Source organism: Pteropus medius, unplaced genomic scaffold, assembly GCF_902729225.1.
Source record: "Pteropus medius unplaced genomic scaffold, Ma_sr-lr_union100, whole genome shotgun sequence".
In the NCBI taxonomy this organism is placed as follows: domain Eukaryota; kingdom Metazoa; phylum Chordata; class Mammalia; order Chiroptera; family Pteropodidae; genus Pteropus; species Pteropus medius.
This window is the reverse complement of record NW_024354502.1, coordinates 26,936,064-27,080,242: the sequence shown is the minus strand read 5'-3', so window position 1 is coordinate 27,080,242 and position 144,179 is coordinate 26,936,064. Positions and strand designations below refer to the sequence as shown.

At 36.7% G+C, this 144,179-nt stretch overlaps 1 protein-coding gene and 3 pseudogenes across 1 annotated transcript; 2 read left to right on the top strand and 2 right to left on the bottom strand.

Moving 5' to 3' along the window:
- Positions 1-10,132: 10,132 nt before the first annotated feature.
- On the bottom strand, positions 10,133-15,824 carry LOC120595595 (exocyst complex component 3-like; annotated as a pseudogene).
- Positions 15,825-17,957: 2,133 nt separating this feature from the next.
- LOC120595849 (uncharacterized) lies at positions 17,958-18,076 on the top strand (annotated as a pseudogene).
- Positions 18,077-22,661: 4,585 nt separating this feature from the next.
- On the bottom strand, positions 22,662-130,717 carry KCNU1 (potassium calcium-activated channel subfamily U member 1). The gene is made up of 29 exons (XM_039853756.1): positions 130,523-130,717; positions 127,729-127,848; positions 116,215-116,276; positions 115,023-115,113; positions 113,723-113,834; positions 112,555-112,630; positions 111,269-111,344; positions 106,730-106,900; positions 105,728-105,819; positions 104,059-104,169; positions 99,716-99,821; positions 98,693-98,775; positions 97,506-97,575; positions 93,504-93,656; positions 89,657-89,769; positions 89,242-89,303; positions 86,330-86,336; positions 85,607-85,696; positions 85,372-85,469; positions 80,392-80,506; positions 50,243-50,330; positions 46,658-46,882; positions 45,089-45,275; positions 38,372-38,446; positions 34,960-35,099; positions 27,554-27,748; positions 25,642-25,766; positions 23,074-23,224; positions 22,662-22,796 (listed from the first exon to the last, which is right to left on the bottom strand). Exons 1-29 carry the CDS (start codon positions 130,715-130,717, stop codon positions 22,662-22,664), a joined length of 3,324 nt encoding a protein of 1,107 aa, XP_039709690.1.
- Positions 36,243-36,361, top strand: LOC120595926 (uncharacterized; annotated as a pseudogene).
- Positions 130,718-144,179: the final 13,462 nt, after the last annotated feature.

Here is a 144,179-nt window from a genome sequence, read left to right as displayed (position 1 = left end):
AGGTCATGACAATATTTAAGTAGCAAATTAAATATCTGGTACTAACTGCCCTCTGAGGACTAACAGAAATGTTAGTCACATGGGTTGGTTACTGAGATTTCTGCCTAGAGCAGGGGCTGGCCAATTCTTTGTGCAAAGAGTCAGAGGGTAAATATTTTAGGCTGTGGGCCACTAGGTCTCCATTGCAACTATTTAACCCTGCCATTGCAGTATGAAAGCAGAATAATCAAGGGGCAAATAAATGGACATGCTGTATTCTAATAAAATCTTGGCCCAAAGGACTGCTTCTCAGACTTTAATGGGCTTGTGGTACCTGGGGATCTTGTTCAAATGCAGATTCTGATTTGGTGACTCAGGGGCGGGCCTGAGATCTGCATTCCTAATACCTTACCAGATGGTGATGATGCTGCTGCTCCAGAGAACTCTGAGCAGCATATCTCCTTGAAATATGTCTCTCCTTTCTATGCCCAGGGCATTCCAAAAACAGAAGTTCAGAAAACAGAGACATTAGTTCATTAGAAACCTTGCTGTAGGACTAGTATTATGTGTACATCCTTTGAATCTATAATCTTCAAAGATTCCTCTAGCACTCCACCCCTTGGAGAGACCAGATTTCCCTCTCCTGAATTCTACCTTCCTTTTTTCACCTTTAAGACTGGTTGCTTAAGGTCTCACATTCCTAAATGGACAGATGGCTCCGGCTGTGGTGCAGCTGTACACACAGCTCATTGCAGTCATTTATACCAGCTTTGCTGCCGAACTGCCAGCACCTTCTTGGGCCCGGTGTGGGGGGCTCTAATGGCCAAGCGAAGGGCCCTCTGGCCCCTGCCTAATTGGCTGCAATGCAAGAGCTAATGTAGGTTGAGAGACCAATTAACTGGGCTTGTTTCTACCAACGCTGCATCTGAACATCAATTATGCTAAACAACACGCTGTATTAAGACATTTCCTTGCCACTATCATTTGCTATGGGACACCTCAGAGCAGGGCAGGGAGGAGCTGTCTTTCATTGCCTGCCTGAAGGGTTTCTCTCTCTCTTTCAGTAAAGAGTGCTGGCAACTGGGAGCACAGTTTTAGAACTAGGGAAACAACAATGCAGGGCCACATCTGACACTAACTTGTTACCTTCTGTGGGCTTCGGTCCCCAGACAATGGGGGTTAAAGTCCAAGAAACCAGTGAATAGGCTGAGTGAGGGATGCTGGCAATCCTTCTGCATGACCTGTTGATTCCATTAAGAAATCGAAAATATTAGGCACTGTGATGACCAAAGGACACTTTACCTGAAACTGGAAAAAAAATTAATAACTGGAAGTTGTTGGGAAGAGGAAGATAGTTGTATTTTCTGCAGGCTTTGCTACTCTTGAATTCGATTCCTCCATTATCCCATTTCAATCTTATCTCTAGGAATCCACTTCTTGATTTTTTATATCAACACATTGGTCTTGAAGTGGTTCAATTCATTTAAATTCACCCTGATTGTGTTACTCCTATATATTTAAAATGCTGAGTAATCAAACCAAATTTAAGACACAGTGGAGTTTACAGTTAGTTGGGAAGATTGGATGAATTCAGACATCTACTTATTTACTCAATCATTCTTTCATTCAACAAATATTTATTAAACAATCATTATATTTTAAGCATTCTGCTAGGCTAGAAGCACTGTTGCTCCCTTATCTGGGTTTATTGCTAGATGCAAAGATAAGTAATAAAATGAGTGATAGTAATGTAGTGTGAGATGTACTATTATGTCTATGATAGTACAGATGATAAGTGGAGGGGGACATAAAATATACAAAAAAAAAAAAAAAAACAAAACCAAAAGAATAAAATTATATCTCTGTATTAAAGCATTAAAATGTAGTTGGCTTAAAATGGAGTGTTATGCCCTCTCCCATTACCCTTGATGTTTATTTCAAACTTCTATCACTCTCTTTAAATTTTTTGGAACTTCAAGAAAAACTCTGAGAATATCAGGTTTAAGCTCCTTCAATTTCCAGGAAATAAAAATCTATCTATATTTGTGATTTTTCCTACCCCTATCCTTTGGTCTTCCAGGAAGAGCTGTTATTTCTGTTTTTAAGGACGTTGCTTTCACTTGTGCTCTTAAAAACTGACACTCTTTTCTACTTTAGGAACTTATCGTGATTCCTTTTCTCTTTCTTAAATTGGCAACTGCATCTTAATTGGTCCCTTCTGCATAGCATAAAATTTGATCAAGTCTGTTGTCCCTTTCCAAAATAAAGTTCTCCCTTGACCCTGCATCACCTTGCCTTTTCTTACTTTTCAAGCTTTGAATTCTTGCTTCTTCACTTGTTTCTATTATCTCCCCCCTGTGCTCACTTATTCTTCAAACGCCTGCAGTCTGGCTCCTTCTCTTCCTGCATTTCTAGAAACCATTCTGGCAAAAGGCCCTAACAATCTTCTCCAGCCAAACCTAATGCATTCTTTGTTTGACTTCCTTGATTTAATAGTTTACATTAATGGCTATCCAATTGTCTCTTTTCTCTCTTTGCTTCTCTCCTAGTTCTCCACTACTTAACTGACCAATCCTTGTCCCGTCTTCTATTGACTCTTATTGACCTGAATGTGCCTTAAATATTGTCAAAATGCATGTCATCCATGCATCTTTCTTCCTTAGACCTCTTCTCACTTCATACCATTCTTGAGTGATCCCTTCTTACCACCTACTGTCACCTACCACCACCTGCTGACTTTCAAAATGCATTCTAATCAGCTCTGACCTTCAGCCCCACCTACTTGCCTCTCAGGCATCTCAATTAACTCTAAATGTAGGTTGTAAAATTCTCACCTAAATCTGCTAGTCCTTTTGTCTTGGCAAATGGCAATGTCAATAAAGCTTGATGTTATCATCTAGGCTTTTCTTTTTCTCACTCTAATACCCTATCAATCAATAAGTCCTATGATTTCTGTTTCTCAAACATCTATTATGTCTATTGTCTCTTCTCCATTCCCATTGCTCTTGCCTTAGTTAAGGTATCATCATCCTTTGGACAAGGGCAATTTGATTATCATCTGATTTCTTTGCCTCTGATATTTTCTCTGATTTTATACCCTTTCAGTCTATCTACCACATTGTGTCCAGGGTTACCTTTCTAAAATACAAATCTGATTGAAAACAGAAGCACATACAAAATCTTCTGTGGCTGACTATTGCCTGCAGCAGTTTTCAAGTTATAGAGGAGAGGTTCAGCTGAGCCATCTGAGTAGCCTTTATGAGAGGAGGTAGAGAAGGTAATTAAGGACTTTGAATTACAGACTCTCCCTTTTGGACCCTTGAACTTCACCCAGTGTTATGTGGCAAATGTTTAACAATTGGTAACAACAACAACAAAAAAAACAAAATAAAATAAAACAAAACAAAACAACGAAAAAACTTATTTTTAGTTTGTTGATTTTCACGGTGCAAATACTCCCACTATGGACAATTTCAAGCTACCAATTCTCTGGAATTGGGAAAAAAATCTTCACAGTTGACTTGCAAGACCACAGCTCTTGTCCCCTTTCTTCATACTGAGTATCTCTCTCTGGTGAGGGACAGGTGAGAAAATGTTTCCCTGGCCACCTCTTGTCCATTGCGAAGGAGGCTTCTGACAAGCCTGACTTGGAATCAGCAGAGACCCAGATGAGCATGGGACTTGCTGTGGACTGCACCGGACTTCAGGGAGAGGCAATGGCAGGCATAAACTGGATACATATTGATGAGGTGCCCCGGATCTGTAAACAAGGTGAGGTGGAGCCGATGCTGATAGCAGCCCTATGGGGCTGTGAATGTAAATGCCCCCTTTTCCACTCAGAAGCCAGGGAATCTCAATAAATGGCTGCCCTTGCTCCTGCATGACCAACTACCACATTGATATCCTACGGCTGGCCTCCTAGATGGCATTGCCTCTGTTCCCCAAAGCAATATACATGTAACTTTTTTTTTTAACTGTGACCGAATGGATTACTCCTTTCTGCACAAGAATATATGTCATTGTCAACATCAAAAACTTTCCTACTTGGCTCTGGCAGCACCTGCCTTATTGATCAGGTGCCTTATGAACAACTCATTCACACAAAGCATTTAAACCTGTCTGACTTCAAAAGTAAGGTAAGCCAAGCCATGTCAAGCAGTACAGCACATACCTAATATGATTATTTATCCTCTTCTTGGTGATAATAGAATTATGCAAAAGCGGCCTTGACCCAGTAAGGATTTTCTCTTCCGAATCAAATCTCCGCTCTCCTCAAACTCACAACTCCTTCCCCTCCGCCCCTACTTCTTCTGGCTTTCTAGTCACTCATTCAGCACTGCCATACTCCTCTGTGTTCCATCTCCCAAATCCAAGAGTTTCTTGCCTGTGAAGTACTGCAACTAGTAAAAAAATGTGGCCAGATTTATCTAGTAAATAAATGATGAAGGAAAAAAACATCCATCTTCATCTATTAATTCATTCTGAAATGTTTATTGATTATCTCCAGTGTGACTACAGTTAGCTCAGGTAGCTACATTTAATGAGTGAGACCTTACGACTGTCTCAGAAGTCCCTCACTTCTCATTGTCCTCAAGTTGTCTGGATCCTGGGAAGTGGTAGACCCTGCCACTGGTTCTAGTGGTAGTAATCAGTAATAGTTGGTGGACAGAGACCAAAATGGAGCCCTTGAAGGGAAAATCCAGAACAAGGCAGTTTTCCAAAACCAGCTAGCTCCAGGCATGGGGACTGCACTTTACCTCTGTGCATCGACCCAGGTAGAATTTGCCTGTACTGACTTTATAAGGGAAGCAGTATTAGTAACCATTCCTGGGTCAGAAAATGATATTCAAGAAAGTTAGGCCACTTCTTCGAGTTCATGTCCAGCAAAACAGCAGAGCCAGAACTGCAGCCTGGGTCTCTCTACCTTTAAAACTAGCTTCCTTTCTTTATTTTGCATTCCACACATGACTGGTGCTCAGACTTTCCCCAGCCCTAAGAGAAAGACAATGTTTGCCTAATGAGGGTTTTTAAGTTATTACATTTTGAGGTTATTAAAAGGCTAGAATAAAATGAGAATGCAGTGAGGAGCATGTTTGGAAAATGTTGGGGTGACTTAAGAAAACGGTAGGTTCTATTAAATGTAAAACTTTTAATAGTCTAGTCTAAACAAATGGATTAAGGAAGGGCTCATTTTCTGAAGAGTATTTTTGAAAGAACAATTCTTCCAGACTTCTTGGAGTACTAACTCCTCAGCAGCAGGCTCCAAAGATTTCCTCTGAGTCTCAGATCAGAGCCCCATGTGTGGAGATACCTGAAGAGAGTATTTCTGATAGCAGTAAAATAATGAGCTGCCGTTATTCCAAACTGCTTTTGTTCATGTCTTTAGCGGTGGGAAACTTCAGGACACATGTTCTGAAGAATTATAAATTTATTTGTGAATTAAGCAAGATTTTGGTATGAAATCTCATGTTTATTCATCTAATATCTAGTCAGTGCCTAATAGGTGTGAAGCACTATTCTAAGTGTCAAGAATATAGCAGTGAATGGGGCAATGAGCCTTTTAAAAAAAAAATCTCGAAACTAATTTACTTCAAAATTAAAATAAAACCTCTTGGGAGGCCAAGAAAATAGTCTGGTTTTGAAGTGATGAACTAGGGTGAAGCAGGTAGTGGCAATAGAGGGACCGTGAGAAGATGGAACCAAGGTATGTTTTAGAGGTAGAAGTGACAGAACTTGCTGATAGTTTGGATACGAACTTGAAGAAAGGAGAGGATAGGGCCTTCCTCCTTTGGCCTGAGCAATTGGATACTATGTGAGCAGAGCTAACTGAGATGTAGTATAATGGAGGAGGAGAGGAACTGGGGCCAAGAGAATGATGGACTCAGTATTTCTGTCTTGGCCATATTAAATTTCACATACTATCAGGTATCCTGGTGTTGAAACTAGTAAACACCTGAAATTCAGGGAAGATGTGAGGGCTGAAGATATGAATTTTAAAGTCATCAACATAGAAGATGTTTAAAGTTAAGGACTTGAACGAGATCACCAAAGAAGATAATAAACATAGAGAAGATGAGGCAGTCTAGGTCTGAGCTCTGGAACATTCCAACACTAAATGGTTGATAACGGGATTTTTTAAAATATGCCTGGGAAGGAGTGACCAATAGGAAAGGAAGAAAACAAAAAGAGTGAGGTATCAGGAAAGTGAAGTGAAGAAGGAATTTTCAGAAGAAGACAATGATAATCTATGTAAAATGGTGAGAGGTCTAGTAAAATAAGAACAGGAAATTAGCCGCTCTACTGAATTACATGAAGGTCCCTGGTGATCTGGACAAGAATCGCTTCTATGATGTATCTAAAGGAAAGACCCATCAGAGTGAGTTGAAGAAAGAATAGGAGGGAATAAATAAGACAAGCAACTAACAATCACTTTGATTAGAAAAAAATAAAATAATAACTTTCAAAATAATCTCTGTTGCATGACCAAATAAATATCACGTTTCACCCAGAAAGTAGTAGGACTTCTAGAAAAGTCTCTCGAGAGATTTGAGATGTTGCTAATATGCACTTGTATGACAATACTGGTTGATACAGTATTAAAATATTTCCATGGTGGTTGGTAAATAGTCACTGGCTTAACCCATTTCCCATTTTTTTTTTTTAAAGTGCAGCTGCCAGCATTAATTTAATTTTACATAAATACACTCTTTGAGGCTGAAGCAAGTCTGACTGATTTTCAATGTGAAAATAAAACATAAAGACTGTTCTTGGGGTTATTTCTAAATTGAACTTGTCTCTAATCCTAATGTAACAGAAATGGATACATAAATTGGATTCATCAGATGACTCTTTGGCTAACAACTCTTCGAGAACCATGTCAACATCATGCGTAGGAATGCTACGTTTTCTAGGATTTTACATTTTCAGCAGTCGAGAATCACTATATTTTGTAAATGGAAATACCACTACTAAAAACAGAATGCTATAATAGAATGATGTCATTTGCTTCCAAAGACTATTAGTATACTAGAGTGATATGAAAATAATAATAAAAGTGAGATATTTCATGGCAAACTTCAGAGGTAAGGTTAGGACTGTAATCCGTGAGTAATTATCTCGGGGAAAACCCTGCCACTGCAGGCACTGCCAGCGAGTATTCTCGGGACAAATGGGAAAAGGGTTAAGTAGCTCTAGCTCTCCTTTCACCACACCAAGTGACCCAACCTTTTAGCTCTATTCAGAATTCAACAATGATGTCGCCACTGACAATGTTGGGGACGGACTGCGATAAAGGGCTCCGCTACCTCTACACAGACAGCATCCAATCCGATTTTCTATGTCCATAATCTGCATGCATTTTAGATAGCACTACTGCTTAGATCCATGATTTCAAATGCCAGCAGCAGTCAACTCAGTATTGATAATTTTGTAGAGAGACAAGTCCATTTTAGTGTGCGTTAATTTGTGGATGTTCATTAAAGGAGACTTCTAAATCAAATCCCTAACTACACAGCTTCCATTAAAGTCAGACTTATTTCTATTGCCCCTGATCAAGCCTCTGGTCCCCTCAGCAAAAGCTGAAGGCTTATTGAGTATGTGTTTTCTATTTTTACTATCAAAGTAAAACTTATTTTGAGGCTATTCCAAGAGCCAGGACAACAGAAATTCAGTCAGCTGAGATTATAGCTGTCTGCTTTTTATTTTACGAGAATAACGATGACTTTCAGGCACCCCAAAGCAAGTATTTCCGTCTCTCAAATATCTGTGTATTTTATTCCTGTAAAATTTGTCTGCTGGAAGCAGATTTTAATCATTACTCTGTGTACCACTGTGCTGGTTGGATTCCATATCCCATCATCTGACTCTGAGTCATGTTGTTTGTAGGCTCTTAAAGCAGATTCAAGCACCAAAACCACAGGTGAAAATCCATGTGTAAAATCAATTGACAACTTAGGAGAATTGTTGAACTATTAAGGTGATTGGCCTTTGCTGTTCAAAATAATGGAACAGTTTCTGTAGTGATGAAAGACAACCCGATATAGGGTGATAACATTAACTTTCCCTTTTCCTGGTTGCAAAGGTTTTAATTTGCTCTTCATTACCAATCCCACTCAAGTCACTGTGGAGTGACCCACAACCTGGGAGGTCCCAGAGAAATCTATGTAGTAGGAACAGGAAGTCAATTTTGTTTGGTTCTATAATTGATTATCTAAAGTCATCTTTTAAGAAAGGTAAAGAAAAGGGTACAAATGTGAGATACATATGTGCGTGTGTGTGTGTGTGTGTGTAATGATAGAACTCTAGAAGCAAATAACAATTTTATGGTATAAACTGCATGTACACAATAGCATCCAATCTGATTCATTAAGCCATTGTGTCACCGTCTCTGCCAAAGAAGCCCTCCATAAGAATGCCAGTGTACATGCCAAGAGTTCTTTTACTTTCCTAATTCTGCAAAACTGTCACTCCTCAAAATGCTGGATAGTTTTGAAATTCTAGAATAATTGAGTTTATTGGCATCCACCTCTACCATCTCTGTTCATACTTTCACTTGGTCCCTACATAGCTCTGCTTTTGGACAGAGTTTCTCAAAGTTACTCATGTAAACATCTCATTTGCTTTTTAGCCAAAATTAGCAAAAACTTTTGCTTCTGTCATAGTTGACAGGTGTTCTGGTAGAACCCTTTCACTGAAGAACAAATATACCCTGCATAGAAAATGTTTTGAAATATTGATGGCTACATAAAAGGTAGAGGACTTCTTTATGACCCATACCCCAAAACAAAGAAAAACAAACAAAAAATCTATATACTATGGATGCAGCAGGTAGCCGGGCCCAAATAGTGAACAGCCTACAGGCATGCAATTGACCTTGGGGACTGTTATAAAGCTATTATTGGGAGGTAGACTGCTTTAAAATCTTTACAGTTAGGTCCAAATGATTCCACAGACTAAGATCAACAATAAGTTTGAAATAAAATATCAGCAAGCTAAGAGAATGCAGATAATGATAAAAGTCAGCAGGAACAAAAACAATAATTAGATTTCTAGGAACTGAAACATTGGAATTGTCAGGCATTTTATGTATAAAATTCTAAAAAAAATTTAGGATACAACCACAAATATGCACATTTAAAGAGATGCCCACGCTCACCACTTCTATTCAATATAGTACTGGAAGTTGTAACCAGACCAATTAGGCAAGTAAAATAAAGAAAAGTTATCCAAATTGGAAAGAAAGCATAAAAGTATATTTGTTTGAAGATGATATGATCTTGTATGTACAAAAACTTGTTAGAACTAATAGATAAAATCAGTGAAACTTCAGTATACAAAATCGACATGCAAAAGTCAGTTGTATTTCTATACACTAACAATGAACAGTCTGAAAAGAAAATTAAGAAAATAGTCCCATTTACAATAGCATCACAAACAATAAAATACTTAGGAATAAATCTAAGCAAAGAGGTGAAAGAACTGTAGGCTGAAAATTACAAAACAATTTAAAAAGTTGAAAGCTTTTCCTCTAAAATACCCACAACTAACATCATAGTCAAAAACAGTGAAAGGTTGAAAACTTTTCCTCTAAGATCGGGAAAAAGACAAGGGTGCTCTCTCTTCACTCTTATTCCACATAGCACTGAAAGTCCTAGCCAGAGCAATTGGGCAAGATAAAGTAGAAGGAAGCATCTAAATAGAAAAGGTAGAAGTGAAATTTTCTCTCTTTGCAGGTGGCAAGATCTTATATGTAGAAAGCCCTAAAGACTCCACTGGAAAACGATTAATGCTACTAAATGAATTGGTAAATTTATTCATCTTGTCATTCAATTTCTCTTTTTCTTTTTTTCATTTCTCTTCAGGATTTTAGACTCTTTTATTATGCAGCAAGGTTTCAGAAATTATACCAGGCAGAAGTGAGTGAAGACCACGACATGAATAAAGATAGAGCCTCTTCCCTTCTACACATCTTTTAACCATTGTGATAAACAGTCAACCACGAGGCATTTTGCATCAGAATCCTGCCTCACAAAGGATGTTGACAGTAAAAAATGAGAAAGCCTAAAGAATCACAATCAGCCGACCACTTGTCAAGAGGCCGTGTGCTTGGTCACCTCACAAACAGCATGCTCAGCACCTCAAGAGATGGGCACGAGAAACTAAAACATCTAATGTGAACCCTTGAGAGTCACTGTTAATATATTTCTGAGGGTGAGGCTGATGAGTGCAGAATAAAGTACACAAAGCTGGAAACTGACAGGCCTCTTGAGAAGCTTTGCCACGTTCAGGCTCAGAACTATGATTTCTTTGAAGGTAGGCACGTAGTTTGAATTCGCCTGCATCGGGCCCTGTTCCAGAGTCTTGATGATGATCTGCTTTGCGTGCCTGCTGGCATCACTTCACATGGCCAGCAGTGTGCTGATGGGTTCGTCCCTTATGTCTGGGCATTTGCTGACCAGAGTCAGGACTTTCAGGTAGAGCAGAAAAGGGTCCATTAGCTCAATAACTTCTACAATGGTAACAATAGTGTCACCATGCCCGCCTGTATCTTTGCGAAATCTGAGAGCTACTTCTGGAATAGAAGGTGGTGCTACTCAGCCTCCCTGACCATCCCCCTGCACCCTCCTTATGCTCCTTTGTATTCCAGAATGAGATGTGCTTCTGCATGAGGGCCCACAGCTAACCCTGCTACCACTTGTCATTGTCTTCTTTTTTATATGACTTTTCAGTTTTGGCAAAATCATTGAAATATTCTTCCTAGGTGACACAGATAATGTCTACAGCATTCAAACCTAACAGCCATGTCTTTGGCAACAGCTCACTGAGATGTTGCTCAGATTCAAGAAGATCTGCTCCAGCAGGCTGCCGCAGCTCTCTTTTGCAATGGTGTCTCAAATCCCATCCCTGCGTGGTTGGTTCAGATATACGCCCTCTTCATTTCAGTGTTTAAATACTTCCTTTTTTAGACTGACTATGGATTCTGGCAGTTGTTGCTGATGACTATCATACCCTGAACACAGTGTGGGCATTGCCAGTTTCCAAAGTATTCTTTAAAGTGTTCAGCTTTACAACTGAGCTTCATCTTTGTACCTACTTAACGAAGAATTCATTTGCTGAAGACACAAACTAGTACCTTTGTTTTCAAATCATCACATATCTGAGCAGCAACTTGAAGAATCTGTTCAGACATCTAGAATGTGGTGTGGTGGTGCCACTGTGGTCAGCTTTAGGCTCAGTCTCTTGTCTGCTTCTAGAGTTTTCCACAGCTAGGCAATGGTGTTTGAAGCAAGAGTTGACGTGTACCTGCAGAGCAGCTCAGAGACCATGTTGGGGAAGGTGAAAACTCCAGGGCATTGATGTTCACTTCTGGGACCAGCTCCACATTCTGCATCATCTCTGTGCTTATGCTGGTGTCTGAGACCCACTTCAACAGCTAGTAATCTCATTCGCTTCTAGGACTTCCAACTTGAGCTCTTATATCCATGTACTCAGGGCCTGGTGGTACATGTTCAGGAGGCTTCTGTAAACCTCATAATAGGGAGGAAAACACTTAACTATCAGGTTTTTGGCAAAGATGAGGTCATCCAGGATGTACTTCCTTAGGATTTCCAGGAGGCAGACAAACCACATCTTGGCAGACTCCCGATGTCTGCCTTCGTGCCCTCGATTCCCATAGTCATGGTTCTGTCCAAGATGGCAAACATTTTCTCTTTTCAATTCTTGGACCTTCCAGAAAGAACAAAGCTAGTTGATTTTTTTGGTCAGATATGCACCAATCAATTTTTTTCCCTGACCCTGACAATTGAGACTAGCAAAGTGGAGTCATGGGGATGATGATCAGCAAACTCTGCAGTGCCATCCACAGCTGCTTAGCCAGCTCATCTGAGAGTCACTGCAAGCATCTGAAATAGTCATGGATGAAGGTCATATTGTGCATGTTCCCACTTTCCTTGCAGTGCTGCTTATATATTAGTCCATCTTGGGAGCACTCCAGGTCCATTAGCTTCCAGTGGGCCTGCAGGAGAGCCCCTGGTTTAATGAGGTCCTGGGTCTCCTCATAATCTGGGGCACTGAGATGATTTTGAGGTTCTCCACAGCTGGAGAAGATGGCTGAGCTGCAGGACACAAGACATTCTGCACATCCTTGAGGTTCTCGATGGTGCTGATGCTCTGACTCCAGTCTTTGTTGACATTGGTGGATGTCTTTGACATTGTTCAGTGCATTATGGGGCTTGCTCAGGCCCATGCACACCATATACAGTTAGATAGGAGGCTTCACTCTGGCTTCCATGGAGGTCTTTTTCTGGGCTTCTCCTCTGTGATACTGCTTCACTTTGTCCAGCTCTTCCAGGTGAAGTGTCCAAGTAGCCCTTTGGATCACCGTTGCAACAGAACTCCTAGTCTATTTCCTTCAGGGTTAAAAAGCGAGTAGAATCCACACACCTATCAAACTAGGGTTGTCTCTCCATACCTGGTGCCCAAGTGGAAGTGTCTCCAATGTCTTGAACATGTTAATTATAGTTACTTTAAAGTCTATGTCTTATATATTATATCTGGATGATCTGTGGGTTGTCTCCATTTTCTATTTCTTTTCTTTTGGTTTTTGGTCATTTGAGCCTCCCCACTGTCATTCATAGTAATTATTTACTCATTTCTTAAAGGAACAAAGGGGTAAAAGAGGCTATCGGCTTTGCCATATCTCAGAAACTAAAAGGAAACAAGTATTGCTGGTCTATCCGAAGGCTAATTTAGGTTGCTAGAGAAAAGCCTAAATTAAGGCAGAGAGATAAGACTGACTCCAACCATTTTACTGAGTGCCGGCTATTGTGTAGAAAAAGAATAGGAACTCTGTGTAATGCTAACTTCCAGCAGAGAGAGTTAATTTTTTACTTATAAGTAGCTATAGTAGGGATTGATCACCTTGATATAATCAAGAAATGAGAAGCATTAAAGCTAATTTCAGGCTTTGTGTGACCTGTTCTATTTCTAGTTTGAAGTAATCTTAAAGTAGACCTTTCAAGACTCTTAACTGAAAGCAAAGTTTGTTTACCTGGGTCCATCCCCCTTGCTCGGCCTTGAATGCCACTTAGCTTTCTAGGTTTATGGTCGATCCTTTCTTCTTAGCTTCTCAGCTTCTCATGTTGAAACTATTAGGAATAAACAATTCCCTCAGGGAAAAAAGCAGCGCAGAAAGTCATGCTCACAGTTTTCAATTCTCTTTCCTCCAAAACCAGGTCCCCTCAGTTCTTAACTGCCTAGATAACCATCAACTCCAATTTTTTTCCTTTCTAGCTGGAAACTGCTGAAAGCTTTCAGCCTTAAAATTCAACTTGATCTCTTGTTTAGTACCACTTACTCTAGTAGTTGGCACATGCCTTGAAGGAAAAACAGCATAGAATGGTGAGTTCATTTTAGTGTTTTTCTTTTCTCTTAGACCTTAGCCATTCAGTTCTTACTGTGTTGTTCTATGATCACTTCGAACAGATATTTTCAAAAATTTTTATCCAGTTAAAAATTTTTTCTTCGAGTGAGGGTTGATCTGCTACAGCTACTTTAGCATAGCTCTAAAACAAAAATTAAAAAGCATAACAGTTTTATATAAAAACCAGAATTCTCAAATTCTCTGGAATTTTTTTAAAAATCTGGTAAAACCGGACCCACATTCTTGCATGGAAATAATGGCTAGCTAGAGGTCAGTAGCCCCTGTTCTTTTAATTTCAGGTATATGCTTTCCAGTTTTCTTTAATTATCTGGATCACTCGGTGATCCTTGAGAGGGAAAAAGGTCCCTAATCAAGCTTTGAGTAAAGCTCATACCTAATTGTGTTGTATAAAAGGAGAGCTGAAGGTAATGTGAGAATGCATAATCAGAAAAGAAAAAGAGAAAACGAGAAGATTGTTGTTTCACGGAAGTCATGGGAAGACAAGGTTTTAGGACGAAGGAGATCAACTATGTTGAATTCTGCTGAGGCTTCAAGTCTGGCTTGTTGTAAATATCCTACTATACTAAGTGACTTAAATGTATTCATGATCTGAGAAAGAGTATTTTTAGCAGAATAACGGGGATTATGGCCAGGTTAAGGTGGTTTAAGTAGTGAATTAGAGATGTGGAAATAAAGTAGTAAATGTAGACAGCTAGTTAAAAAGTCTGACTGTGACAGGAGGGCAAGAGAAAAGACGGTGTTAGGGGAAAGAGTAGGGTCGAGTAATACATTTAAGAGGAGAAGGGCCCTTCTTTACTGCCTTCTTGTTAGTGCGTTAGTGGCCTTTCCCCACCCACTTGCAAGATGAAATGCTACAAAGATATTTTCTCGAAGACAAGAAAGAGAGAAAGATGGTCAGCTTTTCCTATATCTGAAAAGAAAGTAACAAGTCTTGCTGGGCTATCTGGAGGGTAATTTAGGTTGCTAGAGAGAGAAAAGAGTAAATGAAGGCAAAGGGCTAATTTCAACCATTCACCTGAGCTGAGGAGTCATTGCATTGTCTGAAGTTATCCCCCCACCCTGCTTTTACAGGACGCAACCATCAGGAGACAGCAGCACAAACGCTGCCTTATTTTTCCTTTTCAAAAACAAGACAAGGGCTGGGACATTTCCCCCGTCGCTTCAGGGATCTGTTAATTGGCTCCCCAGTAAAATTACAGGAGCAGCCTGCCTGATAATGATTGTAAATGACAAAGACCATCAGGTTTACCTTGTGAAGTCCTCAGGGGACTTGCAGTTAGTTTAGTCTGAACTTAGCATCAGCTGCTCAGGTTCCTTTCTTCTCAGCACGCTGGCTGTACTCATCCAGTATTCTTTCAAACCTAATTAGTGTTAGGGCGGGCCTCCATCTCCCCCTCCCATCCCTAGCAGCCCTCATTCCTCTCACTGTCTCCCCTCCGTCTCACTTTCCACACTCCCTAAGCACGCCACGCCAAAAACTGAAGTAAGATTTTAGAGGCTGGTCTCTTGTTTTTTTGGCCTGGAAGAAACAACTCAGGCTTGAGCTGTAAGTTATTGTTCCTCCAGGAAACTAGGCATCAACTTCACTGAACTCCAGTCTCCCTTATTAACTCCTTTACAGGCTGAAGGTACTTAGCCTGAGGATTTTATAGTTAATTAGAGGTGTTTGGAATGTACTATAAGTCTTAAATAGAAGTTAAAATGCCAAATAGTTAAATGCTGGAGGAGGTAGTTTTCATTAAAACCAAACCTCCAAATCTTTTGGTTTTCAGAAGCTACTATACATGTGTGTGTATTTATGTATGTATGTATGTATGTATATATGATGTATATATAAATGTGTAACATAACAGATAGACATTATTATATATATATATATAACATTTCTTGATGTATGGATCATTATGGATCTTGTTAAAATGCAGATTCCGATGATTCTGATTCAAATGGTCTGGGACCAAGCCCACTCACAGATAACGTAGATGTTGGTTTGGGGACCACATTTTGAACGTGAATCTTAAAGGAATTTTCCCATTTTCTCCTCAGCTTCTTTATCTTAACCTAGTTGCCTTACTCCTCAGTTCTGTTCAGATGTTGCCCCAGTGTTTCTTTGGGCTGTATGAACGATCCATTTGATAGAGGACAATTTTGCTATCCCTCAAAATAACAAATGATTAGCTATTGAGTGAACCAGTCTCTGAATCTGTGTTCTGGTTTCCTGTTTTAGACAACTACATTGAGAAATACCAAGAGTGTTGTGAAATTTCTCTAGGTTTATACTAGTTTACTCGTATTTCTTTAACTTGCTAAATTGAACAACGCCCCATTAATTTTTAATTAATTACTTTTCATCTATTTCCACATTGGCATAGAAGGTTACAAATCCACTTCTTTGTACTGGCATATGTATAGCATAACATTTTTATTGTTGTCAATACAGAACAAAATTTATCATCTTAACCATTTTTAAGTGTACTGTATAGTAGTGTAATCTATATGCACATTGTCGTACAACAGATCTCAGACATCTAGAAATTTTTCATCTTGTGAAACTGAAACTCTATATCCACTAAACAACACCCTTTTCCCTCTCCCCCAGCCCCTAGCAATCACCATTCTCCTTTTCGTTTGTAAGAGTTTGACTACTATAGATAGTTCATATAAGTAAAATCTTTAGTATTTGGCTTTCTGTGTCTTGATTGTTTCAGTTAGCATAGTGTCCTCAAGGTTCATCCATGTTGTATAGCATGTGACAGGATTTCCTTTTTAAAGGCAGAATAATATTTCATTGTATGTATGTATTTTGATTTTGATTTGCATTTCCTTGATGATTAGTGATACTAAGCAACTTATGCTTGTTGGCCATTTGTATATCTTATTTGGAAAAGTGTCTATTCAAGTTGTTTGCTCATTTTTAAATTGGATTGTTTGGGTCTCCATTGTTGAGTTGTAGAAATTCTTTATGTACTTTCTCCCATTCTGCAAGTTGCTTTTTCACTGTGTTGATTGTTTACTTTGCTGTAAAGTTTTTAAGTTTGATGTAGTCCCACTTATCTATTTTTGCTTCTGTTGTCTGTGCTGTTGGTGCCATAATCCAAGAAATCGTTGCCAAATCCAATGTCATGAAGCTTTTCCCCTATTTTTTTTCCTAGGAGTCTTATAGTTTCAAGACTTTCAGTTAAGTCTTTAATTTATTTCGAGTTAATTTTTGTATATAGTATAAGGTAAGGGTCCCTCTTCATTTTTTTTGTATGTGTATATCCAGTTTTCCCACCACCATTTGTTGAAGTATACCTCAAATTTTAATGTGTAGTCTTATCATTATAATTTAGATCTCAAAAGTTTGTAATCCCTGTTATGAAGTTATAAATTAGAAGCATAGTTGATTTAGGTTTTTTGTTTTTGTTGTTGTTGTTTTGCTTATTTCTAAATATGTTGGTAAATTTTATTTGTTGAGGTTTGGGTCTTTGTTATCAATTTTGAATTTTATTACATTGTGGGTGGTATAGTATCATTGGCTCATAGGGAGTGGATGTTTGATGACTTCATGGAAAATTTAAACAATTTGTGTGCTGAAAAAGAATATCCACTTGCTACGTGATAGATTAGTTATCTATCTATCATCTATCATCTATCTAATCTCCATTAGATCAAGCTAGTTAACTATGTAGTTCATACTACTCTATATATGTACTAACTTTTCCTACTTGATTTGTCAGCTTCTGAGAAAAATGTGTTAAAATTCTTCCCTGTGATTGTGGATTTCTAGATTTCTCTGTAATTTTGCCGGTTTTAGTTTTATATATTTTAAGGCCATGTTATATGCATAAAATTTCAGAATTGTTATCTTGTTTGCTAGCTGAAGATTAGTATTATGGTTACAAAATGAAACTGTTGCCCTCTGCAATGATTTCTGCTCTAAAGTATACTTTGTCTGATATTTATTGTTCCACTTTTTTCGTTTCATATTTTTCTAGTGTATCTATTTTCTTTCAGTTTCATATTTTTTGAATCCTTATGGTTTATGCTATAAAGAGCATAGAACTGTTTTTTAAATCTATTCTGAAAACCTTTATCCTTTACTTAACAAGACTGATACATTTACATTGATTTAATATTTTACAGACCTGTATTTATTACTATTTTTTATTTTTCTATATGCGATTATTTTAATTTGCTTTTCTAAAAAAAAATGCTCACTTCTCATAAATTGAGTCAACATTTTTAATTGCATTTTTTGTCCCTTTATTATTTAGTTTTTCTCACCAGATTTGGAACTATGTATTCTTCCTTTTATTTTTAGACTTTATTCTTCAAAAATTTTACATGCTAATAGATTTAACAAATGCTACAGTTATTATCTGTGCTTTCTTCCTTAACAATGCTATGATCTTACTATAATTTTACTTAATCACACCTCTTTTATATTCCCTATTATTTCTACCTGTTAGTTCCAACTTGTTCTTAACTCTTCTAAAATTATTACTATTACTATTATTATTGCAAACAATATCTATTTATGTTTATCTCAAAAATCTCCAATTTTTATGCCACCCTGAACAAGCTGGATCTCGTCTGATCTCAGAAGCTAAGCAGGGTCGGGCCTGGTTAGTACTTGAATGGGAGACCGCCTAGGAAGACCAGGTGCTGTAGGTGTAAAGAATAAAAAATAAGGGATTGTAAGCTGACAAGGTCCTTGCAATCTGTGAGGTCAACCAAGGGTTGCCTCTCCTAAAAAAAAAAATTCCAATTTTTTCCTTATCACTGTTCCTTATATATTTCTCCATCTTTTGGGGCTCATCTCTCTTCGCTGAAGTATATCATTTTATAATTCTTTCAGTAAAGCTCTCGAAGTGTTTTCAGTCTTTGTTCACCTAAAACTGTTTTGAACAGTAATTTAGATGATATAGTCTGTATATATTTACATCCTCTGTTATTTTTCCCTCATCATTTTGATATTGGTCTATTTTTTTCGTAATTTCTTAATGGTAATCCATTTCTAGTTAATCTGTTTTTCTAAGTGTGGAGATGTCTGCATACAGATTTATTTTAATTTTCCTCCTCATGACTCACTGGACTTCTTATAGCTCAGAATCCTTGTATTTTATCAATTCTAAAAAATTTAAGACTTTTTTTTCCCTCTTCTCTATTGTCTCCCCATCTGAAAATTCAGTTTTTTGTATATTGAACTTTTTATTTTCCTTCATGTCTCTTAACATGTCTTTCATATTTTCTATGTATTTATCTCTCCATTTTATATTTTAAGTAAATTCTTCAGATTTATCTGTATCTAATTTATTGCTCAAGTTCTACACTGAATTTTTAATTTAATCAACTATTTCACAAGTTTTGATTCTTTTCAACTCTGCCTGCTTATATTTTCACAGTATGCTTTTCTTCCATTATGACTTCTAATCATATTTTTAAGCTGTTTTCATTATTTTAAATATATCAATTTTATGGTCTTTTTCAGATTGTTCTAATACCCAAAATCTGGGGTCATGCTAACCTTCTTGTCTGATTTGTCTGCTCTTACTTAAAAGAGATAATTTCCTCATTTCATTTCTCAGTTTTTTTGGGGCTTATTGTCAGTTTTTAAAAAGTTTGAAATTCACACCTCCCTTCCCAATGGAGTCCTGTTTGCCCTGAGTTGAAGTATTCTTTCCTGCCAAGCATTATTAACTTCTTTCTACCAGTTATCTCACGGGTGTTATTGGTCTGGAATCAAATTTTCCCCCGATTATTTTCTCAGTTTTAAATTCCTGCCAAGCAGGATATAAATTTGGATACTACATCTGCATGTGATATGAGCCTGGGGCTTTAATATCTTATGATAGGTGTTTTGACACTCACATCCCTAAGCAAAGATAAATTTTCTTATTCCTATCTTGGACCAAGATTAGGAGTCTATTTATTTCCTCTTACACAGATGGGCAGATCATTCCCAGGTGATGGTTGAATTGGGTCTCAGTTCTCATCTACATCTCCTGGCTCCACATGGCATTATAATCTCAGTCAATGACTAAACAGTCCTATATACAAATCCAATATCTTTCACAAATACCTTTTTTTGAATATGACCTCCTTGTTGCTTCTGGCTGGCAGTTTCCATTTAAGAACTGCTATATATTAAAAAATTATTTTATTACAACTTACCTAGCATTTCTGAATGTTCGTAGTAGAAAGAAAATCCATTTGATTTCAGTTCATCATACTACTGAAACCATAAGTGCCAGAGTGATCTTTGAAAATATAAATAACACATCGTTCTATTATTTAAAGTTATTAAAGAGCTTCTCTTTGAGAGAATACCTCTAAGTATTCTCATTTAGCTAAAATATGTGTAATCTGTTTCTCTTGGTCTATAGAATGTTTCTTAATCTTGTCCTGCCTATTTCTTCAATATCATATCATGTGACTCTTCCTTTGGCTTATTCACTATGCTCTAACCACATTGACTTGGCTTGCTTTCTTTTCTTGAACATTTCAAGTTTCCTTTCCTAAAATAGTTTTTTTTCCCCCCACAGAATCCCACCCTTCCACGGTCCCTGACCACCGCATTCTCTATCACATCAACATGTTTATTTCCTTCACCGTATTTGACACCATCTGTAATTATCTTAATCATTTACATATTCTTTTATTTTCTGCCACCTCCAAGTAGAGTGTATGCTCTGTGAGGGAAGCAATTTTGTCTTGATAATTACTCTAGCCTCAGGATCTAATGAAGTGTCTGATATGTAGTATGTAGTGAATAAATATGTGTTCAATGAATGAAGATGGAAGTAGTGTTCAAAGTCTTTTAGTTCAAATTTTTGCATTTACAAAAAGTAAAATGAGCCGGTAAAGTTCCTGAGAAAGGTTTAAGAACTTGCCCAAGATCATAAATATTTAGTGAGATATACAGAATATGTCCTCAGGTTTCTTGACTCTCCTGCCCTAGGTTCTTTCTAGTGACTACTCCACTGGTTATAGGAGACCTGTATTAGAAATTTGGAAAGATGATAGCTAGACGATCGTCCCTCCCACTTAAATGATGAAATTTGTGGAATATATGCATATATTAATTTTTCCAGGGGAGGAAGGCTATAGCTTTTATCCAATTTTCCAAAAGGGTCAAAGCCACAAAAAGTCTTAAAAACTACTGGCCCACATATTGTTTATGAAATGTAAGTTGCTTGCATGTTTTATCTCCTTATCAGTTTTTCATAAGAATTAAACAATCATTCTGAACAGAACACTATATTGCCAAAGAATCTAGTGTTATGACTTGTATTAAAATGTTGCCATCTATAGATAAAGGGTTTGGTTCTGAAGTTATAGAATCACTTGGCACATGAGTCTAGGAGTACTCTGCCAACTACATTTATCCATACTGGAAGTATGAGTGCTTACACATTGTCTGTAGTTACATATGCCTCAATATTTCTTTAGCTGTATTTCTGGTACCCAGTCCCCTAAAATATTGAAGGATAAAGAATTTTTCATTCCGATTTCTCTACCATCTTGAAAAGAGATCTTTTGTGGGATAAGCTTTTACTCTGGAGAACTGAGATTGAGATGGTAAACAGATTGGTCAATATGTGCATAGCAGTGGATTTTGGATTTTGAATACACATAGGGCTACTCCATACTTTATTTCTCAGAAATATTTTGTGTCTGCTAAACCTGTTATGTGTGTAAAATGGTCCAGGGAACAGGGAGAGGGAATGATACTATCTTTGCAGTAGATGTTGGTAGCATATCTTCCCAGGCCATGAATCATCCTCTCCTCCTTTTGTAAAGATGAGTCCTCCACCCGGAGGCACCCTGCTCCTCGGCCATTGATAGTGGGATGTAGTGGCCAAAGCTGAGCACGCTATACACTTTTTTTTTAGAAATTAAAATTTGAGATTCAGAGATAGCCCAGTGAAATCTTTCATGCACCTATAACTCTACCTATGAATCTGGAATTGCAGGAAAATATATTTTCCACATATGTGGAAGAGAGAGTCAGTCCGTAAAAAGAGAAAGATGGAGACAGGTAAGCTTTAAAAAGAAATAAAAAAAGGGATTTCCTTGTTCTCTGACAACCTTCCTTATGGTAACTCTTTTTTTCCACATTAGATTAAGTTGATTTCATTACAACCAAAGTTTAATTGATACAAAATTTTATTTCCTGTGGATGATTTTTTTTTTTTTAGTTTTGTTCTATTTCTTTTATTTGTGTGCTCGGAGGCATAACATGTATAAGTGCTGGAGTCAAATAAACCAGGTTTAAATGTTGATTTGATTACTAACTACCTAAGTGCAATAAATTAGATACACTCATACTAAAAAGTTATCGTTTATCTGAAATTCAAATTTAATTGGGTATACTTTACTTGGGAACCCTATTTGTGACATAGTTTCTTTGTAAAATGGAGGTAATAATACCAAATCAGCAAAAATGTTGTTAAAAATGTCAAGGGTATCATAAACATTATGTAAAACAATTTATGAGAAATATAGTTTATTTTTTCTTTCCTCTTTCCTTCTACCTGTGGTGTATCTAGAGCACAAGACGACATAGTTTACAAAGCTCAGCACTATAAGACCACTGATTGCGAGTAAATACCTGCTGGATGGGCTGAACTTTTTTTTTTTACTGTTAACAGAATAATACCTACATGAAATGACTTAATTAAAGGTGTGGTTTATAGTGCAGTGATTGGTTCCTTTTGGTATGTGGGGAAATGTGTTATATCTTTTATTCCATGATGCCTTTATTCTTGAATTAGAGAATTTGGAAGGTTTCTTGTGTCAGTCTACCTGACCTCACCCAGGCACCCTATCCCAGGATGCTCTAATAGTCATTCTTGTGCCAGACATGTGCCTAGGTCTCAGTTTTACACACATTGGTTGCCAGTTCAAAGTGGCATCTTCCCATCTGGTCTTCGTCACTCCCTGTAGGGAGAGATGAAGAAAAAGCATGAGGAAAAAAGAGAAGGAGATAATATACTAATTTGCTATTTGCCTGTTTGAGGATAAAGAATGTAAGATTCTTGATTTGGGAGTTTCTTATTTCTTGTCTCCAGTGTCATTTTTATCTTGATTTCTTATACTCCCTGACTGACCGGAAGAACCCAGCAAGTGCCGAAGAATTTCTTTAACACAGCTCGAATTCACATGTCGCTGAAGGGACATAGAACAATGAACTTTCTTTACAGGGGCATTTATTATATATTTTTTTATCAATCATGCCAGATCCAGTGGGTTTGGATCAGCCTTTTGCTTCTTCCCAAATAGTGTGGGCTAGCTGATCAACCACAAAGCCATGGGCATGAAAAGACATGCTTCCATTTTTATTTTCCTTGTTCAACGTCACCACCTCTGGAGATGCCTTATAAATTGTGAGCTAAGAGTTTGTGGAGAATATCAGCAGGTCTCATTTGACACAGACTATTCAGTGATCTCCTCTATGGTCTCCATCATGTTTTCTTTTCCATTTTTTTCCACGGTTTCATCTGGATGTGTCTGGGGTGATGGTTTACCATTCTGAGTCAAAACAGTCTCTTAGAATCACTAACAGACAAACGTTTTGACTCCAAAGTATGTACTGATATATTTGATGGTTGTGGTGTCTTCAGGTCAAATGGGCCAACTGTGGAAGAGTAATTTATGTCTGGAGGTACCTCTGATATCGGTGACGTTATATTTACAGTTTCATATGGACCTTGACATGAAGTGTCTTTTTTGTAGCAAGAAATGTCGAAAGGGATGGCACAAAACACAAGATCTGAGGGCAGCAGCTTAAAATCATTGACTGGCCGGGTAATCACAAATCTGTAAGAAAAGGGAAAAGTGAGTCTGACCTTCTGCAGCTGGGATAGTAAGGCTATGGGCAATGGCCAAAATATGGCGGTCATTCTGCTGCTCCAGAAGAGGAAATGTTTTTGTTTTACCTTGCTTCATTGGTTTCTCGTGAATAGTCAGTATCCCTGGCGCAGCACAGTAGGACAGGCCTAGACTAGGAACTGGGAGACGGCTTTCACCCCTGCCCCTGACACTGTCTCTGACCTTAAGCGTGGCGTCTCACTTCTCTCATTTTCATGGCAGAGGGGTAGCGCTGCGGTTTGGTTTGACAGATCCCTAATTGGCCTTTCTGACTCCAGATTTCTCTGCTTTTAATATCCACTCCACTAATGAGTTCAATTGGCTCAATACTGAGCACTTAGCTAAGTGTTTTCAAAACTGGAAGATTACACACACTCCAGATATTTCCATCCTGGCTTAGGCCTACCCTAATGCTTATGCCACCAACTTTCACACAGAATATAGTGTGGTCAATGCAGAAAAGGAAGAAACATTAAAGTTATATTTGAAACTTTGATTGGTAAGTAAATAGCAAATGTCAATGAGTCTTAATACCCAGAACCCGGACCTGCATGGAAAGAAAGTGGGGAGGTAGGGTACCTTAGCACAATATCAGGCACAGAACAAATCCTCAATAAATGTGAGTTACGTTAATTAACATGCCAGTGTTCATGTCAGGATGCTGAGGCGGAATAACCCTTCAAGCTTTTCATCCTGCATTTCTTCCTTGGCTCCCCAAATTGACTACCACCTCTTTCCTAAACACCAATCTCAGTGCAACATTGACCTTTCACTAAATAATCTTCCCACTTTTATCTTTCCCACTGAGTCCCCTTTAACCTCTAGAAGATTCTAAACAAGATCTACTATAGTTACATACTCCCTTTAAAACAGAAATATCATTTCTTTCCTTGAGGTCCTCTCGAGTATGGGCTCCACATTCTCCCAATTACTATGTTCCACAGGTTTTCTGGAGGCATCAAGGGAAGTGGATGGAGTTCAGACTTCCCAGTGCTGCTTCCAGAACCTCACTCCTCCCCATCATCTTTGTGGTTAATGCTCTAGAGTCCTATCACCCTCCCTCTTGATTCATCAGTGTCCTCTATAGATCTCCACATTTATTTAGGCCTTTGGCACTTGGGACACTTTTTCTTTCAAACTCTAGTGGCCCCGTCATCTTACACACCTGCAGTGTCTATGTGGTTTACAACTCCAACATCTAGACACATTTCTTCGATTTCCAATACCCAGTGGTGATCTTTATCTCTAAAGCATACTCTCTAGGCCACATAGTGGATGTTATAATTTCCCGACATGTTCTACCTCTAAAATCTCATGCTTCAATATATCACTCTCTGACCATGACTTTCTGTCATTCTTTCTCTGTCATCTGAGTACATCTACTCTTGCAGTCTAGTAGAGCTCCTGCAAATCCACAGTTAACCTCTTCTTCCATTCCTCTCAGTAGTTAATCTGAACTTTTACCTCTTTCTCAACTCCCTGTAATACTTCCTGTCTTTTCTCTCAGCAAAGGATATGCCTGTACTTCACTGAGAAATACCAGTGTTACATAAAAATTCCCTTAAGCACACCCCTCATCTCTAGCCATATTGGCTTTGGCATCCACTCTTTTCCTTCTTTTCTCCTATGAACAGATAAATTGTCTTTCTTTCTATTCCACACTAATTTACTTTGAGTAATTTGGCATCTTTCCCCTTTCCCCTGAAACAGGTTCCATCCATTTATTTCTGCTCTATCATTTTTAGTTTCTCCTCCTTTACTGAATCTGGTCCATTCCCACTGTGAGAATCTTAGTGTGGACCTACATCACTGTGTTGTCCATAGACAGCACCCTCTCTTTTCTCCTCCTGCCCTCCACACGTATTTCCTCTATCTTCCCCACTGCTGTCAGATTGCTCTTCCTTCAAGCTTAAATTTGAACATGTCACTCCCATAATTTATATGTACAAAGCACAATGGCTAGAAAAGAGACACTTAATAAGTATTTACCCAATAAATCAACATAAAACGAGTAAACATTTCCAATGTGGACAGTGGCATTCAGCTTTAAAAAGTTACACAGACATAGATAAGAGGTCAGTTACAAACACAAAACCGAACCAAACCAAAACCTGATTTAAAATCTGGATCTACATTTCAGTTTTCACTGGAAACAGAGATACCATTCTTACATGGCTTACACTGGATCCTAATTACCGGAGTTTATTCATGTCATTTATGTGCATTCTTCCTTTGCCCTACATCGTAATCTACTTCCCCTGTACCCTTCTTTGCAGCTGTGGACCCTGAGTTCTGGACTTCTCTTTCACAGAGAATAAAGCGGCTTTGGCTTTTATGTTTGGATGGTCAGCTAGCACTTTCTAAACACGCATACTCCCCTTTTATGCTCCGGGTTGTGCTCCTCTTCATCTATCATGCGGTATAAGCCAAGGCACAGGATCCCAAAATTATCTAATGAGCCACAGAAAACTTGCCCAAAGGTCTTCTTTGGCTGGGGAGAGAAGAGGAAAAAAATATATATCTGCTGGCACTTTAATCAAGTAATGACAAGCACTTACTGGAGGGTCATTGGTTTTCTTTATCGTAGAAATTTGGAAAACCTGAAAATCATTTCCTAATATCTTTATGGTGGCAGTGTCAAGTGGCTTGGGAGTGAGGCTTATGATTAGTTTTGAGCATCTAATTCCAATAATTGTTTTTTATCACTCTGATCTTTCAAGATACTCTGGTGGGTATGGTGTGGCATGTTGTTATGGTCATTTTTTATTTCCACTGCTGTTTTGGTAACCATTAAGAAGCAACAATGAGGAACAGGTTGGAAGACCCCAGGTTCAGGGTATATAAGTAGTTGGAAGGTTCACCGACCCCCAGAGAGTAATCTTATTCTATTCTACAATAGATTATAGTCCCAACTATTCCTCTTGACCTTGCTCTCAGGTTGTAGGCCAGACAGGGCACTGCAGGTAAGCTCAAAAGCAGCAGCTAAAGGGTTCAGTGAAGTCAAAAGAAAATAGCCTGTTTAGTTCTGTGTGCCACTCCTTAGGGTAAAGAACAAAGTGAGGACAAGACAAAGTGGAGAAAGGAAGGAGAGGTATGTTGACCAGTCCACTGTCACCTTTCATACCAATAGGAAGTTGTTGGCGGCAGTTGTCCTAGGCATATAATCACTGACAAGCCAATCTTAGGTGAGGAACCAAGGACCACAGAAGTGTGAAGGACCAAACCATACTGAGGGAGCTCCGGAATGTTGTTTGCACTTGAAAGTCAGATGCACAGATCGTGGGGCTTGCCCTTTTGCCGGTATCTGTTGAGACACACCAGGCACAGAGGCCTGGAAGAGCCTGCTCCTAGTGAAGAGGGTTCTGCTGATGTCCTCTGAACCAACAAAAGATGTTTAGTTATGAAGGCATGCCCCTACATTTACACTGGAGAGCTGAATGCAATGTCAGTGTCAACTAAACCAAAAGGAACCACACTGATAAGCAGATTACTTATTCCCAGGATGGACTCAACTCTGATACCCAAATGTCCAGATGCTCCACTGGAATCTGCCATAATGGTTATCTTTTCCCTTGCTATAATCTACTGTTCAAGCATTTTCCACTGGCTAACCCAGTCAGTTCCTTTGACACAAACATAGAATCCTTTCGCCTGATTTCAGCTAACCCGATCAGATTCCTTTAGTGGTTCTGGTATAAGGAGAGTGGGCAGACCTGGGTCAGGCTGCCTCAGAGGCACTCCTGCTTTGCCACTGGTAGACAATGTGGTCTCAGGTAAGTACTTGTTTCTCTGGGCCTCAGCTTCTTGATCTATTTAGTGGGATTAATAACAGGGCCTATCATGTAAATCCTTGGATATTTTAAGTAGAAAAGAAAGGAAGAAAGAAAGATAAAATAAAGAAAGATCAAAGCAGATAGGCAGAGGGAAAATGCTCAGTAAATATTAGCTATTATAATGATTATTAATACCCTTGTCAAGGTATAAGTTATTGGACCTCTCTGATGCTTCCTACAGGCTTGGATTTTATGTCTGGAAGATGGGGATAATGACAACTGCTTTATCTACCTCCTAGAACTGCTGTAACAAATAACTATACCAGTGTGAAAATGCACTGAAAATTGTAAAAGGCTCTATGAATACAAAGTTTTGTTAATGTGTTGTTACCATTATTGTTATTATTTCTGTGCTACAGGCCATCTAAGAACCCAAACAGCCTGGGCCATTTTCAGAAAGTCAGAGAGGTAAGGAAATGGGAAACTCTATTAAGAGTAGACTCACTTGAATGTCTGACAAAATGGTTTGGTTTAAGGACAGGAGCCCCAGCTTACACCGCCTTCTTCCAGACATAATTGTAGTAGAGCTGTCTATCAGCCCAAGGAACTTATCCTTACGCAAATGTTGTTCCATCTGAGAACTTATCCCTCCTGTTACCAGCATCTGAAGAAATTCCAGGACATGATAATTGTAGAAGGCCTGGAAAGCAAGGACAGGCCATGTGTTAAGTCAGAAGAGCTGGCATGCAAACGGTGAAGGTGTACAGTCAGAGATTTATGGGCATCACTGTTTGAAATGGATCTGATGGTGCAAAGCAGTCTCTCTCGTTATCAACTAAAAGCTGACGGTTTGGATAGGGCAGTATGTCAGGCCACAGATACCCTAGTAATCATTAACATATATTTAAAAAGATGTATTTAATGCGACTTCTACAGATTTTTCTTCAAGAGACTACTGATATTGTAATCTACCCTTGAACCTTCTAGATTTGAATCTACTTATATTCCTTTTGACTGTGACCTACTTGAGGACTGGTATTGACCTAGGTCTTACTATTTAGATCTCACATAGTTCTTATTGTGTACTTTACAGGTTGTAGCTATTGAATAAGTGACTGGAATTTTAGAAACTTTGGCATCAAAATGAAACCAAAGGAGGACACGTGGGACACTTCTTATTTTGAAACTATTTTGAGTCTGAATAACCCTGGCCATTTTCTGAAACTCCTTTTCCAAAAGATTCTTACCTCATTCAATGTAGACTAGGTGTTGCCATATATATAAATAGCACTGTAATGTATTACACATTAGATCTTCCCAAATATATTGAATATATGTTTTAAATTTTATACCCTTTGTTTTATCTAAGTTAGACTTTTACTCCAGTAAAAATTAGAATCTATATGTTTATAGAGTACCTATATAAAAGTCAATAATTTTGTTTCTATTATAAATAATAGGAATGACTTCAATTGCTGTGATTCTAGAAATTTTGCTATTCACTTTCTCTACTCCCGTTTTCAGGGACTTATCTTCTAAAACCTGGGTTCTGTTGGGGACCTCTTTACTAGTCTGCTTTGCTATTTCCTCTCATTTGTAATCCATTGTGTGAAATGCTTCCAGAGATTCTTTAGAAGCAAAGCACAGCATGTCGTCCACCTCCTCAGACCTCCGGTGCCATACCCCTGCTGGAAAACCAAGCTAACCTCCTCCATGAATGGTCCTTCCAGGGCACAGCAGTGTTTGCAGTTGCTCAAGCTGTACATTTACTCTTTCATGCCTTTGCTTTGGAACATCTAGTTCATCTCTCATCAACTGGGTGAACTCTATGCTGGCCTCATCCTCAAAATGAAGTTTTCTTTGTGATCCCATGGTCACTGGGTTTATTCTATTTAGTTTGTCTGAAACACACCTGAGTTTGAATCCTGGACTGGCATGTCTTAGCTGAATACCTTTGGACAATTCATGTGTTCTTTCTCGGCAACAGTATTACAATCTTTAAAGCTGACATCATAATACCTACCTCTGAGCATTGTTTGTAGGATTAAATGAGACATACAGCATACATAAATTCTGTTCTCTTCAACATTGGTTCTTATGCATCTGGATCACTTGAAGTGATATTCATGCATGCAGATTTCTAGGATCCCAGATCTACTGGATCAGAATTTATGGACAGGTACAGGAATCAGAATTTAAAGGGCATGTCTGGTGGTTCTGACACTGATGGTCTTCAGATCATACCACTGAGACACACTTCCTTAAAATATGTGTCCTTTCAGAGGATAGACTTTGTCTACTTAACATTCACATCCTCAGGAGTGCTTTGAACAAAGGCTCCTTCAAAAGCTGTAAGGATACTGACTACAACTGGCATTTGATTTTTAACAAATAAACAAATATTGCTAGTAAAATGTAGGGGCCATTGAGACAAGGTGACCTAGGAAATAATACAATATAAATAAATTAGGAGAGAGAAAAAATAACTTTTATAATATTTTTCAGATTAAAAGATGATTTCAAATGCCTCCTCCACCCTAACGTCCAGATTGAAAGACTCCCCCGAGTGATGGCCACCTCCTTACATTTCTCCTTTGCTCCGTCATGCTGCCACCCAAAAGTGTGATTATGGAATCAGCTCCCTGAAATCCAGGAGGGAATAGAGGATGTAAATCTAGGTTGAGCCACAATCCGTTTAAGAACAAGTGGCCGTAGTGCAGAGTGATCAAACATAATGCTGTTAGAATAATTCGCCACTGATTAAAGAAAAGGAGTAAATTCTAGGGTTATCCTGGTGTCGGAGGCTCTAAAGAAGCATGTACTTTACATATTTAACTGAGAGAGGCTTAGCTTTTGAATATATCATTTCTTCAGTTTTGACATCAAAAAGATTGCAATTCTATATTGGGGAAAATAATGGGATTTACATGTCACCCTTACTCTGTGGGCTCATCTCAAATTTTTATCATTTGGGGTTCTATGGTATTGGCTTTCCTGGTCTCTCTCTTTTTTTCTTTCCTCCCTCCTTCCCCTTCCCTTCTTACTTCTGTCCTCCCTTTTTAATTTTTTTCTTTCTCAAGGAAACATGAAAGTTGAAAGTTGGACTTACGTTGCAGACCAAACTGTTTTAACTTTTAGCTACAGTGAAGCTCAAGGTGTCTCTCATAACCTAGAATATTACTTAATAACATGGATATTAACAACTTGGTCACTTGCTGCTTTTTATTCCGAGAATCTCAAAAGGCCTTAAGACCAAACATTCTTTGAGAAATACTTGTAATTGAGAATGAAGCTATATGATAGGAGAACTTCAATGAACCAGGTGAGCGACGTTGAGAAAGTCATGTAACTTCTGTGGGCCTCGCTTTCCTTATAAATAAATAAATGCTAATTCATGTCCAGTTCTGAAGTTTTCTTGTTGTACAGCTATAGAGGAATTCTGCTTATGGGCCTGAGTGCTTCTCCATATTTTAATTTTTACGGCATTAAACTGAGAAAGGATTAAAAGTGAATCTGAGCTTTACCTTATAGGTATGTTTCTATAACTGAGGCAGGAGTTTACAATAATATACCAGGGGATACTTGAAGCCATAGTGTCAAATGAATCAGGAGATTTGGAGGATGAATCCATTATTACATGTTGAAAAAAAATCACAGGTATATCAGGGGTAGAAGAAAAAACTGCACGAAAACCTAAAACAAAACTTCTGTATTTCTAAGCAGTGACAAGGTCATATCACATTATTCAGGCTCTATTTTATCCTCAGGACTGTGGGTTCATTCTCCTCTGTGTTTTTTAAGGGCAGTTAGGAGGAAAAAGTAGAGACGCACTGTTAAGTTTTCTGAGTACTCATGAGAAGAAAGGGGGCCCTTAAGTTATTAGGTTGGATATATAGTTCCCCAAGATTGGAGTCAATTGACTGGTGACCTCATGTTGTTTTAGAAACTGCTGAGATGTTAGCCACCTTTTTCCTGCGGGAGTTTGTTTTGAATTCATCTGATTTGAGCCTTGCAATCCTGTGTTATACGGGCATCAGAGAAACAAACACTTTGATTCTAATGATAACCTCTGACTGTGCAGCACTGGAAACACATCTCTTAATGCATTAGGCTGGGCAGCGGGTTGGAAGAGCCGAACCCGGAAGATGTTCTTTGGGGAGAGGAAATGATGGGATGGAAGGGACATGCAAAATGGGGCAGAATGACTGACTCCTGTTTCCCATACAAAGCTCCTGACTGGAAACTGGAAACCTGTCTTGGAATAGAGCAGGATTCTGGTTTTTTAATTTTATTTCTCTGTCATATAGCCTAACTTCTAGGGAGTGGTTTTCAAAGTATTCTTAACAGCAGAAATCTTTCTTCAAATCAAATCTTACACAGGGGCCTCATACGTGACAGATGAAAGTAGAGTCGTTCTGTGTGGAGGGGGCATGGTGGTGTAGGCGCACCCTGGTCTCATCCTCCTCACCTGTCTCTTCAGCAGTTCTGGAACACTCTGGCATACAAGCTCCTCTAAGCAAAACTTCAATATCAATGTATTGGAAAAATAGTCATTATGACAGAAAGAGATTTCTGGAGTGGTGGTTGATTGTAGTAGTGAGGTCTGATTCGGGAATCATAAATCATAAATTTGGTTCTGAAAATCAACTGCAAATCAACTCAGGAATCATAAATCATAAATTTGGTTCTGAAAATCAACTCGTCATCTGTAGGTGCTGTGACCTCTGGCACATTATTTACCCCTCTAAGCCTCAGATTCTTCATCTGTAAAATGAGGCTTATAATTGCATTCTCCAAACTGGGCTCACAGGAGAATTAAACAAGGTAATATAAGTAAGGCACTTAGCAAAGACTTTGACCCAAAGTAAGTGCTTGAGAAGGGGTTATTACTACTCCTATCACAGAGATTGCTCTGATTATTAGTATTACCTCAACAACAAAACAGCAGAAGTTGACTTGAGGTCTGTGTTGGGAAAGAGTTGAAAGTATGATCCAGAAGTGGGGAACTGATCATTTCTGGTATCTGTCATGGGAGTGTCTAGGGGGGAGTGATAGACCTCAAGCCCATACCGCCATCTGCACTTATGGGAAGATTGAGAACTTTGCCTTCCTCCTACACCTCTCCGCAAGGAGATATATGGAGAATAAAACTGGGTGTTGGAGAATGTATTCTGGAGCCACTACAGTGGCCCTAAATGTTTCTAGTGCAAGAGGATAAATGTTCTCTTCCTCTCTGAGGCTATTGCTGTCATTTCCACATGATCAGGTGTAAGGTCAGGAGTCTGGACGAGATAAATGGTCCTCAGAACAGTGAAGATGATGGGATTGGAGGCCCAGGCCTGACCATTGGGCTCTTTCTTTTCATGTGGCTGGGTGATAGGAAGTCACTTCCACTCTTAGAAGGCCAAGTCAAGACAGTACCAGGCTCAGAGGGAAGGGAAACAAGAATGGGCAGGATTCCCTGATTATTTTCAAAGGTCTAGTTCACTTCACCAGGGGCAGAGATTTGGGGCTGGAGCTCTAAATAGTATTAAAGTGTGTTTAGTGTGCTGTGCCAAACATCATTAAGGATTCAAGAGCTGGGGCAGAAAGCCACTAGGCAGAGATTGAGAGGTTCAAGATCCAAGCTGGCCCCCTTAACATAAAGAATGCCTTCTACTGAAGCTCCATGGCCATCCTTATCCATATTCAATTGCCCATATGTCAGTCCTAAACTAAGCACTTACCAGCAGTCCTTAAGGGCAATGTGGCTTGTGATCTCATGCAACTGTCTCGTATATCAAGCCACAGCATGTGGCTTTTTCTTTCTCCCACAGACTTCATCATGAGGTCTCAGAAAAGACACCTGAGCATTTTACATAGCTCACTTCACCTTCCAACATGACCACATCGCCTTCTCCAACCAGGAAGCCCATTGACACAATATCTAAAGGCAGCCTGGCAGGAAGTGGTACTACCTGAAGGGGTTCGCGAGCTCACACTCACGTGGCAAGTGATGAGAAACCCAGGTACCAACTCTTATTACCAAGTTTGTGTTTCCTATGCTTATATTATGTGTTCATTTGCTTTTATTTATACTCTTTCTGCCCTTCTCTGCTCATTCTGCTCTTCCCACTGACTCTAAGCAGAATCTGTGACTGTGTTTCCATTTACGTGGGCCAGTAGAGTTTAATTAAGGCTCAAGCTTAATTTAAGGCACAAAGCTCCTTGCCATCTAGGAATCTCTGAAGAGAACTGGGACTTAAAGCTATCAAAAATGTATCCTGCAGACAAGTCCAGTTCACCAAAAGTCACCTCCTGTCTGACACGCAAGTCATTAATTACAGGCAAGGTAACTGATGTATCAATGTCAGTGTTTTAAAAACCTTTCCCTGCCAGAGCCACCTTCCCAGAAAAGTAACCTCGGAAGTAACCTGACTCGGCTCCCTTAAATGCGTCTCTCCCTGGCTCAGTCTCTCAAGGCCGAATGCTGCTTAACCCTTTAAAAAATTCGGTCTGCCAACTTGTTAAACTATCACTGACATAGTATTCTCTCTCTGAGAGCTCAATGGGGTTTATGAGACTTCCTTTCCCTCAAGGCTTAGAGGGGCAGAGCCCAGGGCAGCTTAATTCTCTCAGTAACAAGTGGCACTGATGCATGAGGGGGATACATGTATTCCAGCCACGCTCCCCTAAAGCGCAAAGTGCTCTTTTGAGGCACCCATACAATTCAGAAGATGCCTCTTCTACGTGGAATTCCAGGAGGCAAGCAAGTTGGTCAAACTGTGCTCAGAGCCTTGAGCATTTATGCATCTGTATATAGATATTCAGCCATTTTGCAGCCCTTCCCTTGGCAAATCCCAGTAGGAGTCTGTGAGGCAGTGGGTGACAAGGATTTACTCTGGAGGAGTTCTTGCAGCTATTCACAAATGGCTACACACAGATTTTGTGAGTTTTAGTCAAATTTCTTGAACACACCAGGAGTGCTCCCACTTTACTGCCTTTGCCCTTCTCCTTCTGCCTCCTGGAGTGTTTCTTCTCTAAAGATCAGAATGGCGTGTACTCTCCTCTCCTCCAGACTTGACACATATGCCACCTTCCCAGTGCTGCCCACGCTGGCCGCATTACTGAAATTTGCAACACCTTCTCTAAACCCTACATCTCCTATCTCACATTGCTTTAGCCCCTATACCTATCTGACGCACATTATCTGTTCCTTATTTATCATGTTGATGTCAATCTCCTCCATCAGCATGAGCTCCACATGGGCAGAGACTTTTGTCTGTGTCCCCAGCACCTGGAGTAGCGCCCTGCTCAGAATAGCTGTTCAATAGTTGTTTGTACAATGAATGAATTCTACTTATGGAAATCCTGTAATTGATGCAAGGGATCTGCTCAGTGGCTAACGCTGGGCTGAAAGCGAAGAACAATCACATTATCAAAAATCTGCCCCATGGGAGGGGCAACGTGGAGGCTGATTTGATTCAGCTGTGAACAAAACTCACATCTCCAAAGGCCAAAGCTTTTTCCTTGAACTCCATGTCCACTTATGGCTGCTTTCTGTGTGAGCTTTTGGGGATATTTTAGAGAGAAGAGAAGATAGTATCTCTTAAGTTCTGGTACCAAAGGGCCAGGTCTGCTGAGATGCACTTGAAACTGAAAGGAAGGCACTCTGCAGTTTACCTGCTCATTCCCCCCTGTATCAAGTACTCCAGCTTTAAGTTTTTGATCTTGAAAATGTGAAGATTTTGCTGCCCTTGCCAGGTGGTCGTGAGAAAACATGAAATGTTGTCTGCGAACAAGCTTTTTTGAAAAATCAAAGAGAATTTAGAATTGTGAGACATTATCATCATCTACCCATGCCCTAAGCCATCTGCATTACCCTCTGCTAGGGGCTTGGTCTTGAGGGCTCCTCTGCTTAGCTGCACTTACTGTGGCCAGGAGGGAATCCAAGAAACTGCCAGAAAAGACAGTGCCTGTGCAAAAGGAAGTGCTGAGATGCAGTCTTGTTCCTGGGAGGTGCTCCTCCATTCCACTAAGTTGTTCAATGAAGTGGATGTTGGAAGGATTTTCTGCAAGGCAAAAGAAGGAGACTGGAAAGACAAGCAGGCAAGTTTAAGAACATAGGAACTGCCATACCAGGCAGACCAAGGGTGACCACTTCATCAAAGAATTTGATGCCTACTTTGGGGTCAATGTGGAATCTGTCACTACTTTGGTACATTTTTTTTCTCAAGTATTTTCTTTATCCCTTACAGACATGTATCCTTTTGGGATACCTTCACCATCAAGGGGGAACCCTAGTACCTCAGGCTCGGTTTCTCGATGCTTGTGTCCTGATGCCTCCCTATGTAATTTATCTTTCAAACTAGGACACTTTTGGAAGTAAAAGGGGTCACTTTCAATAATTGCACTGGGATAATACACATAAATAGGAATGTATGATAAAGAGTATAAGTTGTACTCTTTTTCATAACACTATGCCATAGATGGCTTGGTATTAGGTTCCTATACTGTCTGGGTCCAGAGTGAGCAGTACCTCTCAAAATTTAATATACATGTGAATCACCTGGGGAGCTTGTTACAGTACGGATTCAGATTCATTGGTCTAGGGTAGGCCTGAGATTCTACATGCCCATCAAGCTTCCAGATGCTGCTGATGCTGCTGATTCATGGACTACACTTTGAGTAACAAGGGCTCAAAGAATCTTGCTAATTGAGGCCAGTGTACCAGGGGCCATATTATTCATTAGCATATTTATACTGCTGGAAGGCTGCAACTTAGACCCCTGTAGGCAGCCTCTGAAGTGAATATGACTGGTCATTTTTGGGAGTGCCAGCAGAGGTACTGACTGCTTTTGTTCTAACACTATTGCTTTAAAAATGTTTGCACAGAGACTAGCATTGGAAGCAGAGATGGTGTCTCCAAGCAGAGCAAAAAATAGGCATGCTTACTGCCCATTATAAAAGATTCTGGTTCCTCTCATATAACATAATCCATAGTAGGTACCCTGTCATGTTACCCTGTGACGACCAGCACAAAAATGATAATACTCTGGTCACAGCTGTCTCTGTGAGTAATAAACTATGCTTTGTCTCTGACACAGTGGTCTTGTGTCTTCTGCCAGCATCCATGAAACTGTGGCAGGTTAACTTGCTAGTTTCAAGTAGCATAAAGTCTTAGACTCTTTAAAGTTTTTGAAAGTCATATTACAGTCTACGGCCATGCCACCCTGAACAATCCCGATCCCATCTGATCTCGGAAGCTAGGCAGGGTTGGCCCTGGTTAGTACTTGGATGGGAGACCACCTAGGAAGACCAGGCGCTGTACGTGTAAAAATAAATAAATAAGTAAACAAACAAACAAATAAACAAATAAAATAAGAGATTGTAAACTGACAAGGTGCTTGTAATCTGTGAGGTCAACCAAGGGTCGCCTCACCTAAAAAGAAAAAAAATGAAAGTTATATTACAGATCAAAACAAATACTACTGGACATATAACTCAAAATACATTACTAAGACTGGATTATTCCCTAATTCTTTAAGTTATTCCTTAGTAAGTTTTGGGGAAGTGATGTACTGCTAGTATTAATGAATCATTTTCTTTAAAAACTACATATTTTCATAAAAGATGAGCAAGGTATGACTAATATCAACCCACATTTCCTATGAACATATAATTTCCTCTCATTGCATTGCCAACATCCAACACACACACACACACACACACACACACACACATAATAATAACACACACACACACACATCCTAGGAGCCCTTGTCCAAATCTTTGGTTGTTGTCATCCTAAAACAGGTGGCCTCAGCTTTCCTAGCCATTTTCCTGCAGGCCACTGTACATTCAGTACCAAAGTGCTGGCAGTCAGATCTGCAGCTCCCATGTCACTGTGACCCTTTCCAGCCAGCCAGAGAACAAAAAACAGTAAGCTGGCAGGTGATTTGTTAAGCTAATTTGACAAGGGCTGCCTGGTGCCAGAAAGTCTTCAGCTGAACAAAGCTCTAAGTCCCTGGAGAGTGATCAGATGCATTTCTGGGCCAGTGAGCACCTGACTGGTCCCCTCCCAACCACTCTAATTTACATTACAGTCTTCTAATCAGTGTCCTTAGTGTATATACAACTCAAGGTTAGAAATGATTCAAAAACAGAAAAATAAAAATAAAATGTAAATAAAAACTGTAGCCAATGGCTTCAAGATAGTTACAAATAGGCTGGCTGGTACCAGCCTAATGAGAGATCTTCGAAGCTGAAATTGAAGAGCTGGTGCTCTAGGACGCAGAGTGACAAAACTATTTCCTATCTCCTGCACTGTCACTCCCAGATCACGTGGATCATGTGGTGGTATCACCTACTGATTCCTCTCAGTCCCCCTGCTTCATTTCTGGGACTAAGAGGTCTATTCATTTGGTCTGGTATGTCTCACTCAGCTTAGGTACCCTAGGCCATAAAACACCCATTAAGAATGTTGCCATACTATGGAATTCAGTCAAATCGCATGTGTAGGACCAGTTTTACAGATCATCTTTGAGTTGGTCCGATCTGTGTTAAAAGAACCATTTCCCTCTTTGGTATCGTCTCCTTTTCTCACCAATTATTATCAGTGTTAAATCCCAGTGTATCCACTAGTGCTTCACAAAGAGTGCCGCCCCTTGCCACAAAAAAATGTACACAACACCTTCCCTGTCTTCTCTACCCTGCTTTCTGCTCCCAGAGCTTCTCATATCTAGGAATGTTTCATATATGTGCATTTTCCATAAGGTGTCAGTGAGAGATCAGTTTATTCTGATATTTCTGCATTGAGTATTTCCATTTTAGAACTGTGCCACTCAGGGCCAGGATTAAGATGACACAAGAGAGACACCTGGGACACAAAATTGAAGGACCCCCAAGAGTGAGCATCTCCTTAAATTCTGTACCCTGGGTGCCTCACTTGCCTCGCCCCAGTGCTGGTCCTGGTATCACTACAGGAAAGGAAGGCACCTGACCTAAAGGGCCAGGATGGGCAGATAATTTGGTACAGGGAGATCTTTTCTAGCAGCCTTCAAGTCCACATCCCCTCCCATGGGAGAGTCTCTCTGAATAAGACTGAGCCAGCTGCTGAGTTCCCTGTCCTGGTATCCGGAAGAGTGGAGAAGGCAGATGGTACTCCTGCCCCCTGACACCCAGATATAATAGGCTCTGCTAGATAATGTCACCAATTGAGTAACGTCCAGTCAAGCACTTGGGCCCCATTCTGCTTCCTCAGTCCTTTGATTGGATTTTTAAAAGATCAGTTTTGGATCACACAGGTATCTCCCTTGAATTTTGTCCTTGAAACACAACTTACTCAGTTCAGTGAGGATGGGGATTCTTCGGTGTTTTGAGTGCCCAAAACATCCACTAAAGTAATGTGACATCCCCTCTGTAGACAAAGACAACAACAAAGAAGAGAGTGTTAAATGCAAACAAAGTGGCTTGCAACATGTGACAAGAATGTAGAGGCACACCATGGAACTTGATGCTTTATCTTAGTAAAGTTACTCTCACGTTCAAATCCCAAATCGTCTTTAATATTTAGAAAAAAGTATATTCGGGCATCCTCAGCATCTCCTTTTGAAGGTGGTATCTGTGTGTGTTTTCTAAACGGCACTTGCAATGAATTACAAAAAAGATAAAGCTCTCCCAGTACTTGTTTACTGACATCATAAATAAAATATTATTGTTCTCCATGGCATGATAGTGCTGGGTAATGGCTCAGGCAGGCGGTGCCCCTAAACGCATCTATCTGCCTCGTAAAGCTTTTAAGAAACTATGAATAAATAGGTGGTGCTGCTCCATGCGTGCATTCGGTAACATTGTAACTGTTTTCTGGCTGCTAGTGCTACCTGTCTCTTCGAGATCTTCTCTGGACTGAGACACTACTCATGTCTTCTTTCTTCTTCAGCAGAACTGGCTGCCTCCTATCTCTGGTTGGACTGTTCCAACCAGAAATGCCTTGGGAGTTCCTTAAAGACCGGGGCGAGATATCACTTGGGGCTTTTGCCCTTTGTGTTCAGTTTACAGATTTCCTTCCTGCATTCAGAGGTGAGACCCTTCATTTACCCCTGTGAGCCTTGACTCTGAAAGAGAGTCGATGCACAGCACTGGCCTGAAATGGCTCTGTCAGGTGGTATACTATGTAGAGTTTCAAAGACAAGCATTTATATAACGCTGAGTTTGCGTCCGAAGTTAAACCAAAAACGTAAAAAAAGAAAAGGAAGAAAAACTTGGGAACTAGGGCCTGAAGTTTAAACACGAACACAATAACACACTGTCATCAATAACAATACCGCCATGTCATCACATCCTTTGATCTTTATCAGAACATGTTTAGTGTAAACTGAAGTTGGTTACCATTCTTAACTTTTCTAAGAATGCTATGTAACAGAGAAAAATTCTGTGGAAGCTAAAATTCTGCTTGTAATTTAAATTCCATGCTATGAAGAGAGCAATATATTTGGAGGGTCCTCTGTTTACTGAGCCAGGTAAATGGGAGGGAGGGAAGGCAAGATGTGAAATGAATGGAGTGAGCAGGTAGGTAAGACAGCTTGAGAGACAGACAAAGGAATGGTGGTGGGACATCTGGCCACTGAGATGGGAACAAGGAAAAAGGGAAACTCCAAAGGGAGATTGTTTTCACAGAGAATATGACGTACTGCAATACTTACCACCTCTTCCATCTCCCCCAAAAATATTTGGTAAAAGAGCCACTTCTTGTTAATGTGGAGTGGAGCTGAATATATTTTTGATAGCCACTCCAAATTCTGAGCCGTGCTTCAAAATAGATTCAGGGTAAAAACTGAAGCTCCCCAGGAAGAGGCCAACTCTCGTGGTTTGGCAGTGACCTTAGGAATTTAGGTGAGGAAACGGAAGCCCCCCACCCCGGGGCTAACTTTGTTCACAGAGCTGTTTAAGAGGAAGGTTGGACCTTGAGGTTATTACGCTGAGCAACATAAGTCAGATGGAAAAGGACAAAAGTCATATGGTTTCATTCGTATGTAGAATATAAAACAAACAAAAATCCCAAACAACCAAAAAAAAAAAAATGAACTAACAAAACCAAACTCACAGATACAGATAAGAGATTGGTTGTTACTAGAGGGGAAGGGAAGCGGAGGGAGTGCAAAATGGGTAAAGGAACTCGAATGTGTGGTGAGAAATGAAAACTTGACTTTTGCTGGTAAGCGCACTATAGCGTATACAGATATCGAATTACAATGTTGTACACCTGAAACTTACATACTGTTACAAACCAGTTACCTCAATAAAAGTTTGATCTGAATACCTTAAACTGTTTTCGTTAAAAAAAAACAAAACAAAACAAAACAAAACAAAACTCTGGATTTCCATACTGCAGGAAGTCTTAGAGAAATGAGATTTTACCTTATTTTCAGAACCGTGTAAGATATTTTATCTGCTTTATGTTCTTTTCCTTTCTTCTTCCTCCCATTCTTTCCTTCCTTCCTTACTACCTTATACAAATATTAAGAGTATCTACTGCATGCTAGGACTGTGAACAGCCCCTCTTCCAGTTACATACGCATGTTGCAAATACAAAATAGTTTCAGATAGTGATGAGTACTGTGAAAAAAACAACCTTTAACAACCTTTAAGGGCTAGCAATTGAAGTGGACAGGTGTTTTTAAATAGGATTTGAAGAGAGGTTTCTCTGACTTGGAATGAAGTCTTGAGAGGTGAGAAAAATCCACCTGAGTAGAGGGAATGGGGTAAGGCAGGGGTCCCCAAACCTTGGGCTACAACCAGTAGCAGTCAGTGGCCTATAAGGAAGTGAGCTGCACAGCAGGAGGTGAGCAGCGAACCAGCCGGCAGAGCGAAGCTTCATTTGTATTTGCAGCCGCTCCCCAGCGTTAGCATCACCGCCTCAGCTCCACCTCAGACCATCAGGCATTAGATTCTCATTGGAGCATGGGTCCCTGCAGCAAAAAAGGTTGGGGACCACCGGGGTAAAGGACCTAAGGCACCAAAGAGCCACTATAAACAGGATGAAGTGGGAGAAAATGCAAACTCCTTACTGGCCTGCAAGACCCTACATTATTTTTCTATAATTGTCATGGATCACCATTATAGGGTTTAAAGTAGAGAACTGACATGATCTGATAAATATTTGTAAAAGATCCCTCTGGCTGCAGTGAGCAGTAGAAAACATAAGGAAATAAAAATTATACTATTATCACAACAAATCTGTGAATCAAGTATAGTTAGATCACCTTTGAAGATGAAACCGATTGAGGGTTTACACACTTTGCCCAAGATTAAATGGCTTGTAAATAGTAGATGGGTTTTGATGCCCCAATCAGCATTAATTTCAAAGCCAATGCATGCCCTTTTCAGGACTACTTTGTAGCCCTATTAAAATATACAAGGTTTGGCTGACATTTTCAGTAAAATATTGAGCTCGGTTTCCCTCAAACAGGAAATCTTCCTTTGAACCCCATTTCCTGATTCCTGTTCCCTCTTAAAGAGGGCTTAGAGTAGCCAGACTTAGAGTTAAATGCTCTTATTGGATACAGACACATCTACATCAACTGAAGTGACTGCTTAAATATCTGCTTCTGACACAGGCAGAAGGACAGCAACTGAATTTCTGCCTTAATTCCATCTTTTCTTATAGAGCAATGGTTAATTTGAATATGTCAGATCATAGCCTGGGTACATTTTACTAATGTCAATATTTTGTTACCTAATAGTACATAGCATTATACCTGAAATCTTCCAGGCTGGCAGGATGCTATTACAAAAGATTGCTTAATTGTAGATTACTACTGTACATTTAAATTTCAGTAGCATATTAAGTTGTCAGACTTAATTACTGTTATATGTTTAGATTATTCCGCAGATTATTTAGTTCGGTACCTAGGTTTGCCAACCTGTTCTTGTGACGTGACAGGGCAATAATTAGAGCATCACTGGAAAACCTAAAGTTTTCCACGGAGATGTCCAGGGAGCCCAGTGTTCTTGCTGATCCTTCAGACAACCCTCCCTCTACTTCCTCCCACCCCCAACATCCACTGGAAATCACTGTATGGAGTCGCCATGGTGGTCCTACCTGAGCTTCATATGTAATTTTATGACTGCGAAGATGTGGAAAAGCCCATTGATCCCACAAAAGCCTCATCAGATATGCTAAGGCAAGATTTCCGAAATCAGTACTATTGACATTTTGGGCCAAAAGTTTTTTTTTTGTTTTGTTTTGTTTTTAATTTTTGTTTTTGTTTTTTAAATCATGTAGTGCTGTCCCATGCATTGTAGGATGTTTAGCAGCAACTCTGACCTCTACCCACTAGATGCCAATAGCATCTGCCCAAGTTGTGGCAACTGAAACGGTCTCTAGACATTGTCAGGTTTCCTCTTGAGGCAAAACCGTCCCCAGGTTGAGAACCACTGTCCTAGAAGAAGTAGAGCTGAGGCGGTGATGCTAGTGCTGGGGAGTGGCTGCAAATGCAGATGAAGCTTCACTTGTGCCTGCTGTGCAGCCAGGTTCCTAACAGGCTGTGGACCAGTACCAGTACTGGTCCATAGCCCCAAAATTGAGGATCTCTATTATATTGGTCTCTGCATGGACGACATTTTCTACCTCCTGGTAGAATTTCACAGTCCTTTACACTGTCAACTCTTGGAGGTGGGTATCCCCATTTCCACCTCTTATGTAGGGTACGAGAGGAGTATTACTATAAAATGAGAAAAATAGTTAAGAGAATCAAATAGTCTTCTTTGAGGATTGGGGATTTATATATATAAACTCCAGGCAGATTGCTATGATGCCAGAGTAATTGGTGAGGCTTCTGAGTAACAGTCCTTTGCTATTCACACGAGCTCAGAATGTGACTTTACTGATTCTATGGCATCAGATAAGCAGACTGGGTGACTTGTTAGGTAGCTCAGTAGAGCCTGTCTGGACCTATATTTCTCTGCCACACCAATGGGTATGACAGTCATAAAAGGAATAGTGCAAGGCCTATAAAATGTATTTTTCTCTAAATTTTCCCTTTTATCTTGAGTAAAAGAACCTACTTATGCTTCACGACAATTCAAATACTTTGACATTCTTTCATTTTCTCTTTTTCCTTTCCAGTCCTTTTTCCCTCTCTCCTCTATCTTCTTCTATCAACCCTTTAAGGTAAACTCTCTGGCCTGTAACAGAGTACATGACACATCATATAGAATCAATATATTTTTGTTGAATGAATAAATGAATAAATGAAGGATGAAAATCACTAGAACTAAAGGAAACTAGGACTAAAATCATAGGTTTATATCTTCCTAGCTTATAGGGAATGTAAGATCAAAATACTACAAATAATACAAATTCTAATACTAATACTACTAATAATAAAATAATAGAAAGGACAAGTTACCTAGATGATTAACTGGGTGGCTCATGATGTTGTCAGTTTATTCCAGGCTTTTCCTTGTGAGCATTTTCATTCATATACTGATGATACTGCCTTTAAAGTGAATACTTCTCTGACCAATTATAGAAAGTTCCAAGCATGATGCACACAGACACTCCCATACGCCTACACTCACACACACCATACGCCCACTCCCTATACTTCTCTCCACTCTCCACTCACGAACACACCATACACAAATCTTGTGTGAATCTGAATGACCCCAATTGCTAACCTAAAGATTTAAGTGCAGAACACGACAGCATTTTTATGGACCTTCACATTTGCTCAATAGAGGCATGGATCACATTTCCTTAATCTGGATTTCAATGCACTTTGACATTCATGAAGTGCTTTGCTATTAGTTCTGCTTTGCAAAAGAATCTGAAACCCTGGATTCTGAGTGGAGTTTGATTGCTTAGTGAGGGTGTGTCACATAGCTAGCTCAGTTCACCTACCACAGATTAGACTAGATTATCGTTTACTCCTTTGTCCCAAGAACTTTATGTTTTCCCACCTAGCAACAGTGCTTAGGAGTCAGAATTCTTTTAGTTTCCCAACTTAACCCATGAATATTTTTATCCATATCCATAATCATGAAAGCCTTGCAATGCCTATGACATCTGACCTCTCCAAGCTCTGTGCAAAGTGGATGGCTGAGCACCTGATCTTGGCGAAGAGGATCAACATTCCCCAGGGGACTCCAGCCATGGTTTACTTTGATTTCTTGAATTGAAAGTTTGCTTTAGATACAGAAAATTCTTCAGTAGTAGTGCTTTCATATTAGGCTGAGTGGCTAGTTGTCAAGTTTTAGAAACAGACTAACATGTAAGCCTTTTCCCATGTGGGGGTAGAATGAACACACAATTTTATGGTGGGAATTCATGTCAAGCACGTTTGAATACAGGAGGTGTGTGATGCTACTCAAGAGTCCAGATCACTGGTTCATTTGTTTCAATTCAATAAATATGTGTTAAGCACCTACTAAGTGACTGTTAACTGTGCTAGGCACTGAAAGGAATATGGAGGAGGAAACAATACAATCTCCATTATAAGGAGAGCCATGCTTCTCTCCCTCTCTTTCCAATCTGAAGCTGAAATGTGACATTTTTAGTGTATAGAAGTTGAAAAGAACTTTAGAGATCATCTCCTAAAATTCACATATTGAAAGCATCTTGATGAGTTAAAGAGAATTATACTTTATTCTCTCAACCATGAAGCTAAAACTAATAACTTGAACTTATATAAGATCCAAAGAGAATTTGCTTGATAATACCCGTTACCAATTATAGTAATATACCAAAGGATATGTTCACTAATATTTGATTAGTAACAACATTATCACTTATAATTCTGTGATTTTACTTAAAATGGAAAAAGTGTTTCATGCATTCCATTTAGAAGATGGACATCATTTTTCAGTAGACTTAAGATTCTCAAGGACTAAACTGTCCAACACTTCTATTATAGAATTCTCAGAGTTGAAAGGGACCTTAGAGGACATCTAGCCCAAGCTCTCCTCCTCCCCATGAGTAAAATACATCAGAGAAGAATTAATTCTCTTTCCTTATTCCATTCTCCCTAGGCTTTTCCTGGCAGAGTGTTATTCTTACCTGACTCTGAGGGTGTCCGGGCAGTGCAGCTTATCCTCAGTGATCCTAGGTTGAGGGTGGTCATGATGGTCTCTGTGTCTACCAGTGTCTGGCTGCTTGATGTCTTGGATGGGGGGGATAATACAGCACACATGGAACATTCCTCTATGTTGACTGCACGGAGGTCTCCAGAATAGAGTGCAGATCCCTAATGAGAGGAAACCGGGTAGAGGAGGGACTTCTCAAATGGAAGGATTTTATATCACAACTCATGGTGGTGACTCTTTGCTGGAGATGCGACTTTTGAGCCAAAGCCTCTCCAGCATCCACTGACTTGGTTTTAAGACTTAGTTACCTGATTTCTGACATATTTCGCCTCATCAATCACTAATATACTTGGTGTGAATATGTTTCACAAACTCTGTCCTGAGAGCAAGTCTGGATGAGACAAAGGAAAGTGGAGAGAGGGAGCCTAAATCCATTTAGATTACTCAACTTAGAGTAGAGAAGCAGAGGAAGGGAAACAATGGGCGGGGGTGGGGGGAATCAGACAAAGGGGAAGTTATGGATCCAAGGGCAAATTTTGTATCCTCACAATCTCACTTGTAGTGGGCCCCACTTGCACTCTCTAGATTAACTAGCAAAATGGTGGTTGCTTCTTTCCTTTGATGGAAAAAAAGGGAAAGATCTGGCCCTGCATTCAGGTAGCTTAGACTCAAATAATGTCGGTAATGCCCAACATTAGCTGGATCTAGAGACGTCTGGTAATTTTCTTTCTTTCTTTCAACTAAAATAAGGGAATCATGAGGGGAACACTAAGGTGACTTTTTAAGAAAGCAAATGAAATTTGCTTCTTGAGAGGACCATTTCTGAAGTTTGAAAGTATTCTACACATAATTCCAGCATTCTTTCAAGAAAACTCAAATGCTTTAGTGCATTTCCTACTGCACATAATAGTTTTTTTTTTTTTTATCCAGAGAAATGGTAACATATGATGGGATACAGACCTATGAAGATTTAGAGCAAATACAATTGCAACTACAATGCCACATATGCATAATGGATCCATTTCTCAGAAACATAAACCTAATTCCTCTTTCTCATACATCTATCAAGGATGTGTGGCATTATGTGTTCCACAAAAGATGTGTCTTCAGAAAAGATGAGAAAGTTAGAGTACAGAAGCTGTCTAGTATCAGCTTAGGTTTACCATTAAGTCAGAATCAGGTTCAGAAATACAGAGAAATTCTTATTTATGTAAGACCATAAAACATCATTATAAACATAAAACATAAAACATGGTGGCTCTTGAGCATAATGTCTGGATTTAAATCCTAGTCTTGTTACTTACTTGCTGTGTAAACTTGGACAGATTAGTTATTCCATGCCCAAATTTCAAGATCTTTAAAATCTACCCCATCGGAGTATTTTGAAGAGTAAATGAGTTTCTATATGTAAAATGCAAAGAACAGTTTCTGGTACCAGGAAACACTATATAACTGCAAGCTATTATTTATTACTATTACTAGTGCTAGTATTATTTGTGTTATTATTGTTATAGATATTCACTACCCCATATGTGATACTTACAGGCAGAATGTATATCTGGGGAAAATTTCGGAGAAATCGCCATTCTCTCCGCAGGTAATCCAGAGACCCAATGAACACAATGTCCTTCAGCTCCTGCCGGGTATAGTTGCTAGCTCTCAAGGGCATTACGAAATTCCGAAGCCCCATCAGTGTTGACTGGGCATCTCCGAAGATACATGCTACAACATGGTTCCGAAACTCATGTTTTGACTTGTCAGATCGTTTCTAAGCATAAGCAGGCCAGAATTTGGTCATTTTTAGAAATGAGGTGAGAGTTCCTCAAAAAAGGCTCCTTCCCCTCAATCCAACCCTTCTAGGTACATCCACAGGAGTACTTTTATAAGGATAACAGAATTTTGCAAACTTTTCATAAAAAATGGAACTTATAAATCGTAGGGCAATTATACTTTTGATCTTTTTGTGGAGTTCCTTATTTCATTATTAGCCCGGAGTGTATCGATTAAAACTCAAATCATTATCATTCCTCAAGGTGTGAAATCACTGACCCAAATGGAGATAATCTCTTATTTTCATTATGTTTGTAGCCTCGTAAGTACTTACAGTAAGAGTCAGTGACAAACTAAAACATTCTAAACTCTATTGCTAAACTTGTCTCCTAGTGAGCCCTGAAAATTACGAACATGTTGCAAAACATGTTGCAGTTTTCAGCAGATTTTCACACATACAAAAATACATGTTAGTTTGAACCATATGAAATTACCTTTTGATGAGTCACAAATGGTTGAATATTGGCAATTTCACATGGTTCAACCTAATATTTATATTTAATAACTATTTTGCTTAGTTTAGAGTAAGACATAACTGCTAATATGGTAAGTTTCAGCAACTGTAACAGTCTTCTAGTTGATATGACAGCTCTGACAATTTTGTGCTTCTGATCAAATGATTGATCATGTTTTTACAAAAATTAAACTGGTTCATTAGACTCTTTCCAGACTTGAGGAAATTCATTATCTAAAGTGCACAAAAGAAATGAGAAGATTATAATAATTCCATTTGATCCTAAACATTCAAATATTTCTCATACTGTTATCAGTGTTGCCAATTGTTAACATCGCCTGTGTATCTCTAAGTTGAAAACAAAATAATATATATGATGAATATTTAGATTAGGTTTCTTTCATGTTTATAGAGACATTTAAAAACAATAAATGTAACTTTTTAAAAAGAAATATTTCTAAAGAAAGTTTATTTTAAGCCTTTGTCAGATTTCATTCAATGACTGAGTCACTGCCTCCTTGCACAAAGCTGGGATGGAGTAGAGAGAGCACTGGACTTGGAGTCAGAAGACCTGGTTTTGTATTCTGGTTTTGCCATATGCTGTATGACTATGACAAAGTAGTTGATTTCTCTGACTCTCAACTTCTTTAAGTTTAAATTGTTTAAAATAAATAGAAGTTAATTCTGTTCTAGAAACTAAATAATATATTGAAAGTACAGTATTCAACTCATTAACTATTGTTCGATAACTATTAATCAAATCTGAATCTTACTGAATTTCTAGATTTTCAGAGGAGGACTCTTGGAAGCTGGTAGGGAACAAGTTACATGTATTTAAAAGCACATCATGTATGAGTGCGTTTATTCTTAATTAGTGAGCACACGAAGACTCAGAGTATTTCAAATGGATGTATCATTCTCCCTTATGTCAGTCCTTAGCTGGGCTAAATGACAAGCTTCTGTGAAACAAGGCCTGATGAAATCTAACAGGATAAATAAGTAACATCTGACATCTCAACAATTAGAGTTTGTCAAATTAGCATATACTGAGAAATACTCTCTTTCCGAAGGGAATCGCCCTGTGAGGGGAAATAAAGCTACTTGTCTGGAGAGCCTTCCTAGAGAGTGATATGAATCTTAACCAAATCTATTTAGTAATCGTCTCTAGCTAATCCGATTAGTTTTAACTTGAATAATGAAGCCTCTAACGGTATTTAATGCAACATGCCCGAAGTCCAACAATTACTCTTCTGAGTAAAACTAAACAATTAAGAACAAGATACATAGCAGAGTACATTAATGGGTACAGCTAGAGAGGCAATTTGTCCAAGAAACTGGCACAGAACTGTCTTCCAAGTGGGGAAGAGGAGGATGGACTATTTGTTCAAAGTAAATGAAATCAGCCACTTCCACTTGACCCTTCTGCAAACTAAACTAAGTTTGAAGCCTCCCTGAATTTTGCAATCTGGACAATAATCCTCTAGGGTCACAAGTTTCAAAACCCTTAGTATTTCGTAAACTAGAAGTCTTACACTTATCAAAATTCTCAATTGGTGTTCTGAACTATATCCACATCGGGTGTTATAGAGGAGATATTTATCATAGACACCTGTCTGCATGCGTAGCAAATATGGTATAATAAAACATCTGCTATTTCCATTTCTTGGTCCCTTGGATGCCTCTATCTGCAACCAACTTCCCAACCTTTCTAAAGATTTCCCTCCCACTGAAAACATGTGTGGCTGCCTGCTCAACGGATGTTTTATCTTGCTTAGTTTAGAATAAGCCATAATTGTTAACATGATGAGTTTCAGAAACCCTAATAGTCTTCTAGTTGATATGACAGCTCTGACAATTTTGTGCTTCTGATCAAATGATTGATCATGCTTTTACAAAAATTGAAACATATTCTGTCAGGACATTGGTACTGACTGAGTAAGGCACAAGGATTTGGGGCATGTGTGTGTGTATAACAAAAAAAGGTGAACTGAACAACTTTGGGAAAGCAAGAAAAAATCCATAATTGTCAATTAGTCATAGTTAAAAAACTATATTGTGTTCATGCAACATGCAAGCAATCACTTTTATTAGTTAAATTTACCAACTACTGCTTACAAGGCAAACCACCGAGATTATACTTGAGTTTCTAACTCTGAAAAATGAGAATAGATGGGGAACCAAAAAGCAGGCATCAGAGCCTGGATTAGGATACTAGGTTTTTTATATCTTAGTTGCTCACATTTCAGTGAGCTGAGTTAGTTATCTTCTTGAGAGGACAGAAGCCGGGACAGGATTCTAGTACCTATAAGTATTTACCATGTTGTAAGGGGCAGGCATCTAAGAGATACATTCTTGGCTGATGTGTTTAGTATAAATACAGTCAGCTTTAAGAAAAACTCCTATTTAGAAAATCCAAAATTTAAAACTGGTAAATTAGGAAAATGTTTATTGGCTTAAAAAAAGAGGAAAGACTACAGAGTTCTTGTAAATAGTAGGTTTCCCTGGTACATTTAAATTAATTAGATTTGCTAGCAAAACAACAAAGTTTCAGGAGAATATTATTCTGAATAACTGACTCAGCTAAATTGTTAAAGGAAGGAAAAGAAGTAGTGGAAGAATCTGATCTAATTTTTTTTAAATCCCAATATGTTACCCAAATAGTCTTTGTCAAATGCCACATTTGTTACCTTGCAAACGATTCATCTGGCTGGTGAGGTATGTGTTTTTCCTCCAAAATTCATAGTTTACAAAGAGAAAATGCAGGTCCCTATGACTACTGGAAGGACATTATTTATCCTTAGAGAAACTTTTATTTTATTTGAGAGTTGATGCAAGATCACCTACCAGAATCACGTTGTCCAAAGGGGTTGCTTTACACCAGTGAAACATGCCACTGCTATCAAAACAGTCGGCATCTTCAGAGAGAAAAGACCTAAGTAGTAAGAATGGAGAGTTAGCATGAGAACATTTGTGGCTCTGGTGCAACAAAGCCAAGATGTCAAATTCATTAGAGCCTTGAGCCCAAAACGAAGAATAACACAGGAGAATGAGACTCCAGGACAAAGACTCATGTCTGAAGAACACTGAATATCCAGACTGTATCATAGTTGAAGACATATTAAACATTCGGGGTCTTAAGACAACACAAGTTATTTCTCACCAACACTATATATTTTGCTCAGGTAAACAGCTGTCTCTGCTCCACACAGCCACTCAGTCTGTCTTTTAGAAGGACAGAGGCTCTACCATCTTAAGGCCACACATAGAGAATACTCCTCCTCCTCCATCATTAAAGCAAGGGAAGAGAAAGAGACTAGAGAATTAAGCCTGGGCTTTTAAGTGCCTTCGCCCAACGTGACATATATCATTGTTGCTCACATTTCATTGGCCAGAGCTAGTCATATGGATCCTACTGACTTTAAGGAGGCTGAGGAATGTGAGAAGCAATTGAAATATTGTTAACATTTCTGTCTCTGCCAGAGACTTTAAAGAACACCCTTTATTTTATAGATAAAAGTCAAAGCTGGTGTTTCAACATAATGCTGAAGTTGAGATTACTGGTACTTGCAATGTCTAATTCTTTCTTTCCTTAGCATAAAGACAACTAGGTGGAGCCACATGACTTGTTCTGGCCAATGAAATGGGAGAAGTAATCACTGCCCTACTGCCAAGGCTCCATGCAATTCTTCAGGCTCTCTTCTAACCTGCTGTAGAGATAACCATCCTGAGAACATGAGTGACTATGTGGAGGAGCATGCCCTGACCTCCTTGACCTGTGTTACACATGAAACATGAAGAAGAAATATACCTTTGTTGGGTAAGCCACTGAAATTCATGGTTGTTACCACAGCTTAAGTCCATCCTATCTTAACATAAATGCCTTTTCTTAAAAACATGTAATTAGAGAGGTACTAAGGAAATGTTTTCTGTAGTCAAATAAATTTTAAGAAAAGTACACCCTTTTTGAGATTCACAGTACACTTTAGCATATGAAGATTCTAAAAAGCCTTACAAAAAACAGAAATCGTTTAAAATTTATATAGTCCAGTATTTCATATACTTATTTGACCACAACAACTTTTACGATTTACTTGTATACTTACTTATTTTATTTACTAATTAAAAAAAACATCTTTTACTATCCCTTGAAATGTCTTTTGGGACATACAGTACTATGTCACATTATAGGTTCAGCCCTGATAATCAGTACCTTATGAAAGCATTCTCTTGTGAGATTTTACTATACAACCCAGGAGAAATACAACCTACTGCTCTCTGTGCTGAAGGGTTAGGGGTTTTCCCCTGTGAATTAATATAGCTTGTTATTCAATACCTGGTCCAAAGACTCAGACTCCAATGACAAACAATTTTTTTCTCTTTCTTAAAAGGTTAGTTTCAGCACAACAGCTATCTTAAGTCACAATTTTTTTCAGACAAGGAACTTACTTAAACTGAAATTGAAGTGTCAGACTTAAAGTGATAGAGAGAGGGCCTAGACACAGAACCTAGGGTGGGAAGATGGGGCATTGGAGAGGGTTTTGGAAAAGTAGAGAGGCTAATTTCTAATGATCAGCCAATGCCTATGTGCAATCCTTATTTTTCTCTTCATTTAAGATCTACTTATAAACTTAATGGATTCTAGTCATATACCTAGCCAGAAGATGTCATCTTAGCCTCACGGTCAGCTTGACTGAAATGGGTTACTTTGTTCATTCAAATTAACATGACTTTTGGTGGTTTAAATATCTGTAAGTCATGAGCTCCAATCCAGAATCCTAAGAGCTACACAGGCTTTCTTAATGGTACTAGACAGGACCATGGTGATGGCTTTATGCCAAGCTTGTTAAAAGGAACACACCTAAGACTCAAGTCTGGTTTTGATTTTGTCAGGATTTGGAGAACTGACTCTTACTCATTCATAGAACCTTCTTTCCTTTCCATGTGTAGTTTTCCTAGACACCTTCCCTCAGATATTGATATAATGTACCAAGTTACTTTTAGGGAGGTGACTTTCTGCTCTCTGCCCTCAGCACTCAGGTCTACAACACCTGCTACTGCTTTTCTTCTGGTCACTTTCTTCAGCTTTTCCCCACTTCTCCTCCTCCTCACCTCCACACCCCCAACAAATAACGAATGAAGAGTTCTTGGTCTGAAAATTAGATGCGCTTTTGGCTAACGAAAGATGATTTTCTCCCAAGAACATTTTAACTGGACCCAGAATAGCAAATCATTCACTATACAGTTTTCTATCATAATAAAAGCATGATCTATATACACAAACTGTCACAGACAGCTTTCTTCATTCTTCATTCATTTCTTTCTTTATTCTGATGTTATGGAAAACAGATATGCTTTAGAGAAAACACCTGTTGGAGACCGGCATAAAAGAAAAGGCTGGAGGAGACCCACTTCATCATAGAGGCATCCATCTGGTGTCCTTGCCAAAGCAAAACCTGATGCATTTTAGTTCACCATCCCTTAAAGATCTCTTCTGCCTTATGCCTTGCAAATGGCATAATCCTAACAGAAATATACCTTCCTAAAGAGACTAATATATTATCTACGAGAATGTGCGGCATTAGCAGTCTTAGAACTTGAAAACAAGGATTATAACATAAAGGCTGATGCTATCAGAGAAAAAGGTAGCCAGGCCATTCATTCAAGACAAAGAAAAAAGCCACATCTTGACCACAGATAGAAGCTTCTTGGGTGATGGAGATTTCCGTGTAAGAGAGCCTAGAGAGAAACATGGTGAGAGTAATCTGAGAGGGCTCTCAGCAGGATATATTTGGGATAAAAGTGGGTTGGTTCACTGGTCACAAGACAGACTTCTAATGGTAGAAATAAAGTGTGGTAATTCCACCTGGGACCATCCAGGAAGCACTGAACCTTGAAATGTTCTCAAAGCCACGACTCTGACATCCATCCACCTTTGGAAGTTGGTAAGTCAAATATGCGGGGTATGAACAGCTTTTGCAGCCAATCTACTTGTAGATATGGAGAGCAGCATGTGAATAAAGGCTCCAGTTTTCTTTGGTGATGGCTGCCTTTCTTCAGGCTGATTTCATATGTATGAAGCCAATGTCTTGTGAGCACATGCTTGAACACTTCCCAGTTAAAAAGGGCAGGCTCTTTCCTCTCTGCTTTCTGAAACTATTCCAAAGAGAATTTTTATTCTGCCATGTCCATAGCAACTTATCCTGTATGAATTCTACCACTGAAAGGGAAATATAAATGAAGGAAAATGTGTCTTTGGTTTCCAATGGTGGCACATGAGGAGAGAGAGAGATTAAGACATACAGAAAAACTTCTATTTGAGAAGGCAGCGTAGGTTTCAGTGCCAGGTCGTCATTTCCTCAGAGTTCAGACTTGACAGATTATTTTTGAAGATTTACCAATAGAGGCGATCCTCTACTGTTCATAATATCTATTAGAAAATTCAAAAGGCACTTTTGGTTTCTTCTTTTTTTTTTTTAATTTTGTCGATACCACTTTCGGATAGATTAGCAAATCCCAGCAAAATCATTTAAAACACCCTTAAAACTCCATAGGCAGCTTATAAATTCTTAGGAGTTTTCTGACCTGGATGAAGAACAATATATGTTTTGCTCAAGACTTGAGTTAAATAAAAATAAAAAAAATTCATAAAGTCTTAGCATGGGAAGAAGGACAAATCCCTTGGCCAAGGGATGGGGAGAAAGGGAGGAATGTGTCAGTGTGTCCAGGAGTTTCAGTGCCCTCCTTGATTCAGTCTTTGGGGAGATCTATTGCAACAGCCTCCTTAAGGTAGTGATCTAGTTCCCACCAAAAACAGAGGAAAAATGCTTAGTCCCAGGATGCCTTTACCGATACTAAGGATTTTGTATCTTGCAGGTTACAACTGTCTTCTCTCAAATGACTTTGTATATGGTAGCAAGGCTATTTGGTCCATACTTGACCTGAAAATACTCATTTATTGTCCATTCCGACAACCAGATTTTGTGAACTGAGAAAGAGAAAATCACCTAAAATTTGGAAATGTGAGGGTAAGTTGTATAATTAATGCTTCCCATTCTAACCTATACTATTCTTTCTCTCCTTCCTGCCCACCCTCAATCTTACACACATACATGTACAACCCTACATACCTACACACATGCAATAGTCGAATATCAGAATATGAGCCTTTATGGCCACATCTCAATTATATTTTTCTGGGTTTTACCTGGTTACCATTTATTCATTACAAGGCATTATTTTTACCTTGGAGGGAATCTTAAGTTTTAAAAACATGGATAATTTTTACAGTCCATTCCCTAAGAACTGGTGTTTGAACAAGTGGTTAAAGGCTCCGGGGAACTCTGAGAAATGTTCTTAGAATATCTCAGGAAGGCAGAGAGCACAATACACCTTCCCTGTTGGCAAGGCCTCTTTGATCACTTACTTTTCCATTAGAAACAGAAAGTGTGCACCAGGCTCTGTGCCTTCCTCCAGCTTGACCAGATATACTTGCTGAGACTCCTTTAGGTAAAGTGAGAAAAAGCCTGCCATGAAATCTCTTGGGATATGAGGTACATTGACAGCAGGCTGGCTATGTCTAAAGCACCATGGCCTCTTGGGTGCCATGTGAAAAAAACTTAGGAAAGGAGGGGAACCCATTATGGGGCAACTAGGGTGACTGTCTGTTCTGGTTTGCTTGGGACTGAGATGTCCCAGGACAGGAGACTTTCAGAACTGATCATTCCACTGTCAGAATGGGGATACTTTTCCATGCTAATATGAAAAGCTCTTATGGAGGGAAGAAGAAAGGGGAAGGAAATATAAAACACCTGAAACACTATGCCCAGAATACCTTCCATGGTGTGCTCAGAAAACTCTATGTCTGCACCTCTATGTCTATAGATGAGTTTGACGGATATTCAGTGGAAGAAAAAACAGTTGGGTGGCCAGAGCCCTGTATGATTTAAGACAAGCAGTTTCTTGTGAATTATATCTTTCACCCTCTGTTTCCTGTTTCCTGATTCTTTGCGTATATAAAGTCATCACGAAATCATTGTGCAATTATAAACTTTAATAGCAAAGACTATAAGTGTGATTTTTTAAAAAGTCTGTAAATGATATTTTAAAAAGGGAATGTATTAAAATTTAGGATATCATTGTATTCAGTGTCACCTTATTCAGTTTACATAGGAGAATGCAAACTGCATTCTGAGGTAAACTAAATCAGCTGTTAACAGAATGTTCCGTTTGCCTTTAAATGCTGCTTTGCAGATGGAGTCCACCAAATCCATGGCCTCTATTTTCAATGTTTACAATTTAAAGTCTATACAAAGACAATTTTTTCCATCTCTTGCTTAGAAGTTAGACCCAAGGTCCGAGTGGCCCCAGCCCAAGTGAAGACAAGAATAGGTTGGTGATTCTAATAGATAAACCCACATCTGAGCTCACATTTAAGCATCTCTGCTAAGTTTTGCTTTATTTCAGAGTATAAACTGACCGATTTTGCAATGTTTTCTGTGCAAACATGCATGTAGGTATCTCAGAACTTAAATTGTTACCAGACAAAGGATCAAGGAGAAAGATTAAAAAAAACTTCCCTCTTCCTCACCCATTCCCCAGATGGACCTTCATTTAAACCCCTTTATATTTTATGGATATTGCATTTGAGATTTCCTACAATGTGAGGACAAATGAGGCATGACCCTTAGCAGCAGGTACCTTTTAATAAAGGCTGGAGTTTGCACCCTGGGCAGAAGAGCCTGGGGCTTAGGGGCAAGCTTCATATCTAATTGGGAACAATTTCCTCAGCCAGTCTTTACAGCATGAAGTTGTATTTCTAGGTGTTCTTTCCCACACCACCTATAGCTTTCTAAAGATCAAATGACATAGTAAACACAGAGGTTGACCTAAATGAAAAACATTTTCCTTCCACAGACAGTTTGGGATATAGTCTTCTGTGTTCAGTAAACTAGGAACTAAAAATTAAATTAGTTACTCTGATATTTTCTACTTCAAAAACACATTACTGAAACAAATGCAAATTTCAAGCAAAAGAGTTTTCTTTTACTTTTTTAAAGGGACATAGGGCTGGAAAGTAGAAATTTGAAATACCTGAAAACTAGCTCATTTTTCATTGTACTGATATAGTTTCTAAAGTTTTATGGGATTAAGCCTGGGTCAGAGATTAGCATGACAAAAGTGTTTTCCCTATGCAAGGGGGTGAGAAGCTTGGCCTGGGCAATTACTAACAATAACTCCTCAAAAGAAATTAGGACTGGAAGAAATAGCATCCATTAACATTTTAATGGTGTGAGTGTGCACGTGTGCTCGTCTGCATGTGTGTGTGTGAAGAGAGGAAGGGATGTCAAATTGAAAGGTACAAACTGTGCAGAGAAAATAAAAATAATTCCAGGGTATGTGAATACTATTAGATTTTTCTCCCTTAGAAATAGGAAGTTATTTGTGAAGCCTTCTTATCCACATTCCTTAATTTCTCTGAAATACCTCTGGCTAAATGTTAAAATGGAGACAAATTATTAATGTACTGATGATTACAGAGTTTTGGAAACATTGGAAGGACCTAATGATGTGTTGAGGGCCACAGACTTTTAAAATTTCCTCACATCTGGAAGCCATCACTGGAAGGAAGCCTGTTGAATAAAGGCATCCTGAGTATTATAACATTTTACTTAGCACTAGTGACCTGTCAAGCAGCAATGGAGATAGTGGAGATGGTGGCCACGTGGGATCACTCATGACACAGAGCCCTCCTTCTGCTCTATGCATGTCTATGATGTCTCTCTCTCTCTATTTTTTAAAAAGTAGTGTGCCGTGATTAAAGGTGAAAAGTTAGATTTAGGGGTCTCTGGTGGGAGGGAAAGGGTTGTGGTTAGTGTTCTTGAACAAGAAGAAGTGATTAAAGTAGGGCTGTTGTTAGAAATGAAAGGTAAGAGTCAGGTTTTTTAATAGGAGATAGGAGTCCCAGGGTAAGACAGCCTTAATAAGGCAGGAAGATCATGTGTGCTCTTACTTAGATGTTCTCATAGTTTAGCTCTTTGTATTAAGGAGGAATCAGAACAAAAGGAAACAGAACTGTTCCATTCACCTCTAATTTGAAATTAAATTTCTGCAGCACATCAAGTCCTTTTCTTATGTGTGACCATATAGATGACATTCATACCTGAATTTTCTGAAGCTGAGGCCTGTTGCATCATAAAACCATCTGAACACTTCACCTCTTGCCCTTACTACTTAAGCTCCAGAAGGAAATTCTGGAAGTCATTTTTTGCCTTTCCAATATGTCTTGTTTAGTTATAGCCATTTATAGGAGAGAGGGAGACAGAGAGAGAGGGAGAGAGATAACATGAGAATATGAATATGATTCTCCAAACTTTCAGGGAACTTTCTTATAATTTAAAAATCACCACCACCACCACACACACACACACGGACACACACACACACACACATTATCAAGGTCAAAAAACAAAAACACTCTGGAACTGAAATCAGAAAATATATCTACCGTAAATTTGTGTGGAAATGATTATCTCACTTTTTGTTTTAACTTTTGACATCATGGGAAGTATATAATGAAGCATGACAATATTTGTGATTGAAAGAACAATAATTGTCATCATAATGACTTTTTCAAAGAATAAGTTTCATATACAAACTCTTTTGTCTTAATTTTATGTTGATTTCATTAAAAAATGATCAAATGTGCAGTGAATACTGTTTTAAAGCCATTTAGTGTTCAATAATAGTGACTGAGGGCAGTTTTCATTCAGAAAAATGTCAGTCTTGACTCAGAGCTCAAAAAATCATAATAAATCTTTATCACTGCTAAGCTCTTGAACTGCTTTGTGTTTGGGCAAGTCAGGATATTCAGCTGCTATTTCTGACAAAAATTCACAGAACTAACAATGATGAAATCCACAAGAGCAAATGAAATTTGCCATTGACACTATTGGCCAAAAAACCCATCATAAATTCAACTATTTTCCATAAAGTATCTGCTGATGAATAACACAATGAATAACCAGTCTTTACATACCTTGAATTTCACAAGTTTTTTAAATTTGTCTAATAAGAATTTTTTTTCTGCTTTACATATATTTTTACCACTATCAGTTGTAATACATCTTAGTAGATTCTTCTTCAGGTTGTACTGAATATGTGATTTCTCAACATTTTTGAATATACTTTCACAGGTAGTTGTGCCATGTAGACTGTTTAGAAGAGCTCATTTTTTCAGTTGCTTCAAAGTCAGCATTAGCTCCTTGAGTAAACACCTCGACAGTATCAGTAACATTTGTACCCTCATAAGGAGCCAGGGGAAACCACTCAAAATCATTTGTCCTATTTTTTAATGGACTATTGATATTGCTCCCAATGTCAACTTTTCAAACAACTGTTTTTGCAACAAGGTTAAGAGTCTTAAACAACTTTATTTTCTCTGAACACACATCTTGGCTGCTACAATCAAACACAATTTAATTGACTCACTATTGGTAAATGATTTCCCTTGTTTAGCTACCAAATGAGCTATTCATAAGCAAATTTTGGTTGCAAATTCTGTTGTGATAAAATAGCTTTTTTAAATTTAAAATGAGTGCTTTACTGCAAGCTAAGATAAGTGCCTAATCTGATAATGTCAATGTATATTGCATTCTTTCAGCACTGCTACACTGTCGTTGCAAATTAAACAGATGGCTTTGCCATTGCTAGTTATACATTAACAAGTGGTAGGCTGGATTTGGCATTCAGGCCATAATTTCCTGGTCCCTGATCTAGAACATACCTTGACATCATTTTAAAATAACACTTGCACAGACCAAAGATATCACATGGTTCCTGTGGCATCGTTAATTGTACATTTTTACATGCATTATCTATAATTCTAACATTTGGCCTTCTGATTTGAGATCAAAAGTGGCAAATTATAGTAAAAGAATGGAGTTTCCGTAAAGAAATAGTTTTATATCAGCTTAGGGGATCATTGAAATTTTAATAGCGAGGTGAAAAACAAACTAGAAAAAGTAGCCTTGGAGAAAAGTACTTCCAGAATGGCTGTAAAGACTTCCAAAAATCTACACTTTCATTAAATAATGAGAATACTGACAAAAATTCTCAAACTCAACTTTTTCAGAACTGTAGAAAGTAATCAAAAGCTTAAAGAATCCAAAGAGTGTTTAATTGAAGAAAAACGGCAGAATTCTGGTAAATAAGTTTTATGGCTTTTTAACTTGCCTTATTTCCACCTCTCTTTCCTTAGCTCTCTAGTAACTTTGAAATTCAACAGACTAATAATGACAGTAGCAATGAAAACTGGCAGTCTAGCAGCCACTGAAAAGGGAAAAATGGATTTGAGCTCCCCCTATTCACAGAAAATGTCATTATTTCAGTTTTATGGCAGCTCTCTGGAGATACTCAATCAAAAGTCATGTCTTTATTTGACCTGACTCAGAGTTTTCTCAATGGGAATAGCTGTTTCCCCAGGGGAATTTTCCAAAAATGATGAGCTGCAATTGCTTAAAATTCCAGATATTTCAGGCAATGGTAGCAGTGTGGCAAATGAGAGGCTAACTAAAATCATTAAATGAAAAAGCTAGAGAATGAGAAGTCCTTTGAGAACTTTGAAAAACCTTGACTTTTTCATTCTAGGAATCTAGGAAAAAAACAGAGGAAAGACCTGAGACATTTCTAATTCCTTACCTCTGGCTGACCTTGAGACTCTGCACAAGCAGGAAGTGAAGGCTAAGGCGGAAATGTAAACTACTAGAATATTGAAGGCATTCCCAAAATGCACACAGAGTCCCTTAGCAAAGGCAGGGAGACTTATTAATTTAAAACATTTAAGGAGGTCTCAGTGCAAGTATTAGCTAAACACAAAGCTGAGTGAGTAGAGGTTTCAATGTCAACGCAGCACAAAGAATACTGACTTTAGAGAAGTAATCCAGGAAAGTTACTAAACAAATAGCAGGAACAATAACAGCAAACTCTGGGACAAGGGAGGAGAATAACTTCCAGTGTTGCCACATTATATTATAAATTATTAAAAATATGTGGCTTTCAATAAGAAATTATGGGACACAAAGACAAAGGAAGTATGGCCCATAGACAGGAAAAAAGCAGTCAAGAGACTGTCTCTGAGGAAGCCCAGACTTTGGACTTGCTAGTACATCCAGTATGTTGTTAAATAGGAGCGATGAGAAGGTATGTCCTTGATCTTAAAGGGGAAATATTCAGTTTCTGACCATTAAGTATACTTTACTTGTAGGTTTTTTGTTATTCTTTTCCTAGTTTGCTGAGATGATTTTTTTATTATGAGTGTTGTATTTTGCATCAATTGAAATGATCATATGAGTTTTCTACTTTAGTCTGTTGATATAATTACATTGATTGATTTTAAATGTTGAACCAGCTTTGTTTTGCATAGCTAGAGTAAATCCTATATAGTTGTCGTGCATAATTGTTTTTTATACATTGTTCCATTTCAATTGCCTTAGTTTTGTTGAATTTTTGCATTATGTTCCTGTGAGATATTGGCTTATAGTTTTCCTTTCTTATAGTATGTGTATCTGGTTTGGGTATTAGGGGAATGCTGGCCTTGAGTTAGAAAGAATATACTCTGCTTCTATTTTTTGAAAGAGATTGAGGAGAATTGGTATCATATCTTAAATGGTAGAATTCACTATTGAAACCTAGGCTTTGTGCTTTTTACGGGGTAAGGAAGGTGAGGGATTTTATTAACTGGATCAATTTATTTAATAAGTAAATAAATTAGCCCATTCAATTTATTTACTTCTCTTTGTATGAATTTTGGTACTTTGCGTCTTTCAAGGAATTGTTCCATGTCATCTAAATTATCAAATTCTTTGTACAGAGTTCATAGAATTCTGTATTATCCTTTTAATGTCTATGTAATCAGTAATTATGAACCCTGTTGTTGTTCATTTGTTTGTTTGTTTTTTAGTGTGCCTATAAGTTTGCAAATCTAATTGAAATTTTCAAAGAACTACCTTTGGGTTTTGTTGATTTTCTCTTTTGTTTTCCTATTTTCATTTTAATGGATTTATCCTTTAATTTTACTACTTTTTCTTGCTTCAGGCTTAAATTTTTTTCTTTCTCTGGTTTTCTCTTTTCTATTATATGCATTTAATGTCATTAATTTCCCTTTTGGCCCGCTTTTGCCTCACCCTCCTAATGTTAATTATTTGTATTTTTATTTTTCTTTAGTTCAAAACGTTTTTAAATTTCTCTTTAGACTTCTTCTTTGACCTATATGTTTTTGGAAGTTGTTTATTTCCACATTTGGAGAGATTTCCCAGATCACTTTTTGTTATTGATTTCTAGTTTAATTCCATTTTGTTATGAGGACATACTTTATATGATTTTGATTTTTTCAATTTTTTTTTTAATGTATATTCTATGGCCCAGATTATAGTATATTTTGTGCACTTAAGAATGTGCATTTTGCTGTTGTTGAAGTATTCTATAAATATCAATCAGATCGAATTGATTGTTAATGCTGTTCAGATCAACTGTATCCTTAATAATAAACTGCTAACTGATTAATCACTGCATAAGGGATCACGAAGTCTCCACTTTTAAGAGTAAATTTGTCTATTTCTCTTTTCAGTTCTAATATTTGTTGCTCCATGTATTTTGATGTTCTGTTTTTTGGTATATATACATTTAGTTAGGATGGTTATAGCTCATTGAAGAATTGACCTCTTTATCATTATGTAATATCTCTCTTTATCCATGACTAAAATTAATATAGTTACTCAAGCTTTCTTTTTAATCAGTGTTAGCGTGGTTTATCTTTCTCTATCTGTTTATTTTTTATATTTTTTAATTTTGTAGTGGATTTCTTATAGATGGCATATAGTTGGATTTTGTTTATCTACTCTGACAATACCTTTTTTTATTTTATTTATATCATTCTTATTAAAAGTGATTACTGATGTAGTTGAATTTTCTACTGATGTAGTTGGATTGTCTACCACCTGTTTGTTATTTTTTGTACTTGCTCATCTTCCACCCTTTTTTTTCTGACTTCTCTGGTTTTAATTGAGCATTTTATATACTTCTATTTTATCTCCTCAGCATATTACTTGTACTCCTTTTTTTTTTTAAAAAAAAATTAGGAATTGCTTTCAAATTTGAAAAATACATTTTTAATTAATCTAAATCCATCTTCAAATAACATTATACTGCTTCATGTTTAGTGCTGGTAGCTTACAATAGTGTTCCTAGTTCCTCCTTCCCATCTCTTGTAACACCGCTATTATTCATTTCATGTACCTATATACTATAATTACATAATACAATTTTATTATTACTAAACAATTATATTTTAGATCAATTAAGAAGAAGGAAAATAAAAGATGTTATTTTATCTTCATTTATTCCTTCTTTCATGCTCTTCTTTTCTTTACGCAGATCTGAAATTCTAACCTATATCATTTTGCTTCTTCCTAAGAAGACCTTACCTTGCTTTGACATTGGTTGCAGGGCAGGTCTGATGGTAATAAATTCCCGTAAGTTTTTGTTTTTCTAAGAAAGTCTTTATTTTCATTCACTTTTGAAGAAAATTTCACTGCATATAAAATTTTAAGTTGGTGATTTTTTGTTTTTTGTTTTTTTCTTTCAATAGTTTAAACATTTCACTCTACTCTCTTTTTTATCATGGTTTCTGACAAAAAGACTACTGTAATTCTTATCGTTGTTCCTTCATTTGTAGAGTGTTTCCCCCAACCCTCTCTGGCATCTTTTACAATTTTCTCTGTTTGTTTGTTTGTTTTTTAGCTGTTTGAATATAATATACATAGTTGCAGTTATTTTGGTATTTATCATACTTGGTATTCTTGGGCTTCTGGATCTGTGATTTGCTGTCATTAATTTTGAAAAACTCTCGGCCAGTATTACTTCAAATATTTTTTTCTGTTCCATTCTTTCATCTCCCCAAATACCAATTGTGCATAGGTTTCACATTTTGAAATTGTCCCATATTTCTTCGGTATTTTTTGTTTTCTTCTTTTTTTCTTTTTTCATATCAGTTTGGGAAATTTCTGCTGTATAACTTCAAACTCTCTTCCATTCTATCCAATCTACAGGTGAGCCTATCAAGGCATTTTAATTTTGTTACAGTATTTTTTATTTCTAGTATTTCTGATTCTTTTTTAGAGTTTTCGTCTCTCCGCTTACATTACCCATTTGTTCTTCCCTGTTGTCCACCTTTTCCATTGGAGCCCTTAAAATATTAAGCATAGTCATTTTAAATTCCCTGTCTGATAATTCCAAATTGGTATCATATCTAAGTCTTGTTCTAATACTTGCTTTTTCTCTTCAGATTATGTTTCTTCTTGCCTTCTGGCATACTTTGTAATTTTTTTTTTTTTACAATGAGATATGATGTATTAGATTGATAGGAACTAAGGTAAATTTATCTGTAGTGTGAGGTTTTATGTGTTTAATGTTTGCTGTAGCTATAGTTTCCACAGGTTTCAAATTGTTCTAGTGTCCTTGATTTTGTCTCCTTTATTGTTTCTCTAAGAACTCTTTCTTGAATAGTCTGCACCTGAGGCTCTTTTAGCTATAATTTACTCTCGTCATACTGGAGCCCTGTTGGTTTGGTAATTAAGGGTGGGAAAAAAGATTATGTAATTTTGTGTTTTTAAGTGGGGCTTTCATCTTGGGGTTGTGATCTTCATAAAGGTATCTTAGCTGCACCATGCTCTGCTCGGGTAAGACAGGAAGGCTAGAATGTGCTAAAGTCGGAAAAATGCCATTCCTACACCTATGACATTAGTAAAGCTTTTTTTTTTTACCCCTGCAGTGTAGGCCTTCGTTATGGAGAAGTCCCTGAGTGTAATTCACTGTACTCTTCCCCTCCCTCTGCCAGAGTTACTGAGGGAATTTTTCTTGGCTCTTCACCGCGAGAACTGGGTAGAGTTCCTAAAGGTAAAACTCCCCAAAGTATGGCAGTCTCTCTAAGCTTGTAGCCCCCAGGAGTTTCTCACTCTACACCTAGTCTACACTCAACCTGCAGTAACTCAATAAAATTACCATTTAAGTGTTCCTGTAAGTTTATGGCTTCAGTGGCTCCTTTCCCAGGTAACTGGACCTTGGCTCTGACTCTCTAGATTTCAGAGTGATGATTTGCCCTGCAACCTCAGTTCTCTGATGGGTAAAGAAAAGTCTTTAATTTTCAGTTTGTTGAGGTTTTTCTTGTTGTAGGGACAGGACTGATGACGTCAAAGCTTTTTACGTGTTGTAGCTAAAACTGGAAATTTGGCATTGGCTTTCCTTCTCTGTAATGCATGCTTCAGAGGCTGGTTCTTCCATGTCACAGATTAGGCAGCTCAGTTTTCAAATATGGTTCACATCTCAGCACATCCCATATACCTGTTTAATCTGAGAATTCCCCTTTTAGTAATTAAATATACTTTCTTCATGGGTCATTATGATGTGATTTATGACATGTGTGTAATTGTCAGAATTACTGTGGGTAATTAAAATATAAAGTGAATGCTGCCAGAGGCTTCAGTCACTCTTAGTGCCCTCATTAAAAATCAGGAGCTGACCAAATTATAAATAGACTGGTTTGCACAAGTTCCCGGCAAAACCTAATTATGGAACTTATCCTTATTCTACCAGAACTGACTCCATTAGTCATGCAAATTCTGAAATGATTAAGTTATTTTATGTGCTGGAATTATGGAATTAATAATAAAGAGGTGAGTAGCAGTAATTAGATATTACTATGAAACTTTATTATGTCAGGTTACTCTGGGTCATACTGCATCTCTTCCTGACCCCACATCCAATACAACACAACACAGCGTGCACGTGTGTACACACGCACACACACACACATTCCTTTAAGATAGTTTAATAAATAGCTTAATGGCTTCAGTGGATTTATGATAACTTTTTAAATGAGAATGAAAACAAGAAAGAGAAGGATTTGTAAATTCTGTATGAGGTATTAACTTGGAATTGGCCAGAGAAAGAAATTGGTAATTATTATCAGGGAATCTTTTCTCTCCAGAAAAGGCAAACCACAATGAGGAGAAATCAGTTATTATATGGAGGGTTCAAGCTATGGCAAAAGGCTAAGATCTAATGACTCAATACATCTCGGCAGAAGCAAAAGTAAACATTTAAACAATAAGGAAAGAAGAAAAGAAGGGAGGAATAGGGAAAAGGAGGGAAGGGAGGAGGGAGAGAAGAAGAAAGAGAAAAATAAAACCGCATAATTTATAGATAGATGGAAGATTTAAGATATACAAATTTATGTTTCAGTTATACTGTGGAAGCTCAGCAGTGCCAGTTGGTTTGGCTGGGGATGAAGCTTATACAAATGTTATTTTGTGGGGGTCAATGGGAGAAAGGCAGGTAGGTGGAGGGTAGCATTTCTTACAGGGATGCAAAAATTCTATTCTGTATAAATTGTTGGCTGTCTTTATCAACTCATCAATTATCTGAAATTCACCCTTTGGTACTCTTTCCCTGGGTTAAAGACAGAAGACTTTCTGTGCTGCTGGAGAGTGAGATCTCAAATGAAAGCTGTGAACTTTGCCTAGAATAAAGCAATCCTCCTTAGTGCTGTGTCTTTCAGGTGTGACTGGTGAATGTCAACATTTATATGGGTGTATCCAGATGGCATCATCATGCAAATGTGACAAATAAACAAAAAGAAACTAATATGGAAGTTCCTTGGGAAGATAACAAAGAAGAGACAGAGGACAAGATAGTTCAGAGGTACAGTACGAGAGAACGGGTCTGGTTTGGGGAGGGGCTGCTAAAGTTCGGATTATTTGTCTACAAATCACTCCTAGTAACAACTTTAAGAGATGGTGGACAGAGGGCTTGATTTTAAAGGACCTGGGGATGAGGAGATGAGTAGAGACAGTGATAAAATCAAGATGCAGCCTTAATAAGGAGAGAAGGCAAAAGTATGGTTGCAACTGGTGATTAAAACACCTACCTTGAAAGATATAGAAGCCGGTAAACTTAAAAGTGTGTGTATATGTGTCTGTCTTTTGTTATGATTTGACATTTCACAGCAACACCATGAAGTAAGCAGAAAAAATATTCTTGATTCATAATTTATGGTGATGCAAATAAAATTAAGTGACTCACTCAAAGTCCTAAGATGATAAGCAATGACTTGGGATGCCAGTCATCAGACTCTGTGTCTATTGTGTGCTGGTACTTTATAGAATTGCTCAGAATGAATGTAGTGGTGGCTAGGGAAGGTGAGGAAAATTCACACACACTTCACCTGCCTGGCTTTTTAGTGGGTCAGTTTTCTTTCCTCTTCCAATGGTGGCAGAGGAAAGACTCTGCAGTGGGACTCATGGGATAATTAAGCAGCTATCTGGCCCCATCAGAGGAAAGAGAGAAGAGCTAAAGACTCCCAAGGGCACACTTGGGTTCAACGTATACAGGCCTTGGAGACTTCTGTTCTTGCCTCTTCCACAAGAGGCCTCAAAACCTTAATGGGGCTCCTTTTATTCCTTTTATGTTGATTCTAAACCATTCAGATTACAGGAAATTCAGGGACTTTCACAAAATCCTTTGTGCACCTCTAAGGGATGCTTGCACATTTGTCACTCATTTGAAGAATATTAAATTTTTTCAATATATCTTTCTTCTTGTTCTACTATTTTTGTGGGTAGTTTTCAAATTTCCCAGCTTTTTAGGAAGAGAATATGATACATTCATCTCCAAATGTGGAAGTGTCCCAGCAAGAGGCACTCCGAGAAAATGCTTTTGAAAATGGCATTTGTTGGCTTGCGGGAGCCAGATACAGCCACCTCAGCTCTTGTTTGAAACCCAAACAGGGTGAATGCCAGTCAGGGATTCCAACCAGCTGGTGGAATTGGCCTAAACTATCTGACAAAAGGGATCCCTTTTCCTCAACAGCAGCTTCTCCACCTCTTTCTCTCTCTTTTTTGCTCGAGAACGCAGTTTTGCACTTGTCCCTCATACAAATAACTGGAGGGTGGGAATTATTCAGAAAGCTCATGTTCGACACCCCATCTGTTCATTCCTGACAGCAATATATAATGTAAGGCTATAAAAACTTGAAAAATAATGCAACATAAAAAGGGATTGACTCAGCTCCAAGAGGCCATAAATGGTAACAAATACCACAGGATGATTTATTTCATGCTGTAATCTTTACAGTAAGTCATCTTTCAGACATTTCCTTGTGACAGGTTTTAATAATATTAATGCCCAGAGCAATCCAAATCATCGCCAATAGACGTATTTATCAAGCTGCCAATCCGAGTAAATGAAATTCTATAAGCAATAATGTAACATGTTTAAAGGAAGCTAATAAAACAAGTCAGCAGAGAAATATTACTTCAAAGTATTCTATCCCTCTAATCCAGCCCTGTACGTTATATAGCCAAAACGCAAATCTTTCTATACTTGATTTATTGCTCTAAAAATACCAATGACCTTTTCCCAAGCTTCTGTATATTCACTCTCACACATTCATAAAGCCTGCACTGCATCCTGCCAGAGTCACTGAACACTGGAGTGCTTAGCATTTATTGCGATGTTTGTCTTGCTTTCACGCAGGTACTTGATTGGCAGCTACAGCGAATAACATCTAAGTTTCCAAGCCTTATTGAAATTTAACAAATATCTGAGCCATCAACCAATCTTTACAGTGGCCACTCTAGGTAAGCCTTCAAGAATACCTGAGAAAGTGGCTTGAAGAAAGTCCTGATGGTTTACCAGTTGCCAGATAAATTTTATGTAAGGAAAAGCCAAACTGTATTTTCCTCCAATCAGATTTGCTTTGCTTTGTATTAATTATTTGTTATTCATGCAGATCACAGTATGCCAGTTGTTAAAGCATTTGGCACTTCAAACACAGCTCAAAATCGGCCTCCTGCAGGAAGTCTTCCTTATTACAGTCACTAAGTTTCTGATCTTTAGCACAATACCTGACTCATCTCTCAAAGCAACTTCCTAATTAATAAATCCATGAAAGCACGACACACATCAAAGGCAATCACCAAGTATTATATGGAAATATGCAGTGCATTAATTTATTCGATATGTTCTACAATTAACTGATGACTCATTTTTTTCTTGCATATCACACATTTGCTCCTTGAAGACAGATTTACTATTTAATGGGCACCACAAGTTCACTATACCATTGTGCACCCTGCAGGGGCATTATATATATATATATATCCCCCTAATTGACATGATAATGTTTAAATGTATTTATTATTACTACGATTATGGTTCTTGTGTTTATTTGAAGTAGATCCTTTGGGGTGTCTACCAAGCCCATTATCTGACCTTCTTTACTTCTTTGAGAATTGCCTCAGCCCTGACATAATGGCCAAGCTTATTCCTGATGACTCCACTTCCTGGATGTGATTGGACACGTCAGGGAACCTGATTGAGCTGATCCAATCAGACACTCTCCTCCTGTAATGGGAAACCAGGATACTGGGAATCTAGTCACCTAGTTTCTAGTACTAGAGCCAGGGTGCGGCTTTCAGACTAGAGTAGCCAGATTCCACAGAATAGAGAGTTACAAAGAGCCTTTGTGCAGAGGATGAAGCCTATGTGACAACTCCTTTGACCCAATGGCAGAGTATAGCCATCGGGGCACACAGATTTCTACTTCCTGGCTCCGGCCTCACCAGAAGGTACCCATCACTTTCTCTCATAGATTTTCTGTTTCATGATTCCTTATTAGAAAATTTCTTGTCTTTATTTTAAAAGAGTTTCTGCTACTTGTGAGTAATTGGACATTACTTAAAATGTTTGCATTTTGTTAACAAATCAGCTTTATAAAAGACCATAAATTTATTTGAAAGGAGTTCATTCTTTATTACAAGAAGTTGGCCTTTTTTTGTATCTTGGTAATCCAGGGTATTTTGAGTTGAGTTTTAGAGTACCCGTGGAACATAGACAAAGATGAGAAGGGAAGCACATTCTAGGTGTCTGCACAGGCCCACGGCAGGAGAAGAAGCATGGTGCATATTTGGAGAAGTGAGAAAAGATAGTATTGTTTGAGTTCAGAGGACTTTTGTGAGACACAGGGGCCACATGATTAATTTTGATCTCTTTCTTAAGGGCACTGAAAAACCATTGAAGGGAAACAATATTGTCAAATTTTCACTTTTGACACACCATCATAAGTATAATATAGGAATAGATAAGGGACAAGAAGAGATGTAGGGAGACCAGGTCAAGAGCCATTTTAACAGTGGTCTAGAAAGAGAAGATGGTGGCTTGCATAGGGGTTGGAATTGGAGATGGAAAAGGTAGAGAGAGTCAAGATACTTTTAGGGGTAAAACAGAGAAAACATGAGAATTGATTGAATGTAGGAGAGAAAACTATCTCATAGCTTCCTCACTTGATACTTTTATCCCTTACCCAGACTACCAGCCCTGGTTTTAGACATTGACAGACCGGGCTAGGCTCACTGTTTGTTTTCTTGTTTGTTCTGCCATTTGTTTCTGCCTACCTTAGAGTGTATTTCTGAGTGCAGTTAATAGAAGCAGAAATCGAGTACTTGGGGAAAGTTTTAATTTTATAATTTTATTCTCTACTAACTGGAATTCTTCCAGAATCTAGTTACTTTTTCCACTTCTCCATTTCTTCTCCCTTCCTTTCAACTTCAGTGCTCTCATCGTTAATATCTAGCCTTGTACACTGTGATTCTCAGTGTGAAAACAAACCAGCCGGGGGTGGTATTAGATCATGTGTTAGGATACAGTTCGAAGAAGCCTCCTGTCCCCTGAAATTTTTATTTCCATGCGTACGCACACACACCCATACTCCTGGGAATTACTGTGTCATACTTCCTCTACTCTTCCTTTCTCCTTGGCTCGGAAAAATACACCTGGGGAAATACTGTGACAAGTTTCAGTGGCTGGAACAGTAAAAGGAAGGAGCGTAAAGAAGGAAGTAAGGGGAAGGAGAAAGCCCGAGGCTGCTCCATAGATCTGGAAGTAGAGATGAGAAATAGTGCTTCATTCAGAATAATTTACTTTTACTCCCTCTTCCTCTAAGAAAGAAAAAAGATCCTAAGTGGGAAAGTAGACTTGAGAGACCCTCTAGGAGGAGGAATATAATCAGGATATTTAGAGATAATCTGCTTTTATAGATTGTAAAAACATATTTCTCCTGTGTTCTTCCTGGTCCCAAATATCCCTTAAGATTTAGAGTCATCTGACATAGGCCTTTGACTTTGAAAATGAGATGAATGTAAACTCACCCAGAATGGTTTTTGCCTGTTTTACACTTTAATATGGTCACCCTTTTCCCCTAAAAATTAGCTGTAAAAAAAAAAAAAAAAAAATAGAATCCACATAGAGAGATTCAAGAACCTTATGCCACACTGGGGTTCATTGATTTTTTTTTCCTACCTCAGAGCTTGTTCCTGGGTGAGCTTAAGGGTTACAGATGAAAATCAATTAGTTTGGGTGGGGTGTGGGTGCTGAGAACTGTTCCTGGAAGGCTGAGCTCATAGGCCAAGTAGATACTTGACCTGGTCCTACAAATCCTTCCCAGTTGTCTTTTCTCTCTGAGCCATCTCTAAATCTCTTAAAACTGGTTTCTAAGGCTAATCCACAAAAAGGTTTCTCAAAGGAGTAAAAGAGAATTCAAGTGAGAAAAAAAAGGAAACATATTACTCATGGTCCTGGCAGCTGAATACCTATCTATGCTATGGGCAAAGGCTGAAACCAGAGATATCTGGAAAGGTCCAAGAATATTCAGATTTACTCCCAAATAGTGTAAAAGCTAGGCTTGGCTGATGGTAAAAATCTAACAGAATATTTCAGTTGAAGTCAATCTAATAAGTATAAAAAATTTTTTCATAGACTATTATTTTAAGAACTAGGAATATTAATGTGCTCTTGATTTATAATAAAATGTAAATATAAAGGTATTAATCTTAAGGATTACATCAATCAATAAATTAAAACTATGAACATTTTACGTTAGAAGATCTTTTGCATTGTTCTCAGTTACTAAGCCATACCAAAGAATTAAGATGCTACTTTGAATCGAAGTCTGTAAATTTGCCACTCTCCATTTCAAGCTCTTCTATATGTTCCTGTAACTATGTATATCTGTAATGTATATATTATAGGGGTATAGAAAGTATAAATGTATGAAGTAAATCATATACATATATATATATATATATGCACAGATATATGTGATTTACTTTATTGATTGATTCTTACACAGCAACACCAGAATCTTCCCCCAAAGAGTAATTTATCCACAATATATGCACTAGTGATTCTAAAAAAATCTATTAAAAATTTCTTCCGTTATCTAAATTGAAGATTTTAAGAGAAGTTTGAGACTGAAAATGGAAGCTTCTCTCATACTTGTAAATTGCTTTATGAAAATATTTTTTTTAGACTAGCTTTCCCCCACTGGTACCTTAAACGCAGATGAGATATAATAATACCTACATTTCGTTATGAGGAAACTAAAAAGCAGAAGAGCGGCAAACTGTCTGGGTTAAAACTAGAACTGGGATTAGAATCCCAGTCTCTAGAAGAGAGGCAAGGGGACTCGCCTGACAAGAGAAAGGTCCCTGAAGCAGAGAAAGCCCAGCCTGCTATGTAGATGTCAGTGGCTCCTGGCCTCGGCAAGGCTAGTGGCGGCACCTGTGCCATCTTGTGTAAAGGTGGAGTCGTGTTCCCATTATGATCCTGGGAACAGAGGAAACTTGACATTTTAAAGAACAAAAAAAGGGTTTTTTCCATGTCTTTACGTAAGAGTTCTCCATAGATTTATACACAATAACCTACTCGTTTAGAGAGTAAAACAGAATAACATTTAGAAAAAAATTTAATTTCCACATGTTTTAAGGAATGTGACTATTGCTTAAAGAGAGACAGGCTTGTAAATAAAAAAGAATGGTGACAACTCAGCTTTTCCCGGGGCTTTAAGGAGAGCAGAACAGGTTTCCAAGGAGCCAGGTTATTTAGTTTACTTTTTAGCACTATCTGCAGCAATATTTCAGAGTGAAATAAGTAAAATATCTGTTCCTTTTCATTTGGCAGCAGCAAAGATCTCAGGGAAAAAAATAAATAAGTAAGAAATATGTAATCCCCACGGTGTAATCCCAGGGTATGGAAACTCACTTCTCTTAAATGCCTCCCTCTGGCATAATTGACTTTTCATGTGCATTTTAATAATGATATTTCAGCAGGTTGCAAGCAAATTTTTTTTCTGTTGTTGTTGTAAATTATGGTTTGGAAAAAAAGTGTTATAAATCTAATTACATTTTCACTTATATTAACAAGTCAGCACAATCTTCCAGCATGTTTACCAAGCAATTCCAATATTTACAGCTGACCTAATTGGTTGTGGGGTAGAAGCAATGAGCAATATTTTATTGTCTTGATAGCTGTGTATATGCTGAAGACAGCTGCTAAGGTGTAAAGCTACCCAGCAACCCTGAATTTTGCCTGCCTATTGTTTGCCTTCATCAATCAGCTTCAGAACAGAACAGGGTACAAGCAGGAAAAGGGAAGTGGGCTCTGGAGTGGGGAGGAGAGGAGTTTGTTTTAAGTGCCTTTTCTTAACCCTCTCTTAGCAAGAAAGGTCTCCCTCATCATTTGGGGACTGTTACAGACTCAAAAACTAACTTGTTCTTGGCAAGTCTGGTTGAAAAGTAATAGATAATTGCGTAAAAGCCAATAATACATTGCATAAACAGCCCTGATATTTGATGTTGAGTTGAGGACAATCTTGGTCCTGTTCTTGACTTTTATCATCAAAGCCAGTCTGATCTTTAGGAACATGGGTCTAACACAAGCTGGAAATTCTTGTATTTTCATGTCCTTAGAGAAAGGGCTAATAAAAAGAAATAATTCCTACCAGGAAAAGACCATATTGCTTCATGGGGAGACAGGAACTGGGTCTACCTCTCATATTACTAAAGGTGAGTTCTGTGGCAGCCTTGCCATCCCTCAGATTTAAACTGAAATGACATTTTCTCTAAATCCTGTGTCTTTTGTACTCATGCTATTGGTGTTAACACAAATGTAAAATGCTAGTAAAAATTGAGCAGAAACCTGCTTTGAGGTGAGTCTCCAAACCATGGGTTCAATTATTTTGCAGACAGTCTTGTCTTTTGTGTCATGATAATAGCTAACATTTATTAAGAGCTTATTCTCTGCTAGGAACTTGGCCAAGAGTCTCACACTTAATCTTTTCATCAGCCCTATGAGATTGGTGCCACTTGTTTTACAGACAAAAGATCTGGGCCACAGAACAGTAAGGGACTTGCTCATGATCACACACATGAGCGTCAAAGAGCTGAGCTCTGACTCTTGACAGTTTACTTCTGGAGCCTCCACTGTAGTCACAACGGCCTCCTGCTTGATTGCTCTTGCTGAATCCTCAAAACTAACATGTCATAGCATGCAATAGGTTTTGAGGTATGGTACTGGACGTACCTGGGAGGCCCTTACTGATGCCACCTAAAAATCATACTTCCTTTTCTGGTTGATCCCTGAAACCCCTAGTTAGGGCTCTTCCTTAGCTAAAGTCCTTGATCCCTGATTTAAAAAATAAAAAAGCTAACCCTGAAAGGGTTAATATTTTAAACTTAAGTTTTTGTAAATAATGGTTCAAGTAGATGTTGATGGGGGCAGTAAGTAGCTGGAGATTGTGAGCCCCTAAAAGGGTGATGAGTGGGGTGTCAAGCAGAGGGCAAAGAATAAGAATGAAAAGTCTGTGGCAATTGCCTACGTCACATTTTTCTTTCCCTAGAAACTATATAAGTCATGTCCTTAGCCCTTGAGTAGATTTTTACTTAGAAACGGTGACTAAGCTTCCCATAATCTTCACCTTGTCAAGTTGGTCTTTTATATATGACCCTAAATAGACAAGGTCTCATCCCTGCCTTTTAGGATATTACACATAAGAATGAAAACATGCAAAAACTAATTACTTAATGCAAATAAACATACTCAGTAAATGATCAGTTGTCACACTAAAATTTTATTCCCATGTTATGAGGGCTGCTTCCTCATATTACCACTCAGCTAAATCAATGGAAATTTCTATAATCACAATTTGACTTCATTTTCCCTAACACCTGTCCACAGAATCACAAAGAACTTTAAAAAGGCCTTTGTCCCTCCTTTATTACAGCTTCCTAATCTAGCCAAACAGACGGGGTGAGGACAGTGAGAGCAGTGTTAGTGATATGTTGAATTTTCTATGGTATTACTCTGACACTTTTATGAACCCTAAAGCTTTTTTTGTGGTCTATTTTCAAATAATAGTAATAAAATATTGTTTGTTAACCTAAGGAATTCACTTATTTAATACACACTTGATAAATAATTCCCATTTGTGGTACTTTGTTATAGAGTTGTGGCACATTGCTTCTCAGAAATCCAATTTTTGCCTGCAAGTACAAGACAAGAACTAGAAAGAGGTATTTAGAAGGTCTAAAGGAAAGTACCTACTCATTCTTTCCAAATTCTTATCTTTCTATAATCCCTACCACCTTGACTCTTTCATCTGTCTTTGGAACTCAGGCTCATTGTGCTTAAAAAATTATTTTTATATGTGTAGGTCTATCTCTATCTCCACTTGTATACCTATACATGTATGTATATATGGATACATATTGTATTATTGTTTTCTTTGGACTTTGTATTGAGACTTGATAAAATGCTTATTAAACTCCATACAAATGGTATACTTTTGATTTCCTAGTTATGGACTATGTTTTATTCAAACAGAAAAGTCTAAGCTTTTTGAGAAGGAAAGCCATTTTACAAGATTAATATGAAAGAATAGAAACAAAGACACTGCTCAGATCTCATAGACTCAGATTCCTGTAGAAAGCTCACATGGATGTACATGAACAAAGAAGAAGAACCATGAATGGTAATTTATATCCACTCTTCTACCTTTGGAAAGACCTTGGTAGCTGGTCTTTAGTAGGAGTTCAGACATCACTGAGGCAAAAGGATGGTGTGTCCCTTGTCTGGATCATTTCAGGCACAGAATTCAATAAGGTGTACAGAACTGAGAATAAAAATAGAGGAGGGTCCTTCTTCATTCCCTAAGAGAATAGTGTGTGTGTATTGTTTTATTGTGTGTGTGTGTGTGTGTGTTGTGTGTTGTTGACATTATTGGTGTTAAAAGAAGGGGGGACATTGTACCTAAAAGTGAGAGGTCACAGGGACAGATGTCTTAGGAGTCATAAAGTATAGGCATAAATTATATAGGGCTGGGAGTGGGTATGCCAGAAAAGAAAGAAACAATTTTTCTCAGTTGGATGAATTTCTCTGTGTCCTTATGGTCTTTATACTTCTCATACTAACATGCTTCTGGCCTGGAAGAGGATATCCTGGCAGTCCTTCTGAATGGACTATAATTTGTTCAGAAACTAAAGACTGACATGGGATCAGTTTTGCTAGAAGGCACTGTGAAATAGCCAAAGAAGGAGCTGGAATTGCCACAAAAAAGAGTGTTCTGGAGGGGAAATGGCAAGCTATAGGCAGAGTTGGATGTGGCAAAGTGACTGAAACAGTGGGAGATATTGTATTATAGATCTTCGCTGAAAACCCTATTGATACGCTCCATTGAGCTGATGGTCTGTGGGTGGTAGATAGTAGACAGTAAAATTTTGGAAGGTCTTAGACTTCAAACCCTCTTCCTCTGAATGTGAAAAATATTAATTGCAAAGCATGGAAATCTACAAGCTAGAGAAACGATGACAGAGAGGGATGGGGGACCAGAACGAAACAACATGAGTCATTTTTCACTTGCTCAACTTTTATTGTGTATTAGGCACTACAGAAAACCTTAATTTGTTTCATCTCATTCAATCCTCCCAACGTTTCAATTATTTAGGTTCTAATATTATTTCTATTTTGCAGATGAGGAAACCAAAGCTTAAAGGCTAAAGAGAATAGTAAACGAGGGCCCATGCTTACTATAATGACAATCTCGTGGCCGATATTTGTGGGCCACTTGACCTTTAAAGAGCTAAGGCTGGGTTGGGGGTTTAGACATCATGAAAGAGAGAAAAATATAACATTCATGGTCTATGATATCTCTAAAAGAACACAGAGAGTATGAAGAAGTTGATGTTATAAATATGATCTTGGTTATAAATATCACAAAGACCTAGTGGAAAGGTAAGAAAGTACATATTTAGATTTCAATATAGTCTATTAGAATTGAATTAAGCAGACACAGTGAGAGGATTTCTAGGGAAGGGCTGAAATGCCCAAAGACAAACCTATCTATAAGAAATGGCTTTCTCTCCTGACCCAGATCTATCATACACTGCTTGGAAATGTGTGCCTCTCCTTGTTTCAGATTCAATAGCTATCAATATCTACTTGAGTTCATAAACACCTACTTTTAAAAATACTGAATGACTTAATGTGGTTATTGTGTTATATTGGTCTGTCTCACTATAATATGAATTAGTTGTATCTAAATCTTTTCTTTATAATATCTATTTGAAATCAGTTTTACTGAAGAAGTGACTTTTGATAGAGAAGAGGAAGAGAATAAGAAATAATTGTAGGACAGGTAAAATGGGTGAACTCTCCTCAGCTCACCCGAAGTAGGGTGATCAGAGTAAAGAAATTGGAAGCAAAGACAAAGGGGTTCCAGGAGTGGTCGAGATGCATTTTTAATTATAAAATGTTGCATAGATATAATTTTATCACCCGGAAAAGGAAGAGGAAGTATTCATCTTCTCGCATATTACATGACCCCTTGATTTAAGGACACAGAACTCAGATGAATAGAGCTAGTGTTTTTTTATTTATTCAGCAGATACATATTCAACTACCATCTATTAAAAGGACTTCTGTGTGCTAGTCTGAGAACTTAACTCCTATTTATAACATTTTTATTTTATGGGAAAGGAAAAGCAGCAGTGATTCAATGAAATATTAGATTATAACTTTTGTTTAAGTTAGGGCTGTCTGTATTGCTTCAAATTCTAAGAATAGAAGAAAGCAGATTTTGAACTGATCAGAAAACCCACTGGTGGCCTGAAGACTACATCTTTAAAAATATCAAGCCCATTGTCAGCAAACTATAAGTGATATTAATCTGTTCTTGGTATGTGAATGTAATACTATTAACATATGAAAAAATGGATCACAAAGAGCACATACCACGCATTTGACATTTATTTTTCCAATATGCCTATTTGTCTCTCTTAAGCCATCAAGTCTATTTTATCACCTATAGTTGTTACTCAGACCATATGTTTACCAATTCACTGGCTGGAGTTATCTTTCCCCTGCAAAAAAAATTAAAAAATAAAAAACAAAACAAATAGCCACTCTATTCTATAGTACTAAGTGGAAGCAAGATCTGTCATTGATCCCATTAACACTGTGCTTAAATCAACTGAGCTAACCAACTTCGTTGATGAAGTATCACAGAAATTCACCCACAAATGGCACCTTTCTACCTAAGGGAATATCACTGTCTAATCAGCAGTATGGCCCTGATTAGTGTTTTTTTAAGCCTCTGTAGTTCATGCAAACATAACTTGCTTTTGAATTAAGAGATATAAGTGAATTAAGTATCATCTTTAGATATAATCTTAAGGGTAACTTACACTTTCTCCTGGATGGGTTACCATCATTATCTCTGACCTGTAGGGGTTTTTTAAGGCATATTCAGGGATCATCCAGCCAGGTGTAAGGCAGATGGGCCCAGTTTGTGGATTGACTAGGCTATTTGGATCAATTCTCCTTTTAGATGACTGCCTGCTTTAGTCCATTTCTTTATTTATCATAGATAATGGGAGAATTAAAAACAATGAGAGAAATACCAATAAGTTAAATTATTTTGTTTTTATAACTTTGCTAAACAGTAGTGGGAAAAGTTAGTGAAACGATGACTGTGGTTCTGATTTTCCATGAATTGCCAATCCACTATTATCACAGAGAAGACATGGCAAAGAATAAAAGAAAGCATAAATATGGTCGGCACACTTTAGATTTTACCACATATGTTGTGTTTGCATTATCAAAACAAGTTTTAAATTTGATCATGTTTTTATAACAACTTTGCATTAACATAAACATAATGTACGCACATATATACACATATGCACTATACCAATAGCCAAAAATGTATTCTTAAGAAATTTGAGGTATTATTTCTCACAGCACTCTACCATGAATTCTCACTTCTCATCAGGCTAGCTGGTACATGGAAGGCTCCATGTTTTCCCCATGCCTTGCCCATGTCATATCCTTAATAGGACTTGAGATTTCCACTCTCTTCTACCTTCCCAAATCCCATCTCCCATAGGAAACTTTCTGAAACAGTCCATTTAGCCCTCCTTGACCTTTCCCTCCTTTAACCTTTTGCTAGAATCACCAATGCAGCACTTGGAGGAATGCTGCCTTATTGGGCCTCCAATTGATTTTATATGAATTCATCTTATTTACCCAACTAGATCATATAGGAGTTAAAACATGATTTCTATATTTATAAATGCATTGAGTGTGGTACCTGCACATAGTGGTACTCAATAAATACCTGTTTACCAGCCATTTTAAAAGAAAAAAATTATCAGCAAATCCCAATGCTAGTCTGCAGCTGTTTCGTTGTTGTTAAGAGTGAGGCAAAACATAAATTCACAAAATTCCATAATACCTTTCCTCTAAGCAGTTCTTAATCCTTTCTCACAGATTATCTCACTCAGTTTAATAAAATCTTGGAATCAAAGGCAATGAAGGGAAGAAACCATAATTCCTAGGATTTCTATATTCCTCTTAGTGAACACATGAAATGATGGCACCTTTGGTGGCTCAGACGTTTAATGCTTGCCTCACCTGTAGAAGAGGGACAGTAAAACCTCCACTAACCAGACCCATCAATTCGGAATCCTCAGTTAAACAAAAACACAAGTTTTCATGTATTAAAAGAAAGAAGTAAATTATAACAAGAACAAGATTAAGAATTTATTTCAAATCTACATCTTTTGAAGGCTTTTCACTTACTACATTTTCAGTTCAGTTTCGTACACTTTCATAGATATAATGATCGATACTTGCAATGAAAAGGAACATTTAATGAGGACTTACTCTCAGCCAGGAATAAAAAAAACAGTACTTTAAAAATCTAATCTCATTCAATCATTACAAAAACAAAACAAAACAAAACAAAACAAAACACTACAAAGTATTCATTACTATTATTCTCAGTTGAGATGTCAAAACTGGGACACCTTGAAGTAAAGCAACTTGCTCAAGGTCACACATCTTAGAGCCAGCATTTGAACTTACATTTTGCACTTCCAGAGCATAATGACTATGCTCTAATGATAATACAATATTTACCCATACACAATCACATTTCTCAATCATTAAGGATTTGGTTGGTATAGTAAAGCTACTAAACTGAAATGCTGGCAACATAATACAGAGTTATCCACAATAAAGTTTACAGTAATAGAACTTTTAGATCAACCCTCTATGTGAAATAAACTGGACAGGACACCCTCCATCTCTAACCTTGTATTCTAGTTAACGAAGTTTTTCCTGTACTAAAGAGCATAGGAGAGAGTTGAGGAGAAAGAATTTACTGATTCCATATTGTGGATTCCAAAACAAAGACAATCTCATCATTAATTTGTTGGAAATAGGGAATAGATTAATAATAGAAAAGCTTATTCCTATTAGGAATAGTCGAAATTGTGTTCCAACTCACATTTCTAGAAAGGTGATATGAAAATAACTGAGTACATGACCTTTGATTATCATAGATATAAATTATTTGAGGAATGTTGAGAAGGTATATTTGCTTAGCTTAATGATATTGGGGGAAGTAGGAATGAATTTGTGTTGGTGAGGAACAATTCCACTGGTCAGTATAGGAGATAATAAAACAAGTATTCTGGTTTAAGTAAAAATTTTCTTGCCCTGTGATTCTCAGAAAACCATAGGGAACAAGGGTTCTCTGAGGCTTTTACCTGGTATTAGTGCTCAAGTTGCTAATCATGCTTGGCCGTTCCCCTGGAAAAGAATCATGCCTTTCTGTATCATGGAATCCTTTCATGGTGCTTCTCTTTTGCACTTCTGTTGTCTCTGCAATAGCATAGCAATCTTAGTGAGTTAGCATAATATCTATTCATAAAAATTTTGGACAATTCTTATTGGCTGAGACATTTCTAGGCCCTTGACTAAGGAAAGGCTGCAGATCTTCAGTAATAGACAACTTCTAAGAGAAAACTCCTTAATTTCCTTTTACAAAATTAGAAAATGACTGTGAGAATTTTAATACCATATAGTATGCTTAAAATAAGTACCTATTGAGTTGCTGCTGTACTTTTTTAATCCATCACTCCTCTTATCTAATCTAAGAGTATAGCATCCAGGAGCCTTCTTGCTGCAAGCAGGATGTAGAGCCACGATGGGACTCAAAGAAAGAAAATACTCCCCTTCTCCCTTCCGCAGATACTGCTCAGATTGCAATTCATTCTACTCAGATATTGCCTCCTTTTATTTATTTTTTATTCAAGGCTTCCTTTTTTTATGCATTTTAACTTTTTAAAAATCTTGATCTTACATGAGCTACGTCTCAAAACATTGGTGAATTTCAAAATCTGGAAATAACACAAAAGCGAATAATTTTCTCATCTGCAAAATGGGGGTAATGCTGAGATTCCGAAGGGTGACTGTGAGGATAAATGCAAGAATGTTTAAAATTTAATAATTAAATGAGTAACGTGAAGTTGCCCTGAGATGAAAAAACTGACGCACATGAGCTATTACTTCTTCCTGCACCCTATGTTGGTACTCAATCATGACATTCTTATTCCAGAACCCAGATTCAACCTAGGAATCCTTTCAACACATTAAATAGGCTAGGAAGCCATTTTTGGTCAATAAGAATTGGCACTTGGTATGGTAATAAAAAAATAGCACTCTAAAGAATGCTTTGCAAGTTAAATGTTCCTCTTTCACTCTTCAAGGACTCTGTTATCTGCTTGCCTGAACTTGATCAGAGATGAGATCATCTGGGAAGACATTATTGGCGAGATAAGGTCAAAGAGTAGCTGCCATTGCTACTCTTCTTCCCCAACCCACCTAAGCCAAAGAGACATGGCCTTTTCCACCCTTGTCGATTTAAGAATCATCTCTGTACTTAGACCATTCAGAATAAGGAGTTAATGTGGAATATAACTTTAAACCCATATATTACCAGGTTTTGGTCAGAGGCAGACAAAAAAGGCCACAAAAACGCCTTGGTATCCCTCTCCTTTTGTTGTCATTCTTTCTGAACCATTCTAATGCACAGAAAATCTCAATTGAGTCAAAACACACTTCTGGAAGAAGAGGAACATCCTTTGGATATGTGATTTGCCTGCTTAAATCATCAGTAATTGCATCACACAGGTGTGGTAAGAGCCAGGTTTGGCATAAGACTATTCCTTACCTGTAATCCTCAGAAGCCTTCACTTACATATGGAGGCTTGATGAGGGTTTTCAGGTTGACTGATGTTTCCTTATTTCACGGTTACCTTTTGCCCTAGGAGAATGGATCTGAAAGGGAACATCTAAAGAAAAAACTGAAACTAATGTGTTACCATCTGTCAATCCATAAAGGCTAGCCTGCTTAGTACATGTGATAGAAGGTTGAGCTATGGAATGTAAATGGCAACGAGTTCAAACTGGCTTAGGAACAATGAAACTTTCAGGAAGTCTCTGCCTTCTTAAGCCTAACTCTCTAGCCTCTAGCCAACAATATTTGCCAGGTACTAAAAAAAGGGTGTGTGGGGAGGGGAGGTAAGTGGGTGAGGTGAGTGCTACGAACCTCTGGAAATTTTTGCTAAAGCTTTAAATCTTCTCTTACATCATTTTTAATAAAATTTCTTTTGAAAACACATTGATGATTTGTATCATTTTGGAAGATTTCATAATTATTGAGATACATACATATATGTGGAGGTTGGAAAGAACAGCCTGTATAAGGACTGCTGAAGTCTCTGGCTGTGTGTTGGCAGCCTGACACATAATCTCTTTTGGTGCTTTCCAACACTAAATTCTATAATCCTAATGACCTTCAAAAAAAAAAAAAAGACTAAAAGTGCTCTATTTACCAGCTGATAGGGCAGTTAAGAACATGCAACGATCTATTGTTGCTCTTGTCCCCAGTTTCTATGGCACTTCAAACATTTGGGAACAAAGCAAAGAACAAAATAAAGACACAAAGTGACCTCTCTCAAGGCAGTAGATAAGCAACTAAAGTTTCTCTAATTTCATTCGAAGACAGTTTGATCATTTTATTTATTTATATTTTTATCTATATACAGCTGACAGTGTGCAAGTAATTATTTTTTCATATTTTAAGCAAGGAAAAAATGGAATGTATTTTGTCTAACTCTAGACTGATGATGTCTTGCCATGGCTTACTATGACTTCCGTGTGGATATTCTAAAGAAGGTTTCTGGATAAAGTATTAGATATCAAAAAAGACATAGTATCTAAGACCTGTGAATGACTGAAAAAATGCGGAAGTCCTATATGTGGCCAACATTTTAATTAACTTTTTCTCTTCTTCAAGAAGTGATTTCCTTGAAAGCTATGTGCAAACATTTTCCTTTCCTTGCTGATAGCACCACATGTTAAGACATGCCTCATATATGATTTCCATATGAATAGCAATAATTCCACACCTTTCCATCTCCTTTAAGAAATCTTATCATAGTTCAAATAAGTGAAAATAATTCCTATATTATTTGGATAATTCTGAATCTGCTCCAATTTACTAAATAGCTAAATTGTGTAAAATAAGTATAACCTACTAGAGCTTCTCTGCCCATTCTTATTTCATTTGTATTTCAGTGATGAGAAAAGAAATAAGATTCTTTTTGAGTTTATGTTCCCATAGGTAATATGATAATTAACATATATGCAATAATTACCAATTTCCAGGCACTGGTTTTAATGCTTTTTATATTAATATATTCAATTTGTCTACTCTTTACTAATATTCTCATTTAATCCTCTGAGATATATAATATTATTGTCAACATTTTACAGATATCTGAATCACAAGGAGATATTAAGTCACTTGCCCTAAGCCACACAGCTAAAAAGTGACCCATGCAGAATCCACGTTCTTAACCACTGTAGCATGCTGCCTCTCTGAAATGTTAGATTATGAACTTAAGTGGAGAATCTCTGGTGTGGTTCTAATTTAGAAAAATGAAAGTAATCCAAGGTGGAGGGATTATAATTCATAGAATATCAGACTAGAAAAGGGCCACAGAGGTGATGAGGACTCCCCAGCTTGGAAACGATGACACTGAGACCCCAGAAGTTAACGTGTCTTCCCTAAACCATAGCTAATGAATGATATAGCTGAACTCAGAATTTGAATCTTCTGGATTGTCATTCAGTAAAGTAGGAGGAAGAAATTAGCGGGACCAAGAAAACTTAATTAGCTCAATAAAATGATAATTATTTGAAAGAGTGGACTGGGGATACACTTCTCCTGCCCTGAAACGTGAACTATATTCGTCCTGAAATGTGTACAAATCCGAAGTCAGTAAAGTATCTATTTTGTTACCCATTAATAAGTTTCTAAGTTTTTGAAAGTTAATTATCTGGGAGAATTTCCAGATATTATCATAACTTTTAAATCTATAAGGCCAAGCAGTCTGCTCTACAATGATGTCCTTTTTGGCAGATTTGCCTAGCACCCTCCAGTTTCTAATTCACCCTCACTGTCTACCCATCAGACCGGTGAGCATTTCACAGTACTCTGCTGCCATCGCCTGGCATTCGAAATCAAGAACAGCTGACTCACTCTACCTGCTGTTTAAGAATCTCTGTTCCATTGATAGTGTTCTCCTGAAAGCAGTGTGAGGGGATTGGTAGGAGTGCTGATTGAGGATCAGTATGGAGCAGGAAGAAGAAATTATTCTATTATGGAAAGAATAAAAAATTCTGAGGGCTGTGATAACTACATCAAAGTTCAAAATTGCAAATTGACAGTTTTACTAATATATTCCCTAGATATTATAAAATACATGTCATAGAAGTGGGTAAAATATGGCATATCTACAAATATGAAGGCAGAGCCTTTCTCTAAACAAAATTATTTCCGCCATTATACTAGAGTAATTTCCTGCTTTAAAATATTTATAGTAAAAGCACACTTAAAAGTCAACTAAATAAAGGAGTGATTATTGTTTTATAAAACATTTTTGTTTTAAAAAATGACTGACAGCAGTACAAGCATATGCATGTATACAATTTATTTGCAAAAGTTTGATTTGTGCACTGTATTTACAGAACTATGTCTACTACATGTGACCATGCTAAATTTTCATATAGTATAAAGATATGTATAGTGAGATACATTTAATGTATAATTTTTTTCTTCTTTATTCACACCCTCTTTAGCGGGATGTTTCTCCTACTTAAGCAGCCTCATCTATTGTCTCAAGAAAGATTCCTATTAATATAGATTTCAAAGAGAGTCAATGTTTAACTTTTGAATCCAAAATAGGGTATTAAAGCCCACTTACTCAACAATATTTTTCAGACTGAAACATTTAAGGAAATTACATAGAAACAGTTCTTTTCTATGTCCAAAACTGTCTCAGGTTCTAAAGAGAAAATAAAGAGAGGGTTAAGACAGAGCCTTTAGTTTTGTATGTGGAATGGCAGCATGAGAAGCTCCATAGACCTGCTCCTCAGTGAATTTCGTTTGAATTTCATTTGCCTGGCCTGTGAATGAATTGAATTAGATAACTAGTCAGGTTTCTTTCAGCTCTAAAAGACTGACTTTGCAGGTCTTGTATACCCACTGGGGAAATGTCTGCCACTTGTTGGCCAAGTTCAAGTGGGTATTGTCCTTTAAGAAATGGAAACTCTCCTCTTTCCTTGGCCATGCCCCCAAGAAGCTAAACTGAGGACAGTCAGATATAAAGTGCAGTTACCTGTGAAATGTTGATAGCTCTTGCTTTTGCAGCTACATAGTCCAATTAGCTCAGGAGTATACACATCACCGTGACAGGTGGCACAGTAAAGGAAGGCTCTGGACAATGAAAGCAAATCAAGAATGACTTATGTGAGGCTTAACACAAAGGAAGCATGGCGCTGACTAAGTCTGCCTTCTATTAAGTTGTATGTGCTTTAGGACTTTCTCCCCATAAAGTAATAAAAAAAAATTACCTTCTGACTTCTTTTATAGATTCAGCAATAAAGAACCCTAATGTGTTCTTACGTAGCTTTACTTCTGCAGATGGATTTAGTATCAGACAACTAGAAACAAAAAATAAAAATACAGTAATTTTTCCCTCAAATATCCATGCCAATATTTGCTGTTTCATTCTGTCATTATCAATGGATTCTCTAAGTTGCAGAGTTATAAGACTCAATCCTTTCACTGCCAAATCTGGTAGAAATGTGAATTTGACTATACTTAATACTCTGATTGCTGCCAAATATGCTGAAAGGAGCCAAGTCACAACATGATTGCTGAGCTGCATACACAGCTGAGCTAAAGGTAAGCTCTTCCCTGGACTGTGTCCTGAAACTGAGATGGTCAAACCAACTCAGATGCATGAAGCCTTGCTAATTTAGGCTATCCAATACCATCTAGGCCAAGGCCACACGGTTCCTAGTTTTATGATCATACTAGTGGCGTTCATCCTTGGGCTACTAGACCTTTAACATGAAATTACATCTATTAAACAGCTGGGTTCAAAAGCTCCTTTTATTGCCTATACAATTTTTGAACTTGTATGTTTGACTTAATTTTTGTCTCCCGATTGCAAAATTTTTGAGAGCAGGAACCACATAAATTGTTTCTATTTCTACATTCTTGAACATTTTGATTTTTGATCTTCTTATAGTCTGTGTGTTTAAAAATGCTGTCTTACAAGTTTCATTCACAATCCTCCTTGATGCTACTCCATCATGACTACTTGAGTTCCTCGTATTTCTCCCTATGTTTGTCAGGATCTCCTGTTTTTACTTCCTGTATTTTTTCCCCAGACTTCCACTATGGCGAAGTCTTATAACTCTATAACTGCCTGCACCTCATTTGTGCATAATGGAAATACTACTTTCCTCCTCTAAAACACATTCCTATTATGTTCACATTGCACAGAGGTCAAGTTCTATTCTGTTGCTAGGGTACTCCAAAGTAACTTGAAAGTGTTAGAGCCTTTCAAAAATAAAAAGACTTACACAACAAAAGCTTTTCAGCCCAGTGCCAAGAGTAGAAAGCTGTGTTCAGGTAGATTATTATCCGAAACATTGGATGACATTTTCTGAGTACTTACTGACTGATATTAATGGGCAGAATGATTGCTTTAACTTTGAAAGAGAAAGAACATGGATTTGTGCCTCCTGTCCCACATATCATTGGTTAATGTTCAACAGCTAGCAAGCATATGCTTAATTGTATCATTATCTCTCTCTCTTTTTTTTTTTTTAGGACAGTCCTCTTAACTTTTGTTAAATATATAGTTACGAAGATACTATCATGATAATATCTCTGGTTGCATTTGAAAGAGGAGGTGAATGTTCTTTGAAGGTTTTTCCAAACTGGTATTATTGCTTGATCCCCTTCCCTCATGAATCATGGCCAGTTGCTTTGTGAGAGAATGTTCCCTACTGGAACACACTCAGAACGTTATCTGACTGGGTCAGATCTAGCTTTATCTTTTAGCAGGTGACAAATTATTCCCTAAGACAAATCTTTATGATTATCTGAGGTTTTTGCAAGTCTTAGAGTATATTTAAGCATATCAATTAAAAGAGACAAATAAAAGGTGAAAAAAAGAGGTTTTCCCCATTTTTCAATATACTCACCTAAAGCCCAGCCCTTGAGATGCCCTATTTTTCTTCCATTTTTATAGATGGCTGTGGCAGATTTAGTACAACTTGGTGATCAGAAGCACAGTCCTCAGAGCCAGACTAAGCTCAGATTCTGGCTCTGCCACTCGGGAGTGGTATGAGCTTGGGGAAATAACTTAACCATTCTGGGCTTCAGCTCCCTCCTCTGTAAAATGGGACTAATAATTATGCACATCTCACAGCACTGTTGTGAGGATTTAAGAGATAACGTAAATAAAATGCTTACAGCACGTTAGTTGTGAACTAGCAATCATATAAAAAATTTCTATTGTCAATATCTTGCCAAATCAGGATTTAATTCCTTTGATTCACCAGACCTCTTGGTGAGAAATCAAAGTTAAATCTATGTTAGAGCAGGTTCCTCTTTTATTGTGGGTAGATGCATCCCAGACAGTAAATAACACCAGGACCTCTCTGATATATATGGAAATTAATTGTTTAATGAATATTCATGCTTTTGGTCTATGATGTCCTAATAGTCATCCTAATAATGTTTATAGACATTTAGAATCTCAGAGTTGAAAAGGATTTAAAAGCATTTGGTCCAGTCATTTCCAAATGCTAGTGAATAAACTGACTTAAAATATTTTTAGGCCCCATCCATGGAGATTTTGATTTTGTAAAGTTCAGACATGGAGTTTTGGATTCTATTTGTCTTTAAAACTTTGCAAATAATTCTGATGCATAGCCTAAGTTGCTGAAGGCTAAAGATGCTAAAACTTTGTCAAGTTTTGGGCCAGTCTGAAACCTAAACTGCCTGGTTTATGATGCTAAGACTCTATCCCTTTTACCATGACTTATTTTCAGTAGAAAGGCCATTTGTGCATAGGTTTATATTTTGAGATTTTTTTTTTTGAGCATGGTAGGATTATTAAATAGAGTTTAGCCAGCTAGACAATACTATTTGTTACTCTCTCCTTAATGACTTGCTTTGCACAGTACCCTTCTGTATTCTCTCTCCTTCACTGATCTGTTGATCTTTCCAACCTTTCATATAGAATCATTTCTTTGTAGTCCATCTGCTATCACTCAAAATTATTGAATTTTGATTGCTTCCTTGTAATTCCAGAGTTACTGGTAATATCAATTTTAGATCTGGATGGGGTTTTAGTTATTAATATGATTTCCTCATTTTACAGATGATGAACACCTTTCCAAGATCATAGTGCTAGCAAGTCATAATCAGGATCAGAATTTAAGGTGTTGATTCCAATTTTGTTCAAGTTAGTCTTACACTAAAAACCACACATAAGCCAATGTCTCTCTTGTTCCCCATCCATTTAAGCCCCGACTTTTTCTTATTTTTTCAGCATCTTTTCTCTCCTTATCATTGTAGCTAATTCTCTATTTGTCATGGATTTTATTTTTTGATTACATGAGAACTTCTCTTGCTTCTCATACTGTTCAATATGTGTTCTCAGGAAATGCTGGTGGTCTGATAATGTTACCTCTTTCCTTTATTTACCCTATCAACAGCAGACTTTATGAAGTAGGCCAAATTCTCATTTTGCCATATTTTTCATATTTGTTTCTAAGAATGGAGTTTGAGAAAACATTATTATTACAAATAATTCAATTTCATAGTATGGTTTCATGGTCAACACTTGCAAGATCTGGTAATATATTAAGAGGAACAGATCTGAGAAGGTGACTATTTCTTCTCTCCCCTGTTCATGAGAAAGAATTGGGGCACGGTCATAGTAACAAAAGCAAAGGGCCTGTTTACCCACTAAGGTAATGATTCTAACCCCAATCATTAGAGATATTAATACATGCACTGCAGCAGCCTGGGTGCCCAATAAACTGACTCTCAACAGATGGCAAAAAGATTATATGTAGCTATAGTTTTGGAAAATTCTTAATCGTAAAGATTGTCCTCAAAAAAAAAAAACAAAAACAAAAAAAAACCTCAAGATATTTGAAGCCCCATTAGTACCGATAACTGGAAAACAGGGATTTGTATTCGATGGCTATCAGCATGAGGTGCATCTTCACAAAACAGAGCCTGGAAAAGAAGAAAAGCAGTTGTGAGGAAAGAGAAGACAGCAGTTCCCAATAATAAGACTAACACTTTGTGCTCTACACCTGGGGAAACACCAGCACCTCGGGAGAGGAAGGGCCTCCCAAATTTATAATTTTCATCCTGAAGTAACTTATAGCCAGTGTGCCAACTAGGACAGAGATAAAATTGTCCCACAACTCCTAGGTTGCAGAGACTCAGAGTTATTTACTCTTATATCTTTTATTCTTATATCTTCAGTGCTTGTCCTAGAACATGGCTTACGATGTGTTATCAATTAACGTTGTTGAAAGAATGTCATTGCATGAAAATAGAGGAAAGTATTTTTTTTAACTCACCGGGAAACTTCAGGAAAAGTCATTCCAGCAAAGTCATCAGAGAGACGTTGAGTCAGGACTTTGTTCTTCAGGCTACTTAAAAAATTTTTTTGCCAGGGCTTTTTAAGAGAAACCTGGAATATACAATCATGCCACATAACACACTTGACATAGAATATGAGTTGGTAAAAATATATGAGATGTTATAATTCAGGTTGTTATTTTGCTAAGCAGCAAACTAGTACCCATTGCATTTAGGTCATAGAAAGAAGATTTGTCCTAGTGCTTAACTGGAGAAAAGTCTAAAGAAAAACGAAAACTCCAACATATATCTCAACTATTTTCACTAGAGAGTTCAGAATGAAGTGGAAGCATCATGACCTAGTTTATTCCCAGATGGCACCCAAGACACCTTCTTGGAAATCAGAATTCTCCCAAAAATTTCAGCAAAGTAGACTGATTTTTCAGTTGGCAACAATGAGATGAGAAGGATAATACAGAATCTAAATTGTCTCTCCTTAGATATAGCTGTTCAAGATTAGTTTTTTAAACATATTAGTTTTCTACTGACTAACTACAAGCATACCTCATTTTATTGTGCTTCACCTTATTGCACTTCACAGATGTTGTAATTTTTACGAATTAAAGGCAAGGCCCCCGCAAATGGCCAACAAATATATGAAAAGATGCTCAACATCACTATTAGGGAAATGCAAATCAATGAGATACCATCTCACACCTGTTAGAATAGCTGTTATCAACATGACAAGTAATAACAAGGGTTGGAGGGGATGCAGAGAAAAAGGAACCCTCATACACTGCTGGTGGGACTGCAAATTAGTACAGCCACTATGGAAAACATTTTGGAGGTTCCTCAAAAAACTAAGAATTGATCTACCATATGATCCAGCAATCCCTCTACTGGATATTTACCCCAAAGACTTGAAAATTCATATCCAAAAAGATATTTGCACACCGATGTTCACAGCAGCATTATTCACAGTGGCCAGGACATGGAAGCAACCGAAGTGTCCTACGATAGATCGTTGGCTAAAGAAGCAGTGATACACATATACAATCGAATATTACTCAGCCATAAGAAGAGATGAAATACTGCCATTTGCGACAACATGGATGGACCTTGAGATAATCATGCTAAGTGAAATAAGCCAGACAGGAAAACTTGCAAATCACATGATATCACTTATTTGTGAGATAGAAACCTAAAAGCAAGAAATGAACAGGGCAAACAAACAGAGACTCATGGACATGGACAATAGACTAGTGGTTACCAGAGGGGAGGAAGGAAGTAGATGGGATATAATGGGTAAATGTATGGTGACAGAAAGAAATCTAACTATGGGAGGTGAACACACAATGTAAATATATATATATGCCTTACTGTTAAAATATACAGCTGAAACTTACTGGATTTTGTTAACCAGTGTCACCATAAAAAAATTAATTAATTAAAAATAAATAAATAAAAATAAAGGCAAGGCCCTCTGCCAGCAAAAGGATGATGACTCATTTCATTGAGACACTCGCTTTACTGCGATGATCTGGAACCAAACAATATCTCTGAGGTATTTCCGTAACTATATATCATACAGCTTCGACATGGCAGAACAGTCCCCTTAAAGCCCATAATATCAGATGAAAGTCTGGAATTTCTATTAACTCTGAAATATTGAGGCCATGGAGAGTTAAAGCCAGTTCGGAAATATTCCTCAGATGGCCATCTTGTGGTTTAGAAAAAAAAAACAAACAAAACAAAAATGAACACAGAAACAACAATTTTTCCCCTGCTAAAAAGGACCACTATTTCAGACAATCCAGGCACCTCCTACCTCTTTCCAAAATTCAGCTGAATCTCCTGCTCTTTCCCACTCTCTTAAATGTTTCTGTTGAGGGGAGTTCACCCCATTGGGCAGTTCATACCATTATTTAAGCCCCTTTTATTAAAGAAATTGGTTTAGTGCTTCTAATCTAAGTATTTCAGTTTTGGAAATGCTAAAAAATGGAGAAGAGTTTATTTTTAAAAGATGAAAAAGGGAAACAGGAAGGCAAGATGGATTTTGGATTTGGATAGTAAAATGAGGGAGCTCATTTAAATCAGATAGATTATATCCAATCTAAATTTAAGACTGTAAGGAAATGTTCTGTGCCTAGAACCAACTGGAAATGCTCTTCAGACTACAATTTCCCACCACATAATATAGTAACGAACGAACAAACAAACAAGCAAAAACACATTGTACTGATCCTTTTAATTTGAGTACTCAGAAGGTTTAACTCAATACTTGGAAAATCAAGATAATAGCTCTCATTTATAGATGCAGAAACTGACAGAGAAAGTAAATGTCTATCTAATCTGAGAAAAACGGGACATAAGACACTGGAGTCTGGCCGTTAAACCTAAGTTAACAGTTTATCATAGAATCTAAAGCACTAGAGCAGAGTACAGCATTAAAGAATCTCACTCTGATTATGCTCAGTTTAGGATTTCTGAAAGTGAATTTTAGACTTAGAATTCTCCTTCCTTTTATTTTCTCCAACCACGGAGATTAAAATCACAATCATCACAACAGATATTGCAGTTAGCTTCCACTTTCTGAGCATATGACAGAGACAAAAACAATTTCCTTACAAGCCATTTCCAAGGCCATACACAGTACCACTAAGTGAAGGTTAAAGCATGTTCATGTGGCCTCATCAAGGCTCATTTCCTACTGCCTGACGGTCATTTCTATTTATCTGTATATGGTATCTCCTCATATTCACAAAAGGAATTACACAATTCTGTGTGCTCCAGTTAGCATTTTGTTGGCCAGAGTATCTTTCACTCCCCTTTAGCTTTTCCTTTACAGCACCATTAAAGGAACCAAGAAGATATAAATTTTTTTTTGAATTAATTGAACAAAGGAAATAAAAGTTCGAAGAGAGACCAAGAGGGAAATTGAGTGTAAGAAAAGGCAGATGTGGATTCACAATTAAATGGAGAGAAAGGTCACTCACTCTCTGAAGGAGTTTTGGACAATAGAATACCAGGCCCAGCTTAGGGTTAAAATACCTTTCTTAGAGTATTTCATAAGCATGGCATTTGGAGGGCTTTACTTTGTATCATGTTAATTCATTCCAGTTGTCCCTTTTATCTGCTTATTTTGTCTCAGACAAAGGTATCATGAGATATGATATGGGAGACTATGAGTATATACCCAACAACCAGATACATAGGGTATAGTAATGAGACTGTAGGAGGGACAATTCTAACTTTCCTACTCACTTACTGTATGACAGAGTTAGTTTCACTGACCCATTACTGGAATACTATCTTAAAATATTACTGAATAGAAACATAATGTGTTTAAAATGCATAACACATAGTAAGCATTCAATATATGGCCACTATTATTATTACTACATGGAATGTCACAAAAATAACATGGAAAATTAGATTTTAATTATTACTTGCATTATATCTTTGTTTGATAAATATAATTATTATTATGTTGATTATTTTTTATTTATTTTATATTTAGATATATGACTTCCCCAACTCAAAGTGATTCTTTAGTTATAAATACATTTATATTCATAACATCACAGAGCATGAAGGAAGCAGGGTTATAATTTCTATTTTTCAGATAAATATTCTTAGGCAAGAATAATATAAATAACTTTTTTAAGATCAGTGCAGTACCTAGGAATTCAATCTAGGTCCCTCAATCCTCTCTCAACTCAAGTAGAAATCAAATCTCATTTCTTGGAGCCTTCTTGCTCTTCTCAATTTTTATACCTATTTCTAATCCTAATATGTGAGAACCTAGGGATAGAGCCAAGATTCAACATCAGTTTACAAGTTTACCTTTTTGTTTTGCTCAACGAATAGAGTTGTGAGAAAAGTGCACAGGCCTGGCACCAAACAGCCTTGGGCAATAAATCCAAGCTTTAATTCAGCAAAGCAGATGATATTGTCCCCAGTAGCCCAGTTCCAGCTGGGAATCTTTGGCAGAAAAACCTGTTTCATGGTAAAAAGTAGGTCAATTATTAGAAATAACTATAATTTGAGAGAGTTCTTTGTAAATGAATATCTCTATTTTACTTTAAAGCATTTATTGTGCTCAGGTCAGCAGAAATGATAAGAATTTAACATTTAGAAGTGGTTAGCGGTCAACTGCCCCACTTTTTAAAACGAGAAAAGCTAGAGTTGCAAAAGCAGGTCAAGTGGTTTAGATTTCTGATTATACTGTGAATTTATAATCCTTTTTGTTTGGATTGGGGGGGGTGCGTTTATTGAGGTATAATTGATAAATAACACTACATTAGTTTCGGGTGTACAACATAATGGTTTAATATTTGTTATACATTGCAAAATGACCACCATAACAGGACTAGTTAATATTCATCACCATAGTGGTTGTAAAAGTATTTTTATGAGGATAACTTTAGAGATTTACTTTCTTAGCAACTTTCAAATATACAATAAGTATTATTAACTATAGCCCTCATGCTATATATTTATACTCTCACGATTTATTTATTTTTTAACTGAGAGTTTGTACTTTTTGACCTCTTTCGCCCATTTTCTCCACTCCCATCCCCATCTCTGACAACCACCAATCTGCTCTCTGTATCTATGAGTTCAGGGTTTATTTATTTTTTTCACATTCTATATATAAGTGAGATCATACAGTATTTGTCTTTCTCTGTCTGATTTATTTCACTTAGAATAATGTCCTCGAGCTCCAATCATGTTGTCACTATGGCAAAATTTCCTTCTTTATTTATAACTGAATATTATTTCAGTATATTTGTATATATGTATACATATAAATATACATGTAAGTATGTGTATATGTATATGTATGTGTGTGTACACATAGTGTGTTATATATATATATATGTATATATATATATATATACATATATATATATATATATATATAGAGAGAGAGAGAGAGAGAGAGAGCGCACATAATCTTAAAAGTAGCAAGAGACAAACGGCTTGTCCTGTACATGGGAACCACCATAAAACTACTAGCAAATTTTTCAGAAGAAACTTCCCAGGCCATAGGGAGTGGCCAAATATATTCAAAGTACTGAAAGGAGAAAAAAAACGACCGCCAATCAAGAATATACTACCCAGGAAAGCTGTCATTCAGAATTGAAGAAGAGATAGAGATTTTCATACAAGAAAAAAAGCCAAAGGAGTTCATTACCACTTGACCTGCCTTACAAGAATTGTTAAAAGAACTTCTTTAAGCTGAAGTGAAAGGATGACAATTACTAACAGGAAAACACATAAAAGTATAAACTACACTAGTAAAGGCAAATATATAGACAAATATATAGAAAAAGCATATACACAGTAAAATTTAGAATAATCTAATGTTATAAAGGAGGTGGATTAAACACTTACAAAGCTAGTATAAAGATTTAAAAACAAAAGGAACAAAAATAACTATAACTGCAATAATTATTTAATGGGCACACAAGATAAAAAGATGTAAACTGTAACATCAAAAACAAAATGTTGGAAAGTGAGTAAAAATGTAGAGCTTTAAAATGTGATCAAATTTAAGTTATTATCAAATTAAAATAGACTGTTACAAATGTTATTTATATATATATGCCTCAAAGTAAACACAAAGTAAAAACCAATAGTAGATAGTCAAAGACAAAGGAATCTAAGATCTACGGCAAATTACCAAATCACAAAGGAAGAGAGCAACAGAAGAAAGAAACAGAGGAATTACAAAACAGCCAGAAAACAATTGACAAATGACAATAAGTAAATACCTATCAATAATTACTTTAAATATAAATATATTAAATTCCCTAATCAGAAGACATAGAGTGGCTAAACAGATTTTAAAAAATAAGACTCGTCTATACGCTGCTTACAAGAGACTCCTTTCAGATATAAGGACACACATACACTGACAGTGAAAGGATAGAAAAAAATATTCCATGCAAATGAAAACCAGAAGAAAGCTGGAGTAGCTATACTTTTCAGACAAAACAGACTTGAAGGTAATGACTATAATAAGAGACAGAAAAGGTCATTACATAATGAGAAAAGAGTCAATCCAACAAGAGGATAAAACATTTACAAATATTTATGCAGCCAACACAGAAGCATCCAAATACATAAAGCATGTATTAATAGACCTAAAAGGAGAAGGAGACAGCAATAAAATAATAATATTGTAATACCCCACTTTCATCATGTAATAAACCAATAATAATAACTTTAATGCTCCATTTTCATCAATGGATAAGTCATATGTAAAAAAATCAACAAAAAAACAAGTTGAACCAGATGAACTTAACAGACATATACAGAATATTCCATCCAAAAGCAACAGAATACACATTCTTCTCAAGTGCACATAGAACATTCTCCAGGGTAGATAATACGTTAGGCCAAAAAAAAGTCCTAACAAATTTAAGGAGATTGAAAATCTTATCAAGCATCTTTTTTGACAATAATGGTATAAAACTAAAAACTAATACAAAAGTAAAATTAGAATATTCATAAATGCATGGAGCTTAAACAACATGTTACTGAACAACTGAGTCAAAGGAGAAATCAAAAGAGAAAAACACCTTGAGACAAATAAAAATGGAAAGACCACGTATTAAAACTTCTGGGAGCAACAAAAGCAGTTCTAAGAGGGAAGTTCATAGCAACAAACACCTACCTTGAGAAACAAGAAAAGTCTCAAATAAATAACTTTTGGTTGTCTTTAACTTTAGACACTTTAGTTATAATGTGTCTTGGTGTGGGTCTCTTTGGGTCCCTCTTATTTGGAATTTCCGGCTTCCTGGATCTGGATGTCTATTTCTTTCCCCAGGTTAAAGAAGTTTCGGCCATTATTTCAAATAAGTTTTCTGCCCACTTCTTTCTCTCTTCTCCTCTGGGACTCTTATAATGCAACTCTTGGTCCACTTGATATTGTCTCCTATGTCTCTTAAGCTATCTTCACTCTTTTTCATTCTTTTTTCTTTTTGCAGCTCTAGTTAGGTGAGTTCCACTACCCTGCCTATATTATAGTTTGTTGACCCTTTCTGCTTCCTCTAGTTTGAGTTGAACCCCTCTATTTTATTTTTCAGTTCAGTTATTGTATTCTTCCATTCTGTGACTTCTATTTGGTAAGTTCTTATATTTCTATTTTATTTCTTTGTTGAAATATTCACTTTCTTTATCCATTCTTCTCCCAAGTTCAGTGAGCATTGTTAACGACAGTTATTTTGAACTCTGTCAGGTAAATCACTTATCTCTCTTTCATTAAGGTCTTTTCTTGAGGCTTTATCTTAGTTTGTTGTTGTAGTTGTTTGTTTATTTAGAAAACATATTTCTATTTGTTCATTTTCCTTGATGCTCTGTGTTGGTTTTTGTGTTAGAGAAAACATTGACTGCTCCTAGTCTTAAGGAATGACTTTGTGTAGAAGATGAACCTTACTGATCAACCCTGACCTAGCTCTTGGTTGTCTCTCAAACCTTTATGATTGCCTAATCAGCCTACTTTCTTTTTAGTGGCTCCTAGTAGTTGAGAGTGTGCCAAGACCTGTCACTGTCCCAAAGCAAAGAATCTCAGTCAGTACCTAGATTCAAGCTGATTGGAAGTTAGAGCCTCAGGCAGAAGCTTTTAAAATATACAACTATATCTCTTTCCGAATTTACATTCTTAAGTGATTAACAATCCTAATGAGACTCCAAATTTTGCCTGCAACTGGCAAAATCTTTCCAAAAGCAATATCATTAGAAAGTAAAATCATTAGAAAGTAATAAATTCATCTATTTAGATGAACTAAGTTCAGCTAGCTCCACAGACTAAAAGATGAAGCTAGGAAGTTACAGTACCTTGTTATGGGATTGAAGTATCTGTATGATGACTCTGGTGTTAGGGTTATAGTTCTTGATAGAGAGCACCCTACATAGACAACAAATATGCTCATCAGTGATGTGCCACATACAATGGCTTTGCAATATAATTCAATTCAGAGTTAAATTGATGTGTGGGTAAGTATACTAAAATGGCATATTATAAAGTTCATCATTATGCTGTTATCTAAAAATGTTCTGTTTAATAGCATACCTATTGGAGAGTGCTATTGTTTTAGTGACTTAGTAAAATAAATCAATGGAAAAGTCAGCTCTTGGTATTAGGAGACTGGTCATTTGGGGTCAATTCATGAGGAAGAAATAAACAGTTTCATATATTTTAGCCTTCAAACTCGAACACATGAGTTACAGGAAAAACTAGAGATTGAATTATTGTCTGTAGCTTGAAGTAGCTCATAGACTGTCTTATTCAATTTTCTCATTTTACAAATTAAGAAACTATAGTCTATCTCATATTTACTGTATTATGCATGGTACAAATTCTTAGCTGATTTTTACAACTTGTAGAGTCACCTTTAGCTATGTATATTTATTTTGCTCCAAGGGTCAGAAAATCATCTGGGTTAGGCACAATGCCATTGCCATCACAGTTTGAATCTGTTACTGCAAGTCAGGTTCCTGCTCATAGATAGTTCGCAATTAAAGATAATAATACTAATTCTAGCTATCTTGAAAATACTTGCCAAAAGTCACAATCACATCATATTGAATCTTGCATAATCTTTCACCAGAACTACTGGGGGAAAAAACACAGTAAATAAAGTCTACTAATAAGGTTTACAAATAACCAATGGCATCTTTATTTTTGAGGGAGAGAGGATGTTAGTTATAATGGTGCTATCTGAAAAGCTATCAGTTATCTAAATGCTTGCTTTTTAAATTTAGATAGCTATTATCCATATGAAACTTCAGGAAAGTATGTAGAGGAGCACACAGATACTCAGGATACTAAATTACTTTTTTTTTCATACATCTGCACATTCTCTAGGGGGCAGAAAAATAGGCAGAAACCTGGAATATGATGAACCTAGTGCTGTGATAGATGACATCTTCTCCTGTTTAGTCCTATGCACTGGGCTTTATTTTAAAAGAAGCAGAAATAAATTCATCATTGGAACACAAAAAACACAGTGCCAGCTTCTTACCTCATAATGTTTGAAGTGTCTTCAGCATGTGAATCACTGCACAAAGGGTTGGCTATAATCAGGCATGCTTCTGCAGAGTCCACCTATTCTTCAAGATTAAACAGCAACCATCTTGTTCATTACATGGGAAATACATGTTCATTACATGTTCCTCTTTTTGGTTTTCTTATGGTTTTGTCATAAAATTTCCAATACAAAAGAGAACATACTTGGAAAGAAGTTGTGATGAGGATGATTTACATCAGGATCATAGTCCTACAAATGCTGCAAGGGCTGTGAAGGCTACATTAGATGGACTAGGGCACAGGGTCTCCAGCATAGATGCTAGATTGCTTTAAAATGGGTAAAGTGCATAGTTATATTTTTTCCTATCATCCTAACCATTAATTTATGCCTAGTGATGAGTGATAACATCTTTTTAAACAACTACCTATATGCTAACTCTACAGATCTCTGCTTTAAAAAATTGAAGCCTTTGGTTTACATGATTCTAGGAAACCTTCAAAATGAGAGAGAACTGGCTTTGATCTTAAATGAAAGCTGTCTAGAGGGTTGGCCTTTAATCATTACTTTTAGTTCTAACCTTAATGGGATCTCCACTATTTTCCTTCATGTTTCTCCTATCAGAAGGCATATCAGTATGTTTAGGAGTTGGTAAACCTGCCCTCTGGTAAGAATTCTATTTGGATGTTAAGATCAAACACACTTCTTCTAACCATAATTTTTCCAGCTCTCTTAGACTGTGAAAATAAAACTGTTCTAGGTAAATACATAATTTAGTGAAATAAATAATTTAAATACAAGTATAGGTAAACAGTGAAGTCTGCTTGATATTTATCAAGGAGGATTTGGGAATCAATTACTACACTTCCTTTATGACCAGTTTTTAAAATTGAGGAAGTCATATTTTCTTTAATTTAAGGGTCTGGAGTAATGCTTTTGAAAGAGCAATACAACCTATCATCTTAATTGCTGTAGCTTAGAGTAACTATAAGGAGAGTAAAAAAAAAAACTAGTTCTTACCGCAACTCGCCTCAGATCCTCCCACTTCAGTGCAGATCCAAAAACAAAAGTTGTGTAGGCCATGTAGCATTTAAATATGGTTTCCAATTCCAAAGAAGGAGGAGACCTGGACAGAGAATGTTGTACCGAAGACAGCAAAAGATGATTGACTTTGCTTAAGAAATTGTTATATAAGCACTTAATAGAACCCTTAATCTCCTCTTGGAAAACATGTATACTCCACTTATCCACACGATTAGGTGATGTTGACACCACTAGCCTAATTCCAGGGATGGGCTTGAAGCTTGGGTCTAATTTGGTAAAGGAATAGAATATTTGTAAACAGTGGAAGAAATTGCTGGCAGCCATCTTTTTAAAACAATCTACCACTGTCTTCTGGCCACAAGAATTCACATCTCTCTCTTATACAAAATACTCTCATGTTCTCACCCAAAGTTCTCATCTCCTTATAGCAATCAGCTCAAAGTTCTAGATCTTGTTATCTTAAGTCGGGTCTAGATGCGGATGGGGCTCTTCACGTATAGCTCCTCTTCATCTGAAGACCCATGAACTAAATAGACAAGTTTTATTATCCTCATCTCAACACTCAGCATATCATGATAAGGCAGGGTTAGGAAAATTGCAATAGACATTCCCAATCGGAAAAGGTGGGGATGGTAATGGAGGGCACATAGAAATCACTGGTCCACAGAAATTCTGAATTCTATCTGAGCACATATTATTAGTGCCCCCTTCTCCGAGGACAGAATGAGTTTTATGATGAGAGCCCAGTTCTGTCCTTATGAACTCCTCCACTGTTCTTGATTCTTGTCTCTGCCCTCTGACCCTCTGAATCATCCTTCCTTTTCCCTAAAAAATAGCCCATGTTTGTCCTTGGGTAGCTTTCTCAGCTTGGTTCCTGCCTGTGCTAGTTTAGAGGACCAGAAGCATTTATTATTATTATTTTTTCATTTTTAACTCTCTCTTTCCCTTTTACTCAAAGCTGGCAGTACTTTTACCAATAAAATTTCTTTAAAGCACTAACAAATTTCTAGAAATATTATTATATGAAATATATTATTTCATGTCATGCCTCCCAAAGTCATGTCCATGATTCCTCTGCAGTTCCCTCTCTACTCTGAGAATGTCAGAATTCTGGGAAGAATGTCTTCAGTTTCTTAGAAACCCTTTGCTTGACCGAGAGAAGCATCTATAAGTCACAACCTTAAATCTCTCTGAGGTCTTAACAAAGAGGGTCTTACAGCTGCATCCTTGATTGAATCTCGACCTTTGACTTTGAGGTCGTATTTTATAGGTAGAATCCCAGATTTGATTTTTTTCCCTTTTGAGGTCATTTTCTTCTTTGACATTTTTTTTCTTATTTTTTTGGCCAGCTGGAGAGACTGTTCTAAGACTTCTATATTTCCTTTACATTCTGCTTGAAAACTAAAGACTTTCTTCTTCAGCTCAAGTTTCTTACCTTATCATACATGATTAGATGAGAGCAAATGACACGCAATATTCTTTTGGAAACTTCTTAGCCAGCTTCATAATTTTCCCTATATACATTTTCTATCTTCTATGTTACTTTCGATGACATTGTTACCAAAATTCTGCTCTTCTTCCAGTAGCAACTTTCTCATTGTTTTCCTAGCCTCTGCTAAGAGTCTCCATGCAACCCTTCCAGTCTCTACCTGCCACGAGTTCCAAGGGAAAGACCACATTTTGGCTTTTGTTATAATAGCATCCCACTTCCAGTACCAATTTTTATAACAATTATCTCTTTCTACAAAACTAACCTTTCTAGAACTTATTGACCTAAAACAACAAATTATTTCTCATGATTTTATGCTTGGCTGGTGTCAGCAAGGTAATTCTTCTGTACTGTATAGTGTTGAGTGTGGTCATTCATGTGGGTACATTCATCAGAGAGCTGGAATGATCAAAATGATGACACACATGATCATTGTCTCTCAGCTATTTGACTGGAGTAGCTGAGAGCTGGTTGAGCCTTCTCAGCAAGAGAGACTGACTTTTTATGTGATGGCTTCGGACTCTCTTGGAGTGAAAGTTGAAATTGCTAGTCCTCTGAAAGGCCAGGCTTTCAACCAGCTTGAAACTTTATTGATTCTATTTAATGATTCTATTTAATCATTAGAATACTGGTCTGTATTCTAATGATTAAATCAAGTCACAGACCAGTCCAGATTCAAAGGGAGGAAAAGGAGACTCCATCTTTTATTGAGAAAAGTAGCATGAATGTACAGTAAGGGAAAGAAATGTTAATAGCTATATTAAAAGCAAATCTACCACAATTACGGATGGTGATAATTGCTTTAGAGGAAATATAATGGAGCAAAGAGATAGAAGGATTCAGAGAAACTAATTTAGATAGGATGAATTGAGAAGGTCTCTTTGAGTGCTGAAGGATGAAAACAGACTAGTCATATAAGGGTAAGAGAAGAACTTCTGAGCCAAAAGAATCAATCAATGAAGTGGCCTTTACAGAAATTCAGGAGAGACAAGACATGAACTTTGAACAGGTTTGCGATATTGAAGATGAAATAGTAGAAACAGAAACAGAATTTATTAGAGGACAAACTGATGACACTGATGAAAGCGTACACAGGTCTGAGGGAGACGGGAGTATCAAAGACAATGCTTAGTTTTCTGTTTTAAGGAAATGTATTGATGAGGTCCTCTTTACTATTTCTTTTTACTGTTGCTGTTTTATTTCTCCTATTTTTTAAATTTACCTGTGAGATGGAAAGGGGAACATAAATGATCTATTTGTTTTTTGAAAATATTGAGTCTAAGAGGCCTTTCTAATACTTGAGGGGGGCATAATATCCAGTAAGCATTAATTGTGTGAAGATAGAGCGACAAGTAATGTCTGCTGGAGGATATGAATTTTGAGGTCTTCGGAGTATAGATGCAATTGGCAAAATTCTAGATAGATATCTCAAACATTTTTTACCATATAACAATTTCAGTCATTATCTCGACAAATACTTATGAAAACACAGCAGTACATAAAACGCATCACTTTCCATATATCTAATGATTTCCTTTTGTCTCAGTTGCATTATATTAGCTTCTTATCACAGTTTTAGCACTTTTTTTTTTTTACTATTTTTAACGTAAAGATTCCAATAAACAAATTACTAAAAAGACAAGCATGACAATGATACTGAAACAGAGCTGTTGGTTATCTATCAGTAGTACCTTAGAGGAATTCAAAATATTTATTAGTTATATCATATATGACAGCCCAAAGTTATGGTGGGTTGAAGATGTCATAATATAAAAAGTACAGAGTTTTAACTATAAAATATGTAAAGTTTAAGGTAATCTATATACATTCCTATATAAAATCAAAATGTCATTTCATATCTGGTTGACTTATTTAGTGAGTAATATCTAAATAACTAATTAACTATTTAAAAAAAAAAGAAGTTAGTTCTCTTCACATTAAATCAAATCAATTCCAGAGAGCTTAAATATTAAAAAAAATTATATGAAAGCATAGGAATGATAAAGAAATGTTTACTTAATTCTAGAAAAGAGAGGCTTAAGAATATAAAAGCAAAAAGCCAAAAAGTATATGCACTGAAGTGCATGTAAATCAAATGCTTCTATAGTAAAATAAAAGCACACAAAAATTCAAAGGCAAAGAGAAAAAAACATTTACAACATATGACACAAACAGTTAATATCAAAATATATTGGGTGCTTAAAAGTCAGTAAACAAATAACAAACCCCATAGAAAAGAGGATAAAAGAAAGAGGAATTTCAAAAAGGAGAGCAAACCATCAAAACACACAAAAATTGCTCAATCTCACTAGGAACCAAAGTTTTAAAATAAAATAAAAACAATTAGAAACCACTTTGCCTACTTCAAAATCTTTTTTGTATTAAAAATGCATTTTCTGGATTTTCATATAATACTTGACTCAGACTTTGCTTGTGAAAATGTAAACTGCATAGAACAAAATCATTATCAAGACAATCTTTTGTGCACCTATTTGAACTTCACATTGCCAAGAGTTAGAATAATAATTATGAAGTGTACCAGACTTGTGCTCAAAATTATATATAATAGTAATATGTATAGAATATCCTAAATGATAGGGGATCACTTAAATAATATTAATACATATACAGAAAAACATCTGGCAAGATATATTCCAAAATATTTTAGAGGTTAATTCTGGTCATAAGATTGCTGCTTCTTTTCTTTTTGCTTATGATTATTTCCTAAATTTTCTATGAATATTAGAAGGGTAATTTTCTTCCATTAAAAAATATTCCCACATAATTTAAGTATTAATTTAGAGCCCATGAGCCACACAGATACACTTACTCTCCCAGAAAAACAATCTCGGTATTGATTTCCCCTGACTTATGGCGAAGAAAATTCCTTAGGAAGGCAGTCACACTGTCAACTGTGATGTTTCCACAGACCACAATGAACCTAGGTGACAAGAACATATAAAGTGGATCATCTGAGGGACAGAAGTATCTTTCTGTCTAGATTCAGCAATGGACAATTAGCTTAAACTTAGTTTCAAATAAATTTGAATCACCCAGATTTTAAAAATAGAAACACCCAGGACTGGATTTCTATTATACAAAAGAAGCATCAGATTTCTGTAGTCTCTAGTTCATCTCACATAAGGTATGACTTCACACATTTGAATTACACATAGCTTCTTAGGAATACAACAATAACTATCATAATTGCTAGGTTTTTCATAGTTATTTATAACTTATAATGGGCGTTAAGATGTGTAATTTGATTTGGCTTTCCACTTGATTTCTGGTTGGCTGATAATAGTCTTTTTTCACTGAGGAAAAACTGAGGCTCAGATTGTTTCACTGATTTTCCCATAGTCAAAGGCCATGGCTGAGGTAGCACCAGATTCTAGGTTATTTCAGTTTGTCTTCCCCATCTAAAATTATCTACTAGTCACAACAAAGTACGTACAATGGAGAGATACCTAGAAGCAAAAATTGAAGCATGTAACTTTTATGTTAAAAAATAGCTGTCAATTTCTTTAGGCTGAATATACAAAGAAGCTATTTTTTCCCTCCATTAATCATTTAAGGAAATGGAAAGCATAATTTTAGCCTAAGTTTACCTTAAATTTTCCAGACCTTATGGGCTGATTTATCATGTGTCACATAATCCTTTTCCTGAAATGAATCAGATCAAACTTTGGCTTATCTAGTTTATTTTATTGTTTTCATTAATTTCATTATTATTATTATTACTCTTCATACTCCTAGATTAATTTTGGTTTTCATTGAATTACATTAAAAGACAAGTCTAAGAGAGTTTATCTTCATTGTGCCTCTTTCCTCTACAGCAGACGGAGAATAAATAACAAAGAATCCATTCGAATTTAAGATCTCTGATTCATTCTTTTCTTCTTAGGTGTAAAAAAGCATAATGGAAACTGAAGAAACACATATTGACAGAGGAATAGTAAAAACAACTCCATTTCCCTTCTGGGAACAAATGGCTGTAGCACGGACAAAGGAATTGTAATCTATGAAGTACTGGCAAAGAGGTTGAAATTACTCCTCACTCTAGTAAACCTCTGTCCATGAATGAATCCACATAGTTTAGAGGAGTTTTGGCTAAGATAACTGAATTAATTATTTAAAATTCAAACCATGGCTTTAATTTGATACATTATGTGAAATTAGCCATGGGTTAACCACATGATCAAAATGAATTAGACACTTTATAATGGATATAAGAGAATAGTTAGTGATAAGGAATGTAGAAATATTGCCACAATCAATATTTGACAGTGAATGACATTATCTGTCATTTTAGGTGATTGAATGCTCTTATGAGCATCGATAGTAGTTTTTATCAAGTAGCAAATATTATCTTTTTATGGTATTTATTCTAGCACAACCCTCTTTAGTGAATGAAGGTTCTTGTCAATAGGGGTTTAGAAAGAGATATATTATTAGTAGAATATCTCAAACTGTAGAAATTATACTTGAAAAGTACTTACTTCTTTCCTTTGAGTACTTCATAGGAACTGGTGTGTTTCTTCTTGTTAACAAAAAGTTCCACCATCTCAGGGATATAGTTTGCAAATAGTACCTAAAATATCAGCAAATAAAACCTTAGGACTCACTATTTTCAAGGATACTCCAAAAATCTGAGATTATGACAGAGAAAGAAGGTACATAAAATTTTCTCTCATCTAGGAGAGGAATGACTGTGAACTATATTTTTAAGGGAAGACCATTTTTCTTCCTTACTTCAGCCTTTGCATTTGGTTAAAATTTAATAAAATACTTTTTAGCATTCAAAATGATGAAAATGATGAAAGAAAGGACAAGCAGTAGGGGAACCTTCCTGCCTGTTTTGTTCCCTCATTACTACAAACTGCTTTTCTGACTCTGACTTGATACTATTTGGGGACTTGGAAAAATAAAGCATATGGGACAGAGATATCATTAAATGAGAGACTTAACAATGTGGACAGAGGAATATCAGAAAGGTGTAGTGAAGAACTCTGGTATGGTTTTTAAGGAATTGAAATTAGGAACTAAAAGAAAACGAGGCTGCCTTTGTCCTGAATCACACACAGATGTTCACTTATCCAAAGTAAAATGCTGGTTTCGAGAGAGCTTACTCACTTGGGCTGGCAAGAACAGAACTTTCTTCAGATCAAATCTCAAATGCCTTTCCTTTTTAAAAGAAAGATTCTAATCTGATGGGCAAAAGATGAAAGAAGATAGGATTGCTCAAATCAATGTAGAAGCTAATAAGAAAAGTCTGCTCTCCTTTGTCAACCATCCTCATCCCTGGCGACTAAGGAATTACATCACATGCTCCAGAGGATGCAGTCTGGGAAAACAAGATCCATGTATATCTTTATTTTCATTTGACATCTGCTCTGAATAATGTAACATTCACTCTCAAACCTATATTACTTTATTTCTCACCATTAACCAAATGTTTTTGGTTTGTGTATATCTATTCAAAAGATAAATATATTCATCACCAAACTCCCCAGGGTGAAGAACATGATGAAAGTCCGTCCTAGGGATGTCTTGGGCACCACATCTCCAAAGCCAACAGTTGATGTTGTTGCCATGACCAGGTAAATAGACTCAAAATATGATATATTCTGTGAATTTCTGCCTTTGAGCCAGGGATCACCAGAATTTTCCACCTATCCAAAGAGAGAAGACTCAGGAAAGGTTTCTGAATGGAATCCAAGGGAAAATTTACAAAGAACAGGCAAAATATTGGATTAGTTTCACTTAATTCAATTCAAGAGAAATATTAAATGATTCCTAGGCTACTGTGAAAGGTTTGAAAATTATGGGTAGTGATTGCGAAGTCTTATTTTCTTCCACAGTGATTATTGCTGAAATCTGAGAGGACATGTAGCTTGAGCCCACATTTGAAATGCTCCATGGGGTGGGGGTAGGGTGGCTGCTCATATCTCTTTCTTTTCATGTGGCACATCGCCACATACTAGAGCCATCATGAGACTGAGCAATTATTATTTATTCTCATTTTTCACCAGAATAGGATTCTCATTAAAGAAAGAAGCATTCAAATGAGCATTTCACATGAATGCTAGTGTCTGACGAAAAGCAAACAAACAAGTTTACCAAGTTATTTCCCCCACTCTCCACAAAAATCTTTTCAGTGATTGAGGAAAAACTCTGAAAAATATTTCCTCTGATTTTCTCCTTAAGCCACCACATTTTAAGGAAACTAAATTCATCAGATTATCTTTTTTACATGGAATAAAAAGAGTAACTTAGTCAATGGCACTATACTTTTTAGTATATATATATTTATTATAAGTATATGATATATATCATATATCATTATAAAAATGTATAAGAATTATATAGGATATATGAATTTTCCTTTATTTTTCCAATTTTGGACGTTTTCCCCAAATAGCTTACTTATTTCCTAGACATTTTCCATTTCTATTTAACATAAAAATGATAAATGCTAGAGATGGTGGGGGCAAGTAGGTTTTTTGTTTTGTTGTTAAGAACCAGAATGGAAATTAGAAATAATAGTTTGCTCAGGTATGTAATCACTTTTTAAAAGCGATGTGCCCAGTGCTGAAGTTTTCTTAAGTTTGATGAACTGGTTACAAGTGTGGACTCGTATTAATACCTCACTCCAAAAAAAGAAAAGATTGTGTGTATACAGTTAACTTCCATTGCTGGTAGTGGATTATATTGTAAAGTGTACTAATCTGCTTCTGCTGACTTCTAGAGTCTTCGCTATTTTCTGAGACTATTGTACTATAAGAAAGCCAAGTTTAAATCACACAGATTTAAATACATATATTCCCCCTCTCCCTGCAGGAATACAAGAGTTGCTTGGGAGTTTCATTTATGTTAAAACTTCAGTGTGTTTTAACATCTCAGCACAGGGTTTCAATCATATCCTTGTATAACATGTTGTACAAACTAAAACAAAATTTATTTCAACTTGCAAATTTCTTTCACAATAATTTAAATAACCCTTTAGTGTTTAATGCACTCTCTTTGAGGGTATTCTTTCAGCACTGAAGAGATGGCAGCCTTCTGAGGGTCTGCTGTCTAATTTGCTCTCCTATTAACCACGTTAGTATCAACTACTCAGTCCCAGATGGGAAGTAAGTTAAGGTTAAAATAAAGGGTTATGGACTAATGTTAAAATAGTGAATTATTATCTATTTTTAACTCCCTATTTCAAAACTGAATTTTTATGTTTTTAAACTTTATGTTTTAATTTTATATTAGATATGTTATGGAGGAGGATATAAAGATATTCTCCCAGCTCCTCTTACCTCATCATTTGTATTATCTTATTTTTACTTTGCACATGTGCGTTCCAGTTTATAACCATAATTTCCTTAGTTATGTCTTAGTTCTATTTTAAATTCATTTGGTAAGCACTACTACTACTTTTTATCATGGTTTCCTCATTCTTCAGTTCTTAGTTTTGATTCATCTCTTTTGTGGTTGGATTTTATCAATGAGATGCATTTTTTAAAGGGGGCTCATGGGTGCTAGTTTCTCTTGCATGCTTAAAGTGATAGGGTAGGTTACACTTTCTTTCACACAAAGCTTGTAGACACCATTCTATCATCTTCCTGTACTGGTTGATGTGTTCACAAAATCTAAGGCTAGTTTGATTTTTTCCCCCTTTTATAGACTACTTCACTTTGTTCTCCTTATCCTCAAAGGTCAGTAAACTGCTCCAAATATGATTGGAATAAATAATCTTGTTTTTTTTTTTCCTCTTGGATTACAGTATACCATTTAATCTATAGATTCAAAACTTTATTTTAAATATTTTTTCCGATGCCATTTGTTGCGTCCTTTTCTTCAGGACACTAATTTTATAATATGCTGAATTGACTTTGCCCATCTTCCATGTTTCTTCTCAACAGTCATTTGAGTACCTTTGTTCTTTTCCATGTCAGTATTTTTTACTCAGTCTTGCCTACCATGTTCCTGAACACATTTTTGTCACATTTATTACATTTTGGTTTCCCCTGTGGTTTTCGGCTCTACAGTACTTATTTCTTCTTCTTTTTCTCTGGTATCTTTCAGCTCATTTTTAACTCTTTAAGAACTTTTTACTTAAAATCTTATGTATTTTGTTTGAATTATCATTGCCAGTTTTTAAAGCCTTTTATTTATTTTTTTCTCAAATAGGAAGGGCTTTTTCTTAATTTTTTCCTTTGTTTCACTGGGCAAATGATCTTGTAATTGTTTTTCTTATAACTGTTATAGTAGGTAACTGTTGTTATACTGATGTCTCTCTGCTCTCCATTATACCCTCTTGTTATTTCTGGCAGAATTTAAGGATAGCACTATATTTACTACTTTCTGATTAATACTCACCTTTAAATGGTATCAACTTTTAGCTAAAGGACACTGTGAATATGGAAACATAGTGATTTGGGATAATCACTTTTATTTTGATTTGTTATTTCAAATGTCATCTCAACAAATTTGCTATTTTCTTTGCTCTAGAATATAGCTCTTCTATGTTTTTAACATTCCAGATGACTCACAGTGGATTCCTTTAAGTCACAAGTCTCCTTGCCTGGGTGACTGGTTATCCAATCAACAAAGACACATGTTCACATGCTTAGAAGGGTCAAGCAAAAATATTTAATGATTCAAACAAGACTGACAGAGACTGTGTCCAACCCAGGAGCACATTCTATTTACAGGGAGCAGCTAGTCTTCAACTAGGACTATTGGTGGCCTTGGGAGAGTGTTTTGCTAGAACCTTGTATCTTCCCAAAGAATCTAGAAATCAGGGGTTTTATATGAGTTCTCCATAAAAGTTAGCAAGCAGTCAAAAAATAGAAAATAAAATAAAATGTATTTTCTATTTTATTAACTAGATCAAATAAAATACAATGGAATATTATTCAACCATAAGAAAAGATGAAATTCTGCCATTTGCATCCTGGATTTTGAGATTATCATGCTAAGTGAAATGAACAAGACAGAAAGTCATAGACATAGATAACAGTTTAGTCATTACCAGAGGAAAGGAGATGAGGGGAGGTTGTAGATAAGGGTAAAGGGGATCAAATACGTGGTAATGGAAGATTTGACTTTGGGGGGTGAACACACAAGGCAATATACATATGATGTATTCAATTTAATTAAAAAGAAATAAAAATTACATAGAAATAAAAAATATATATGTATACGCTTGTAGGCCACATTTAGTATGGGAGCTCCTAATTGGAGCTGTTATTGAAGGTTAAAAAAAGTCCTGTTACCATGGTTTCTCCTTTAGCATTCTCTTTCCTACTATTCTGTGATAGCCAACAGGTCTCTACAGGGACACTGATAATTGCTTTTCCCCTGTTACACTCATGCCCCAAGGTCCAATCCTCTAGATCCCAGGCCTTGACTCTACTGCTGTGAAAGTTTTTTTTGTTTTTTGTTTTTTTTTTTAAGAAAAATCTCTCTTGCTTGAGTGCCCAAGAAAAGATTTGGCTGTTTTCGGATTCCTTGAGATTTGTATCACAGTTTGCATTTGGTGCTTGACAATTTTTCTTTTTTCTAGTTATCATTTTAATTTGTCTGTTTTGTTTTTCTTTTCTCAAAGGACTATGTAGTCTTTTGACATCCCATTTCAATTTCTGCATTAGGAGAACCAAGAAAGCCTCAAAGCTTCCTTTTGCAACTCAAGAACACCTACCACACAATTCTTCAGTTTTTATGTGTGAAATTCTCTCCTTGGCTTCATTTATTGGACTCTATGTTCTTTTTTTTAAAATGTTGAAACTCTTATGAAGATATAGTGATAAATTTTTCTTATTGCTTATTAGATCCCTTTCTACGAGCAGGTTTTGAAAGCTAAAAGAGTGTGGGAGATACCTATTTGTCAGAAATATGAGGCTGGAGAAAAATCCAGAAAAGGGAAGTAAAACAATAAATCTCACATTAGTTACAGTGATGAAGACAAGAGTTCATGAGGATTACCTCCATTTTGTAAAGGCATTCATGCTGGCCCACAAAATTATCATGTTTGATGAGATGCTTACCAGGTGAATGAATCCTGCAGCTGTGAACCAAGTACTGAGAACTACTGATAACAGTTTGGAAAACTTCACTGAATTGCTGGAGGAAGAAAGACAAAGAACTGTTGGGTTCTGACAGGTTCCAGAACAACTCAAATATCTCACCTTGAAAATCTTGCTACTCAAAGTGTGGTTCACAGACCTGAAGCACTGATATGCTTACCTGGGAGTGTATTAGATATGCAGAATCCCAGGCTGCACCCCTTATCTACAGAGTCACAGTGTTACAAACTTCTCTGCTTAATTCGTATACACATTAGAGTATGAGCAGCTCTAAAACACACCCACTTACACACATTTGTTCAAAAGCTTATATTTTTCTATGATATCCACTAGCCTGATAGTATATTGCTTTTCAAAATATAAGTGTATCATCATAAAATAAATGTAATAGATTGTTACATTATCTAAGTAATAGTACAAATACAGTATCCTGAAAATCCAGAATAGGCTTCCAAAATGAAATTTTGAGTAGATCACAAAAATGTGATCTCGTATTGCTAAATTCATACCAGGATCTTTGTGTGAAGAGAATCAGACAAGTTCCTGTCTCCTAAATAAAGCCCTAGAGTTTAGCTGAAATCTCTGTGGTTTTCAAGCAGGGCCACCTGTCATACAAGAATAGCATGTTCCCATCTCAACTTCTCCATCATGCATAAACATTTAGCAATGAAATCTGTCTGGTTTGCAATATTTGATACTTCTAGTGAGAAAGTTAGAGGCATAGAGATTTTGAGTAGGTAACATAAGACCAAACTGCTTAAAACTTTAGAAGTATTGCTGCTCAAAGGTGGTTTGGATTTTTGTTTGCTTGTTTCTTGAGACATTGGAGTTTCTCTATTTCTGTAAGCAATAGTTCACTGCTGACACTGGACAGCTCCCCTGTTCGGAGGAATTTTCTTACATTCCTAGCCAGGGAAGATACAATTCATAATAGCAAATGTATAGAACCAAAGCTTCTGAATTGCTTTGATTTTTCATTTGGGTGGTTGGGGGAGGGAGGGAATTAAAGACTAAATGCACTTACACACTCTCTACAAAACAAAGAAGAAACAAAAGCTTCAAAATGATTGCAAACTTTTCAGTGTGCAATGTAACTACGATGAGAAAAAAAGTGAGCAAATAACATCTTGGAAGCTGTGGGATTTCATGATTTCTGTACTGGAATTCTGATAAGAAACGAGTTGGATTCAAAGTTCAGTTAACATTTTAAATTCTAATCCAAACCAATAAGTGAGGCTAGCATTTACCTGGTCTTGATGACTCTCAGAATTTGCAAGATTTTAGGGAGTTCTAGCAGCCGCAACGCTCTTAAAAACCTTAAACCTACAAAGCAATTGAAAGGAGAAAGCTGCCAAAAGAGAGGGTTACTCCAGGGAGTGGTCTGAAATATAACACAATTGGGAGTGCTTACAATCTGTTCCTGAAATGCTCAAATATATTATATTATATTATATTATATTATATTATATTATATTATGTTATGTTATGTTATGTTATGTTATGTTATGTTATGTTATGTTATGTTATGTTATGTTATATTATATTATATTATATTATATTATATTATATTATATTATATTATATTATATTATATTATATTATATTATATCCTAGGTTAAGAAGCATGTGCTCTAGTTCAAATCCTGACCCTGACACTTAATAGCTGTTGTAATCTAAAGCAATCCCTTCAACTTCTCTTGTTCCTCATCTGTAAAATGGGAATTATACTAGTACCTACCTCATAAGGTTGTTGAGCTAATATAAAGCATATAATAAGCACTACTCAACTCTTCTTTAGAATGGAAAGCAAATTATCCATAAACTACTTAAGTTCCTGACTGTAGAATTTCTATGATATGTTCCTAAGTGTTTGTATGATGCTTTACTTTACATAGTTTGATAATAACTAAGGCAAGGAATATTTTATAGATAATAAATATACAATTACATAAAAACTGATAAAAGCCAAAAAATGTCCATGCACTGTCAATACGTCCACCTTAAAGACTAAGTTACTAATTAAGTAAATCTCTAACATGCTACAGCATGTCTGGATATGATGATTTATAGCTTTTAAAGACCAAAGGAGGCTGTTTCTCGCTGCCAAGTCCACGTGGGATCCCAGCATAAAGGTACCATAAGGGGAGGGATGCTGGGGCCTTCCTCTTAAGCTGTGAATGAGCTAGTCCATTAACAATAAAGAAACATTGACATCGACTGTGCATCAGGTGCATTGCATTGCTAAGTACTGAGATTTTAAAAAAAGGGTTCTGAAAATATATTATAAAACCATACAATTACAGTGAGGAAATTTTTTTTAAATGGCATTTGGCATTTAAGGAAAATGAAGGATACTTATGAATGAATGTTGAGGCTTTTTTTAGAGATTGTTCCTTATTCCCACGATATACTTACCTAGCCAATTACTCTTCAAATAATAAGAAATAAAGGTTGGTGGGATGGTAAAGATGTCTACAATTGAATTCATCTCCATCCAGAACTTGATCTTGTCATCAGCTGCCAAAAACTATGAAATGGAAAGAAAAGCCCCCAAATTCTGTTACCCTCAAGAATTCTAAAGTGAACACAAGAGTGGCTTTATTTGGCTACAGTTCATTCATCAACTGAAACTTTGATCTCATTCTATTATATACATACATATATACACATATATATATTTATATCACTATCTAGGTATATATTTATATAGATATATAGATATGTATATATTTATGTAGATATAAAGTTTGTACCTTTAGTAGGTATTCAATAAATGAACATGAAGCCATTTTACTTGCCAGAGCTCAACTCTCATGCTTCAGAGTAAACATTTTGACCTTTGGGCTGCTTCTAGAGCTTTCTAACATTAGAGAGAAGAAAGAGAAAGAGAGAAAGAGAGAGAAAGAGAGAGAGAGAGAGAGAGAGAGAGAGAGAAAACTCCCTATTTGTGAGCAACGAGGATACATGATTTAGGATGGTCTTCAATGGAAAAGGTACGGCTGCCTAAAAGTTTGGCGGGCCAACGCCTGTGTTTATAAACTTCCCTATTTAAATTAAGAAAGAAGCATTTCTAGAAGGGAGAGTCTGCTGTAAAAAGCTTTTGATCATCAGTGTGTCAGAGTAAGTTTTGAAGGATGGTCAAGGAAATATACATTAAATATATATATAACATATTTTTATATGTATATATAAAGTCTCCTACAAACATGGGATGGATAAATACACTGAAATCTAGATCTAGGATGGGTCCTCAATAAAGGCCTGTGGAATGAAAAAACTATTTAATATATGAGTGAAACATAAATGAAACAAATATATAAAAGTATTTTATATAGTTATATGGCACATATGCCATCAGTGGAGCTAATGACATTTTCAGAGGATTGTTGTTCAGGTTCTGCTAGCTTGTGACTGATTATTAGTACAACTTTCTCAGTGGGAGGTGAGAAGCCAATAAGGAGGACAGTATGACAGGATGATGATATTTACAAAAGGAATCATTTTCATTTGTGTTGGCATTTTTGGCCTGGTTTATAGTTTCAGGTGCAGGAGAGAGTTATTACATCTTATTATACATTTAACAATTTAGGGAACAGACACTCTAACTTTAGAGCCTGAAAACATAGGCCAATTGCATAACCAAGGCACACACAAATCTCTTTATTTTGCACCAGTTGTTTTTATCCATTTACTCCCACTTTCAGTAGGTACTTACTCTTAATCCAAAATAGAAACTAAAGAAAACATTGAAAGTCAAATCAATAGGGATGGTTTTGTCTTGATACGAAGAACAGCTTCCAACTGGGCTAGAAAAGAAACAAGGAGAGTTTATAAAGATGTACATTTTAAAAGCTGTGTCTATATAGGACCACATAAAGAAAAAGGTAGGCAATTTTTTATTTATTCATCATAAATGGTCAATCCAGATACTTAAGTTTATATCTCGAGGAAATTCTTTCCTCTTGGGAGTAGAGGTATGTATGAGTTAAACCACCTGACTGTGCACGGAGCTGAAAATAACAGGAAAATACCTGCTCTTCCTTTCACAGAGTTTATTGCTTCTATTTCTGTTTTACCAACGTGGATTCAGAAGCTAAGAGATTATGTAGTTCTTCTTGATTTCCATACCATTTACCCAGGCAGGACATTTTGGCTTCTATACCCTTTTGATATAGAGCTACTCTAGGTCAAGTGGACTGACCCCAAGCCAAATTCAAAGAAAATTTCCTAGAAGATCAGTAAGGCATTCACAAAGCAAAGACTACACTTTCCCTAGGATCTCTAAAGCTACCTGTCTTTTGTGGCCCTGCAATTCCAATTTTATCTCAGATGAAAATCCAAAGTAATTCTCAGAGAATCAGCATGGAGTTCAGATTAGACTGGGCTGTGCCCAAGAAACTGTCTTCACTTTGGCATAGAAGAAGGGAATACCTTCAGAGAAGAGCAGATAATAATTTGCTCCTTTATCTCAGGTAAGGTCTAGCATGTTCCTTTCCCAAGACCACCCTAAGTTGTTTGAAACCTATGAGAAACCCTGAAATGTCTACAGAACTTCTGCTTCAACACCTAAAGAATTCAAAGGCAAACAAAGCCCTCATAAGTGGTCCAAGGGAGGAGATGGCAGCTGGAAGCTTGTAGTCCCAGAGGCCCGAGAGTAGATCTGTGCATAGCACCCTAGTCTCTAGCAATGTAGCATGGCAGGATGCAGAGGCAATTCACGTATTTTTTGTGGAGTTGCTTTTAGTGCTTCCTGGGTGAGAACTAAACACTTTTCCTTTTATTATGAGCTTGTGTATGTGAATATATTTGAAAGTGTATTAACCATTTTTCCTGACAGAAAATTCAAAATTAGCTGGCAACCTAATGATACAATATCTCAGACAAAGGTGAGTAGGGGTTTTACTCACTCAGTAGAGTTGATGAAATAGATTATAAGAGACCCGATGCTTAGTACAAAGACAAGGATCATCTGAGGAAAAGAAAACAGAGACAAAGGTAAAAATTCATTTTATTGACATGAATATAGATGAATAAACAAATCTGCTTTTGTTTTCATTTCGCCTATATATATGTAGTCATTTTTTCACACATTTCATTTATGTTAGCATTCATTCATTTATTCATTCATTCTTGGAACTTTACTGGGTATTCAATAAATGAACATGTATCCACCCATTTTATTTACCTAATTTTAACTCTCACACACTACATAATAAAGAGTTTGTTCTTCCTGCTGCTCCTAAAGCTTTCTGATCTCAAGAAGTCCTACCATTTATTCACTCATTCACACATCAAACATTTATTAAGTGCTTTTATATGTGTTATGTATTTTGTTACGTGCTAGAAAATGATGGCTATTGCATATAGACTTTGGAGTTGAATTGTCCATCATATTGTGGAAGAAAGGGTCTAAAAGATGGTGAGAATTTTGAGAGGATGAAAAATACTACAAGTGAAAAAAAGAAAATGAGTGCTTTTAACCTACCAACGTATCTGGTCTATAAAATAAGCGGAGCTTGTAGAATATAATTAGAAATTTACCCATTCAAAACCCTAGATGCATTTAGATGAAATCTTCCACAGCCCCCATGACTTTTCAGGTCAACTTTAGGTAAGCGAACATTCTTCCAGCTATTTCTAGTTTCCAAACCATTTGTTTCTTTAATGTGTTCAGTCCAGTTTAGTAGTAACAATAAAACTGAATTTTATTAATAATTAAAGCTTTACTCCCTCCTAGCTCAGGTGTCCCTTAGAAAGGTTATGTATTTTGGGCAAGTGGTCAGTTTCTTCTTTATTAACCTTCTTTTGAATTTTTAATCTTAGTTTCCCACTGACTAGGCCTCTCCAGAATTGTTCATGAGTTGTTTCATTGTTTTTTGGAGATCCCAATTCAATTCATATTCAAATTCAACAAATATTTTTTTAGTACCTATCATAATCCAAGTATTATTCTGGTGATTGGGACATTTTAGTGAATAACATATACAAAAATTCCACCTTTATGGAGCTTAGAGTCTAGTCAATCGATAAAGACAATCAATATATAACTTATATGATATGTTAGAAGATACATGCTAGAAAAATAGAGCAAAGTAAAGGCGATCAGAAACACAAGGAGGAGGGCAGAAGGGTTGCAGTCTTGGTCATATTTAATTGCTAAGTGTCCGATCTGTGGTTTCCTGGAATTGGGTGAAAGCGTATTCCCTCACCAATTGCTCACAAATCTTTCCTCAGTACACCTCACACTCTTGTATTCTGCTATATTCCTTATCCTCCAAATGCCTTCTTAAGCAGGTAAGAGAAGACTCTAGCATTTCACCCACATCAGGTCCATGGGCCAGCTCAAACATTCTTTGCCCCAACAAACACTGGAAAGACGGAATATCTCCAGTGTGACAACTTCTCTGTCACAGAGCTGCTAGCTGGATAGTCCCTTATCACAAATGAACCAGATGTCAGGCCTCTGTGTCCCCAAAGTTCGAAGAGATGTAAATTGAAATTTCTAAGTGCTCTCTCTTAAACTTCAGTCCTTAGACTTGACATGAAAAAAAAGCCCTCCCACGTCTCTGCCATAACAGAGTTTGCTCTAAAAATCCTTTTATTTCCAGTGTATCCTAATTTATGTGTGATAGGGTAACATATTGAGACCTCCAACTGGTTTTCTTCCAATTTCTTTTTAAGTGGCAGCGTTGCAGCTCACTTACAACATGGTAGTTGTTACTGAGATCTATTTTCTCAGGGTCTCAGCTCTTACTATGTTACATTTTAACATCTAAAGTATTGATGAGATATTACTAAGTTTGTGGGTCTCAAAGAGATTCAGTTAGAAATGTAATCCGCAGCTCAGGAAAAATGTTAGGAGAGAATGTGTGTGTGTGTGTGTGTGTGTGTGTGTGTGTGTGTGTGTGTATCAGCATATTGATAATTATTAATAAATAGTTTGTATGAAATCTTTTTCCTTCCCTTGACATATGATCTTATTTTTATCCCTTACTAAATCTTTATAAGTGATTCTTCAAGTATAAATTCTTCATACATTGACAAGTTTACACCCTCTAAACCATAGAAATTAACAAAAAAACAAAAGTTTTGATTTATTGAAACTAAGAAAATTACCAATCTTATGCCACAAACCTAAAGAATAAAATCCAGAAATAACATATAATAAAAAGCAAAATGTATTCCAAACCAAAAAAAGTCACTGGGAGCTAAAAGCTTGTGAACACTGTTTAGTGGGTCAAGTAAAAATGGAAGATAAATCTGAGAGGACCTGTAAATTTCTCTTGGGTTGGCGGGGCAAAATCCAGAAGTGCTGGCTGTTTGGCAGCGGTAGAAAGCTCTCCCCCTGAGGTGCTGATTGAAGATGGAGCGACAAAGCCAGAGGGACCTTCGAGGAGATGCTCTGAGGCCAAGCTATTGTCTAGAAGGAACCTCTTAAGCAGCAGCAATGCTTCTTTCTCAGAAACACCTTGCAAACCAGTCAGAGAAAAATAAACTAAAAAATTTGGAACCTCATCCTGAGAGAGTTTAGTCTGCAGAGTTGTTTGTTGGTCACAGCATTATCCCTCAGGTTTGTCTTTGTGGGAGAACACACAAATTGATGCTTTGATTTCCACAGTGGGGATTAAAGCCTCCTATTTAGTTGGTAGGGAGTTATGGGTGTCTTCAGAATACAAACAGAAGCCAACACAGTTAACAAGAGATATTATGAAAACTCTAAATCTTCATTTATGAATATGAGCAGATAATGGAAAATTGACAGTTATATGGGAAGTGTGAGAAAATAAGAAGATCAGAGAAAATAGATAAAAAGACCTCCAATGAAAGAGCTAGCATAGACTATGTAATTAAACTTTAAAAAATTACAATTAGTGTTCTAAGTGAGATTCTAAAAATCTATTAAATAGTATTGGAGGATTAGAAACGCAAAAATGGGAATATGGACGGTATCAAAGAGGTGTACCTGCAAGAAGCTACACCCCAGTACTGGGTGAGAAATCAACAAAAAGAGGTCAGGATTACCAACACTTTGCATTTTATAAGAGGTGCCCTGTGGAGCTGAGTATCAGACCTGGGAGAGGGGCCCCTGGCTTGGCTGGTTATGGTTCCTCTGAGGAGATGCTGTGAGCCTGGTTCTGGCAGTTTTGAGAAGAAACTAGAAACAAGATCCAAGTACTGCTACAGAAATGAAAAGATGTTGGTTAGCTGAGGCTGAAAAACAGAGATACAAAACATGGAAGGAGCAGTTCCCTTCCCCTCCTTTAGGCTTCCTGTCTCCTATTATACCCACTGTTGGCAGAACTTAATAAGGGAGCTGACAAAAAAGATACGTAATTGCTGAGCACTGGCCTCACATCACACAGGGTGAATTTGGAGCTGAGAAACAAGAGCTTAGTATCTAGCCGGTAGCCTTAAGTGTTAGAAGACATTGAAACAGCATTCGCTAAGACTTTAGAAAAAAAAAAAAAATTGCAAGCGAAGAATCCTACACCCAACCAAATTGCTGTTCACATCTGAGAGCAAAATAAAAAATCATTTTTTGGATATTCGAGGATTCAGAAAGTATACTATTCATACTTTCCCTAATAAATGAATATGAGAAGTACTCAAAAAAAAAAAAGGAAGGAAAAACTCAGAAAGTTAAAATACTTAAGAAAAAGTGGTGTCTAATAAAAGGTAAAAATAGTGCAATCTTTAACCCTAAAGCAATTATTAAGTAAAAAAATCTTACCAAATGTATAATGCTAAAAACAAACAAACAAACAAACAAACAAACCCATAACAATAATTTAGAACTGAATGTTCAGATAAGTTCAATAATCAGGAAGGAAGGAGAGATGGTGTAGAGGAAAAACATGCCAAAGATTTCATGTAAGAGGAGGACACATGTATAAAACATGCAGAGATACATGGAGGAATACAGAATGGAAAGTTTGTTTTGAATTAGATTTATCTAACACATCTACAGTATTCTATTAAAATGGAATTATCCAAGTCAAAGATGTAAAAAAATAAATAAAGTTAATAAAAAATAACAAATCAGAAACAGAAATCTCAGCCAATGATCAGTGCTTCTTATACTCTGAATGGTTTACGTGTATTATCATGTAATACATAACTCTCCCTACAATACTTTAAGGAGGTTATTCACATTATATGAATAAAATCCAATTTAGAAAAATTAACTTGCCTAAGATTACACAGTAGAAAGCGGAGGAGCCAATGTTTGAGTCCATGTTTCAAAATTTACTATCACCATGTAATTCTGCCTTTCCAGTAAGATAAGGAACTCAGACTGTGACAGCTCTTCATCATGTGTCAATACCCATTCTTCCTTTTTTAAGTCACAGACCACCCATTTGTTTTTCAAAGTGACTGATATTACATATTCTATTATGCAGCAAATTTAAACTCTAAATATTACAAAGACCAATAAAATAGATGACTGTAAGGAGAATAATTAAATGTCCCTGGTAAATTAACAAATAAATGTACAGTTGATAAAAGAACAATATCCAACTACATAATATTTATAAGAGACATAATTGACAGAAAGATTGAAAGAGAGCTGGGCAAAGACATCTCAATGAAGTATGAATAAAATGAAAATGTTACATATTAATATTGTATTCTAAAATATTCCAGCCCCACCAGAAAACTAAAATAAACTCCACCGAATGTGACAAAAACGGATATTTCATATTGATTAAAGACACAGTCAAGAAAACATAATAGATAACTTTACACATTAATTGATGTTATATAAGATATATAACATATATATACTTAAGATATATAATTCAAAATATGTCAAAAATGTAATATTTGATAAAACTATAAAATCATAAATGAAAAATTTTTGCATGCCCTTTCAATCAGTGAGCAAATAATTGCAGATATGGAAAATATATATCACAAAATTAATAGTGCTTATATAACAAACAGATAATACAGCACATATTCTTTCAAAAGTCCATTAAATAGTAATAAAAATTGATCATGTACTAGGTAACAAAAAATTTCCCCATAAATTCCATAAACTAGAAATCATAAAGGCAGTGGTATTCTTGGTCCATAAATTTTACTAAAGTAGAAAAAACAGCCACTCTAACTAAAAGATAAAAGCATACAACATTCCTCTCAATAGATCATGTCTTAAACAAGAAATTAAAATAAAATTTAAAAAATCTTAAAGGCAAATTAGGCATTAATAAAAATAAGAACATAACATTACTTGCCAAATGAGATACGGCCAAAGTAGTAGTCTGAGGGGAAAATTTTTGTAAATTAAATCAACTGAAGAAGCCGGAAGCATTAGACCAGCCGTCATAGTTGTCCACGATGAAGGCTGTGCAAGCGTGGTGGGGCCTGGCACTGGGCGTGCAAGGTGCTGAGCCAGACCAGGTGGAGCTGCCAGAGAACTGAGTAAAGGAACCTTAGGTTGACAAGGGTATGACCACAAGCCCTTGGCAGGACTGACTGAAGAGGAAGTATAAGTGAGACTTCAGGAAGAGTCAGTTCATTGAAATTGCCCCAGCGATGAAAATAGGTAAAATCTGTGTTTGGAGACCCAGTGATCAGTAATTGACCAACTGGATGATTTGGAAGGAAACAAAGTTCTGGCCAGAACCCTTATGGCACAGATTCAGGAAGCTGTGAAAAAAGAAGCAATTTGAGAAGAACCGTGCTGCTTCTGCAGAGTTACAGGCAACTGTCTAACATAACTCCTATACTACTTTCCACCAAGCACTGAAGAACCGTGAGCCTGGGATGGGCTGGCACCCATCCTCAAGGGTGGCCTTTTCTGCTGGATTCTTGTGTTGTTCGCTGACCAGTGTAGTGCTTCTTGGCCTTTAAGGGGATGATTACAAAGTGCAGGGAGAAGTAACTGCAGATGGTGGTGCCCGAGAAGCTGTCACATGAGCTGCTGGAGGCTTTCCACAACCGGCGAGGGTGATCAAGAAGTAGTACCTGCACAAGATGGCAGAGGCCAACCACTCACTGCCCAGCCCTGGCTCACTACCTCTGGTGATAGAAGAACAGTTGTGGCTCCAGAAGGAGCCCAGGGCCCTCTGCCACAAGAAACAATGTAAGCCATTGACACATTGAAAAAATAACCTGTGGGTTAAGACGTTACTTTTTAAAGGCAAGCTTCGCAAGGTGGAGCAATATGTATATTGTTTGTTAATCTTTCTTTCTTTAGGGGCTAGAACTTCCCCCTGCCCCATATGTCCATTTGGGAATTTCTCCCAATACACTCAGGGCCCATCTAGTCAATTTTTCTCCAAGCTTAGAGTGGACCTTTGGATGGCAAAAAAAGAAACGGATTTAGTATAAAGTAAAAGCTTATTAAAAAAAATCTCACTCTTAACAGGTAGGCAACATGTGACATAGTATTACCATTCATTAGAACTGACTTGAGAGGGAAAAATAAAATTAAACAAAATAAATAGGAAAAGAAAGCACACTGAAATTAAAGATAAGAAAAATATCAATTATCCATAAATATATATATATATATCATGAGACTACTGATAAAAATATATGTGTATCATGAGACAACTGAAGTATATATATCTCCAGTAAGGCTAAGTGAGACCCAAAGAGGGAAGTCATAGCCCATCATGAGAGGAAATGGTGTAATTTAGGAGTAGAGAGAGAAAAACAGTATTCTTTCTAACCAAAGGTGGAGTTTAATCAATGGAGCAGTCAAGGACACCTTCAAAGTTGAATTCTCTCTATGGCTCTTTCTTTGGAAAATGTCCTGTGCCTTTGAAATACAAAGGTGGCTCTATTATTTATTGTCTGCACACATCAACTTTTAAGAGTGCAAGAGACTCTATTAACGATTATACCAGCATGATTTGCAAAAACCTGCACTTAGGATCATCTTGATATGTCATGTTGATTCAGTAATTACTGCTTAACACCTCTAAGAAATAGTAATTGAGTGGAAAAATGGGGAAAACAGGTTTGAAATCTCAAGATAGGTGCAAAAAACTAAAATAATCTAAATTTTATGACACCTGTCTCTATATTTTTTAAAATTTCCTCTGGATTGAATTATTATTACAGTTGTTAAGACACATTTGATTAAAGCAATGTAACTATATTATAAATTCTGATAATTAGCAAACAAAAAGTAAAACCATATTGGAAATTCATTCAAATGTGATAGATTTTTAAAATTAATCTGTGTATTTATGGATAGGAATCATTGCTAAAGTTCAGCATCTTATGTATTAACTCATTTATTCATTGAAATAAACTACCTATAGAGTATTTTTCTTCCCCATTTTATAATTTTTACATTTTATCTCTATGCATCAGACTCTTCACTTCTCAAAGGAGATGATAGTACCTCTCTTTTGTAAAATGGATTGCAAAAATATGATAGGTGAACTAACATAATGAATCCTCAGATCTCTTTTAATAAGATCTATGAAAGTTGGAGAACTGGCGGTAACTGCTGGCCCTTCAGAAACCCGTTGGAACCCCTTTCCCCTTCTTCCCAGTGGGTATATTCCAATTTGAAGACATGAGATCAGTGGACTAACCTGAAATTCAGATCTAATGTTACCTCCACTGGCTCCATTAGTTATTCACTTTACTATTCTAAACAAATGCCAGAAGGAATAAAACATTTTATTATTTCAAAACTTAAATTCTATAGATACAACTTATAGAAGAGAAGAAACGTCTTAGGTTGCCTAAACACCTAGAGAAAATGTATCTAATAATGTTGCTGAGAATCTGCAGGTTTGAAGGAAGAAACTGGTAGTAGTGGATGGAGATAGGGGTAAGAAAGAAACTAATTTTTACTATGTCTTCTTTGATACTTTTTGAATATTTTACCATGTGTATAAAGAGACAGACAATGTAATCATCTAGAAATAATCAATGTAAATATTGTTAAGTATTTCCTACCAATCTTGTCTTTATTTATATGATAAAGATTTCTAAAGCATAGTCTGATACTATATAACAAAATGAATTCCTGATGCTCGATGGTATATTAAAGATAAAATATGAAATAATGAAAAAATAGATGCAGATACAGCATCTCAAGGTGGTAGAAAAGGTTTTTAATATAAACAATGAATATAAAGTATGAAGAGACTGATAATTTCTAGTATGTTTTATGTTTTCTAATTTTTTCTACAAGTAGCATTGTATTACAAAAGTTAGCAAAACCCAAGAAAATAATCGTCTATTTTCCCAGTATCATATTTGAAATATTCTTTTTTCATTTCCAAATGAATCGTGATCCTTCCTTTGCTCATTTAGTTGTTCTGTATACTAATATTGACAACTGTTGCTCTAGCTAAGGGCTTATTTACTTATCTACAGGAAGGATTACACATTCACAGAAAAGACTGCACATCAGAGTAACAGAGAAACAGTTGATTACACAATTAACAGCATCCCTCCGCCCTTCTCCTTCCCCCAAAAGGAACAGAGGGTTTTGGGACTAGGACTACATTTGGAATTAAATTAAGAAGAAAAGCCCCCATAGATGGTTATAAAAACGTACCTTGTGATAACTAAAACAACAAACCCATTAAGTTGAATGATAATTTGCCGTGTCCTAATCTCTAGAAGGTATCCTGTTTTGAAGATAATATTTCTTCCCTCTGATTTTTGAAATTCTCTTCCTCCTTATTTTGTCTTTTTCTTTTCTTTCTTCTTTTCCTTTTCCTTCTCCCTACCCCCACCCCACCATCCTATCCTCCTGTTCCTCCACCTTCTTTTTATTCTTCTTCCACTGCGTAGTTAGCCATGAATCTTTCCCCAAAGCATTAAATACAATAGTTTGTGGATATTTCTGATTAGCTATCTTTGAGGGGTTTGATATACATACCATGCCTTCATTGAAAATGAAAAGTAAGGAGTTTTTTGTTCATTTATTTATTTATTCATTCATTCATTCATTCATTCATTCATTCATTTATATTGTATTTTCTATGTCCTGAGACTGTTTAATTAGTATTAGAGAAATTCACTTGTTGAAGATTTGATTGACTAGACCTTGAAATCATCTAGATCTCCCATAGGAAGAGGAGGAGAAAGGGTGGTGGTAGTTATGACAACTAGGTCTTTGACTACATCTTTAATTCTTCTAGATATTTGGTCAGTTTATTTTGTCTTTTGTGGTCAGTTTTGGTAATTTATATTATCCTAAGGAATTATCCAATTTTCAAATTTAATTGCAAACACATTTTTCAAATTCCTTTTTATCTTATTCTCTCATTGTAATGTCTTATTTCAGAAGTATTTCTGTTTTTTCCCTCTTTTCCTTGCTTAGATTAGCTATGTATTTCTCTATTTTATTGTTTATTTCAAATAATCAGCTGTTTTTTAATTCATTAATTTCTGAATCTCTTTTTGTATTTATTCTGCTTAGATTTAATGTATTTTATTTCTCTAACTTTTTGAGGTTGATATTTAATTCATTTATTTTAATTATTTTTATTATTGAAATGTTTTTATTGTTATGCATTTAACACAGAACCACTCTCATCTTTAGTTGCAGGTGACATGTAGTGTTTTCATTATCTTTACCATTTAAATCAAGAGTCATTAAAGATATTTAAAAATTTTTAGCTTCATGGTCTTTGTTTTTGGTTCTTTTTTCCTGGGTTTAGTTATTATTATTTTTTAACTGTTTATTGCTCTCTGTTCAGTTAAGATCATCTGTCTTTACTTTGTATGTTTTATAACTGGAATTTTTTTTGTGTGTAGCCTAATATATGCTGAATTTTTACAAATAGTCTATAGACTCTTGAAAGTTTAATTTGTTTTCAGCATATGGAGTTTGATCATTTTGATCAGCTCTCTCATTAATTAAGCTACTGCGGTCTTATGATTATGATTATTTTTTATTTAGTATGTCTTGATATAAGTAAACTAAAGGTCCTGCTATCTACATGTTTTTAATGTCTTTTTAAAATTTTTTTGTATTTTTTATTTATTAATTATCTTGAAGTTATATTTTTGATATACTGGTTGGTATTCATGATGTCATATCTTGGTTGAGGTTGGTTACATTTATCATTACAATGGTTATGTGTTGAATTGTGTCCCCACAAAAAGTTAAGTTGAAGTCCTGAACCCCAGTACCTCAGAAAGTGACCTTGTTTGGAAATAGGATCTTTGCAGATGTATTCAAGTTAATTAAGGAAAGGTTATGAGGATGGACTCTGATCCAATATGACTGGTGTGCTTATAAAAAAGGGAAATTTAGTAGATGTTATAAGTTCTTTTCTGCCTCACCCCTTTAATACATTGTTTCCGATATTATCATATAGTCCAACATGATTTGAACATTTGAAGAAATGCTAACCAAGAAATCCCTAACATAATCGGAAAGAATCACAAAATCCTTTTCTAATGGGTCATGCAGACAGGGATTTCAGAAAAAGACCAAAACTTTAGAAAGAAAAGAAAGTCACATTTCCAGATGATTCAACATTCTCTGCAGATTTTATCAAAGAAATTTTACTTATATACTTCCAAATAAGTTTGAAAAATTAATTATATCTGAATTAAAAACATTAACTAGAAAAAACAATATTTTTACTAATTACAAAAAAAGCAAAGGATAAACTTTAGCTCACATTTGTCTACTTTCATCATACTACCATCTGATGGCAGTATACCCTCAAATTACAGATTTCAATTTTTTAATGTTTCAGATCAAACTCTACTACTGAAATGATAATCAGTGCAATATTCATTTATAGGGCATCTGCTTTTTCCAGGCAATGGGATATAAAATGGGAGCTCATAGTAAACTGGGGGGAGAGGTATATGCACAGATAATTTTATAACAGTGTTCAATGTATATTATAGAAGCTTAGAGATGGATTCTTAGCCTAACATGGAGATAAGGTAAGATTTCCCCAAGATGATGATGTTCGGATTGAGTTGTAATATGTCCAGGTTATCCAGATTAAAATAGGAAGTAACGTGATAAATATTAAAGAAGGGCAAAAAAGACTAGTTTGTATTATTAAGAAAAGAGGCTATTGGATTTAAAGAAGGGGAAATATCTGTACATTTCAGGCCAGATGATCCACTAAATATCAACATTTCTTGAACCTCTGCTATATGCCAGATACCCACACAAAGAGAATAAAATGGATACAACCTTCGCCCTAATAAAGCTTTTCTCCTGGAGAAGAGACTGACAATAAATATAAAACATAATGCCAAGTAATTATATTCACTCCGAAGAAAAAGCAGGCAAAATAAGGGATAGAGAGGGTAGACACGAGATGGTGATTGGGAGATAGTGATATTTTAGATAAGGCCACCAGGGAGCATTCGATGCTTACCTGGGCGATAAAATCACATATACTGACTATAATTACTCTCATAGCTAAATTTTATTAACAAGGTAACAATGAGAATGTACTTACCAACACCTGCCCCACAACGGTCTGTGCTGAAAGCAACATTTCTATACGGTCACGAAATACTCCATGGAGGTAGAGATTTCTTGACTGATTCAAATTGATTTTCTTGGACAAGATTAGTTCCTGTAAGCAAGAGAAAGGAATTGAGTGTGAGCCAGATCTCCGAGAAAGTAATTTGTTTTATGTATGTTGATAGATCCTTCTGATGCGGTATCAGCCCTAAATCACCCCACCTTGTCCATTCCAACCCAGGGAACTCCAAGTCGCTTATTCCATATTTCATGGAATGAATTTTACTGGATTTGCATTTTTCTGGTCTGCTGCAGAGCTTTTTAACTTTGAATTCTACTGTTTTCATGATGCCTTTATTAGATACTCTTATCCCAAACCCTTCAAACAGGCATTAATGATCAGGATTGGGAGCAGCATGCTTCTTTCTGCTCCAGAAACGAGTTTCTTATGCTTTTCTGTCCAGATACATGGGCAAAGAAAAAAGATTACAAATTGATTTTTAGGCGATTACTTAACTATCTGCTTTTTTGAGAGAAAAAGGAGGAGGAAAGTTTTAGCAATTTTATGTTGCTTTTACTTTCTTTTCTGGAATCATATCCTGCTGAAATTATACTCCTTCCTCACATTTATAAAATGCCTTTACTTATTATATTTGAAATTTCTAATAACCCTATGATGTAGACAAAGTATGATTAAGACCATTTTATATGGATAAGAAAACCGAGGTAGAGAAATTAAATGACATGCTCATAAGCAGGCAATCAGGAAAGACTAAAGTCTAAACTAGCCTCCATATCTCTTGAAGACCTTGAACTACCACTGAGAAAGACACAAGCAAATTAGGACAGGCCACACTGTGCTGACTGGATCTTCTGACAAGCTCAGTTCAGGGCTATGAAATGACCTAATTTCTCTATTCGTATTTTTTGAGTGGTAGGAAGAGAAGTCTCATAAGTGACTATTTGATAAGAGTTCTTATATTGATCAATGATTTGCCCTCTAATATCTATGACTCATCATGTATATTCTTGAGATTCTTGAGAATTGATTTTTAAAAAGATATTCAATATGACATTAATATAGAACACTCATTTGTATTTCATTGTAAAATTGGAGGGGTCTTTTGCAGAAAAACAAATTGGCCCCAAGATATAATAAAACCATACTTACAAATGTAGTAAATTTTTTAAAAATGAGCATTTAAGGAGAAAATTACACTCCCTTCAAATAAATTAAAAAAAAAAAACTTAAAAAAATTTATATGTGACATGTTTGTATTAGGCCAATTTTCCCAAAGGCTTAGAGAAAAATACAGCACTCTCAATTTACATTAATATAACACATTATTGAGAAGTTGCTCAATTTTTATCAAAGTCCTCAATATTCAAGGGCAGAATGTTGGTTGCTTGGACCCTATTTCTTAACATTTTGTAACATTTGCTTCTTATTTGAAAATAAAAGGCACCTCTGGACTGAAGGGTAGACATGAATTAGATCCAAACTAAAAGTGAAAATCACAGCAAATATTTATGGACAAATATGTTTTCATATTTTTGTAACTACAAACAAATGAATATAATGGGGAAGAAGATTTCCTAGAGCAGAAGTATAAGAATATTAAATAATTCTTCCAACTCAGTTGTTCATTGAAAAAAAGAAAGAAGGCAGATTCACTGTCCCTATTGTGTACTATTGTTAAGAAGTCAGTACCCTAGAATTCTTACCCCAATTTTTATGTCACTGATTAATTCTTTAATCTAGAAATAATTAGTAATAATAGAGTGAACTCATTCAGCATCAAAAATCTATAAATTTTAATACTGGATACCTCTCAAATGCAGAAACCTGAATTTCATATAATGAGATTGCTAATGACCTTAAAAGGTTACCAAGTTATTATAAATTCTGTTATTTTATATCAGAATTGTTGTTTTAAGCAACTTTTCATTATTCATTATAATAGATGAAATGTGTTCTGTTATGTAAATTACTATAGTCTATCAGAGGAAAAAAAGTTTGGGAAACAAAAATTGGAAACTACACGGGGAATAATAAAGCTCTTTGCCTTGGAGGAAGAGTTATAGAGGAGCCATTACGTAACATTTGAGAGTTTTATTTCAAGATCTTAAGCAAAGTCTTATCTGGGTAATATATCATTTTTCTTGTCATCATCATTTGCCAGGTGTTATTTAATAGCACCCACTTTTGAAGAGCTTTTTGTGGCATTAAAAGTATCTCTGTATTTGAGGCTGAATGGCATGTGTATGTATGCATGAGTATCCATGTGTTGGGATGTGCAACAGTGTTGTGTTAACATGATATACAAAAGGCAGTGTACACATGTGAATGCGTAATCATGAATGTTTGATTTACAAAAGTGAGGTTAACTTTGGTGTTCATTTCTGCCCCTAATAGGACCTAACACAATTGTCATTTTAAAATTCAAAATAGAGGCATAGACATAATGTTTGTGGGTGTTTTTTTTTTTTTTTTGGAAAAACAACCTCTGTTTCCAGAGCTAACATTCATCAGCAGCCATACAAGAGAGTTCTTCTCTAAGTGGTGAGAGAGGAGGCCTGGCCCTGTACCTGAGGCCCTTGGAATAGCGGCCTGGGGTCCTGATTCTCACCCTAAAGTAGGATCAGGCCCTTTCCAAGGCACCAGATCAGGATGGCTGTGCCTGCCAGCCTATGAAGACTGAGTGACGCCTTGTTTTCTAAACACAAACACATGTCAAACCTGTCTTTGATCTTCATACAGTGGGATCCCAAATAAGGAAACTAACCAAAAGAATTCCTGTTCCCTTGATGTTTTGCCATTTTTTTATGATCTTCCAGATTATTCTGAAAATGAATAAGATGAGGAGTCCACTGAAGAAGGTCAAGAAGGAGGAAAGAATAAACGCAGCTTGGATCTCAGTTGTGCAGGATGTTTTCCCCAGGTCTTCACCACTATCATTTTGCAGCTTGGTTAGAAACATCAGGAAACTGAATTGTCAGAATTCTATGATGTCATGATCACATGGCAATGATTCTAGGAATTAGAGTTCAGTAGATTATGAGACCTAATGCCAGGTGTAATAACAATGTGTGATTCTAAGAACAGGGGTTAGCTAACCACTTAGATGCTGACTCATAGGATGCAAATGAATAAACGGAGGGAGAAGGCTGGGGTCACAACATGGTTCTTCAGAAGATGTGAATTCTAGATCTGATTCTGTTACTCACTTTCTCTGTGACCTGGAGGAAGTTACATCCTTTGTGGCTATGGGCAACAGGCTATCTATTTGGTTGTGCAGTCAAACAATTTCAGAACAACTCTTTTTGAGTGAAATGACATCCAACCATCTGTGTGTAAATGAGTTGGTTCTTCATCTGAGCGAAATGCCACATTCTCAGTAATCTTGGAAGGACATATGGAAGAAGAACTCCAAGATTTCTGTTTATCCTTTCAATCAGAAAAGCATGGTATAGAGTACAGGTATTGTAGAAGGCAATTTTCCACTGTGAACATTGGTCAATTATTACTTGAACCCAGGAATCCGTTTCCCTTATCTCTTCTTTATGGGACCTTCTATTTTCTTATTTTTATCCACGCCCTGTCAACAAATTCTTTGGTCCAAAAGAGGTAGAGTTTAGAATAAGAGCAATTTCTTTCATTTTCTCTGATGTTTTCAAAAGTGTAAGAAATGTCATGCCTTTCAGCATGCACAGGTGACAGGCAAAACGTCAGAGCATGAAAGAAGGTCTAGTTTGCCCTGGTTTTTGTGAAGAGTACCCGATTTTTTTTTTTTTTGTCTTTTGTCCTTTGGAGTTCACCATGACTCTGCTCTGTGTGGCTATTACTACAAAATAACTGTAATGTTTCCTGGAACTGCTGCCACAGTTGCATTTCCTTCCTTTAAGTTTACCTCTAATTTCCACTAAATCTTCTCATTAAGCCAGCTAACTGGCACGGGACAGTTTTATACAGAACTCTGGTCTAGGAGTTAGCAGCCCTGAGCTCCAGCCCCAGTTCTATTAAGTTACTGTGTGACATTTAACAAGTCACTTTACTTTTCATAGTCTTGTTTTGTGCTGAAGATAACACCCACTTGATAGAATTATTGTGGGGATTCAACGAAGGTAGTATGATTGTATACTGAAAATGGTAAAACAATACCAAAAAAAGTTATTTCGGTTCTTTTTCTGAATGGCATTGATTATAAAGAAATGAAGAGGATGGGAGGAAAGAAAAAAGGAAGGGAAGAGGGAGAGAGGGGAGGAGGAAAGAATTATTTGTTTACATCATACACACATACCTACTGCTATTTGGAAAATAAGATCACAATTTTCGAATCGAAGTTCATTCACATCATTTACCTAGTCTGATTACTCTTAAGTACTGATTGACCTATCATCATCAATGAAATTTTATGATTTTCCTAACTTTTGTTATTTAATATTGTCAAAGTATTACCAATTATTTCTAAGATTCTATCTAGGCATCTTTTCCCTTTTACTAGAAATTAACCTATGAGAACAAAAAAGATTTAATTCAATTTAGACAGATAGTTTGTCCCTCTAACAATCTGTTATTATGATAATAATACTATTAGCTTCTGTGGATGAGTCAAAATGTGTGAGGTGGTGTCAAAATCAGTCTCTTCGAATTCATCTTGAATCTAGAGTGTCCAACTGTCCAGTTTCCCTGGGACTGTCCTAGATTCAGTACTGAAAATCCAGTGCCCTGTGAAACCCCTTGGTCCTGGGCAAATGGGGATAGTGGGTCACCTGCACTCCATGCTTCCTCATCTCACACTATGCTACAGCCACGCTGCCACCTCTTAGCTACGAGAACACTCAAAGCCTTTTCTTTCTCCTGGCCTTTGTAGCACTAGAACACTCACATCACTCACAGCTGCTATTTTCAGGTCTCCATTTAAATGTCCCGTCACGCCCTCCTGACCATTCTGTAGAAAGGAGGGCCCTGTCTCTCATGCCCTAGTATTCTCTGTTATTGGCATTCTGACCCTTTTCTTCACAGTACTTCATAGCACTTATAATAGTAATTATACTATTTCCTCGTTGCCTGGTTTATTTTCCCTTTTTCCTCACAAGAACATAAGCTCCATAAACTTAGTGATCAGACCTGTTGTATTTATCACTATGTACCCTGTGTCTAACAATATACCTGGCACATGCCTGGAAAATCACAGGAATTTAACAAATAGTTGATGATTGGATGAGTAAATCATAAATACTTAAAAATATTTGTTAGGTAACATAGTAATAACTATGTATGGTGTCACTTGGGTACTAGACAAATCCACTTGATCACTTTGTGAGGGATATAAATGTCTAGTTACTATGTTGTAAATTTGAAACTAATAAAATATTACATGTCGACTGTAATTGAGAAACATTTTTTATTTTTTAAAAATAAAATAAAATAATTTTTAAGTGCATGAAATACTGAATCTACATGGATCTTAACCCAAGTTATCCACACTTCTCTACTCCTTTTTTTTCCCACCTCTCACTACAACCTGTGCTCATGAAGGAAGCACAATTTGCAATGTATATATACACAGGTTGTGGTTTGGGGTGTGTCTGTGGTGTATGGTGTGGTGTGGTGTGTGTGTGTGTGTGTGTGTAGTAGAAAGGGTATCTAATTTAGCTCTAATGCCATTTAAAGTCTAATTATCTTTGCTGACAGTTTTAAATTTGATATCTTTTCTCAGAGTTACTGAGTTACTTTGTCACTGGGGAAGTGTCTAAGGAAAAGGTGCCATTCGTAGCCTGATAGCAATTCAGTGTTCAGAACTTGGGAGGTAAACAACTTTGAAGCAACATTACCCTTCGAAATAACTAAGAAAAGACTCTTTACTGGATAGTTTAAAGAAATAAAAAATAATAACTACTCCGTTGGCTATCTACTACAACGCAGAATCTTTGTCGAGTGTGTGTGTGTGCGTGTTGAGCAACTACTACGTGCCAGGCACTAGAAGCACAATGGTCAACAAAACAAATGTAGTTCATTTTCTCAGAGGGGATGCACTTAACTGAGGAAGATGTTACAATTAGAAACTGAGAAAAGTGGGGGGGAAATGTGTAGTGGAAGGAGGAACCTGATGTGGGTAAGGAGTCCAGAGGCTGCCTCCAGCACATCAAGTTTGAAGCTGAGGTCTACAGTGTGAGAAGCCACCTGGGCCAGGACCCTGCATTTCTGGATGGTACTTCTGGATGGTTGTTGGGGCCTTTCACCCACTAGACCTTTAAAACTAGATCTAAGAAATGAACACTATGCTACTGAAGATTTTTTTTTTTCAGTTGAATTTTTTAACATGTCAATGATTTGATTTAAAAAATAGCTTCACTTTGTACATATCTCTGTAATTTACTTCTGGGCACTCAAATGTTCTGGAAAAATTATACTTTATAATAAGATTGAATATATGTTTCATTTTAAAAAGTGTACTCTTCAAGAAATATGTCTTATCTGGGAAAGGAAAGTAAGAACTTCGTTTTTTAATTGTATATAGTAACACATAAATGTGTGTGTGCATGCATGTGTGTGTTTTTAAGGATCCTCAAAGTAATAAATTATATTGTAATGTTATATTTTAAGGGCCTAAATCCATCTGTTGCACTTAATGGTATAATCCTACCTTCTTCTATTTCTACAAGCAGAGATTTGTTTCTTACCCCCGAGGAACATGCACACCATCAGTCAAGTGCACTGGTGAAGACATTCTAGGCCTAATTTCATGCAGAGAGCCAATGACAGAATCAGGTTTAAAGTCAAGGATGAAGATGGCTTTGCCTCTGCAGAGCATTTACATCATAGTGAAAGCACCTCACAGTAAGTTGTTTCTGGGGCAAACTTCTTGTTGATTTAATGTTACTTAAAGATTATTGCCTCAATCTCTCAAGGTGTTTACATGAAGCTATTTTAGTTACCAACTCTTTACCTTTCACCTTCTTAATGTTTCATTTTTGGTTTAACTCCCTTCAAGTTTTATGAAATCGGACAGATAGTATATTAACCACTTTTAGAGAAAACTTACTTTCAAAAGAATGTGACTTAATTCATATTCTATTTAGAGTCATGATCTATTGAAACTCACACTTTTAAAAAAGCACTATACTTTTTTCTTCACTCTGTTGTTTTTTATTTATTCTAAATGGACATAACACAGCAAGATGTCCCACTGTGGTGGGCCTGTTATTACAATAGACTGCTTATACTATTTCAGCAAGACTATGGATCTGTTTTTAGAAACTATCAGTTCTGGAGAGGCTGATATTATAAACAATGTAATTGTACTTAGGATCCATCCAGAAACCGGAGTGTTTTTGTCATCTTTTGTCAAATTTAATGGTTTACTTGTAAAGTATAAGCCTTTGGATGAGCTGCTTATGCTCCTCCAATCTTAATTTTCTCATCAATAAAATGAGGAAGCTGGACCAACATTTAGGATTCCTACCAGCTCTGGCACACCACGGGTCTTTGATTGCACAGCTCCAGGTTATTTCTCTGATAGACCATGATCATTTCTGCATGCCCCATCGCTTGACCTCATTTCTCAGATGGACTGTTTTGAAAAAAAAAAAAATGAACAAAAGGAGAAAGCATCATTTTTGGGTGGCTTCTTATTGAAGGGGTGTCCCCTTTGATATATTAACTTGGAACTCACTTTGATTTCTTTTCAGAGTTCATAGAATTATTTTTCTTCGTAGAGGGAATATGGTTACCTTGGCCACAGTCTCTGATTCCAATCTCTGAATCCAGAGCCTCTTACCTTTGTGATCCAATTAGAAATATGCTAACTGGTTTGCCAGAGAGACCATCTCTTTTCTTCTCTCTGTCCAGACTCCCATTCTTTTGTCTCACATATTTGCTTTTTGCAGTACTGCAAAATTATGCTTTATTCAGTGTATTTGCAAACTGCATATGTGTGTCCATGTGTAACTCAAATAGCTAGGGATTTTACTTGGGTTAATTTCCTCAACCTCTTTAATATTTTGATTTGTGATTCCTAATTATTGCACTAAACATTTGGAGACTGGTCTTCATATGTCGTGGTACAAATATAGCAGCAAAAAAGGTTAAGACGTGACTTTTCTCCATTTGTCCAGTAGATGGAAGTATTTTATAGAGAATTAACAAGCAGCAGGGTTTTGTTTGTTTGGTTTGGGTTTTGTTGTAGTTTTTTTGTTTTTTTTTTTTTAAAGAAGATGGAGGACTTGTCTGGAAGAGAGGTAGAAAGGAGAAACAAAAACCCGAACTAGGAGATGAAGAGAGGGACACCCAATCCTGTAAAATACAAGGCTTCCAAACTTAGTCTCACCAAAAACCCATTTCAGGCTCTGTTTATGCTCTGTGGCTACCCATTTTGAAAGAATACAAGAATAAATTAAACTGTTGATAACTCTGGAGGTTTTTTTTTTTTCCTTAATATAATCTCTTTGGATCCTTGAGAGTCCTATAAATCTTTTCATGAGAAATGAATAATGCAATCAGTCTCTTTAGCAATCAGGCCAGCTGAACATCAAGCTGGTGATTTCATCCGAATGCATAATGCCCACCAGCAAAAGTGGTGTGTTGGCAGCAGTTCTGGCGATGGATTCAATGCAGTGATCATCATGCCATCCCCTTGGCCATCCTCTCTACTGTTTGGAATTCCTGGTGTACCATTGAATCACCAAGCATTGTCTCAGCAGCTGGTTGCATTATTCCTCTGGGTGCTGTGTGAGTGTGTTTTCAAAATCCCAGTTTTGATGTACTGTGTGTGTGCGTTTGATTCTCTGGGCATCGTATCCAACTTGAAGATTATGTCGAAAAACTGAGCTGTCACCAATGTCATAGAAGATGACAGCCATCTTTTCTGTATCAGCTCTGCTTGAATTGGCATGTTAAACCAAACATTCCTCTCCAAACACCCCTGTCTCTTGGCACACTTTGGAAATGAATGGATTTGTCTTTAGCTCCATCATTGGTTTGGGGATAACCCAGCAACTTTTTCAAATATTTCAGGAGAAAAACTAAAATGCTACAGATATAAAATAACTTTATAAAAATCAAATTTATATTAATCTACATATTTTAAAGAAAATCCAAACAAATGATATAAGGTGCAAGCATGAGGCAAATAAAGTGCTCTGAAGGGGGTTAATGTCTTCTAAGATGGTCTTGTTTATTCACCCAGCTCTATCATTTTCCCATCAAAGAGTAATCTTGCCCTTTTTATTAGTACTTCTGATATTCGTCATTAGTATTGTGACTTTAATTGCATTTCTTTAAAACTGCCTCTATAAGCAATAGCCTTGATATAAAGTCTGAATGTAACTGTTGCATTAATACATTTATTTTCTTTTTTCAGAATATCCTTGAAGTAAGGGCCTTTTGGAATATAATATGCAAAAGTTATGTAGATAAGCATTGAGGTACAAGAATTATTGAACACTAAATCTATTTATCCCTAAATCCTATTTGTTTCTTTTAAAAATAAGGAAACCCAGACTAAGGAAGAGTAATTTATTCTTCAATTTGTTAAAGCAGAGCTACCCCAACCTGTCCAAATGCAGAGCGTTTTGGAGAAAAAAAAGTCAACCTATGATCGTTAATAATCATCAAAGACTAATGGTAAGCTTATTTGGTAAAATCTTTGAGTATTTTAAAATACTCCTGAGTATTTTAAAATGTCTTTTCATCTCACTTCTAAGAAGCATTACACTGATGGTGGGGGTGGGGTGGGCATGGGCGGGGGGGGAGGAAGTACTACAGAAGAGATAAGGATCAAATCCTTTCTGGCCAGGAGAGACAGTAAAAAGAGAAAGTGCAGTAGCATTTTGGTGGCAAGATTTTATTTGTTAGTTGATACAATTAAACTTTATGAAATGGCCATCACTGAGCGAGTGCGCTCTTCCTCTCCTCATCTACACTATCTGTAATCATTAGTGTCAAGGGCCAGTTTCTTGCCTTGCAAGTGTCGTCGCATTACTCATCAAAGCATGGGTTGGTTGCTCTTTGGAAATCTTGCCACAAGGGAGCAACGCTGACTAACTTTTTCCCTGAAAGCCTTTGTTGTTGTTGTTGTTGCCCTGGAGTGCATTACAAATAAATCCTTCAACAATCACACCTTTGCAGTCCCTGCTCAGAGTAGGTGGAGAGAAATGGAATCCTGAGTAACAGTGAGATAAATTGGCTCTCCCTTTGTTTGCCAATGCCTTGGCTCACCTCAAAGAAGTTAGAAAGATAGATGTTTGAAAAGTCTGTGCACATGAATCTCCTTAGTCTGAGAGAAGTTACACAGGATACCTTTCTTCTCTGAATTTTCATATATCAGAGAACTGAAATATGCTTGCGGATTTAATCCTTGCCCTGAACTATCATCCTTAGATTAGTAAATTTAATGAAAGAACCAAAATGATAAATCGTTTTATTGCATCTCCACTCAAAATGTCTTCTTTAGCATGAGCTTTTCTTGCTGTATGCAGGAATGATCTCAATCACAGGCAATCAAGATCCACCACAGAAGTCACGAAATAAGCAGGAGAATCTTAAATTTTTTTCCTATTTAGTGTGACAATGCAAAACAAAGCACAGAAATCTAGGAGAAACTTAATAATTTCCTCCAGAAAAATGGTGCTGCTGCAAGAAAGATGATCCAGGACTCTTCCTTTGCCTTGTGAGTCCTTCCTAATCTCTTCTCCAGCTGGAAAATAAAATAAGTTTCTGGGAGCCCTTTCTATTTATAGACTTTTCTTTCTAAACCTGTCATACATGTTATCATTCTCCCTCATCCTACCTGTCCCATATGCTGCTCACTTCTGGAGTGTGGCAACAGTTGGTAGTAGAGATGTTCAGGGTCTAGTACCCCTGTCTGGCCAAACATAACCCAGATAATCACATCATTAACCTTTCTATTGGGCGTGAGGTTGGAGACCAGCCATCTCTGCTTCCCTGTTTGCTGAGGGTTTCTAGTTTGAAAAACATACATTTCTATCAAAGGGCGATCTGCCACTTGCGCACTGGTAGAAATCACCTGCTCCTAGAATAATCATTAGAGAAATTGACAATATGCAATAGCTGGGCTTCTCAGCTTTAACATTGAGTCAAGTAGATGAAATGAAGCCAACCCAACACACTACTGCACATTGTTTAGAAACTCATTACTCATGCGAGAATCATGGCCTCTACAGATGGTGGCTCCTCCCCTGAAGAGTCAAGGGCTCCTGTGTGGCCAGGGGAGAGAGTACCCTGGGCCCTCAAGGGCTGGCTTTGAGCCTTGACTTTGCTACTTACTAGATCTAGGGGAAATGAAAAACAAAACAAAACAAAACAAAAAAACCTGCTGGTCTCTTGGGAGATAAAATATCTACCCTGTCTGCTTCATAGATTGCATGAGAGTCAAGTTAGGTACTATGAGGAAAGCATTTTTTGTAAATTTAAAGTATTAAGCCCTTAGTGAGATAGCACTTCGGACCCTCAGTAATAGCTGTCATTTATTGAGCAGAGAGTTCCATACTAAACACTTCATGCAGATTATCTCACTAAATCATCACAACTGTGCATGAGAGATATAAATTTCCCTACTTTAGAGGTTAAAAATTTGAGGTCTAGAGAAATTCAGTCAATTCGGCCAAGGTCTTTGAGCCAACAAGCGGTGATTTTAATTCAAAGTCCAGTCTACAGTCTTGCTGACTCCAGAATCAGTGTTTTCACTGATGGGGTTCAGGACATACTCCCAAAATGCAAATTAAACATCTCAGGAAATTTTTTTTTAATGGCAGAAGTAAGAAGGTCACCCTGACCTGCCCCAGTTTCCTCCTTGGCTTTCCCTGAAACACATCATAGAACTCTCATGTGAAAGCTTACCCTCCATTTACTGGGCAGAAAGAAGACATTTTTATCACCAGAGGCATGGAATGTAGGACTGAGAGGCTGTATAAATAACCTTTACTAAACTAACCTTTATTTCCCTAGTTACCACTTTATCATTAACTGCCCTAGTCCAAACTCCTTTGTCTTGTTGATGCTTCACAAATTTATTGTTTCTTTATCTAAAAGGTATAAAACCTTCTTGCTCTGGTCACTTCTTTGAGTTTTCATTTTCTTGTGAAGGTGCCCACATACATGTAAAAATTCAATAGGATTTGTATGCTTTTTTCCTGTCCCCTCTATCTTTGTCAGTTGAATTTTCAGACCCAGCCAGGGACCCTAACAGTGTTGAGGAAAACTTCTCCCTCCTCTACATCACCGTAAAGCAGCACTACTTTATAGACTGATCTGTTGCAAGCTGCTGCCTTTATCTTGGGCAGTGAAATCTTTAGCATCTGAAGCTGCTTCTCTTCAGAGAAGTTAAGCCTCTTTCCTTTTTTCAGGCTGCATGGTTCATCACGAAAGGGCACTCGATGTTAATGAAGGATCTTTAATGGCCTTCTGTAACTATCCTGCCTGCCTCCACCACTCTGATTTGGAAATCAAGTATCCTAAGGGAGCTCTTCAGTTTAAGGAGAAAAGAAGGAGGTGGGGGATGGAGAAAAGGAAAGGCAGAGCACCCTAAAGGGATGAGGCTGTGTTTTACAGAGCTCTCCTAAAGAGAAGTCAGACTAGGAGATTGTGGTTCTCTGAAGGCATTGTGATCCCCGGCTAGGCAGGATGAAGAGTGCTCTGGGCGGTGGTCCTAGGTCATCCAAAAGTACTTCAACTTGAGGTTTCAACTCCTGAGATTGTGTTCAGAACAGGGAAATAACTCCATAGCCCCCAAATGCATTGGGGAAGGAAATAACCTATAATATATCCTTTGCCATTGATACTTCTTGTCTGTAACTGGAATTAGGTTAATCTGTTCATATATATTTTTTTAAGGTGCAAGTTCCTTGGTTACTGTAGGACTGGCACTAGGAGTTAACTTTTTGTGTTTATTTTGATAAATAAAAAAAAAAGTCAGTCAGCTGAGATTTGTAAGATCTCCTTTTGTCTCATCCACAACATCTTACAAACTCTTTAGTGGAGGAGGTAGTTGTTCAGAGAAAGCAAACACAGAAAAAGTAGTGAGCAACTATGAAGAGACATTTAGTACTTAATTATAATCTCAGGAGTGCAGCCCTAAAGAGCGACATGAGGCCCAATGATATTTCTAAGGAGGAGACAGTAATAAAGACCAGGTAGCATTTAGAGGATGAAGGAAACAGAAAATCATTATAGATGAGATGATGTTACGAAATGAAAGAATGAACATATATGCAAAGGGGAGAGAAAGCAGAAATAATGTATTTGAGATCCAGCCATTTTGCAATTTATCTCCTTTATAATAGTCCTGAAAGGTGGGAATTATGGTACCCAATTTACTGAAGGATGTGAGTTGACTTGTTTAAGATGATAGGCCGAATCAGGAATAGAAGCTCCAATCCTTTGATCTCAAAGTATGTATTCTTTTAAACCATGTCTCCTCTTAATTTCAGAGCTTGAGTCTATAAAAAAGAAATGAGAGTTACAGATAAATGTCTAAAAAAGCAAAAAACAAAGACAGGTAATGAGAGATCAAGGAGAAGGAAAGGGAGAGGAAGAGGGAACGGGAAGAGAAAAAGAAAGTAAAACTAGAAGAAAATACAGTTGCTATTTATCTGATCTGGCAAAGGAAAAGATTTGCTAAGCATAATGAGAAAGAAAAAAATATCACAAAAGGAAAGTGAATTTCTCTGATAATATGGAAATTGATTTTTTTATAGTTCATAAACATCATAAAATTAAAACCAAGCAATATTTTTACTATAATTAATTGGCCCAAATTTTGATACCTCTTATTAATAACTTACAAAATTTATAAGAAACACTAAGCATTACTGGAAAAATGAAAAGGAACATGAAAATTCAGTAATGAAGATGAAAACAAGTACTTGAAAACAAGTTGAAAATTCCAATAAAAGGAAGTACTTTTCATAAGGGTAGTCATACATGTTGCTTCAAATACTGCTGTTGAAAGTATAAATGTTGCAAAAGCATCAAAATATTCATTTCCTTTGACTCAATAATTTATTTTATGGTATATGTTCTTAGGAAGTAATCAGAACTTTAAAAAAAACACTTCAAAGAGATAATTTAGTTTTTTAAGAGGAAAAATAATGGAAAGTAAGTAAGCATTAAACAGAAAAAGAAAAAAAATAAAGACATCCATGGTAGAGTATTATCCTGCCACTCACAGTATGGAAAATTACCAAAAAATAATAAGATCTTTTTAAGAAGGCAGTGATACTAAATATACATCATTATCCCAATAATATTTAAATATTTATGCTTAGGGGAAAATATTGGAAGAAAATGTAGTACAGGGATACCTGTTATCTTTTAGTGGTGAGATTACAGGTTATTTTTTATTATATATTTTTCATTGTCTCTGTAAAGAATATGTACTGCTTTCTTGTAAATACTTTAAATAAAATAATCAACTAGCTTGTAGTTGTTCTTCATCGTTCACTCATTGAACAAGTTCTACCTGAGAAGCCAGTATGTGGTGCTAGGCACTTGCTCACAATTGTTGTAAGTGGCTTCAAGAAAATAATTCCCTAAACAAATGTAAAATTACAAATGAAATCAAGTGCTCTGAATGAAATAAACAAGTTTCTATGAGAATTCAAAGTAAGCTGACCTAGACCACTCAGAAGCTTGCTTCTCAATTCTGGCTGCATATTAGAATATTAGAATCACCAGGGATGCTTAAAATGAAAACCTAAGAATTCCACCCCCACCTTCCACCGCCAATCCCCAGCACCACCACCAAGCTTCCCGCCTCTGGCCCGGGTTCCTCTCTCCAGGTGATACAATCTTTATGGTTCTGAGAACAACTAGGCTGCAGGGAAGAAGAAGAGGAAACAGGAAGGAGCTATGGCTGGAGCCATGCCAGGCATGCAGGAACAGACCATGGAAAGTTCTGTGGATCACGGGATTTATATCTTGTGTGTTTAATTATTATCCTTACAGCACTGGGAAGCCTTTGAGAAGTTTGAACAGAGACTTGTCAGATTTATGTTTTCAAAACTTCTCTGTAATGGTGAGAAGAGATTGGTGGGGAACTAGAATAGAAAATGATTGTCTAAATCCAAGTCAGGGAATGTGGCAGTGTGATATTGGATGAAACAGAGTAGATGCCAGTAGAAACAGAGAAGAATGGATGAATGTGAGAGATATGTAGGAGGTAAAATTGTAAGACTGGTCGTGATTGTACATGGGAATGGTGGTTAAAGCACACTAGTATTTATCATGGAAATTTAATTGAAATTTACTAGACTCAAAGAGTTGTTAACAGCCAGTGAGTTTTATTGTAATCATTGAAAATAATCTTTAAAATGTTCACTTAATAAAAGCAAATTTATACCAGAAAAATGTTCAAGAGTAAGTCCAAATCAAAATAATTGGCTTGTTCAAAATCTGGGATACATATGTAACAAAGAAAAGGTCCCTTGTCTGTGTCACCAATTAGAAGTATGGGTTTCTGGCTCATTGGACCATATATTAGATTGTTTCATAGTCCTCAGCATGATAAAGTTAGACTCACCTGTCTATCAGTTCTATGAACTGGTATTTGCTGGGAAAAGAAGGAAGAACATGACTATTTGAGTGTTCATCTTTACTTTATGCAAATAGAATATGCGGTAGAATTTTTCCAATGGAATACATAGTGAAATTTGCTTCTTCCACTATACATTTACAATGTAATTTTTCCCTTGCCCCTTAGTATTCACTTTGGGATAATGTAGGAAATCAAAGGTTTGATTGCATAAGACAAAAGGGTGTCCAGAGAATACACATTTTTACCTTTTCTCTCTTTGTCCCACTAACAATCTGAGCCTGCTCTGGTTGCAAAGCTTTTGTCGGACAAACAGTTAAGTACCGAGCAACTGTTTTATGCTTAACATATGTGCTAACAATGGGGTTAGGAACAAGGAAATATCTACCTAAGCTAAGTGGAAAGGAGATAAGATAGGCATATCTAAGCCAGAAAATAATATTAAAAAGTCAAATGGTGAGTTGAACTCAGAACTATGAGGGACTCTACAGAGAAACAAGAGTAAGCAATCTGAAACTATTTCAGCAATTGCCTCCACCAAAATTTATTTTAATAGTAGTGTAGAAGATCTTAGCACTCAATTTATAGAATTATTGTCTAAGGAGTTCACTTAAAATTTTAAGTTATGCTTTGTGGGATTTTATGGAAGAAATGATATGGAACAGTGGTATTTTCGAATTTGTGGATTTGAGAAGGCTTAGGGACATCTCCCTTTGTAATGCATATTTTTTAATGTGTTAATAATATGTTACAGATAAGAACAAAATAATTTAGAGAGGATACAAAGTAGTTTAAAAAATTGCCTTTACCCAGTCGGATATGGATTTGGAGATGAGGCAGTTTGAGCTAGAGTCATAACTGGTCGATAAGGGTAATGTTAATGAAAAGA

Excerpts from the sequence above, each read along its gene's own strand:
- KCNU1 (XM_039853756.1), bottom strand. The coding sequence starts at position 130,717 with ATGTTTCTAACCAAGCTGCAAAATGATAGTGGTGAAGACCTGGGGAAA. Across the intron at positions 115,114-116,214 it reads TATTTCATCAACTCTACTGA|CCCAGTTGGAAGCTGTTCTT; the intron begins GTGAGTAAAACC and ends TTTCTTTTCTAG. Across the intron at positions 112,631-113,722 it reads TTTGAAGAGTAATTGGCTAG|GTTTAAGGTTTTTAAGAGCG; the intron begins GTAAGTATATCG and ends ATTGCTTTGTAG.